Source organism: Hemitrygon akajei, chromosome 5 (genome assembly GCF_048418815.1).
Source record: "Hemitrygon akajei chromosome 5, sHemAka1.3, whole genome shotgun sequence".
Classification (NCBI taxonomy): domain Eukaryota; kingdom Metazoa; phylum Chordata; class Chondrichthyes; order Myliobatiformes; family Dasyatidae; genus Hemitrygon; species Hemitrygon akajei.
In genome coordinates, this window is record NC_133128.1 from 56,654,970 (window position 1) to 56,776,865 (window position 121,896).

A 121,896-nucleotide genomic window follows, 5' to 3' on the forward strand; every position below is an offset into this window, starting at 1 on the left:
AGGGGGAGATTGCCAATTGATCACTGGGGATCGCCCGGCACTCGGAGGGGGAGATTGCCTATTGATCAGTGGGGAATCACTCTACTCTTGGAGAGGGGAGATTGCCTATTGATCACTGGGGGATCACTCTGCTCTCGGAGAGGGGACATTAACTATTGATCACTGGGGATCGCCCTGCACTCGGAGGGGGAGATTGCCTATTGATCACTGGGGAATCACTCTACTCTCGGAGAGGGCAGATTTCCTATTGATCACTGGGGATCGCTCTGCTCTCGGAGAGGGGAGATTGCCTATTGATCACTGGGGATCACTCTGCTCTCGGAGAGGGGAGATTGCCTAATGATCACTGGGGAATCACTCTGCTCTCGGAGAGGGGAGATTGCCTATTGATCACTGGGGAATCACTCTGCTCTCGGAGAGGGGAGATTGCCTATTGATCACCGTGGAATCACTCTGCTCTCGGAGAGGGGAGATTGCCTATTGATCACTGGGGAATTGCTCTGATCTCGGAGGGGGAGATTGCCTATTGATCACTGGGGATCGCTCTGCTCTCGGAGAGGGGAGATTGCCGATTGATCACTGGGGAATCGCTCTGCTCTCGGAGGGGGAGATTGCCTATTGATCTCTGGGGATCGCTCTGCTCTCGGAGAGGGGAGATTGCCTATTGATCACTGGGGAATCGCTCTGCTCTCGAAGGGGGAGATTGCCTATTGATCACTGGGGATCTCTCTGCTCTCGGAGAGGGGAGATTGCCTATTGATCACTGGCAATCACTCTGCTCTCAGAGAGGGAGATTGACTACTGATCACTGGGGATCAGTCTGCTCTTGGAGGGGGAGATTGCCTATTGATCACTGGTGGAATCACTCTGCTCTTGGAGGGGGGAGATTGCCTATTGATCAGTGGGGAATCACTCTGCTCTCGGAGAGGGGAGATGGCCTATTGATCACTGGGGGATCACTCTGCTCTCGGAGAGGGGAGATTGCCTATTGATCACTGGGGATCATTCTGCTCTCGGAGGGGGAGATTGCCAATTGATCACTGGGGGAACACTCTGCTCTCGGAGAGGGGAGATTGCCTATTGATCACTGGGGATCACTGTGCCCTAGGAGAGGGGAGATTGCCTATTGATGAGTGGGTATCGCTCTGCTCTCGGAGGGGGAGATTGCCTATTGATCACTGGGGATCGCTCTGCTCTCGCAGAGGGGAGATTGCCTATTGATCACTGTGGGATCACTCTGCTCTCGGAGAGGGGAGATTGCCTACTGATCAGTGGGGAATCACTCTACTCTCGGAGAGGGGAGATTGCCTATTGATCACTGGGGAATCACTCTACTCTCGGAGAGGGGAGATTGCCTATTGATCCCTGGGGTTTACTCTGCTCTCGGAGAGGGGAGATTTCCTATTGATCACTGGGGAATCACTCTGCTCTTGGAGAGGGGAGATTGCCTATTGATCACTGGGGAATAACTCTACTCTCAGAGAGGGGAGATTGCCTATTGATCACTCGGGATCGCTCTGCTCACGGAGAGGGGAGATTGCCTATTGATCACTGGGGACCACTCTGCTCTCGGAGAGGGGAGATTTCCTATTGATCACTGGGGATCGCCCTGCACTCGGAGGGGGAGATTGCCTATTGATCACTGGGGAATCACTCTACTCTCGGAGAGGGGAGATTTCCTATTGATCACTGGGGATCGCTCTGCTCTCAGAGAGGGGAGATTGCCTATTGATTACTGGGGATCACTCTGCTCTCGGAGAGGGGAGATTGCCTATTGATCAGTGGGGATCACTCTACTCTTGGAGAGGGGAGATTGCCTATTGATCACAGGGGGATCACTCTGCTCTCGGAGAGGGGAGATTTCCTATTGATCACCGGGGAATCACTCTGCTCTAGGAGAGGGGACATTTCCTATTGATCACTGGGGAACGCCCTGCACTCGGAGGGGGAGATTGCCTATTGATCACTGGGGAATCACTCTACTCTCGGAGAGGGGAGATTTCCTATTGATCACTGGGGATCGCTCTGCTCTCGGAGAGGGGAGATTGCCTATTGATCACTGGGGATCACTCTGCTCTCGGAGAGGGGAGATTGCCTAATGATCAGTGGGGATCACTCTACTCTTGGAGAGGGGAGATTGCCTATTGATCACAGGGGGAACACTCTGCTCTCGGAGAGGGGAGATTTCCTATTGATCACCGGGGAATCACTCTGCTCTCGGAGAGGGGACATTTCCTATTGATCACTGGGGAACGCCCTGCACTCGGAGGGGGAGATTGCCTATTGATCACTGGGGAATCACTCTACTCTCGGAGAGGGGAGATTGCCTATTGATCACTGGGGATCACTCTGCTCTCGGACGGGGAGTTTGCCTATTGATCACTGGGGGATCGCTCTGCTCTCGGAGAGGGGAATTTGCCTATTGATCACTGGGGAATCACTCCGCTCTCAGAGGGGGAGATTGCCTATTGATCACAGGGAATCGCTCAGCTCTCGGAGAGGGGAGATAGCCTATTGATCACTGGGGATCGCTCTGCTCTCGGAGAGGGGAGTTTGCCTATTGATCACTGGGGAATCACTCTGCTCTCGGAGAGGGGAGATTGCCTAATGATCACTGGGGAATCACTCTGCTCTCGGAGAGGGGAGATTGCCTATTGATCACTGGGGAATCACTCTGCTCTCGGAGAGGGGAGATTGCCTATTGATCACCGTGGAATCACTCTGCTCTCGGAGAGGGGAGATTGCCTATTGATCACTGGGGAATTGCTCTGATCTCGGAGGGGGAGATTGCCTATTGATCACTGGGGATCGCTCTGCTCTCGGAGAGGGGAGATTGCCGATTGATCACTGGGGAATCGCTCTGCTCTCGGAGGGGGAGATTGCCTATTGATCTCTGGGGATCGCTCTGCTCTCGGAGAGGGGAGATTGCCTATTGATCACTGGGGAATCGCTCTGCTCTCGAAGGGGGAGATTGCCTATTGATCACTGGGGATCTCTCTGCTCTCGGAGAGGGGAGATTGCCTATTGATCACTGGCAATCACTCTGCTCTCAGAGAGGGAGATTGACTACTGATCACTGGGGATCAGTCTGCTCTTGGAGGGGGAGATTGCCTATTGATCACTGGTGGAATCACTCTGCTCTTGGAGGGGGGAGATTGCCTATTGATCAGTGGGGAATCACTCTGCTCTCGGAGAGGGGAGATGGCCTATTGATCACTGGGGGATCACTCTGCTCTCGGAGAGGGGAGATTGCCTATTGATCACTGGGGATCATTCTGCTCTCGGAGGGGGAGATTGCCAATTGATCACTGGGGGATCACTCTGCTCTCGGAGAGGGGAGATTGCCTATTGATCACTGGGGATCACTGTGCCCTAGGAGAGGGGAGATTGCCTATTGATGAGTGGGTATCGCTCTGCTCTCGGAGGGGGAGATTGCCTATTGATCACTGGGGATCGCTCTGCTCTCGCAGAGGGGAGATTGCCTATTGATCACTGTGGGATCACTCTGCTCTCGGAGAGGGGAGATTGCCTACTGATCAGTGGGGAATCACTCTACTCTCGGAGAGGGGAGATTGCCTATTGATCACTGGGGAATCACTCTACTCTCGGAGAGGGGAGATTGCCTATTGATCCCTGGGGTTTACTCTGCTCTCGGAGAGGGGAGATTTCCTATTGATCACTGGGGAATCACTCTGCTCTTGGAGATGGGAGATTGCCTATTGATCACTGGGGAATAACTCTACTCTCAGAGAGGGGAGATTGCCTATTGATCACTCGGGATCGCTCTGCTCACGGAGAGGGGAGATTGCCTATTGATCACTGGGGACCACTCTGCTCTCGGAGAGGGGAGATTTCCTATTGATCACTGGGGATCGCCCTGCACTCGGAGGGGGAGATTGCCTATTGATCACTGGGGAATCACTCTACTCTCGGAGAGGGGAGATTTCCTATTGATCACTGGGGATCGCTCTGCTCTCAGAGAGGGGAGATTGCCTATTGATTACTGGGGATCACTCTGCTCTCGGAGAGGGGAGATTGCCTATTGATCAGTGGGGATCACTCTACTCTTGGAGAGGGGAGATTGCCTATTGATCACAGGGGGATCACTCTGCTCTCGGAGAGGGGAGATTTCCTATTGATCACCGGGGAATCACTCTGCTCTAGGAGAGGGGACATTTCCTATTGATCACTGGGGAACGCCCTGCACTCGGAGGGGGAGATTGCCTATTGATCACTGGAGAATCACTCTACTCTCGGAGAGGGGAGATTTCCTATTGATCACTGGGGATCGCTCTGCTCTCGGAGAGGGGAGATTGCCTATTGATCACTGGGGATCACTCTGCTCTCGGAGAGGGGAGATTGCCTAATGATCAGTGGGGAATCACTCTGCTCTCGGAGGGAGAGATTGCCTATTGATCCCTGGGGATTACTCTGCTCTCGGAGAGCGGAGATTTCCTATTGATCACTGGGGAATCACTCTGCTCTTGGAGAGGGGAGATTGCCTATTGATCACTGGGGAATAACTCTACTCTCAGAGAGGGGAGATTGCCTATTGATCACTGGGGATCACTCTGCTCTCGGAGAGGGGAGATTGCCTATTGATCAGTGGGGATCACTCTACTCTTGGAGAGGGGAGATTGCCTATTGATCACAGGGGGAACACTCTGCTCTCGGAGAGGGGAGATTTCCTATTGATCACCGGGGAATCACTCTGCTCTCGGAGAGGGGACATTTCCTATTGATCACTGGGGAACGCCCTGCACTCGGAGGGGGAGATTGCCTATTGATCACTGGGGAATCACTCTACTCTCGGAGAGGGGAGATTGCCTATTGATCACTGGGGATCACTCTGCTCTCGGACGGGGAGTTTGCCTATTGATCACTGGGGGATCGCTCTGCTCTCGGAGAGGGGAATTTGCCTATTGATCACTGGGGAATCACTCCGCTCTCGGAGGGGGAGATTGCCTATTGATCACAGGGAATCGCTCAGCTCTCGGAGAGGGGAGATAGCCTATTGATCACTGGGGATCGCTCTGCTCTCGGAGAGGGGAGTTTGCCTATTGATCACTGGGGAATCACTCTGCTCTCGGAGAGGGGAGATTGCCTATTGATCACTGGGGAATCGCTCTGCTCTCGGAGGGGGAGATTGCCTATTGATCTCTGGGTATCGCTCTGCTCTCGGAGAGGGGAGATTGCCTATTGATCACTGGGGAATCGCTCTGCTCTCGAAGGGGGAGATTGCCTATTGATCACTGGGGATCTCTCTGCTCTCGGAGAGGGGAATTGCCTATTGATCACTGGCAATCACTCTGTTCTCAGAGAGGGAGATTGACTACTGATCACTGGGGATCAGTCTGCTCTTGGAGGGGGAGATTGCCTATTGATCACTGGGGGAATCACTCTGCTCTTGGAGGGGGGAGATTGCCTATTGATCAGTGGGGAATCACTCTGCTCTCGGAGAGGGGAGATGGCCTATTGATCACTGGGGGATCACTCTGCTCTCGGAGAGGGGAGATTGCCTATTGATCACTAGGGAATCACTCTGCTCTTGGAGAGGGGAGATTGCCTATTGATCACTGGGGGATCACTCTGCTCTCGGAGATGGGAGATTGCCTATTGATCACTGGGGATCACTGTGCCCTAGTATGAGGGGAGATTGCCTATTGATGACTGGGTATCGCTCTGCTCTCGGAGGGGGAGATTGCCTAGTGATCACTGGGGATCGCTCTGCACTCGCAGAGGGGAGATTACCTATTGATCACTGGGGGATCACTCTGCTCTCGGAGAGGGGAGATTGCCTATTGATCAGTGGGGAATCACTCTACTCTCGGAGAGGGGAGATTGCCTATTGATCACTGGGGAATCACTCTACTCTCGGAGAGGGGAGATTGCCTATTGATCACTGGGGAATCACTCTGCTCTTGGAGGGAGAGATTGCCTATTGATCCCTGGGGAATCGCTCAGCTCTCGGAGAGGGGAGATAGCCTATTGATCACTGGGGATCGCTCTGCTCTCGGAGAGGGGAGTTTGCCTATTGATCACTGGGGAATCACTCTGCTCTCGGAGAGGGGAGATTGCCTATTGATCACTGGGGAATCACTCTGCTCTTGGAGAGGGGAGATTGCCTATTGATCACTGGGGAATCACTCTGCTCTCGGAGAGGGGAGATTGCCTATTGATCACTGGGAATCACTCTGCTCTCGGAGAGGGGAGATTGCCTATTGATCACTGGGGAATCGCTCTGATCTCGGAGGGGGAGATTGCCTATTGATCACTGGGGATCGCTCTGCTCTCGGAGAGGGGAGATTGCCTATTGATCACTGGGGAATCGCTCTGCTCTCGGAGGGGGAGATTGCCTATTGATCTCTGGGGATCGCTCTGCTCTCGGAGAGGGGAGATTGCCTATTGATCACTGGGGAATCGCTCTGCTCTCGAAGGGGGAGATTGCCTATTGATCACTGGGGATCTCTCTGCTCTCGGAGAGGGGAATTGCCTATTGATCACTGGCAATCACTCTGTTCTCAGAGAGGGAGATTGACTACTGATCACTGGGGATCAGTCTGCTCTTGGAGGGGGAGATTGCCTATTGATCACTGGGGGAATCACTCTGCTCTTGGAGGGGGGAGATTGCCTATTGATCAGTGGGGAATCACTCTGCTCTCGGAGAGGGGAGATGGCCTATTGATCACTGGGGGATCACTCTACTCTCGGAGAGGGGAGATTGCCTATTGATCACTAGGGAATCACTCTGCTCTTGGAGAGGGGAGATTGCCTATTGATCACTGGGGGATCACTCTGCTCTCGGAGATGGGAGATTGCCTATTGATCACTGGGGATCACTGTGCCCTAGTATGAGGGGAGATTGCCTATTGATGACTGGGTATCGCTCTGCTCTCGGAGGGGGAGATTGCCTAGTGATCACTGGGGATCGCTCTGCACTCGCAGAGGGGAGATTACCTATTGATCACTGGGGGATCACTCTGCTCTCGGAGAGGGGAGATTGCCTGTTGATCAGTGGGGAATCACTCTACTCTCGGAGAGGGGAGATTGCCTATTGATCACTGGGGAATCACTCTACTCTCGGAGAGGGGAGATTGCCTATTGATCACTGGGGAATCACTCTGCTCTTGGAGGGAGAGATTGCCTATTGATCCCTGGGGAATCGCTCAGCTCTCGGAGAGGGGAGATAGCCTATTGATCACTGGGGATCGCTCTGCTCTCGGAGAGGGGAGTTTGCCTATTGATCACTGGGGAATCACTCTGCTCTCGGAGAGGGGAGATTGCCTATTGATCACTGGGGAATCACTCTGCCCTCGGAGAGGGGAGATTGCCTATTGATCACTGGGGAATCACTCTGCTCTTGGAGAGGGGAGATTGCCTATTGATCACTGGGGAATCGCTCTGATCTCGGAGGGGGAGATTGCCTATTGATCTCTGGGGATCGCTCTGCTCTCGGAGAGGGGAGATTGCCTATTGATCACTGGGGAATCGCTCTGCTCTCGAAGGGGGAGATTGCCTATTGATCACTGGGGATCTCTCTGCTCTCGGAGAGGGGAATTGCCTATTGATCACTGGCAATCACTCTGTTCTCAGAGAGGGAGATTGACTACTGATCACTGGGGATCAGTCTGCTCTTGGAGGGGGAGATTGCCTATTGATCACTGGGGGAATCACTCTGCTCTTGGAGGGGGGAGATTGCCTATTGATCAGTGGGGAATCACTCTGCTCTCGGAGAGGGGAGATGGCCTATTGATCACTGGGGGATCACTCTGCTCTCGGAGAGGGGAGATTGCCTATTGATCACTGGGGAATCACTCTGCTCTTGGAGAGGGGAGATTGCCTATTGATCACTGGGGGATCACTCTGCTCTCGGAGAGGGGAGATTGCCTATTGATCACTGGGGATCACTGTGCCCTAGGATGAGGGGAGATTGCCTATTGATGACTGGGTATCGCTCTGCTCTCGGAGGGGGAGATTGCCTAGTGATCACTGGGGATCGCTCTGCACTCGCAGAGGGGAGATTACCTATTGATCACTGGGGGATCACTCTGCTCTCGGAGAGGGGAGATTGCCTATTGATCATTCGGGAATCACTCTACTCTCGGAGAGGGGAGATTGCCTATTGATCACTGGGGAATCACTCTACTCTCGGAGAGGGGAGATTGCCTATTGATCACTGGGGAATCACTCTGCTCTTGGAGGGAGAGATTGCCTATTGATCCCTGGGGAATAACTCTACTCTCAGAGAGGGGAGATTGCCTATTGATCACTCGGGATCGCTCTGCTCTCGGAGAGGGGAGATTGCCTATTGATCACTGGAGACCACTCTGCTCTCGGAGAGGGGAGATTTCCTATTGATCACTGGGGATCGCTCTGCTCTCGGAGAGGGGAGATTGCCTATTGATCACTGGGGATCACTCTGCTCTCAGAGAGGGGAGATTTCCTATTGATCACTGGGGATCGCCCTGCACTCGGAGGGGGAGATTGCCTATTGATCACTGGGGGATCACTCTGCTCTCGGAGAGGGGACATTTCCTATTGATCACTGGGGATCGCCCTGCACTCGGAGGGGGAGATTGCCTATTGATCACTGGGGAATCACTCTACTCTCGGAGAGGGCAGATTTCCTATTGATCACTGGGGATCGCTCTGCTCTCGGAGAGGGGAGATTGCCTATTGATCACTGGGGACCACTCTGCTCTCGGAGAGGGGAGATTTCCTATTGATCACTGGGGATCGCCCTGCTCTCGGAGGGGGAGATTGCCTATTGATCACTGGGGAATCACTCTACTCTCGGAGAGGGGAGATTTCCTATTGATCACTGGGGATCGCTCTGCTCTCAGAGAGGGGAGATTGCCTATTGATTACTGGGGATCACTCTGCTCTCGGAGAGGGGAGATTGCCTATTGATCAGTGGGGATCACTCTACTCTTGGAGAGGGGAGATTGCCTATTGATCACAGGGGGATCACTCTGCTCTCGGAGAGGGGAGATTTCCTATTGATCACCGGGGAATCACTCTGCTCTCGGAGAGGGGACATTTCCTATTGATCACTGGGGAACGCCCTGCACTCGGAGGGGGAGATTGCCTATTGATCACTGGGGAATCACTCTACTCTCGGAGAGGGGAGATTTCCTATTGATCACTGGGGATCGCTCTGCTCTCGGAGAGGGGAGATTGCCTATTGATCACTGGGGATCACTCTGCTCTCGGAGAGGGGAGATTGCCTAATGATCAGTGGGGAATCACTCTACTCTTGGAGAGGGGAGATTGCCTATTGATCACTGGGGGATCACTCTGCTCTCGGAGAGGGGAGATTGCCTATTCATCACTGTGGAATCACTCTACTCTCGGAGGGGGAGATTGCCTATTGATCACTGGGGGATCACTGCTCTCGGAGGGGAAGTTTGCCTATTGATCACTGGGGATCACTCTGCTCTCGGAGAAGGGAGATTTCCTATTAATCACTGGGGATCGCTCTGCTCTCGGAGGGGGAGTTTGCCTTTTGATCACTGGGGAATCACTCTGCTATCGGAGAGGGGAGATTGCCTATTGATCACCGGGGAATCACTCTGCTCTCGGAGAGGGGAGATTGCCTATTGATCACTGGGGAATCACTCTGCTCTCGGAGGGGGAGATTGCCTATTGATCACTGGGGGATCACTGCTCTCGGAGGGGAAGTTTGCCTATTGATCACTGGGGATCACTCTGCTCTCGGAGGGGGAGTTTGTCCATTGATCACTGGGGATCACTCTGCTCTCGGAGAGGGGAGATTTCCTATTAATCACGGGGGATCGCTCTGCTCTCGGAGGGGGAGTTTGCCTATTGATCACTGGGGAATCACTCTGCTCTCGGAGAGGGGAGATTGCCTATTGATCACCGGGGAATCACTCTGCTCTCGGAGAGGGGAGATTGCCTATTGATCACCGGGGAATCACTCTGCTCTCGGAGAGGGGAGATTGCCTATTGATCACCGGGGAATCACTCTGCTCTCGGAGAGGGGAGATTGCCTATTGATCACTTGGGAATCACTCTGCTCTCGGAGAGGGGAGATTGCCTATTGATCACTGGAGATCACTCTGCTCTCGGAGAGGGGAGATTGCCTATTGATCACTGGGGAATCACTCTGCTCTCGGAGAGGGGAGATTGCCTATTGATCACCGGGGAATCACTCTGCTCTCGGAGAGGGGAGATTGCCTATTGATCACTGGGGAATCACTCTGCTCTCGGAGAGGGGAGATTGCCTATTGATCACTGGGGAATCGCTCTGATCTCGGAGGGGGAGATTGCCTATTGATCACTGGGGATCGCTCTGCTCTCGGAGAGGGGAGATTGCCTATTGATCACTGGGGAATCGCTCTGCTCTCGCAGGGGGAGATTGCCTATTGATCTCTGGGGATCGCTTTGCTCTCGGAGAGGGGAGATTGCATATTGATCACTGGGGATCTCTCTGCTCTCGGCGAGGGGAGATTGCCTATTGATCACTGGGGATCGCTCTGCTCTCGGAGAGGGGAGATTGCCTATTGATCACTGGGAATCGCTCTGCTCTCGGAGAGGGAGAGTGCCTATTGATCACTGGGGATCACTCTGCTATTAGAGACGGAGATTGCCTGTTGATCACTGGGGATCACTCTGCTCTCGGAGAGGGGAGATTGCCTATTGATCAGTGGGGAATCACTCTACTCTTGGAGAGGGGAGATTGCCTATTGATCACAGGGGGATCACTCTGCTCTCGGAGAGGGGAGATTGCCTATTGATCACTGGGGAATCACTCTGCTCTCGGAGAGGGGAGATTGCCTATTGATCAGTGGGGAATCACTCTACTCTTGGAGAGGGGAGATAGCCTATTGATCACTGGGGATCACTCTGCTCTCGGAGAGGGGAGATTGCCTATTGATTAGTGGGGAATCACTCTACTCTTGGAGAGGGGAGATTGCCTATTGATCACTGGGGATCACTCTGCTCTCGGAGAGGGGAGATTGCCTAATGATCACTGGGGAATCACTCTGCTCTCGGAGAGGGGAGATTGCCTATTGATCACTGGGGAATCACTCTGCTCTCGGAGAGGGGAGATTGCCTATTGATCACCGGGGAATCACTCTGCTCTCGGAGAGGGGAGATTGCCTATTGATCACTGGGGAATCGCTCTGATCTCGGAGGGGGAGATTGCCTATTGATCACTGGGGATCGCTCTGCTCTCGGAGAGGGGAGATTGCCTATTGATCACTGGGGAATCGCTCTGCTCTCGAAGGGGGAGATTGCCTATTGATCTCTGGGGATCGCTCTGCTCTCGGAGAGGGGAGATTGCCTATTGATCACTGGGGATTTCTCTGCTCTCGGAGAGGGGAGATTGCCTATTGATCACTGGCAATCAGTCTGCGCTCAGAGAGGGAGATTGACTACTGATCACTGGGGATCTGTCTGCTCTTGGAGGGGGAGATTGCCTATTGATCACTGGGGGAATCACTCTGCTCTTGGAGGGGGGAGATTGCCTATTGATTAGTGGGGAATCACTCTGCTCTCGGAGAGGGGAGATGGCCTATTGATCACTGGGGGATCACTCTGCTCTCGGAGAGGGGAGATTGCCTATTGATCACTGGGGAATCACTCTGCTCTTGGAGAGGGGAGATTGCCTATTGGTCACAGGGGGATCACTCTGCTCTCGGAGAGGGGAGATTGCCTATCGATCACTGGGGATCACTGTGCCCTAGGAGAGGGGAGATTGCCTATTGATGACTGGGTATCGCTCTGCTCTCGGAGGGGGAGATTGCATATTGATCACTGGGGATCGCTCTGCACTCGCAGAGGGGAGATTACCTATTGATCACTGGGGGATCACTCTGCTCTCGGAGAGGGGAGATTGCCTATTGATCAGTGGGGAATCACTCTACTCTCGGAGAGGGGAGATTGCCTATTGATCACTGGGGAATCACTCTACTCTCGGAGAGGGGAGATTGCCTATTGATCACTGGGGAATCACTCTGCTCTTGGAGGGAGAGATTGCCTATTGATCCCTGGGGAATAACTCTACTCTCAGAGAGGGGAGATTGCCTATTGATCACTCGGGATCGCTCTGCTCTCGGAGAGGGGAGATTGCCTATTGATCACTGGGGACCACTCTGCTCTCGGAGAGGGGAGATTTCCTATTGATCACTGTGGATCGCTCTGCTCTCGGAGAGGGGAGATTGCCTATTGATCACTGGGGATCACTCTGCTCTCAGAGAGGGGAGATTTCCTATTGATCACTGGGGATCGCCCTGCACTCGGAGGGGGAGATTGCCAATTGATCAGTGGGGAATCACTCTACTCTTGGAGAGGGGAGATTGCCTATTGATCACTGGGGGATCACTCTGCTCTCGGAGAGGGGACATTTCCTATTGATCACTGGGGATCGCCCTGCACTCGGAGGGGGAGATTGCCTATTGATCACTGGGGAATCACTCTACTCTCGGAGAGGGCAGATTTCCTATTGATCACTGGGGATCGCTCTGCTCTCGGAGAGGGGAGATTGCCTATTGATCACTGGGGATCACTCTGCTCTCGGAGAGGGGAGATTGCCTAATGATCACTGGGGAATCACTCTGCTCTCGGAGAGGGGAGATTGCCTATTGATCACTGGGGAATCACTCTGCTCTCGGAGAGGGGAGATTGACTATTGATCACCGGGGAATCACTCTGCTCTCGGAGAGGGGAGATTGCCTATTGATCACTGGGGAATCGCTCTGCTCTCGGAGAGGGGAGATTGCCGATTGATCACTGGGGAATCGCTCTGCTCTCGGAGGGGGAGATTGCCTATTGATCTCTGGGGATCGCTCTGCTCTCGGAGAGGGGAGATTGCCTATTGATCACTGGGGAATCGCTCTGCTCTCGAAGGGGGAGATTGCCTATTGATCACTGGGGATCTCTCTGCTCTCGGAGAGGGGAGATTGCCTATTGATCACTGGCAATCACTGTGCTCTCAGAGAGGGAGATTGACTACTGATCACTGGGGATCAGTCTGCTCTTGGAGGGGGAGATTGCCTATTGATCACTGGTGGAATCACTCTGCTCTTGGAGGGGGGAGATTGCCTATTGATCAGTGGGGAATCACTCTGCTCTCGGAGAGGGGAGATGGCCTATTGATCACTGGGGGATCACTCTGCTCTCGGAGAGGGGAGATTGCCTATTGATCACTGGGGATCATTCTGCTCTCGGTGGGGGAGATTGCCAATTGATCACTGGGGGATCACTCTGCTCTCGGAGAGGGGAGATTGCCTATTGATCACTGGGGATCACTGTGCCCTAGGAGAGGGGAGATTGCCTATTGATGACTGGGTATCGCTCTGCTCTCGGAGGGGGAGATTGCCTATTGATCACTGGGGATCGCTCTGCTCTCGCAGAGGGGAGATTGCCTATTGATCACTGTGGGATCACTCTGCTCTCGGAGAGGGGAGATTGCCTACTGATCAGTGGGGAATCACTCTACTCTCGGAGAGGGGAGATTGCCTATTGATCACTGGGGAATCACTCTACTCTCGGAGAGGGGAGATTGCCTATTGATCACTGGGGAATCACTCTGCTCTCGGAGGGAGAGATTGCCTATTGATCCCTGGGGTTTACTCTGCTCTCGGAGAGGGGAGATTTCCTATTGATCACTGGGGAATCACTCTGCTCTTGGAGAGGGGAGATTGCCTATTGATCACTGGGGAATAACTCTACTCTCAGAGAGGGGAGATTGCCTATTGATCACTCGGGATCGCTCTGCTCACGGAGAGGGGAGATTGCCTATTGATCACTGGGGACCACTCTGCTCTCGGAGAGGGGAGATTTCCTATTGATCACTGGGGATCGCCCTGCACTCGGAGGGTGAGATTGCCTATTGATCACTGGGGAATCACTCTACTCTCGGAGAGGGGAGATTTCCTATTGATCACTGGGGATCGCTCTGCTCTCAGAGAGGGGAGATTGCCTATTGATCACTGGGGATCACTCTGCTCTCGGAGAGGGGAGATTGCCTATTGATCAGTGGGGATCACTCTACTCTTGGAGAGGGGAGATTGCCTATTGATCACAGGGGGATCACTCTGCTCTCGGAGAGGGGAGATTTCCTATTGATCACCGGGGAATCACTCTGCTCTCGGAGAGGGGACATTTCCTATTGATCACTGGGGAACGCCCTGCACTCGGAGGGGGAGATTGCCTATTGATCACTGGGGAATCACTCTACTCTCGGAGAGGGGAGATTTCCTATTGATCACTGGGGATCGCTCTGCTCTCGGAGAGGGGAGATTGCCTATTGATCACTGGGGATCACTCTGCTCTCGGAGAGGGGAGATTGCCTAATGATCAGTGGGGAATCACTCTACTCTTGGAGAGGGGAGATTGCCTATTGATCACTGGGGGATCACTCTGCTCTCGGAGAGGGGAGATTGCCTATTCATCACTGTGGAATCACTCTACTCTCGGAGGGGGAGATTGCCTATTGATCACTGGTGGATCACTCTGCTCTCGGAGGGGGAGTTTGCCCATTGATCACTGGGGATCACTCTGCTCTAGGAGAGGGGAGATTTCCTATTAATCACTGGGGATCGCTCTGCTCTCGGAGGGGGAGTTTGCCTTTTGATCACTGGGGAATCACTCTGCTCTCGGAGAGGGGAGATTGCCTATTGATCACCGGGGAATCACTCTGCTCTCGGAGAGGGGAGATTGCCTATTGATCACTGGGGAATCACTCTGCTCTCGGAGGGGGAGATTGCCTATTGATCACTGGGGGATCACTGCTCACGGAGGGGAAGTTTGCCTATTGATCACTGGGGATCACTCTGCTCTCTGAGGGGGAGTTTGTCCATTGATCACTGGGGATCACTCTGCTCTCGGAGAGGGGAGATTTCCTATTAATCACTGGGGATCGCTCTGCTCTCGGAGGGGGAGTTTGCCTATTGATCACTGGGGAATCACTCTGCTCTCGGAGAGGGGAGATTGCCTATTGATCACCGGGGAATCACTCTGCTCTCGGAGAGGGGAGATTGCCTATTGATCACCGGGGAATCACTCTGCTCTCGGAGAGGGGAGATTGCCTATTGATCACCGGGGAATCACTCTGCTCTCGGAGAGGGGAGATTGCCTATTGATCACTTGGGAATCACTCTGCTCTCGGAGAGGGGAGATTGCCTATTGATCACTGGGGATCACTCTGCTCTCGGAGAGGGGAGATTGCCTATTGATCACTGGGGAATCACTCTGCTCTCGGAGAGCGGAGATTGCCTATTGATCACCGGGGAATCACTCTGCTCTCGGAGAGGGGAGATTGCCTATTGATCACTGGGGAATCACTCTGCTCTCGGAGAGGGGAGATTGCCTATTGATCACTGGGGAATCGCTCTGATCTCGGAGGGGGAGATTGCCTATTGATCACTGGGGATCGCTCTGCTCTCGGAGAGGGGAGATTGCCTATTGATCACTGGGGAATCGCTCTGATCTCGGAGGGGGAGATTGCCTATTGATCACTGGGGATCGCTCTGATCTCGGAGGGGGAGATTGCCTATTGATCACTGGGGATCGCTCTGCTCTCGGAGAGGGGAGATTGCCTATTGATCACTGGGGAATCGCTCTGATCTCGGAGGGGGAGATTGCCTATTGATCACTGGGGATCGCTCTGCTCTCGGAGAGGGGAGATTGCCTATTGATCACTGGGGATCGCTCTGCTCTCGGAGAGGGGAGATTGCCTATTGATCACTGGGGATCGCTCTGCTCTCGCAGGGGGAGATTGCCTATTGATCTCTGGGGATCGCTTTGCTCTCGGAGAGGGGAGATTGCCTATTGATCACTGGGGAATCGCTCTGCTCTCGAAGGGGGAGATTGCATATTGATCACTGGGGATCTCTCTGCTCTCGGAGAGGGGAGATTGCCTATTGATCACTGGGGATCGCTCTGCTCTCGGAGAGGGGAGGTTGCCTATTGATCACTGGGAATCGCTCTGCTCTCGGAGAGGGAGAGTGCCTATTGATCACTGGGGATCACTCTGCTATTAGAGACGGAGATTGCCTATTGATCACTGGGGATCACTCTGCTCTCGGAGAGGGGAGATTGCCTATTGATCAGTGGGGAATCACTCTACTCTTGGAGAGGGGAGATTGCCTATTGATCACAGGGGGATCACTCTGCTCTCGGAGTGGGGAGATTGCCTATTGATCACTGGGGAATCACTCTGCTCTCGTAGAGGGGAGATTGCCTATTGATCAGTGGGGAATCACTCTACTCTTGGAGAGGGGAGATAGCCTATTGATCACTGGGGATCACTCTGCTCTCGGAGAGGGGAGATTGCCTATTGATTAGTGGGGAATCACTCTACTCTTGGAGAGGGGAGATTGCCTATTGATCACTGGGGATCACTCTGCTCTCGGAGAGGGGAGATTGCCTAATGATCACTGGGGAATCACTCTGCTCTCGGAGAGGGGAGATTGCCTATTGATCACTGGGGAATCACTCTGCTCTCGGAGAGGGGAGATTGCCTATTGATCACCGGGGAATCACTCTGCTCTCGGAGAGTGGAGATTGCCTATTGATCACTGGGGAATCGCTCTGATCTCGGAGGGGGAGATTGCCTATTGATCCCTGGGGTTTACTCTGCTCTCGGAGAGGGGAGATTTCCTATTGATCACTGGGGAATCACTCTGCTCTTGGAGAGGGGAGATTGCCTATTGATCACTGGGGAATAACTCTACTCTCAGAGAGGGGAGATTGCCTATTGATCACTCGGGATCGCTCTGCTCACGGAGAGGGGAGATTGCCTATTGATCACTGGGGACCACTCTGCTCTCGGAGAGGGGAGATTTCCTATTGATCACTGGGGATCGCCCTGCACTCGGAGGGGGAGATTGCCTATTGATCACTGGGGAATCACTCTACTCTCGGAGAGGGGAGATTTCCTATTGATCACTGGGGATCGCTCTGCTCACGGAGAGGGGAGATTGCCTATTGATCACTGGGGACCACTCTGCTCTCGGAGAGGGGAGATTTCCTATTGATCACTGGGGATCGCCCTGCACTCGGAGGGGGAGATTGCCTATTGATCACTGGGGAATCACTCTACTCTCGGAGAGGGGAGATTTCCTATTGATCACTGGGGATCGCTCTGCTCTCAGAGAGGGGAGATTGCCTATTGATCACTGGGGATCACTCTGCTCTCGGAGAGGGGAGATTGCCTATTGATCAGTGGGGATCACTCTACTCTTGGAGAGGGGAGATTGCCTATTGATCACACGGGGATCACTCTGCTCTCGGAGAGGGGAGATTTCCTATTGATCACCGGGGAATCACTCTGCTCTCGGAGAGGGGACATTTCCTATTGATCACTGGGGAACGCCCTGCACTCGGAGGGGGAGATTGCCTATTGATCACTGGGGAATCACTCTACTCTCGGAGAGGGGAGATTTCCTATTGATCACTGGGGATCGCTCTGCTCTCGGATTGGGGAGATTGCCTATTGATCACTGGGGATCACTCTGCTCTCGGAGAGGGGAGATTGCCTAATGATCAGTGGGGAATCACTCTACTCTTGGAGAGGGGAGATTGCCTATTGATCACTGGGGGATCACTCTGCTCTCGGAGAGGGGAGATTGCCTATTCATCACTGTGGAATCACTCTACTCTCGGAGGGGGAGATTGCCTATTGATCACTGGGGGATCACTCTGCTCTCGGAGGGGGAGTTTGCCCATTGATCACTGGGGATCACTCTGCTCTCGGAGAGGGGAGATTTCCTATTAATCACTGGGGATCGCTCTGCTCTCGGAGGGGGAGTTTGCCTTTTGATCACTGGGGAATCACTCTGCTCTCGGAGAGGGGAGATTGCCTATTGATCACCGGGGAATCACTCTGCTCTCGGAGAGGGGAGATTGCCTATTGATCACTGGGGAATCACTCTGCTCTCGGAGGGGGAGATTGCCTATTGATCACTGGGGGATCACTGCTCTCGGAGGGGAAGTTTGCCTATTGATCACTGGGGATCACTCTGCTCTCTGAGGGGGAGTTTGTCCATTGATCACTGGGGATCACTCTGCTCTCGGAGAGGGGAGATTTCCTATTAATCACTGGGGATCGCTCTGCTCTCGGAGAGGGAGATTGCCTATTGATCACTGGGGGATCACTCTGCTCTCGGAGGGGGAGTTTGCCTATTGATCACTGGGGAATCACTCTGCTCTCGGAGAGGGGAGATTGCCTATTGATCACCGGGGAATCACTCTGCTCTCGGAGAGGGGAGATTGCCTATTGATCACCGGGGAATCACTCTGCTCTCGGAGAGGGGAGATTGCCTATTGATCACCGGGGAATCACTCTGCTCTCGGAGAGGGGAGATTGCCTATTGATCACTTGGGAATCACTCTGCTCTCGGAGAGGGGAGATTGCCTATTGATCACTGGGGATCACTCTGCTCTCGGAGAGGGGAGATTGCCTATTGATCACTGGGGAATCACTCTGCTCTCGGAGAGCGGAGATTGCCTATTGATCACCGGGGAATCACTCTGCTCTCGGAGAGGGGAGATTGCCTATTGATCACTGGGGAATCACTCTGCTCTCGGAGAGGGGAGATTGCCTATTGATCACTGGGGAATCGCTCTGATCTCGGAGGGGGAGATTGCCTATTGATCACTGGGGATCGCTCTGCTCTCGGAGAGGGGAGATTGCCTATTGATCACTGGGGAATCGCTCTGATCTCGGAGGGGGAGATTGCCTATTGATCACTGGGGATCGCTCTGATCTCGGAGGGGGAGATTGCCTATTGATCACTGGGGATCGCTCTGCTCTCGGAGAGGGGAGATTGCCTATTGATCACTGGGGAATCGCTCTGATCTCGGAGGGGGAGATTGCCTATTGATCACTGGGGATCGCTCTGCTCTCGGAGAGGGGAGATTGCCTATTGATCACTGGGGATCGCTCTGCTCTCGGAGAGGGGAGATTGCCTATTGATCACTGGGGATCGCTCTGCTCTCGCAGGGGGAGATTGCCTATTGATCTCTGGGGATCGCTTTGCTCTCGGAGAGGGGAGATTGCCTATTGATCACTGGGGAATCGCTCTGCTCTCGAAGGGGGAGATTGCATATTGATCACTGGGGATCTCTCTGCTCTCGGAGAGGGGAGATTGCCTATTGATCACTGGGGATCGCTCTGCTCTCGGAGAGGGGAGGTTGCCTATTGATCACTGGGAATCGCTCTGCTCTCGGAGAGGGAGAGTGCCTATTGATCACTGGGGATCACTCTGCTATTAGAGACGGAGATTGCCTATTGATCACTGGGGATCACTCTGCTCTCGGAGAGGGGAGATTGCCTATTGATCAGTGGGGAATCACTCTACTCTTGGAGAGGGGAGATTGCCTATTGATCACAGGGGGATCACTCTGCTCTCGGAGAGGGGAGATTGCCTATTGATCACTGGGGAATCACTCTGCTCTCGGAGAGGGGAGATTGCCTATTGATCAGTGGGGAATCACTCTACTCTTGGAGAGGGGAGATAGCCTATTGATCACTGGGCATCACTCTGCTCTCGGAGAGGGGAGATTGCCTATTGATTAGTGGGGAATCACTCTACTCTTGGAGAGGGGAGATTGCCTATTGATCACTGGGGATCACTCTGCTCTCGGAGAGGGGAGATTGCCTAATGATCACTGGGGAATCACTCTGCTCTCGGAGAGGGGAGATTGCCTATTGATCACTGGGGAATCACTCTGCTCTCGGAGAGGGGAGATTGCCTATTGATCACCGGGGAATCACTCTGCTCTCGGAGAGTGGAGATTGCCTATTGATCACTGGGGAATCGCTCTGATCTCGGAGGGGGAGATTGCCTATTGATCCCTGGGGTTTACTCTGCTCTCGGAGAGGGGAGATTTCCTATTGATCACTGGGGAATCACTCTGCTCTTGGAGAGGGGAGATTGCCTATTGATCACTGGGGAATAACTCTACTCTCAGAGAGGGGAGATTGCCTATTGATCACTCGGGATCGCTCTGCTCACGGAGAGGGGAGATTGCCTATTGATCACTGGGGACCACTCTGCTCTCGGAGAGGGGAGATTTCCTATTGATCACTGGGGATCGCCCTGCACTCGGAGGGGGAGATTGCCTATTGATCACTGGGGAATCACTCTACTCTCGGAGAGGGGAGATTTCCTATTGATCACTGGGGATCGCTCTGCTCTCAGAGAGGGGAGATTGCCTATTGATCACTGGGGATCACTCTGCTCTCGGAGAGGGGAGATTGCCTATTGATCAGTGGGGATCACTCTACTCTTGGAGAGGGGAGATTGCCTATTGATCACAGGGGGATCACTCTGCTCTCGGAGAGGGGAGATTTCCTATTGATCACCGGGGAATCACTCTGCTCTCGGAGAGGGGACATTTCCTATTGATCACTGGGGAACGCCCTGCACTCGGAGGGGGAGATTGCCTATTGATCACTGGGGAATCACTGTACTCTCGGAGAGGGGAGATTTCCTATTGATCACTGGGGATCGCTCTGCTCTCGGAGAGGGGAGATTGCCTATTGATCACTGGGGATCACTCTGCTCTCGGAGAGGGGAGATTGCCTAATGATCAGTGGGGAATCACTCTACTCTTGGAGAGGGGAGATTGCCTATTGATCACTGGGGGATCACTCTGCTCTCGGAGAGGGGAGATTGCCTATTCATCACTGTGGAATCACTCTACTCTCGGAGGGGGAGATTGCCTATTGATCACTGGGGGATCACTGCTCTCGGAGGGGAAGTTTGCCTATTGATCACTGGGGATCACTGTGCCCTAGGAGAGGGGAGATTGCCTATTGATGACTGGGTATCGCTCTGCTCTCGGAGGGGGAGATTGCCTATTGATCACTGGGGATCGCTCTGCTCTCGCAGAGGGGAGATTGCCTATTGATCACCGGGGAATCACTCTGCTCTCGGAGAGGGGAGATTGCCTATTGATCACCGGGGAATCACTCTGCTCTCGGAGAGGGGAGATTGCCTATTGATCACTTGGGAATCACTCTGCTCTCGGAGAGGGGAGATTGCCTATTGATCACTGGGGATCACTCTGCTCTCGGAGAGGGGAGATTGCCTATTGATCACTGGGGAATCACTCTGCTCTCGGAGAGCGGAGATTGACTATTGATCACCGGGGAATCACTCTGCTCTCGGAGAGGGGAGATTGCCTATTGATCACTGGGGAATCACTCTGCTCTCGGAGAGAGGAGATTGCCTATTGATCACTGGGGAATCGCTCTGATCTCGGAGGGGGAGATTGCCTATTGATCACTGGGGATCGCTCTGCTCTCGGAGAGGGGAGATTGCCTATTGATCACTGGGGAATCGCTGTGCTCTCGCAGGGGGAGATTGCCTATTGATATCTGGGGATCGCTTTGCTCTCGGAGAGGGGAGATTGCCTATTGATCACTGGGGAATCGCTCTGCTCTCGAAGGGGGAGATTGCATATTGATCACTGGGGATCTCTCTGCTCTCGGAGAGGGGAGATTGCCTATTGATCACTGGGGATCGCTCTGCTCTCGGAGAGGGGAGGTTGCCTATTGATCACTGGGAATCGCTCTGCTCTCGGAGAGGGAGAGTGCCTATTGATCACTGGGGATCACTCTGCTATTAGAGACGGAGATTGCCTATTGATCACTGGGGATCACTCTGCTCTCGGAGAGGGGAGATTGCCTATTGATCAGTGGGGAATCACTCTACTCTTGGAGAGGGGAGATTGCCTATTGATCACAGGGGGATCACTCTGCTCTCGGAGAGGGGAGATTGCCTATTGATCACTGGGGAATCACTCTGCTCTCGGAGAGGGGAGATTGCCTATTGATCAGTGGGGAATCACTCTACTCTTGGAGAGGGGAGATAGCCTATTGATCACTGGGGATCACTCTGCTCTCGGAGAGGGGAGATTGCCTATTGATTAGTGGGGAATCACTCTACTCTTGGAGAGGGGAGATTGCCTATTGATCACTGGGGATCACTCTGCTCTCGGAGAGGGGAGATTGCCTAATGATCACTGGGGAATCACTCTGCTCTCGGAGAGGGGAGATTGCCTATTGATCACTGGGGAATCACTCTGCTCTCGGAGAGGGGAGATTGCCTATTGATCACCGGGGAATCACTCTGCTCTCGGAGAGGGGAGATTGCCTATTGATCACTGGGGAATCGCTCTGATCTCGGAGGGGGAGATTGCCTATTGATCACTGGGGATCGCTCTGCTCTCGGAGAGGGGAGATTGCCTATTGATCACTGGGGAATCGCTCTGCTCTCGGAGGGGGAGATTGCCTATTGATCTCTGGGGATCGCTCTGCTCTCGGAGAGTGGAGATTGCCTATTGATCACTGGGGATTTCTCTGCTCTCGGAGAGGGGAGATTGCCTATTGATCACTGGGGGAATCACTCTGCTCTTGGAGGGGGGAGATTGCCTATTGATCAGAGGGGAATCACTCTGCTCTCGGAGAGGGGAGATGGCCTATTGATCACTGGGGGATCACTCTGCTCTCGGAGAGGGGAGATTGCCTATTGATCACTGGGGAATCACTCTGCTCTTGGAGAGGGGAGATTGCCTATTGGTCACAGGGGGATCACTCAACTCTCGGAGAGGGGAGATTGCCTATCGATCACTGGGGATCACTGTGCCCTAGGAGAGGGGAGATTGCCTATTGATGACTGGGGGAATCACTCTGCTCTTGGAGGGGGGAGATTGCCTATTGATCAGAGGGGAATCACTCTGCTCTCGGAGAGGGGAGATTGCCTATTGATCACTGGGGATCGCTCTGCTCTCGCAGAGGGGAGATTGCCTATTGATCACTGGGGGATCACTCTGCTCTTGGAGAGGGGAGATTGCCTATTGATCAGTGGGGAATCACTCTACTCTCGGAGAGGGGAGATTGCCTATTGATCACTGGGGAATCACTCTACTCTCGGAGAGGGGAGATTGCCTATTGATCACTGGGGAATCACTCTGCTCTCGGAGGGAGAGATTGCCTATTGATCCCTGGGGATTACTCTGCTCTCGGAGAGGGGAGATTGCCTATTGATCACCGGGGAATCACTCTGCTCTCGGAGAGGGGAGATTGCCTATTGATCACTGGGGCATCACTCTGCTCTCGGAGATTGGAGATTGCCTATTGATCACTGGGGAATCGCTCTGATCTCGGAGAGGGGAGATTGCCTATTGATCACTGGGGAATCGCTCTGCTCTCGAAGGGGGAGATTGCCTATTGATCACTGGGGATCTCTGTGCTCTCGGAGAGGGGAGATTGCCTATTGATCACTGGGGATCGCTCTGCTCTCGGAGAGGGGAGATTGCCTATTGATCACTGGGGAATCGCTCTGCTCTCGGAGGGGGAGATTGCCTTTTGATCACTGGGGGATCGCTCTGCTCTCGGAGAGGGTGATTGCCTATTGATCACTGGGGATCGCTCTGCTCTCGGAGAGGTGAGATTGCCTATTGATCACTGGGAATCGCTCTGCTCTCGGAGAGGGAGATTGCCTATTGATCACTGGGGATCACTCTGCTCTGAGAGAGGGAGATTGCCTATTGATCACTTGGGATCACTCTGCTCTCAGAGAGGGAGATTGACTACTGATCACTGGGGAATCACTCTGCTCTCGGAGAGGGGTGATGGCCTATTGATCACTGGGGGATCACTCTGCTCTCGGAGAGGGGAGATTGCCTATTGATCACTGGGGAATCACTCTGCTCTCGGAGAGGGGAAATTGCCTATTGATCACTGGGGGATCACTCTGCTCTTGGAGAGGGGAGATTGCCTATTGATCAGTGTTGAATCACTCTACTCTCGGAGAGGGGAGATTGCCTATTGATCACTGGGGAATCACTCTACTCTCAGAGAGGGGAGATTGCCTATTGATCACTGGGGAATCACTCTGCTCTCGGAGGGAGATATTGCCTATTGATCCCTGGGGATTACTCTGCTCCCGGAGAGGGGAGATTTCCTATTGATCACTGGGGAATCACTCTGCTCTTGGAGAGGGGAGATTGCCTATTGATCACTGGGGTATAACTCTACTCTCGGAGAGGGGAGATTGCCTATTGATCACTGGGGATCACTGTTTTCTAGGAGAGGGGAGATTGCCTATTGATGACTGGGGATCGCTCTGCTCTCGGAGGGGGAGATTGCCTATTGATCACTGGGGATCGCTCTGCTCTCGGAGAGGGGAGATTGCCTATTGATCACTGGGGGATCACTCTGCTCTTGGAGAGGGGAGATTGCCTATTGATCAGTGTTGAATCACTCTACTCTCGGAGAGGGGAGATTGCCTATTGATCACTGGGGAATCACTCTACTCTCAGAGAGGGGAGATTGCCTATTGATCACTGGGGAATCACTCTGCTCTCGGAGGGAGATATTGCCTATTGATCCCTGGGGATTACTCTGCTCCCGGAGAGGGGAGATTTCCTATTGATCACTGGGGAATCACTCTGCTCTTGGAGAGGGGAGATTGCCTATTGATCACTGGGGTATAACTCTACTCTCGGAGAGGGGAGATTGCCTATTGATCACTCGGGATCGCTCTGCTCTCGGAGAGGGGAGATTGCCTATTGATCACTGGGGACCACTCTGCTCTCGGAGAGGGGAGATTTCCTATTGATCACGGGGGATTGCTCTGCTCTCGGAGAGGGGAGATTGCCGATTGATCACTGGGGATCACTCTGCTCTCAGAGAGGGGAGATTTCCTATTGATCACTGGGGATCGCCCTGCACTCGGAGGGGGAGATTGCCTATTGATCACTGGGGAATCACTCTACTCTCGGAGAGGGCAGATTTCCTATTGATCACTGGGGATCGCTCTGCTCTCAGAGAGGGGAGATTGCCTATTGATCACTGGGGATCACTCTGCTCTCGGAGAGGGGAGATTGCCTATTGATCAGTGGGGAATCACTCTACTCTTGGAGAGTGGAGATTGCCTATTGATCACAGGGGGATCACTCTGTTCTCGGAGAGGGGAGATTGCCTATTCATCACTGGGGATCACTCCGCTCTCGGAGAGGGGAGATTGCCTATTGATCACTGGGGAATCACTCTACTCTCGGAGGGGGAGATTGCCTATTGATCACTGGGGGATCACTCTGCTCTCGGAGGGGGAGTTTGCCTATTGATCACTGGGGATCACTCTGCTCTCGGAGGGGGAGTTTGCCTATTGATCACTGGGGATCACTCTGCTCTCGGAGAGGGGAGAATTTCCTATTAATCACAGGGGATCGCTCTGCTCTCGGAGGGGGAGTTTGCCTATTGATCACTGGGGGATCGCTCTGCTCTCGGAGAGGGGTATTTGCCTATTGATCACTGGGGAATCACTCTGCTCTCGGAGGGGCAGATTGCCTATTGATCAGAGGGAATCGCTCAGCTCTCGGAGAGGGAAGATTGCCTATTGATCACTGGGGATCGCTCTGCTCTCGGAGAGGGAGATTGCCTATTGATCACTGGGGATCACTCTGCTCTGAAAGAGGGAGATTGCCTATTGATCACTTGGGATCACTCTGCTCTCAGAGACGGAGATTGGCTATTGATCACTGGCAATCACTCTGCTCTCAGAGAGGGAGATTGACTACTGATCACTGGGGAATCACTCTGCTCTCGGAGAGGGGAGATGGCCTATCGATCACTGGGGATCACTGTGCCCTAGGAGAGGGGAGATTGCCTATTGATGACTGGGGGAATCACTCTGCTCTTGGAGGGGGGAGATTGCCTATTGATCAGAGGGGAATCACTCTGCTCTCGGAGAGGGGAGATTGCCTATTGATCACTGGGGATCGCTCTGCTCTCGCAGAGGGGAGATTGCCTATTGATCACTGGGGGATCACTCTGCTCTTGGAGAGGGGAGATTGCCTATTGATCAGTGGGGAATCACTCTACTCTCGGAGAGGGGAGATTGCCTATTGATCACTGGGGAATCACTCTACTCTCGGAGAGGGGAGATTGCCTATTGATCACTGGGGAATCACTCTGCTCTCGGAGGGAGAGATTGCCTATTGATCCCTGGGGATTACTCTGCTCTCGGAGAGGGGAGATTGCCTATTGATCACCGGGGAATCACTCTGCTCTCGGAGAGGGGAGATTGCCTATTGATCACTGGGGCATCACTCTGCTCTCGGGGATGGGAGATTGCCTATTGATCACTGGGGAATCGCTCTGCTCTCGAAGGGGGAGATTGCCTATTGATCACTGGGGATCTCTGTGCTCTCGGAGAGGGGAGATTGCCTATTGATCACTGGGGATCGCTCTGCTCTCGGAGAGGGGAGATTGCCTATTGATCACTGGGGAATCGCTCTGCTCTCGGAGGGGGAGATTGCCTTTTGATCACTGGGGGATCGCTCTGCTCTCGGAGAGGGAGATTGCCTATTGATCACTGGGGATCGCTCTGCTCTCGGAGAGGTGAGATTGCCTATTGATCACTGGGAATCGCTCTGCTCTCGGAGAGGGAGATTGCCTATTGATCACTGGGGATCACTCTGCTCTGAGAGAGGGAGATTGCCTATTGATCACTTGGGATCACTCTGCTCTCAGAGAGGGAGATTGACTACTGATCACTGGGGAATCACTCTGCTCTCGGAGAGGGGAGATGGCCTATTGATCACTGGGGGATCACTCTGCTCTCGGAGAGGGGAGATTGCCTATTGATCACTGGGGAATCACTCTGCTCTCGGAGAGGGGAAATTGCCTATTGATCACTGGGGGATCACTCTGCTCTTGGAGAGGGGAGATTGCCTATTGATCAGTGTTGAATCACTCTACTCTCGGAGAGGGGAGATTGCCTATTGATCACTGGGGAATCACTCTACTCTCAGAGAGGGGAGATTGCCTATTGATCACTGGGGAATCACTCTGCTCTCGGAGGGAGATATTGCCTATTGATCCCTGGGGATTACTCTGCTCCTGGAGAGGGGAGATTTCCTATTGATCACTGGGGAATCTCTCTGCTCTTGGAGAGGGGAGATTGCCTATTGATCACTGGGGTATAACTCTACTCTCGGAGAGGGGAGATTGCCTATTGATCACTGGGGATCACTGTTTTCTAGGAGAGGGGAGATTGCCTATTGATGACTGGGGATCGCTCTGCTCTCGGAGGGGGAGATTGCCTATTGATCACTGGGGATCGCTCTGCTCTCGGAGAGGGGAGATTGCCTATTGATCACTGGGGGATCACTCTGCTCTTGGAGAGGGGAGATTGCCTATTGATCAGTGTTGAATCACTCTACTCTCGGAGAGGGGAGATTGCCTATTGATCACTGGGGAATCACTCTACTCTCAGAGAGGGGAGATTGCCTATTGATCACTGGGGAATCACTCTGCTCTCGGAGGGAGATATTGCCTATTGATCCCTGGGGATTACTCTGCTCCCGGAGAGGGGAGATTTCCTATTGATCACTGGGGAATCACTCTGCTCTTGGAGAGGGGAGATTGCCTATTGATCACTGGGGTATAACTCTACTCTCGGAGAGGGGAGATTGCCTATTGATCACTCGGGATCGCTCTGCTCTCGGAGAGGGGAGATTGCCTATTGATCACTGGGGACCCCTCTGCTCTCGGAGAGGGGAGATTTCCTATTGATCACGGGGGATTGCTCTGCTCTCGGAGAGGGGAGATTGCCGATTGATCAATGGGGATCACTCTGCTCTCAGAGAGGGGAGATTTCCTATTGATCACTGGGGATCGCCCTGCACTCGGAGGGGGAGATTGCCTATTGATCACTGGGGAATCACTCTACTCTCGGAGAGGGGAGATTTCCTATTGATCACTGGGGATCGCTCTGCTCTCAGAGAGGGGAGATTGCCTATTGATCACTGGGGATCACTCTGCTCTCGGAGAGGGGAGATTGCCTATTGATCAGTGGGGAATCACTCTACTCTTGGAGAGTGGAGATTGCCTATTGATCACAGGGGGATCACTCTGTTCTCGGAGAGGGGAGATTGCCTATTCATCACTGGGGATCACTCCGCTCTCGGAGAGGGGAGATTGCCTATTGATCACTGGGGAATCACTCTACTCTCGGAGGGGGAGATTGCCTATTGATCACTGGGGGATCACTCTGCTCTCGGAGGGGGAGTTTGCCTATTGATCACTGGGGATCACTCTGCTCTCGGAGAGGGGAGATTGCCTATTGATCACTGGGGATCACTCTGCTCTCGGAGAGGGGAGAATTTCCTATTAATCACAGGGGATCGCTCTGCTCTCGGAGGGGGAGTTTGCCTATTGATCACTGGGGGATCGCTCTGCTCTCGGAGAGGGGTATTTGCCTATTGATCACTGGGGAATCACTCTGCTCTCGGAGGGGCAGATTGCCTATTGATCAGAGGGAATCGCTCAGCTCTCGGAGAGGGGAGATTGCCTATTGATCACTGGGGATCGCTCTGCTCTCGGAGAGGGGAGATTGCCTATTGATCACCGGGGAATCAGTCTGCTCTCGAGAGGGAGATTGCCTATTGATCACTGGGGATCACTCTGCTCTGAAAGAGGGAGATTGCCTATTGATCACTTGGGATCACTCTGCTCTCAGAGACGGAGATTGGCTATTGATCACTGGCAATCACTCTGCTCTCAGAGAGGGAGATTGACTACTGATCACTGGGGAATCACTCTGCTCTCGGAGAGGGGAGATGGCCTATTGATCACTGGGGGATCTCTCTGCTCTCGGAGAGGGGAGATTGCCTATTGATCACTGGGGAATCACTCTACTCTCGGAGAGGGGAGATTGCCTATTGATCACTGGGGGATCACTCTGCTCTTGGAGAGTGGAGATTGCCTATTGATCAGTGTTGAATCACTCTACTCTCGGAGAGGGGAGATTGCCTATTGATCACTGGGGAATCACTCTACTCTCAGAGAGGGGAGGTTGCCTATTGATCACTGGGGAATCACTCTGCTCTCGGAGGGAGATATTGCCTATTGATCCCTGGGGAATACTCTGCTCCCGGAGAGGGGAGATTTACTATTGATCACTGGGGAATCACTCTGCTCTTGGAGAGGGGAGATTGCCTATTGATCACTGGGGTATAACTCTACTCTCGGAGAGGGGAGATTCCCTATTGATCACTGGGGATCACTGTTTTCTAGGAGAGGGGAGATTGCCTATTGATGACTGGGGATCGCTCTGCTCTCGGAGGGGGATATTGCCTATTGATCACTGGGGATCGCTCTGCTCTCGGAGAGGGGAGATTGCCTATTGATCACTGGGGGATCACTCTGCTCTTGGAGAGGGGAGATTGCCTATTGATCAGTGTTGAATCACTCTACTCTCGGAGAGGGGAGATTGCCTATTGATCACTGGGGAATCACTCTACTCTCAGAGAGGGGAGATTGCCTATTGATCACTGGGGAATCACTCTGCTCTCGGAGGGAGATATTGCCTATTGATCCCTGGGGATTACTCTGCTCCCGGAGAGGGGAGATTTCCTATTGATCACTGGGGAATCACTCTGCTCTTGGAGAGGGGAGATTGCCTATTGATCACTGGGGTATAACTCTACTCTCGGAGAGGGGAGATTGCCTATTGATCACTCGGGATCGCTCTGCTCTCGGAGAGGGGAGATTGCCTATTGATCACTGGGGACCACTCTGCTCTCGGAGAGGGGAGATTTCCTATTGATCACGGGGGATCGCTCTGCTCTCGGAGAGGGGAGATTGCCGATTGATCACTGGGGGATCACTCTGCTCTCAGAGAGGGGAGATTTCCTATTGATCACTGGGGATCGCCCTGCACTCGGAGGGGGAGATTGCCTATTGATCACTGGGGAATCACTCTACTCTCGGAGAGGTGAGATTTCCTATTGATCACTGGGGATCGCTCTGCTCTCAGAGAGGGGAGATTGCCTATTGATCACTGGGGATCACTCTGCTTTCGGAGAGGGGAGATTGCCTATTGATCAGTGGGGAATCACTCTACTCTTGGAGAGTGGAGATTGCCTATTGATCACAGGGGGATCACTCTGCTCTCGGAGAGGGGAGATTGCCTATTCATCACTGGGGATCGCTCTGCTCTCGGAGAGGGGTATTTGCCTATTGATCACTGGGGAATCACTCTGCTCTCGGAGGGGCAGATTGCCTATTGATCAGAGGGAATCGCTCAGCTCTCGGAGAGGGGAGATTGCCTATTGATCACTGGGGATCGCTCTGCTCTCGGAGAGGGGAGATTGCCTATTGATCACCGGGGAATCAGTCTGCTCTCGGAGAGGGGAGTTTGCCTATTGATCACCGGGGAATCACTCTGCTCTCGGAGGGGGAGATTGCCTATTGATCACTGGGGATCGCTCTGCTCTCGGAGAGGGGAGATTGCCTATTGATCACTGGGGGATCACTCTACTCTCGGAGAGGGGAGATTGCCTATTGATCACTGGGGATCACTCTGCTCTCGGAGAGGGGAGATTGCCTATTGATCACTGGGGGAGCGCTCTGCTCTCGGAGAGGGGAGATTGCCTATTGATCACTGGGGAATCACTCTGCTCTCGGAGAGGGGAGATGGCCTATTGATCACTGGGGATCGCTCTGCTCTCGTAGGGGGAGATTGCCTATTGATCACTGGGGAATCACTCTGCTCTCGGAGGGGGAGATTGCCTATTGATCACTGGGGATCGCTCTGCTCTCGGAGAGGGGAGATTGCCTATTGATCACTGGGGAGCACTCTGCTCTCGGAGAGGCGAGATTGCCTATTGATCACTGGGGATCACTCTGCTCTCGGAGAGGGGAGATTGTCTATTGATCACTGGGGAATCACTCTGCTCTCAGAGGGGGAGATTGCCTATTGATCACTGGGGATCGCTCTGCTCTCGTAGAGGGGAGATTGCCTATTGATCACTGGGGGATCGCTCTGCTCTCGGAGGGGGAGATTGCCTTTTAATTACAGGGGGATCACTCTGCTGTCAGAGAGGGAAGAGGCTGCCGCTATGCCTGGAGAATGTTATTTAGGTTTTCTTTGTTTTGGATATGGACTTGGACTATGGACCTTTTTTTTCAGTCTTATAGTTTTTATTATTCTGTGTTTTTTACCCGATCACTCTCATTTATTTCTGTGTGCAAGGAAGGGGGATTTGGGGGTCGACGTTCCTGTTCCATTTTTTGTTTTTTGTGTGGGTGGAGGGATATCGGGGTTGATGTACATGCTGCCATTCTTTTCTTTCTTGCTATCTTGAGATGAAGAATTTCAGAGTTGTGTACTTTGATAAGAGATGAACCTTTGAACCTTTGAAATCCAGAGCAACTCATAGAACCTGCTGAGGAACTCTGCAAGTCAAACAGCATCTATGGGGTGTAATAAATAGTTGATATTTTGGGCCAAGCCCCTTCATCAGGTCTGGAAAGGAAGGGGAAAGAAGCCAGCATAAGAAGGTGAGAGGGAGGGGAAGTGAAAGAGGCTGGAGATAGGTGAAATGAGATGAGGGAAAAGGTGGCTGGGAGGGGGAGGGTGGATGAAGAGAGAAGTGAGAAGAAACATTTCAAGATGCCATTGAGAATTGCAAACAATGCATTGGAACTGGGAATATACAGAGATGCTGATGAGGGAGCATCCCATTCCATTGTCCTCTCCTTCCTAACTGTGAAATAAACTGTAACTCCCACATTGGCTTCATTATCCATCTGAGTGGCATCGAAACTGGAGACAATCAGTCCTTGGCAAACAACAAAGAAAAAGATCCCTTTTCAGGAAGGATTGATTGGTGGTCAAATTCTGAACATTATACTCTTACAATGGGACAATATTCTCATTTTTAATTACCACTATTTCATATCTCTGAAATATGAAAGAGAATCAGAGTGGAAACAATTATTGATAACGTTGGAAATGTGATGTTAGTCACTAAATATATTTTTGTGGAATATTGGTATTACAGCAAGATGGCTCTCAAATAGCTGAGCAATCTATAAAATTCACTTCTTCAGCTCGTCAGAATAAGATTCCCCTCTGTCCCAAAATAAATTACTTTCATTGCTTCACTTTTTTTTACAGATCTTTCCTGTGGAGTTGCTCTGAAAAAATCCTTGTCATACTTTTAATATGACAAAACTGTTAACTACTCTTCCCCAGCCTGAAACATACTGGCTTGAAACTAGAAAAAAGCACAGGTTCAGTTTCTGAGCCTTCCTCAAAGTTCAAGGTAAATTTATTATTAAAGTACAGTACTGTGAAAAATCTTAGGCACGCATATTTAACTAGGATGCCTAAAATCAGTAATGTACTTGTCAACATGGAGTGGAGAATGAGTTTGTAAACCTGGTGGGAGCAAACGATGTTAGGAATGATGAGGGTGGAGGTGGAGGGCCGTGGGGGAGTGGTGGGGTGTTGGGGGTGGTGGGATAGATGGCAGAGAAGTTCTGTGGGTGGGGGTGGTGCAGGTGTAGACACATCCAGCCATGAGATACCAGGCAAGGTCATTTGATTCCAGAAAATTGGTTTATTGATTATTACAGAATCTCTCTTTGGTGCCTCTGGCTCCCTCTCTTCTCTCCTCTCCTTCCCACTCTCAATCCACAATAGAGACCCACATCAGAATCGGGTTTATTATCAGTCATATATGCCATGATTGTTTTTGTGGCAGCAGTATAGTGCAACGTATAAACTTACAACAAAGTTTGCAAGTCTTAGACTCTGTAGCTATATATATATATATATACCAAAGGCTTTTGCACAGGACTGTATGTATAACATATACAACATTGGGATTCATTTTCTTGCAGGCACCCTAAGGAAAATAAAGAAATACAAAAGAATCCTTGAAAAATTGCACACAACAAAAGACTGACAAATATCCAATGTGCAAATGAGGACAAATTGTAAAAATGTAAACAAATAATACATAGAACGTGAGCTGCAGAGTTCCCTAAAGTGAGATGATAGGATCTGGAGTCAGTTCAGTGCTGAAGTGAGTGAATCTATCCACATCCTGATGGTTGTAGGCAAAAACTGTTCCTGAACCTGGTGGTTCGGGACCCAAGAACAACTATGGTAGTTGTGAAACCATAGGGATTCGGGTCAAACGCAGGCAGACTGGATGGGCTCAGGAGGGGATCTTCGCTGGCACAGTGTAATAGGGCTGAACTCTGGTTCATTTTCCGCTCTTGGGCCACGACACTTTAATCTGCTGGAACTCCACCCTGTGCTCTCTATTCTGGTCATAGCTGACCTTCGCCTGCTTCAAGCTGCTGTACCTGCATTCCAGAGAGTCAAGTTTGCTGAATCTTTCTCAAAACCGTAAAATCTCCTTTACTATAACCCATTGCTGAGTTAAATTTTATTTAAATTGTTCCTCTGATGTTGCTCTTTTTCTTTAAATATCCTTTCTTTTATTCCAGTAACATTCTCTTCATTTTTGTAGCTCAGTGCAATTCTGTTGCACTGGCAAGCTTTATAAAATGTGCTTTTTAAAATCATTATACTGCCCTTTTTCAGAAAGCACCAGTTGACTTACTTTTTAGTAGCTCCATTTTGTTGATTTTTAATCCCAGACATTCACAGCTTGAATGCTGCTGCATTTTTGTTTTGGAAAGTAAATCCAGTGACCTTCCTTCCTTTAGAAAGAACTCACTTCTGCCCTTTTCTTCCACTGCCTTAACTGAATACCATAAAATTTGAGTACTACATCTTTTCAAAAATGAAACATGTTAACAACACTGCACCAAATTGTCGAACTTTGCATTTACAAGTAATTGGTCCAATTTATTGATGGAATTCTCACGTGAAAACTTAGAAGAGGTCACCTATAGGGCTCAAAATAATTAACCAATTTAAAACAAGTGATCTTATTCCTAAAACTGTAATTATTCATGGCATATCATTACATGTTTATTTAAAAACAGATTCAAGAAAGCACCCACTACTGAGAAGATTACCACAGAACTTACTTATTTTGATTATCTTTAAAATCCATAGAAAGAATTTGCCTATCAGTAACCATTTATTCATATAGTTCCTTTTATAATTTCTACAACACAATTCCCATGAATGAATATCAAGCTGAATTTGTTATCCAATCAAAATTAGGAAAAATGATCAAAGTTTGGTCAAAGATGTACTTTTGCTTAAGATAAACTTTTGTATATATCTTTATCATGAAAAACCAGTCCAAAACATTTACATTCATACTCACTATGTTCAGTAGCAAAAATCTTTTAAGAGAAACCATAGTACCATGCCACTTGTATGGCCCTCTCTATTTTTTCCTTTTCCAAAGGTAGTTTATTTATTCATTACAAGATCATATTATTGCCACATTACAGTACTTCATGAAATATACAATCTACAGTTTCAAGTTATAAAATAGTCATTGCTATTCAGAATGCACACGAGCTCATGTGGTGCTGTCCAGTTCTGGAAATCCTCAATTGTACCCATGAATATTGCAGGGACATGTGATGCACCATCAATAACTCACGCCGAGACTTAGGAAGTGAGATATCGGCTTTTATTGACTGAAGGACAACACTACATCCTGGGGAAAAATGAGGGAGAGCAGCAGGCCACAGTCGCCTTTATACAGGGGTCTGTGGGAGGAGCCACAGGGGTAGTCAGCAGGGTCTTGGGAGGAGCCACAGGAGCAGTCAGACAGGTATATCTAGTTCACCACAACATGTGGGCACAGATGTAACCCTAGAAGATGGACAGGCAATCAACTTAGGCGGAACCCTCAACTGCTGCTGCCTAGACATGTGAAAAGTCACTTTTGCTATACCTAGGAGCATCGTTGTGCATCTGGCGATGAGGTACTGGAAACCAGCCTGCTTTATCCAATGAGTGAGTTTCAGTAAAGGGCTTCATAATTTTCCACCTGTGCAATCCCTCTTCAGTTCCTCAAAGTTTTGTGTCGTCAGCACACTGATGTTCAGCTTCTATGCCTCTCTCCCTGCCTCCTTTCTGGTTCTCCTGTCGGAAACAGGAGGCAGTGGTCAGAAGAAAACACTGGCATGATGTTGGTGGATCTGACCATGATTCCCTTCAACATGAAGAGGAAACCTATCCAGGTCTGTACTGAATGTGTTGCAGCTGTGCTCCACCTGCAGAGGTGCTGAAAGTGTTTCTCAACTTTGCATCTTGAACCATTTCCATCAGTGTCTGGAGATGTTATCCAGTCTTGTGCCAGCACCTCTGGATTGTCCAGCCACATCAATGAATCAGTTGTAAGACACCAGCGCAAATGACTCATAGGGACATCACTAGTAACAGTGGGAGCTGATTGGCACATACAGCACAGCACAGCACAGCACAGCACATTATGGACTCTACTACCCACGATGATGTGCCAACCTTTTAAGGCACTGCACAATATTGAAAGAGAGCAAGGGGATCTATTACTTTTGTCACCACAGTATTATAGTTGTTAAAGATAACCAGTTGTATAACTTCAATATATTTGCCATTTAAAAAAAAAATTTGGACCTCTAGTTCCTCGTTGTGGAAGGGATCAATATTATCTGAATGGCTGTGTCCGTAAAGATGCTTCTGCTTTTACTGGATGGCACCTTAGGCCAGTATTGACACAGGGAGTCAGTGAACTGGGTAAAGTGGCTTTTGCTTTATTTCAGCAGTTTTCTCCTTTCACGGTTGCAATGCCTGAAAAATCTTTGGATTCTTTTGCAGTCGTGATGCTCTAAGGAGAATGAATGGAAAATATCCTTAAAGGAAACTGGTCAATTTCCTCTGTTGCCTTCGAACTGCACCCTAGATTTGGGTTTCTAAAGATCAATCAGATGACTAACTTATTGGTAACTATCAGATTTTGAAAGATGTGATAGACACCAGCATGATATGGAATCTGGAATACAAATGAAATGGTATTAGTTGCTAATTCTTAGTGCTGATTATTTGAAGCTGCTATATACTGAACAAAAAAATCAATTCCACAATTAGAGCTTATTGATCCAAGGAACATTTTTACAACTGGCACATATTCTCAGATAATGATATTAGTATAAGCATTTATTTGTCCAGATGATGACTCAGGTGTTCTCTGTTCAATGAGTTCAGGTCACAGGTCAAAGCTATTCAAACAGTGCTGTGAAGGCTGTTTATACTTATCCAGTCTCCGTTCTTCTAGCTTGCTCATGGTCTGTGAATTATCTGGTTCTGCATCCTTGTTAAGGTTGATCAATCCTGATGAACTGCATCTGAGCTGGTGTGTGGGAATAGGTTTAAGGCACTTGATGCAAAGCAACCCATGGATTATGATGCCTCTGCCTGAATTCAGTGGAGTCCACATTCCTCTTACTCTTCATTAATCCATTCCTATATTTCCCTGTTGCCTCAGTGTTTTCAGAGAAGTTTTTCTTTATCTTTAGCACCTTTACCTTCCACCACATGTCCATCACACTGTGATACTTTTGCAGGAAAGCACAGCACAAATGAGGAATGCCTGAACATTAATCAGTGAGAAATGAGAGAGCAGCAGTTAGTGGCTCCTGACATCTGTGCTATTGTTTCTAGGAAGGCCATAGCGATTCGGTCACTCAGTTGACAATAGTACTTTGCCACTAACTTCATCATTCCCCACAAAGGCAACTTGTATTTCCCATGTTCTTCCACAATGTGCAAGGTGCTTCAGACTATTGACATCTTGTCATTTTGGTCTATCACTTCTGTCAACATAGTTCCAATGAGGTGATAGCAGCACTTTAGCAAAAAGTAATGCAGACCAAATATTTTCTGATGAATTAAAGTAATAAAATCATATGAAATATTGCTAAAATCTAGAATATAATATTTACCAATTCCATTTACAAATCTCTGGAACAAAGCTTCTGTATCACTAAATTTGGAGCTCAGAAGTTGTGCACGTACTCAGAGGGACATAATAGTCAAAAGACCCCAACTCATTGCATTAAAGCATGCAGTCAAGGTCAAGAAATTCAGTTCCTGTTCAGATCAAACATCAGAGTGGGGAAGAAAAGTTATCTAAGTGATTTTGTCTGTGCAATGACTGTTGGTGCCAGATAGGGTAGTTTGAGTATCTCAGAAACCGTTGGTCCAGGATTTTTTATGCACAACAGTCTCTAAAGTTAACAGAGAATGGTGCAATAAACAAAAAGAACATCCAGTGAGTGGCAGTTCTATGGGTGAAAATGCGTTGTTAATGAGAGAGGGCAGAGAAAAAGGGACAGACTGGTTTAAGCTGACAGGAAGATGACAGTACCTCAAAAAACATGCATTACAACAGTGGCGTGAAGATATGTATCTCTGAATGTACAATATATTGAACCTTGATGAGGATGGGTTACAGCAGCAGAAGACCATGAACATACACTCAGTGGCCACTGTATTAGGTATAGAAGGTACCTTATAAAGTGACCATGGAGAGTATGTGTTTTATTTGAATAATGTGGGATGTTTAAAACTTTATAATAAAGCCATCTTTGAAAATCAATGTTCAATGGTTAATGCATTGGCTTAGAAATTAAGGCACAGTCACTTTTGAGAATAAGCAGGCTTGGCAAGAGCCCACTATGGACCCCAGTGAACCAGTTCACTTGCAAAAGATGGTGGAAGTTTGGGAATTGCTAGCTTTACAATTAAATTAATTTAAAGGGAGAGGCCGGAAAAGAGGACATTGGGACAGGAAATTGCAGAGGTCAGGGTCTTGTAGTGTAGTTGATCAGCGGGGGCTGTGAAGGGGAAGAGGTGACAAATTGTGTCTGTCAGGGAGAGAGTGAGAGTTGTTATCATGCAGTGAGAGTATGGCGGAGAGTTGAATATCACTGTTTGGCAATAAACTGTGGCCTTTAAAGATGGGATTGCATGCAAGAATTTACGAGAAACATCGCCCAATTTCCATTTCTCAGGTGAGAGTATTTACAAAACTAATGATCTATTGGCATCAAAAAGATGTTTGATGCATTAATTGCATGTTCTTTTTTTGGCATTTACAATGCAGTAGGCCAGGCATCTCTGACTTTAAAAGAATCTATATTACATCACTACCATCTTGTAAGTCCAGAAAGCTCTTTTTTGACAGGAAAAAAATGAGTGTTGTATGGCTAAATTTCTAGGCTATAAGCAAGATCTATTGCAGTAATGGGAAAAAAAAGGCAAAGTAAACTTTATCTGTGAGCCTCTGCAATCATAGGATATAAGCAAAATCAAAGCTAAAATTAACTTTGCTTTTGGTGTTATCAAATAACACTACTTATCTTTAGAAGGCAACCATCACAAAAATTTAAATGAATCACATGGTTTAAATAGCTCTCCACTTTAGCATTCTCAATTACTTCACTTCCAAAACGTGGTTACCCTGATGATCGACTATGGCAATAGGATCTGAGTCAGCTGGGAGTAGACTGAATAAAGTTAAGCTGGTGTTGTAGATTTCTGAAATCTGAAAGTCTAGTCAAGTCAAGATTATTGTCATTTAACACTATACATGTATGTAATGAAAATACCCGTGTAATGTATAGAGAAATGAGACAATGTTTCTTCAAACCAGGGTGTAAAGCACAGTAGTACACAAAACACACGATAACTTATGAAGGTAAGGATGAAATATACAGATGAATCACACATAAATAACAAACTAAAGTGCATTAATATTAAATGTTGTAAGGTATGGAACGTTTTAACCAGTGCGACTTTGAATACAATGTGACAGGGAGTTCAGAAGCCTATTTTAAAGGGAAACATGACCAAGTGTGGCCAACAAGAGGAGTCAAAGTCAATATAAAAGCCAAAGAGATGGCATATAATAGAGCAAAAATTAGTGGAAAGTTAGATGATTGGGAAACTTTTAAAAACTAACAGAAGACAATTAAAAAGTCATTAAGAAGGTAAACATGGAATATGAAAGTAAACTAGCTAAAAGTAAGAGACCAAAAGTTTCCACAGATAAATAAAATGTAAAAGAGAAGGGAGTATGGATATTGGACCACTGGAAAATTATCCTGGAGAAGTAGTAATTTATTTGTGATGGCTAGCTTGTGTTTGGAGTGAAGATTGAGCAAAGGTTGTGTTTATTCCAAAAACCAGCTGCCTGAGCTATGCAAACTGGTGCTACTGCCAGAGTGTGGTCTGAGATCCCATGGGAGCCTGGAAGGTGATGCCAAGGCTGCAGCATCAGAGTGAAGGATAAGGCTAAGAGGAGGAAATATAAACCTTCTATCCCCATGATTATCATGGGAAATGTGAGGTCCTCAGGAAATAAGATGGACGAGCTTGGTGCACTGATTCAGACCCAGAGGGAATACTGGGAGTGCATTGTTTTTGTGCTTAAGTGATACGGGGCTACATGTGCATTTCTGGGGTCATAGTGCTACCATACCCAGTTTCTAGACCATCTGAGGGGACAGAGATAAATATTATTCTTCTGTACTTTATTATTAATTAAGTCTGCACACTGCTAAGTATGTTTTTAAATGTTGTTGCTGTAATGAAAACATTTCCCATTGGAATTAATATTATTATTAATTACAGGGGACAACAAAATAGTTGATGAACTGAATAAGTATTTTGCATCAATCTTCACTGAGGAAGACACTCGCAGTATGGTGGAAGTTCCAGGTGTCAGGGGGCATAAAGTTACCGTAACCAGGGAGAAGGTTCTTGGGAACTGAAAGGTCTGAAGGTAGAAGAGACACCTGAACCAGATGCCATGCACCACAGATTTCTGAATGAGGTTCCTGAAGAGATCATGGGGGCATTAGTAATGATCTTTCAAGAATCACTAGATTCTGGAGTGGTTCCGAAAGACGGGGATAATTGCAAATGTCACTCCATGCTTCGAAAGGTAGAGAGGCAGAAGAAAGGAAACTATATTGTGCTGTAGGTTTTCTATGTTTCTATAGGCCAGCTAGTTTGACCTCAATGATTGGGAAGATGTTAAAGCCGATTATTAAGGATGTGGTTTCAACATACTTGAAGACACATGATAAAATCAGCCGTAGTCAGCATAGTTTTCTCAAGGGAAAATCTTGTCTGACAATTCTGTTGGAATTCTTTGAAAAAATAACAAGTGGGGCAGACAAAGGAGAATCGCTTGATGTTGTGTCCTTGGAATTTCAGAAGGCCTTTGACAAGGTGCCACAGTTGAGGCTGCTTAGCAAGCTACAAGCCCATGGTATTCTAGCATGGATAAAGCAATAGCTGATTGGCAAAGAGTGAGAATAAAGGGAGCCTTTTCTGGTTGGCTGCCAGTGACTAGTGATGTTCCACAGGGGTCTGTGTTGAGACCATTTTCTTTTATGTTATATGCCAATCATTTAGATGATGGAATTGATGGCTTTATTGCAAAGTTTGCAGATAATATGAAGATCGGTGGAGGAGCAGATAGTTTTGAGGAATTAGAGAGGCTACAGAATTAATTCGACAGATTAGGAGAGTGGGCAAAGAAGTGGCAGATGGAATGCAGTGTTGGGAAATGCATGGTCATGTGCTTTAGTAGAAGAAATGAAGCGGTTGACTATTTTCTAAATGGAGAAAAAAAAAAGAAAAAAAATGAGGTGCAAAAGGTCTTGAGAATCCTTGGGCATGATTCCCTAAAGGTTAATTTACAGGTTGCGTCTGTGCTGAGGAAGGCAAATTCAATATTCACATTCATTTCAAGAAGACTAGAATATAAAAGCAAGGATGTAATGTTGAGACTTTATAAAGTACTGGTGAGGCCTCACTTGGAGTATTGTGAGCAGGTTTATCCCCTTTATCTTACAAAGGATATACTAGAACTGGAGAGGGTTCAAAGGAGATTCACAAAAATGATTCCAGGATTGAATGGCGTGTCTGATGGCTCAGAGCCTGTGCTCACTGGAATTCTGAAGAATGAGGGGTGACCTCAATTGAAACCTATCGAATGGTGAAAGCCTTGATAGAGTGGATGTGGAGAGCATGTTTCCCATGGCTGAAGTCTCTAAGACCAGAGGACATAGCCTCAGAATAGAGAGGTGTCCTTTTAGAACAGAAATGTGAAGGAATTTATTTAACCAGAGAGTGGTAAATCTGTGGAATTCTTTGCCACAGGCAGCTGTGAAGACCAAGTCATTGGTATATTTAAGGCAGAAGTTGATAGATTCTTGATTGATCAGGGCATGAAGGGATATGGTAAGAACAGAGGAGACTGGGGCTGAGAGGAAAATTGGATCAACCATGATGAAATGGCAGAGCAGACGTGATGGACCAAATGGCCTAATTCTGCTCCTTGGTCACATGGTCTTATGTGGGGGAGGGGGGAGAAACTATTTCTCATCCTGACCTTTCTTGCTTTTATGCATCTTGGCCCTGAAGTTCCTTCAGTTGCAGATATATTTTTGTTGATAAGCCCTAAGTTGTGCCTGTCAAACTAGCAGAGACTGGAATCCTCAAGAATATTGTGCATCAGGTCATTTACATATTCACTGAAGAAATCATTGGACAAATCCTGTGTTAGCATGAAGAACGTGCTGAATAGGTTCAACATTAGAGTGCAGGCTTAAAACACTATCTGAAGACTGCAGTAACAGTCTGAGTGAACACCAGGTAACAAGTAAAGTGTTTGGATCATTATGTTCTCAGTCAGGTTATTGCACTGGATTCTTTATGTAGGCTTTTATAGCACTTTGTAAATAAAAAGCCTGCTGAGACAGTGTCTGGTAATTACAAACATAGTAGCAAAGCCACTGCAAAGAGGAACATAACAATAAGCACACATTTTACGCATCCTGAATGTAATTAAAGAGAGATTACTAGTCCTGCAACAAAGGTAGACAAAAGAAATCAGTATGTTGTGGCCTACGCCTGTTCACCAATTTCACGTTCCTGGGTGTCAACATCTCTGAAGATCTATCCTACGTCCAACGTATAGATACAATTACAAAGGAGACACAACTGCACCAAAGGCTCTACCAGATTTCTACAGATGTACTGTGGCGAACATTCTAACTGGTTGCATCACCATCTGGTATGGAGGGACCATTGCACAGGATTGGAAAAAGCTACAGAAGGTTGCAAATTCAGCCAGCTTCATCATTGGCACTAGCCTCCCCGGCATTGAGAACATCTTCTATAGGTGATATCTCAAAAAGACGGCATCCATCAGTATGGACACAAATCACCCAGGACATGCCCTCTTCTCATTACTACATCAGAGAAGAAGTACGGGAGCCTGAAGGCACACATTCAGTGTTTAAGGAATCGCAGCTTCTTCTCCATCGTCGGATTTCTGATCAATGAACACATGCAAACTACCTCAATATTTTTGCTCTCTTTTTGCACTACTGATTTAATTTAATATATATATTTCTTATTGTAATTTATAGATTTTGTTTAATGTATTGCACTGCACAGCTGCCACAAAACAGCAAATTTCATAACATACGCCAGTGATATTGAACCTGATTCTGATCTATCTATATTCTATACTCTCAGCACTTACTTCCTTTCTTCCTGTCAAACTACTACAGGAAAAAGAGAGCCAGACAGGAGGAAAATAATGAAAAGTATTAAGTATTACTGCCTACTGTGATGGTATTGGGTTTGCTGACAGTGAAATTTTAAACTAAAATGAAGACCATAAGCCCTATCTGATAAAAATAGCCAAGGGTACCCTCCCTAAAGGGACATTATACTGCAACTACCCAACCTTCAAAGACTTGTTCACTTCCCTGTTTATTCTCCATGGCTAGTTTAGCTGCCAAGACCCACTATTTGAGCTGCGGGTCCTTCTCCCTACCAAGGAGAAGATACTTCCAGCAAACAAAGTAGTTTAAAACACAGTTCATTTATTTTCAGTGATACATGTTTAAATCCAAACAACATTCTTAAAACACATTTAAAACTCACAGAGGATTTCTATCGTAAATATTTCCAAATTACAAACTATTTCTAAAACAGAAAGGACAAAGAATTTCCAAAACATAGATACAATTTCTATAAGCTAAAATGACATAGCCATGAGCTGCAGATGAACCAGTCATTCATCACAGAAATTGAAGGCAAAGGAATAGATTCTAAGATTTAAAAATTCAGAACCTGGCTCCCGTCTATGAAAAGCAGCTCAAAAGAATACTGATTTGAAGTTCAACTTATTCAAAGTCAACACTTTGATCTTTATAAAACCCCCTTTTACTGAACGTCTCTGGAAATGTGGCTTGTAGCACCTTGCCAACAGTCACTGGATTCTGTGGCAAGAAACCCAGCATTTTCAGGCTTCAAACATCTAGGGTGTATATGACTTTGATCCCACCGAATCGGTGAGGTTGGGATGTCTTGCCCACCCAAACCCTAGTTTGCGTGAATGCTGTGTGATTTACTGCCCATCAGCGAGAAATAACAGATCGTATGCTGCGTACAATTAATAAGTATATATAAGAATGTTAACTTAAGCAAACAGTTACCAAAGGAAAGAAAGAGAAAAAATAAAAAAGGCCTATTATACTTAAACAGTCACGTATGCACGGTGGACCTCAAATCTTGAATTTGTCTGTAACTCACACACTGGCCTGCGGTCTGCATGAAAGTATTCACCACCTTTTAAATGTCGCATGAAATCCATCTTGAACAAACGGGCTCTCCCGTGGAAGTATGGGTCCTTCCTCCTTGAAGCCATTCATCTGCACAAGTCTCTACTTGGGAGTCTGTCTTCCCTCTGGTTCCATCATTGCCAAAGTAAACCTACTGCTACTGCATTTAGAAAGGTGAGCTGGGCAAAAAAATAAGGCCTCTCGATAGTGAATTTGCATCACTCTCCAAATTAATCCTGTAACTAACTGGCTCTTGTATATAGTGCATTCAATATTATTGACCAGAGATAAATTTCTAAGCACATTTTTTCCAAAATCTCCATTGCTCCTAATTAGGCATGCTGCTTCTTGGATGCCCACTTATGATTCGGAAGAATTTCCCTCCAATGATCAGAATGTCTTTCATATTTATATCTTTTGCTCCCTTCTAAAATCTTTAAATTTTCATTGTCATGCATTCCATCTCTCTCCCTGCAAAACAAATAAAGGTCCAGATGCTGGAATCTGAAACAACAGAAATGCTATAAGAAATCAACCACCTAAGCAGCAACTAGATATTGAGGAAAGGTCACTGATCCAAAATATAAGTGTTTGCTCCTTCCACAGGTGCTGCTTGAATGGCTGAGTTCTTCCATAATTTGGTTGTGTTGCACTTTCATCTTTTGTTTCAATGGTTAAACCAGACTGAATTCGTTGCAGCCTATCTGGACATTGATATGTATGTCTGATTCCTATCTCTGCTAATGCAAATCTGGTGATGTTCATCTTCATCTTTATACCCAGAGAGTGGTTGGTGCGTGGAATGCACTGCCTGAGTCAGTGGTGGAGGCAGATACACTAGTGAAATTTACTAGACAGTTATATGGAGGAATTTAAGGTGGGGGGTTATATGGGAGGCAGTGTTTAAGGGTTGGCACAACATTGTGGGCCAAAGGGCCTGTACTGTGCTGTACTGTTCTATGTTCTATGTTTTATATTGTTAGCCACCTCCACCACTTACAGCTCATCTTTTTTTTACCTTTTTATTCAGAGAGACAGCACAGATTCAGCACTTCCGGCCCTTGGGCCACACCACCCCAGCAACAACCTTCAAGCCCGATTAACCTTAACTTAATCACAGGACAACTTACAACGACCAATTAGCCTAGCCGGTATGTCTGTGGGATGTGGGAGGAAACCAGATGAGCTGGAGAAAAATTCCATGGGGAGGTGACTCCTTGCAGAATGACACTGGGATTGATCTCCAAGCTCTGGAGCTCTGGAAACCTAACCCTAAACTACAATAGTGTTGTACTAACCATTATGCTACCACAGTGCCCAAGTTTATTGTTCACCAAGTCTCTTGGAGAAACTTCATTTATGTCTTTCTAATTTGTATACTTGATTTCTCCTCTTTTGGCCTATGATCTCAGTATGCAAGCTCACCCAAACAAGCTAATTAGTCTGAATCCATTCTCTCGTTCTTCCCATTCTTGCTGACCTTCAACTTCAGCAATAAACCCATTTTAAATTCCCATCCTTACTTTCAAATATATTCATAGCACAGCCCTCCCATCTTCCTTCCACTCTGTAATCATTACCTTCTTCCATTTCCAGCCCTGTGATCATTCTGGACTTTTTCTTGCCATCACTGATCGAGGTACCTGCAACTCTTGAATAACTTCCCTCAACAGCTTCACAGAAAGATGCTAGAGTCAGGCAGCATTTATGGAGGGAGATGAACAGTTGACATCTTAGGCAGGGACCCATCATCAGGACTGAAACTAGCACCCATGTTCTTCTTCTGAAAGATAGAGAGTGTAGAATAATCAGAGACAGAGATTGGAAGAGGGACACAGTGTTGTGACTGTGATTGAAGTCACTGGAGAGACATTAGAGCTGGTGATATAGAAGTTTTTATTCATCACAAGTAGGCATCATTCTGGAGACACTCTTGGTAGGGGCTTGCAAATTCAAGATACGAGGGGTGATTAATAAGTTTACGGCCTAAGATAGAAGCAGTCAATTTTGAAAGCCTAGCACATTTATTTTTCAACATAGTCCCATCCTACATTTACACACTTAGTCCAGCGTTCGTGGAGCATACGGATCTTGGACCTCCAGAAAATGTCCACAGCATGGGTGTTTGATAAGTTTGTGTCCTAAGGTCGAAGGCAATGAGTTATACTGCTCTCATTACATGCACATGCAGTTCAACTCTTTGAGTGATTATGCAGAAAGTTAATAACTCATCAGTTAATAACTCATTAGGGGTGATTGATAAGTTCGTGGTCTAAGGTAGAAGGAGATGAGTTATTAATCATCTGAGTAAGTATGAGTAGGTGATTCAATACAGTTTCAGTTAAAATGACATCGCTTACCTGACAATGCTGCTCTGAACTCCATATCTACAGTGGGAAACACCTCTGAATGTTGAAATACCTTGGCTGGGACACATGGTTGAAGCTACTTACATTTATAATGGTGCAAATTACTTAAACCAATGCAGGACAATTAACACAACCCTATTGTCTCAATGTTTGTCTCGTACATATGCAAAGTCTCAAGGTCACCATTTTGCAAACCTTAGTCCAGGCTAAGTGGATTTTAACTTCAGTTTACTGCTTGCAATTTACAATTCAGGAAGCATGCAATTAGTCTTCTCTAAATGCAAGCTTCCTGAATTTATTTACATTTGCAGTAAGAACTGAAGATTGGTTCTTGTTTGAATTAATTTCTGTTATATCCACCTCACTCCAGAATACTCCCTAACATATCCCCCTCTTGGTCCCTGGACAGATTTCTGTTTCAGGAAGGCCAAACATTAAGGAGGATTCACTTAAGCGGGGCAACGAAAAAATCCTTGATTTCAGATGCCTTTCCAATTATAACCATATAAACATATAACAATTACAGCATGGAAACAGGCCATCTCGGCCCTTCAAGTCCGTGCCAAACGCTTACTCTCACCTAGTCCCACTGACCCGCACCCAGCCCATAACCCTCCATTCCTTTCCTGTCCATATACCTATCCAATTTTACTTTAATTGACAATACCGAACCTGCCTCTACCACTTCTACTGGAAGCTCGTTCCACACAGCTACCACTCTCTGGGTAAAGAAATCCCCCCTCGTGTTACCCTTAAACTTTTGCCCCCTAACTCTTAACTCATGTCCTCTTGTTTGAATCTCCCCTACTCTCAATGGAAAAAGCCTATCCATGTCAACTCTATCTATCCCCCTCATAATTTTAAATACCTCTATCAAGTCCCCCCTCAACCTTCTACGCTCCAAAGAATAAAACCAAACTTGTTCAATCTTTCCCTGTAACTTAAGTGCTGAAACCCAGGTAAGCTATCTCATCCTTCTGTGTACCTACATCTATACTAACATCTCTATCTAGCTATCTACAAGACTGCTCAGAGATGGCAATGAAACGTTCCAGAAATTTGATCACATCCTCTTTTCCTCTTCGATCTCTGCTAGCTAAAACTCTCAGTAGTGGCTGTCAGTAGTTACTCTGTTGACAGGAGCACAGTATGGTGTTTCAGTTTCACAGGCAACACTTCACATTCCATTCCATGACAGTGGATTGTTAGAATAATCTGACAAGTCTCTCAGTTCCTTTGATGGATCCACAGCACATTTTGGGGTTGTCTCTATTCAAATACCTGCAAGAACTTCAGTGGCTCCCCCCTCCCAGACTATCTTTTTGACTGCTGGCCTAGTGGGTGGACTTGATCTCTTGTTCTGTCTGTGAGGGCGACAAGAAGGCGAGTCATACGGTTTAACCTGAATCTAGTGTTTCCACTGGCTGCCTCACCGCGTTTGTACACAAACATAAGTGTCATTTGTCAGGAGCAACACCTGCCCTCCTATCCACCTGGGAGTGAACACTGCCTTTTCAGGCAGCTCTCTTACCATGACTTGGTCTCCTGGCTGTGGAAGGAATGATCTTCTCTCCCTGTGGCTCTCTCTGATCAGTAATATGTTCCTGTTGTTTTGCTTGGTCTTCAATACTTGGTTTCAGAGGTCATTTACACATCGGGTCATTTTATCCCTATAAGTTCCGGGTTTACCACAACCCTGTAATCACCCCATAAAGGAGTCACATTGCTCGTCCTGTCAGTAATTCGTAGGGGCTCAGACCTCTCATGCAATTTGGGATCACTCGCAATCTCATCAGGATTCCTGGCAATACATCAAACCATGGCCTTCTCATCTCTGTTACAGCTTTAGCTGAGGCAGTTTTGCTTGTTTGGTTCATCCTGAGCTTTGAGGGTGGGAGGGTACATGGAATCCTTGTCAAACCCCTAACAGCTTCCACGTTTCCTTCACCACTTTCCTTGTGAAATGTGCTCCCTGATCCGAGTCTACTTGGGCTGAGGTTCTCCACGTGGGAGGTTTTCTTGAGTTAAGAGCCGTGCTGCTGTGCTGGTGGTACAATCTCTCGTTGGGAAAGCCTCCACCCATAATTACCAGAGAGTAGCTTTACCCCCTGCTTTTTCGCAGGGGCCCCGTGAAGTCCATCTGGATATTTTCCCAGGGCTCTCTTGGCTGTAGCTGGTTTGCTACTGTGAGAGGAATTTAAGAGGAAAATAAAATTTTGAATTAAATGTTGTCAAGCTTGACGAGCTAAGTATTGCGCAAGACTTGGGTCATGAGGTGACAGGATAAGATGCAGATGCTGCTTTGCTTCTGCGAGCTAACAATAACTAGCAATAGATCATAGCAGTGATGAGGTATTGTTAACCTTTGTCCGAGATTGTCTAGCTAGTAGAGAAACTGACTGTAGACGTGCAAGTCAAATTTTGTGTATCGTGCGGAAAGATTGGTAGACTTGCTGATACCTAACAAATGCTTCTTGAAATTGCTGTCCAAGTATGTTTAGTTGTTGGCTGTTGCCCCAAATTTACTGTATAAATTTAAGATGTAACCTGACATCGACAGAGTCGTAAGACGATGGCTGCCCATGATCATATATTAAAGATTTAACCTTATACCGAGGTCTATGTTATTATTTCTGTTCCCTAACAGAGTAAAGTCTCTCACAATAAATTAGTGACAAAATTCTTTTACAGTGAAATACAATAAATCAGCGTAAATTCTTTAACAGCTAGCCATACCTTTATTTCTCCACTGGGGTTATATTGGCTGCAAATGACATATGTCAGACAAAATTTCTCAACGTCTCTGCCCATCCCTGACCACCAGCAACACCGCTGGAGGGTTGTGACCATATTGTGCCTACCCTGATGCATTACCCCATGATATAACTTTAACAATATCTGCCTAATACATGTTGGGGATGCAGTTACTCCTTCCCCATACATCCTCCTTAGCTCCTCCTTTCCTCTACATCCCCATAGTTTTACTGGATTGACTCACAATTTCTGTTGGCCCCTCTTCTGCTCTTTTTGCACTGAGGTCTGCCCACTCAGTCCCTTTCTGCTCCTTACTTTCCACTCTCTGGTGAGCCTTTAATTTGCTCTCTGCTGCCTCTGCAGTTCTTGTATCAGGTGCCTGTGCTGAATACCTGCACCTGTTAAGGATATGAACCCCCCCCTCCGTGCCCATGCCGACACATGCGCCACTCCAAAAGCCCACCTGCTATCTGTGTATATGTTTATTCTCCTCCCCCTGCAGTAGCACGGTGCTTCTATAAAAGCCACTAGTTCTGCCAGCTGAGCCGAGCATCCTTCTCACAGTGTTCCTGCAGCTAATTCCTCTCCCGTCACCGTCACCACGGCACATCCAGTCCATGGCTTCCCATCTATGTACCTCTGAGTCCCGTCTATAAAAATCTCTTCTACTTGCCCTCCCAGCAGTGCTTTCTTTACAGAGGTATCTTCCTCCTGCTCTACTTCCAGTTGATACCCATGTGTCTCACCCTCTGTTAGGATGGCGCTCAACTGCTTCTCACTATTGTTACTGATTTTCCTCTGAGGACGAGAACGGCCTCCCAAGCTGCCCTCTGGCTGTCTGTGACTGCTGCCAACCTCCCTGGATTCAGGAGCTCTACAATGGTGTGTGGAGTATGTAATATTAGCTGCCCCACCATTACTACAGGCTCACAAAGCCACACAGCCCAAACTGCACAGGGGTGTGACACACTGGAGAACTCCAGCTACAACAGGAGTCTGTTTTGCTGAATAGTATGCCACCAGTCTTTTTATGTCTCCTTGATCCTGTGTTCCTACTCCATGGTAGTACCCTCCCTCATTCCTATAGTAAGGGGCAAGTCACATCTGGTAATCCTAAAGCAAGTGTAGAAACTAGAAACAAGGTAATATCTGCAGATGCTGGAAATCTGAATGACACACATTTCTGGCTCAAAACATTGAGTGTATTTTTTTTCCATAGATGCTGCCTGTTCCTCCAGCATTTTGTGTGTGGTGTAGAAACTAGAGCTTCTTTAATATCCATGAAGGCCTTTTCTTCTACTGATCCCCACTTTACTTCCTCCAGAGGGGGCTTCCCTCCTTTGACTAAGCCTGTATGGGGTCCAGCAGTGCTGCAGTGCCTGTATGGGGTCAGTATGTCCTGTGGTTTCAATTCCTTTCCTATACTCCAAACAACTACCAATATGTCAGCCTTTATGGAGTATTGTTTGTGGGGTTTGTGCAGTTCCCATTCTATTTTAATTGGGCCTATTCTCCCCTGTCCACAGTCTTGTATGTGTCTGGCCTATATCCCTAGCAATCACTGACACAGTATCCCATACATACCTTCCTTGCTACAATCCCTGTTTGTCAGGGCTGCTGTGGCTACATGGGTTACATTGCAAACTCTAGAGGTTGTACGCATTCGCTTACCCAGGGATATCTATGTAATTTCTCCCTTTCCTGATTCTCTTAATACCTAGGGCAGTGCCCGCATTGTTTGGACAGACCCAAAAATGAACTGAGAGATGCGCTTCCCCAATTTCAAGCACCCGAGGCTCACTCTTTTCTCTTCTCATTGTTTCCCCTCCTACATTGGCAATATAAACAGATTTACCAGTTATTGGTAAGGGTAGTTCAGTTACTGTATCAATATTGATGCTTCTGCATCCACTAACAAATTGCATTGCCAGCTCCCCCCCCCCCCCACAATGCTGTTGTGTACATCCATCATTGCCCGGTCTCTATTGGCACCATTCCGTTAGGCAGTACTGCTTATAACCTCTCCTGCTTATGGGTACTTTCCCATTTGCCAACTCCCTGGTCCAGTGATTCCCAACTTACTTCATCACCTTCGGTATTTACTCCATGGGAATGGTTGCTGAGCCTTATCCAATTTAACTGTCAGTCTTCCCAGATCCCTGACTAATTTATTCTTGTATTGTTCTCATTGTTCTGCCCATCTCTCTATAAGTTTTCTAGCTGATCCTTCAATCTGACCAGCTCTGCTTGTACACTGTTTTGCTGTTCTCTGTATTCATCACTTTCCTTCTTTTCCGATTATGTGTTTCCAGACACTTTGTTTTTTCTTGCAAATAACAAGATATGCAGATTTATCTCCCCTTCCTCTTTGACTTTTACACCACTGCCAATACTTCTGTGGACTCCAGGTCTTCACCCACCCAGCTTTGTCCATTTCCTGTTCAACGTTCTTAACATATATGCAGTGAGTTCGCTCCTTTTCACAATTAAGCCCATAATGTTGCTGTATCCCTTTTACATAAAAAGTTAAATATTTCTGCACTATCACCTGTCTCAGGCTTTGAATCTTGGGTTTTCCCACACACAGTCAGACGCACACAAATAATTCCTCGAATGAGTATATATGCACCCTCTGTATCCTGAGTGGAATCTCCCACACTACACAAGTGTTCTATCTGGCCACACTACACTCAATCTGTTGCCCACCAAATGAGTATACAAACATCCTCTTGCATCCAGAATGGCCAGTAATCACCTTTTGTGGCCCTGTTTCTGTCTTGACAACTATCCAGTGCTGTCTGATAGCTGGTCCCTTACATACATACACACACACACAAACACACACACACACACATCACTTTTTATGTCTACCAGTTCAGCTCTCGGCCATCTCCTTTGCTATTCAGTGATCCCATATATATGATGTCAACAGATCCATGTAAGGGTCCTACTCTTAAAAATAGACCTTCCCTTAGACTTCGGAAGTCATTGGCCATACAGTAGGTACAAATGCATCCCAGATGAGCCCCCAAATGTTGTAACCGGAGACAAACTGAATAATGCACAATATCTTCATGCTTTACAATACCTTGCTAATGTCAAAGTGAATGCAACTCTACAGGATTGTGGGCTGCAATACCTCTGCAACTGTTGGAAGTGGTTCTAATAGTGGTCCCGTTATTGTCTATTAGTCATTAGTTCTATTCTCTCCTTCATTGTTTCCCTGTATCAATGCCAGTTATTTCCTCTCACATGCTTACCAACTCTGTTGTGATTCTTTTTTCCATTTTAAATTTTGCAGTGACAATTTAACTTACAAGAACATCTTGGTTTTGTGGGAGGAAACTGAAGCTTAAGAGAGAACATGCACATTCACCGAGAGAATGTGCAAATCCTGTTCTGCAAGCTAGCCAAGTTCAAAGCAGAGCCCCTGGATCTATGAGATAACTGTACAAACTGCTACCCCACTTTGCTTCTGAAGCCATCAGATAGTTGCACCACAAAGTACAACTTCTCACATTGATGAAGGAAGAGCAGTAGATGTAGTGTATATGGATTTCAGCAAGGCATTTGATAAGGTACCCCATGCAAGGCTTATTGAGAAAGTAAGGAGGCATGGGATCCAAGGGGATATTGCTTTGTGGATCCAGAACTGGCTTGCCCACAGAAGGCAGAGCGATTGTAGACGGCTCATATTCTGCATAGAGGTCGGTGACCAGTGGTGTGCCTCAGGGAACTGTTCTGGGACTCTTACTCTTTGTGATTTTTATAAATGACCTGGATGAGGAAGTGGACGGATGGGTTAGTAAGTTTGCTGATGACACAAAGGTTGGAGGTGTTGTGGATAGTGTGGAGGCCTGTCAGAGGTTACAATGGGACATTGATAGGATGCAAAACTGGGCTGAGAAGTGGCGGATGGAGTTCAAACCAGATTAAGTGTGAAGTGGTTCATTCTGGTAGGTCAAATATGATGGCAGAATATAGTATTAATGGTAAGACTCTTGGCAGTGTGGAGTATCAGAGGGTTCTTGGGGTTGGAGTTCATAGAACACTCAAAGCAGCTGCTCAGGTTGTCTCTGTGGTTAAGAAGGCATACGGAGTATTGGCCTTCATCAATCGTGGAATTGAATTTAGGAGCTGAGAGGTAATGTTGCAGCTATATAGGACCCTGGTCAGACCCCACTTGGAGCACTGTGCTCAGTTCTGGTCGCCTCACTACAGGAAGGATGTGGAAGCCATAGAAAGGGTGCAGAGGAGATTTACAAGGATGTTGCCTGGATTGGGGAGAATGCCTTATGAGATTAGGCTGAGTGAACTCGGCTTTTTCTCCTTGGAGTGACAGAGGATGAGAGGTGACCTGATAGAGGTGTATAAGATTATGAGAGGCATTGATCGTGCGGATAGTCAGAGGCTTTTTCCCAGGGCTGAAATGGTTGCCACAAGAGGACAGGGGTTTAAGGTGCTGGGGAGTGGGTACAGAGGAGATGTCAGTGTTAAGTTTTTATGCAGAGAGTGGTGAGTGCGTGGAATGGACTGCCTGCAACGGTGGTGGAGGTGGATATGATAGGGTCTTTTAAGAGGCTTTTAGGTAGGTACATGGAGCTTAGTAAAATAGAGGGCTATAGGTAAGCCTAGTAATTTCTGAGGTAGGCACATGTTCGGCACAACTTTGTGGGCTGAAGGGCCTGTATTGTGCTATGTTTCTATGTTTCATGAGACTGCTTGATGTCCAGTAGGCCTATGGCTGATTGTAACCCTAACCTATCCCAAGCATAACTTCACCCCATTGTTGATCAAGAATATACACTTTGTGGCCAATTTCCTAGGTACCTCCTGTTAATAAAGGGGCCACTGTGTGTGTTTCTGTATGCATGAGGTCTTCTGCTACTCTAGCCCGTCCACTTCAAGGTTTGACATGTTGTACATCTAGAGGTGCTCTTCTGCACACCCCACTGTTGTAACATCAGGTCACGTGGATTGCTGTTGCCTCCTGTCAGCTTGAACCAGTCTGGCCATTCACCTCTGACCTCTCTCATTAAGAAGGTGTTTTTGCCCACAGAACTGCTGTTATTTTTTTAAAATTATTTTTGCACCCTGCACTGTAAACTCTGCAAACTTGTGCGTGAAAATCCCAGGAGATCAGCAGTTTCTCAGATAGTTGAACCACCCCCTCTGGCACCAACAGTAATTCTATGGTCAAAGTCCCTTAGTTCACATTTCTTCCCCATTCAAATGTTTGGTCTGAACAACAACTGAACCTCTCGACCATGTCTGCATTCTTTTATGCAATGAGGTGCTGGCACATGATTGGTTGATTCAATATATGCATTATTGTACAAGTGTACCTAATAAAGTGGCCACTGAGTATATTTGCCTCTACAGTACCTTAAAAATATTTAAAGTTGCTACTTCTGCAGTCCTTTGAGGAAAATCCTTCCCATGATCCATGTCCCTCAGAGAAAATTACTTTGCCTTATCTGTCTTAAATTGGCTTTCCTTACTTTTTAAAAGTAAGCCAAAAATTTGATAATCTCCCACATCTAGCTGTCGTATACATTGCAATCAAGTCACTTCTCTTTTTTTCCTAAATTACAATAGCTATAACTCTAACTTGTCCAATCTTTTTCCATAAGGCAAAGTATCAGTTACAGGAATCGGGCTGGTAAACCTTCCCTGAACTGCATCCAGTGCATTTACTTATTTCCCAAATGAGGAAACCAATGTACTCCGGATGTAGTCTCATCAATGCCCCATTTAGCTCCAGTAATTCCCTATTTTTGTATTTGGTTGCTTTAGCAATAAAGAGTAGCATTATTTTTGTTTGCCTAATTACATGCTATACCTGCATTCTAATGCGTACCAGGTCCTAAGACACCCACTGCCTTCTGCATTTCAGTTCTGTGCAAAACAGATAATTTCACATTACCTCCGCTATATTTATTTGCCAGATCTTTGCTCATTCAGTCTGTCTAAATCTCCTAATATACAGTGTTCTTCACAATTTACTTTTCTGCCAGTCATGTTTTCAAAAATGATACATTAGGTGCCCCCATTCAAGTTATTTACATAAACTGTAAAATGTGTTTCTTTTCTCTTTTTCATGTTAGCACAACGATCTCCTCTTTGCACCAATACATTAGCTGCAATATTTTTTGATGAGGCACTTTATCAAATGCTTTTTGGAAATCAAAATATAGTACAGAAGGTTCCAATTTATCCACAAATATGTTTTACTGTTCAAAGATCTACAAAAATGTAAATTTTGATTTCCCTTTCATAAACCATATTGAATTATAACCTTCAATATTTGTAAAATCCTTGATATAACCATCTTAATAATAACTTTGAATATTACCCTGTGACAGAGGTTGAGCTAAATGACCTATCGTTTCCTGTGTTTAGTGTCTATCTTCCTAATTTTCAAATTAATGGAACCTTCCACAAATCTGGGGAATTTTGGAAAACTAATGAACTATTGCAGAAGTTTTTGATAGAGGCATGGATATATGAAAGGTTGGTGTTGTGGTTTTGCACCTCCACTTTCTGCATGTAATCTATTTCAGAAAAAAAGAAATGAAAATTCTGTTTATCATGCTTATAATACCCACCAGTGTCAAGAACAAGTTATAGATTTGTGTAGGCAAATACATATTGGAAAAAAAGTGATAAGTCCTCAAAGATTTACTGATAGAGTGCCCAATGAAAGCAATCAGAACTAAATGACTACTGCCCAGTGGCACTGATGTCAATTATTATGAAGTGCTTTGAACTGCTGGTAATGGCACATATCACAAACTCCATTCCTGCCACACTGGACACTCACCAATATGCTTACTGACAGAAATGCTGTACAACAGATGCCATAGCATCTGTCATGCACCTGGCCCTGACAAACCTAGAAAACAAGGACACTTATGTCAGAATGTTGTTTCTGGATTTCATTTTGGCATTCGACACTATTGTCCCACAGACCTTGGTGAACGAACTCCTACTCCTCGGTCTAAATACATGATTGTGCGCCTGGGTGTTGGACTTCCTAAACAACAGACCTCAGATAGTCAGGATGCATAAGCGCTCCTCCCCATCATTCTCAACACGGGTGCCCCCCAGTGCGCTGAGCCCATTGCTGTACACTGTTTGGCTGAGCTCCCAAATAATCACATTGTCAAGTTTGCCAAACAACTCGACAGTGGTGGGGCTCATCACCAACAACGATGTGACAGCCTACAGAAAGGAGGTGAAGAGCTTGAAGCCTGCTACCAAGCAAATAACCTCTTCCTCAATGTCAACAAGGCAAAGGAGATGCTTATTGACTTCAGGAGAACTCGAACCACTCACACCCCTCTTTACATCGGCAGCACAGCAGTGGAAACTGTTCACAGTTTCAAACCCCTAGGGGTATACATCTCACATAACTTCTCATGATCCCAGAACATACTCTACACAATCAGGAAAGCTCACAATACCTCTACTTTCTGAGGAGGCTGAATAGAGCTGGACTATACACATCTATACTCATGTCTTTCTACAGATGTGCAGTAGGGAATATCCTGACATGCTGCATCACTGCTCTAAGGCTCTGCAACAGGTAGTCAAAACTGCCCCATGCATCAGTGACACTTTCCTACCTGCCATCAAGGACGTATATACAGAAATAATCATCATTGTTATGTTCCGTGTCGTATGACATAGACGATCATGCTTTCATGGCCATGACTGTTCTTGGTGAATTTTTCTACAGAAGTGGTTTTCCACTGCTTTCTTCTAGGCAGTGTCTTTACAAGACGGGGGACCCCAGCCATTTTTAATTCTTTTCAGAGATTGTCTGCCTGGCTGGCATCAGTGGTTGTATATCCAGGACTTGTGATATGCAACAGCTGCTCATATGTGCATCCACTGCCGGCTCCCACAGCTTCATGTGACCCTGACTGGGGAGCTAAGCAGGTGCTCCATCTTGCCCAAGGATGACCAGCAGGCTAGTAGAGAGAAGGAGCACCTTACATTCCTTTGGTAGAGAACTATCTCCACACCGCCACCCAATGTACAGAAAGATTCTGAAAAATGACCAGTAACATCATGAAGAATCCTACCCATCCTGCTCATGGACTGTTTGTCCCACTCCCATCAGGGTGGAGGCTATGTAGCATCCATGCCAGGACCTCTAGACCCAAAAACAGTTACATTTCCCAAGCTGTAAGGCTGATCAATACCTTCACCCACTAACCCACCCCTCCACAGCCCCAACCACCACTACTTTATCATTTCCTGTCAGACACCTTATGTACAAACACTCCTGTGCCCAGTGTCACTTTATGGATCTACAAGCAATCGATGTATACAAGCTATCTTATGCATTAATATTTATTGTGTTTCTTTTTTGTTGGATCAGATCTAGCGTAATAATGATTTCATTCTTCTTTACACTTGTGTACTGGAAATGACATTCAACAACTTGAAAGTCTTGAAGCTAAATTAACAATCTATAACAGTGCATAGTAAATTAAATCCCTTTTACCCCTTCTCTTCTCTGTACTTGCCCATCACCTCTCTTTTCTCCTTTCTCCCATGGTCCACTCTCTTCTTCTTCAGCCCATTACCTTTTCTACCTATTACCTCTCTTCATGCTCCTCCTACCCACCTACCTACCCCCTCTCCTGATTTCACCTCTCACTTGCCAGTATGTACTCCTTCCCCTCCCCCAACCTTCTAATACTGACTTCTCCTCCTTGCTTTTCAGTCCCGATGAAGGGTCATGGTCCTAAACATCAATTGTTTATTCCTTTCCCTAGATGCTGCCTGACCTGTTAATTTCTTCCAACCTATTGTGTTTGTTGCCCTAGTAAATTAGATGATTCCTATCACACTCTTGAATGAGGATATCTGCATTTGTATATGGGTAAGCCTTTTGCAGGAATGAGTTATTAATAAAGTATGCAGAAAGTTGTTGATAACTGACTTGCATAAACTTGGCAAGGGAGCATCAATTGCAGGGCGTCAGATGTCTCGAACCCACTATTACAAATATATCTAATAGGTTACTGTACGAAGTTATCTTAGATGCCAAGATTAGGCCCGCTTAAACTAAGGCATATTAAACAGTTCAATTTACAGAAACCAAACCTCGTTTTTCAGACATGCTATACGCCCCTGAGCAGTTGAGTTAGCTTTTTCTACTAGAGAGCTCAAAGAAGAAACAGAATAGACATACATGAGCTAGTGTCTCCTTTTAATGATATATTTCTGTTAACGTAGTTAACATTCTGATAGTACTAAGTAACCAGTCTGCATCTGCATACTAATAGACTGAAGTCCCTGTCAAATGCAAAACATTTTATCAGGGTTTAGACTTTTGTTATGAATACTCTGGTGGAAAGCCAGGGCAAGTTACCAAATATTCATATTAAATACTGCTTTGTGTCCTAATGAATACAGCGCCTAACTGATCCAGTGAGGTCTCACAGACGGCTTGCACAGCTGCTACTAAAGTGCCAGGAGTTTTGCTGGGAAGCTTGGATAATTTATTTTCAAACAGTATTTTAATGTTGTTGAAATTCATATTTTAAATTAAACAGAACTAAACATTAAAAGGTAGGCAGAATGTACCTTCACGCCTCAAATTTCTTCTCCAAAGCTTTGATTCTACCACTTTCAATAAGTCTTTCAGGCTGATCTTGAAACTCCCAAGTGACATTGAAACTAGGGTATAATTTACACAAATTGAATGCAAACTGAGCAGAATTGGGGGATAGCTCGCCATCTACTGGATAAAGTGCTTGAAGAGCTGCAGTGCTTCTTTTAACAGAAGACAGCCTTTGATCAAATCTCAGTTCCAATCAATTATTTATTTTTTTCATCAGATCTGCGCTTACAATTGTTTCTCACAAGCTTCTGTCTTAGATGGCAATGAATTTGGTCACCCTCAATTTCTATAATAGATTATAGTTCCTTTGCCAAGAAATCTATAACTGTATTCATTTCTCAGACAAATTCTAATTATTCTGTCAGCCGTCTTCATAACTATATATAACTATATACTTTGGCACTCATGAGTACTCATAGATTCAGAGTTTTATCAATTTTGTCTCTCAACACCAGTTGAATAATTTTCATGTTGTTTCCAAGCAAAATAATAGCCCAGTTTTTGAGGCTTTCTATTCTTGTGCAGATTTCTTCATAAACTCCCACTTTGAGTTTCTCTCCATACAATCTCTCAGCTCATCTCACTTGAAAATAGACAGGCAGTTTTGGAGGAGGGAGGAGGACTAGCATAGTTCTAGAATTTGCAATTGGATCCAGCCTTGAATGTTTATACTATCTGGAAGAATATTTGTAAATGATTTAGCCTTAGATGGTTTCATAATCTCTAGACAACTTCAGAGTAGCCAGGGTTTATGATCTGCTGAGAAATCACTTTGTTCAAATCCCAGGTGAAATGAAACTCAAAATTTAAGCAAAAAGAAAACAATCCATTTATATTTTTTTCTTGACAGCGTTTGCATAATTTTAGTTGATTCCATTACTGGTAACTCCTACCAGTCAATTACTTTCATCTGTTATCTATGATCTGCACTAATTATATCTATTTTTAGATTAAATTTCCTGCATAACTATAATTCCCATTCTCTTATCTCCCTATTCTTCAGATCCTTATGTTTATCACAATCCAACAATGAAATCCTTCGTGATCATGGATTGTAATTTGCACCCCATGTTCATCTCACTCAGCATTATTGTTATTCCCTTTCCCCCATTTTAGTTTTTTTTAAAATTTCCCTTTGCTCTTTAGAGGCATTTTCCAAAGTTATATTGTCGAGAAAATGTTTTGTTGAAAACCTCTTTTATCTCATTTTTCCTCTTTTATTTCTTGCCAATAACCTTGTCTTTTCACTCTTAAATGTGATGTTATACAAATATCAGTGTTGTGTTCTTATTGCACATCTTTCGTATGGCACAATATTTACCACCAATCATGTATGGCAGTGTGAATGTAAAGAAAATTAACAAAGAGGTCATTGAAAAGTAAATGCTTCAGGACTTAGAACTAGAAATGTATATTTTGGACCAAGATTTTTATAGTTTTGGAGTCATACAGCAGGGAAACAAGCTGTATGGCCCAACATGTTCATGCTGACAGTCTTGCCCAGCGAGCTAGTTCATTCTGCCTCTGTTTACCAATAGTCCTCAAAGCCTTTGCTATCCATGAACTTACCTCGATGGTTTTTAACTGTTGTGAAAGTGCCTTTCTCACCCACTAGTTCTGGCAGCACAGCTCAAGGAGGCACCACCTTTAGCATGAAGATGCTGCCCCCTGACATCCCTTTTAATTCTCTTCCCTCTGATCTTAACCCCTTGCACTCTTTTTTTTAAGCACATTCTCTTGGAGGAAAAAAGATAATGGGCTTTAACCATTTTGAGACCCCTCATGACCTTAAATACCTCTATCAGTTTAACCTCCAATTTGTTACATTCCAGGGAAAAAAATGTCCTAATGTATGCAGCCTCTCCTTGTAATTCAGGGCCCCAAGTCCTGGCAGCATTCTGATAATTCCTTTCTGCAATCTTTCTGTTTTAATAACATCTTTCCTGTAATAGGGTGATGAAAATTATACACAATATGCCAAGTGTTGCATCTGTACAATTACATATCAAATAAATAAAGGCATGTACTCAGAGATGAAGTTAACGTGTATATTTGCTTTGTAGGGACAGCAACAAATCAATGCGCATGGGTAAGTTATCAGTCAATAATTAGGGCTAAGGGGAGTCATTGAGTTAAAAGAAATAGATCTGTACACTACACTTCCTCCCCCTTTAGATTAATGTAACATAAAACTGTATATGTAACAAAGCATTCTATTTCACTTTAAGAGAACATATTCAAATAAACAGTCTTTCACAATAACAGTTCATAATTAAATTCACTATATTAAAGAATCAGTCTTTTTGGTAGTGCTCTGTTTCTTTCAGGATAACGCTTTTAGACCTGTGGAATGGCATTAGGTTTGGCCGGTGTCTTGTCAAAGACAACTTTCTCTGTTGCAGGTGTCACGTTGCTGTCGGTGACATGATCATCACTGAGAGATAAGTCCGGTGACTGTAATGAGACTGTCTTGTCAGATGCATTTGACTCAGGTGTGTTCTTTGGGTGAGTATCCAGTATTTGCTCCACATGATGTTTCCAAGCGTGATCTCTGACATCCACTGTGTACATCAGTGGTCCAGTTCTTGTAGCTATCCTACCGAGTGTCCACTTGTCTTCTCGGTAATCACTTGCTAGGATGTCCTGTCCGACCTTGAAGTTTCTTGCTGAATTACTTATTCCAAAAACTTCCCTTCATAGATCAGGTTTCAGGAGGTCCATCCGAGAACTCAGATTCCTGCTCATGAACAGCATTACAGATGTTTGATTTGTCATCGCATGAACAGAGTTCCAATACACTTAACAGAAAATTGACCACCTTGTGTTTTAGAGAAATGTCCTCCTTGTCTATAGCTTTAATGGACTTGTTGAAGGTTTGGATAAAACTTTCACCTAATCCATTCATTGATGGGTGGTGAAGAGATGACTTGAAATGTTTCTCTTCATGAATAGTCTCAACTCTTCTGACACGTATTGTCATCCATTGTCACTCACAATTTAATTTGTTAAGCTATTTCTAGAGAAGGTAGTCCTCAAAGCAGAAACAGACTTTTCTGATGTGTTTGACTTTATTGGTGTGACCTCAGGCCACTTAGAATGAGCATCCACAGCAATCAGAAACATGGAGTTCATGAATGACCCATCAAAGTCAACATGCACTCTTTGCTATGGTATAGACAGCTACTTCCACAGGTGTAATGGTACCTGTGGGGGTGCATTTTGAACTTTGTGGCAGCTTGAACAGCATCTGGTCAAGTCTTCAATCTTTCTATCTATTCCCGGCCACCACACTTAGTTCCAGGTGAGACTCATCATCTTGACTGTACCCAGGTGTCCTTCATGCAGATACGCTAACACTCTGGTGCGCAGTTTAGAGGGAACCACAACGTGAGATCCACACATCAGTTTTTCATGACATATAGACAGTTGGTCTCATCTCATTGAGAACTCCAGAAACATAGGGTTACCATGAGCTGGCCATCCTTATATGGTGATGTCATAGACTTTTGACAATGTTGGGTCATTCCTTGTTTCTCTTTGTATTCAAGAATTTGTTCCCGGCAACTGGTACACCAATGCTGTGTGGAACACTTCTGCTGGGTCACAGAATCAAGACTTTTCTTCTTCAGTTGTCAAAGTGGAAGATGTGACAAGCCATCAAGATCACTGTGTTGTTTGGTACCCTTGAACTCGATGTCATTAGAGCAGGCTCCTAGGAAAAATGCCCAATGTTGCAACTGGGTAGCAGTCATCACTGGAATTCCCTTCCTGGGATTGAAGATGGACACAAGGGGCTGGTGGCCTGTCACTAGAGTAAACATTTGTCTGTAGAGGCTGCGGTGGAACTTCTTTATTCCCCATACTAGACTAAGGGTATCTCGGTCGATCTCTGCATACATGTGTTTAGTGCTCGTCAGTGATCTTGAAGCATTCAGATCCATCTTTCATAGTGTGTGAAAAAATGGCACCCATGCCATAAGGGGACGCATTGCACACCAGTCTGATGGGCAGAGATGGGTCATAATAAGTAAGCAGTTCATCTAATGTCATTTATCTCTTTGTTTCCTTGAACGTTCTTTCAAATCTTCCTGACCACTCCCACTTTGCTCCTGTCTGTAACTGTGTGTCAAGGGGTGTAGCAGGATTTGGAAGAAACCTATGGTAGTGATTTTCAAGGCCCAAGTACCACCTAACTTGTGACACATTTTCCAGTCTGGGTGCTTGCAGGATTGCTTCAGTCTTCTCTTGTGACTTATTTAAGCCATGCTGGCCAATGTTATGTCCACAGTATGAGATCTCATTTTTGAAAAACTCACATTTCTCTCACTCAGCCTGGTAAGGCACTTTACCATGGTTCTGGAGGTGCTCTTCATCATTCTTGCCAGTCATAAGGTAACATTGTGTTCCTGGGATATCTTGGAGCACTTGGCCCATTGATCTTTGCCAAATTGCTGGAGCTGATGCAATGCCAAAGATGAGACAATTATAATGGAACAGTCTCTTGTGAGTGTTGATGGTGAGAAACTTCTTGCTTCACTCCTCAACCTCCATTTGCAGATAAGCTTGTGACATGTCAATCTTTGAAAACTTCTCCCTGCCTGCCAAAGATGCAAAAATGTCTTTTATTCATGGCAGGGGATACTGCACAGTACGCAGCACAGGGTTGATGCTCACTTTTGAAGTCCCCGCATATGCGACAGCTCTGGCTTTCCCTTTCTTGATCACCAAGAAAATGTGCATAGTCCAATTGCTCCACTTCACCTTGGAGAGAATGTCAGATGCCTCCAAGCTCTGAAGTTCAGCATCTATTTTAGGATGTAGCGCATAAGACACTGGATGCACTTTATGGAATTGTGATGTTGCTGTTTCATTCAGTTAAATTTTACCCTTCATACTTTTGAGTTTACTGATACCCTTGTCAAACACCTACTCATTAGCATTAAGCAGCTGTGATAATCTCTGGTTAGTGCTACCATTTAGCCTGCCGTTGCCTGTTGGTGTCACACTGAGAGCTTTGATTGAGTGCCAGTGTAGTTGGATTTTTCTCAAACATTCACATTTGAAAAGTGTGCGTCCTCCACTTTTTAATACATAAAGCTTTAACTGCTGTATTTGGCCTCCATACATCACATTGACTTTCAGTTTGCCTTTGAGAGACACTTTTTCACCTGTATAAATGTTTAGCATCACCAAGATCTTTTCTAATGGTAGCTTAGAAAACAGTCTATTGTAGTCATCCTCTGGAATTATAGATGAAGCCGACCCTGTATCCAGCTCCAATTTCAGTTTTACACCAGACACATCTGTTAAGGTGCATGTGATTTTGCAATCTGCTTCAGTAATGCTATACAGTTCTAGGCATGACAGTTTGCCTTTGTCAGAATTTGTGTTATCTGATTCAGTTTCACATTCCGTCACATTATGCACTTGTTTAGTTTTGTTTTTGAAACCTTTCACTCTGTGTGGTTTTCCTCTTTGGTTGTGCTTTTTGTCGGACTTGCACGCTCTCTCTACGTGACCCTGTCTGTGATATTTTCTGCAGATTTCTTCTTTGAACCAACAGACATTTGCATCATGGGAGGATTTGCCACACTGATAGCGTTTTTGGCTTTTTGTACAATTCAGGGACAATTTGTGTATTTCACGTTCTAAACTTTTTTTCTGTTATTCCGCTGCACGCTTTGCTGCAGCCTCTGATGATATTGCAATGGTCAATGCCTGCTCTAAGGTTAGGTCTCTTTATGACAGTAGCCTCTTTTGAATGGTTCGATGATACATGCCCCATAATGTCTGTCCCTTAATGCATCAGAAAGTCCATCTCTAAAGTGACAGTACAGTCAGCCCTTCTTATCCGTGAGTTGCGCATCCGTGAATTCAACCAACCGCGAATCGAGAAAACCTGGAAGTGCTCTTCCAGCACTTGTTGTTCGAGAATGTACAAACTCAAAACCCCAAAACCCAATAATTAAACCACTGCGTTGCTTAGTAATAATTGTGGCTTTCATTGGGGTAGGGCCTTTTTCACTTTATCCTTTAAAATTGTTCTGATCGTTGACCGACTAACACTTTTACAATTACTGATGGCGTTTCACCTTTTTCCGATCACTTTATTATTTCCACTTCATTTTCAATCGTGATCGGGATTATTTTCGTGAACAGAAACACTGTGGATTCAGAGCTCTGCCACCAGGTCCTAATGTCCACCACACTGAGGTTAAATAAGGTTTGGGGATCCGCTGGGTCCTAAGGTACACCGCATTGAGACAGGTTGAATAAGGGACTTGAGCATCCACATTTTTTGGTATCCATGAGGGGTCCCAGAACCAATCCCTCACGGATAAGGAGGGCCGACTGTACTGGGAAAGTTTGCACAGTTCTGCAATGTATTCAGGAATGCTTTCAACCTTTAACTAGTTCATTTTGTGAAATCTAAATTTCTCAGCTATTATTAGCAGTTTTGGCCTCAAGTGATTTTGCAAAATTGCAACAATTTTGTCGAATGTCTTGCTTGCTGGTTTTTCAGGAGATACTAAGTTGTGTAAGAGACTGTATGTTCTTGGGACCATTAAGCTTTACCTCATCCACATTGTTAGCATTACATTACAGTTCAATCTTCTCGATATATATTCCCAATCTTTATTAGCACTATCGAATTCATCAACTTTCCTGACCAACGCTATTGTCACATTATTTTTACTTTAGGTTTGATGGCTGTGTGTTCTCACTGCATTCTATGCACTATTACTCACGTGTCCTTTTCTAGCATCCCTTCATTTCTCCCTTTCCTCTCGCTGTCTCTCTCCCTTCCTCCAAACTCTGTTGACTTGTAACTGTTGGTGCAGTTGGTGATATTTACTGACATTCTGGTTCATACTCAAATTAATAAAGGCATGCAGTCTGAGAAGTGTATATTCACTTTGCTAAGAGAGCAACAAATTAATGTGTATGCAAAAGTTATCAATCAACAATTAGTGCTAAGGGGAGTCATTGTGCTAAAAGAAATAGATCTGTACATTACACCAAGTGTGGCCTCACCAACATGTTATATACTATAACTTCCCTATCCTATACTCAATGCCCTGTTTTTACACATTGGAAGTTTGGTCTCTCTGAAAAACATACTTACTGAACATGTAACAGAATTGTGACATTTCAAGACTCATGCTACTGCATTCCAAATATCACCAGACTGGTCCAGATCCAGATTCTTAATTGAAAATCATTATATCTGGCTCAAGAGACAAGTATTGGCATTTGAAGATCTATTGAATCTTAGAACAATGTAACATGGAAACAGGCTCTTTTGGCCCAACTCATCCCTGTTGATCAAGTTGCATTAAAGCTAGTCTCATTTGCCAGCACTTGACCCATATCCCTCTAAATCGTTCTTACCCATGGATGTGTCTAAGTGTATTTTAAATTTTCTTCTCATTGCCAACTTAAGTCAAAGCTGGGAATGGAATAATTTGAGCGAGTATCAATAATGGCAATGTTATGTCTATTTCCAAGGGTTCTGATATAGCTTAGCATTATTCAATGCCTATGACCACACTTACATGAAAAATTCAGGAAATTAGAAGTTCTTTATATAAGTGAATGAGCCAGCTTATTGAGAGAGATTATCGAGTAACCTATGTGCCATCAATGATACTTTCAACTTAGAAATATCAAACAATGCATATAAATTTGTGAGTTTTGTTCTCTACATCAGTGGCTTATGAGCATGAGTAAATGTTTTGTTCCCCTCTTCAAGAGGGTCATCGATCACCCCTGTAATTGCAGATTAATTAAGGTTATTGATTTCATTGGTGGTGACTTGGTACAAAATTTTGGCATTGAAGTAATCATTAGCCATTGTATGTAATGTGGCCATTCACTCAAAATCCTGCAACAACAGATGAATGCAGTAACTAGCCTCCCACTTGAAGAGGATTCCCTCATGAAACTCAACTCATCAGGGAAGCACATTAACCTCTTTTACAAAATCTTAATGCCTTTTGTCATTATTTACTTTGCCCTTTTTGATTTCCAACAGGTTTTTGTCACCATGTTTGATGCTACTGGTGCTAACAATGAGTCAGCCTCAATGGTAATCCCAGCATTCTTCGCATCTTTTTTGTGCTCCCACAGTCAAACAGTACAGCAGAAATCAATTGTCCACCTGCTTTGCTTTCTGCAAAAAAAAGTGCTTATATCTCGTCAACACACACAAAATGCTGGTGGAACGCAGCAGGCCAGGCAGCATCTATAGGGAGAAGCGCTGTCGACGTTTCGGGCTGAGACCCTTCGTCAGGACTAACTGAAAGGAAAGATAGTAAGAGATTTGAAAGTAGGAGGGGGAGGGGAAAATGTGAAATGACAGGAGAAGACCGGAGGGGGTGGGGTGAAGCTGAGAGCCGGAAAGGTGATTGGCAAAAGGGATACAGAGCTAGAGAAGGGAAAGGATCATGGGACGGGAGGCCTAGAGAGAAAGAAAGGGGGAGTGGAGCACCAGAGAGAGATGGAGAATAGGCAGAGTGATGGGCAGAGATAGAGAAAGAAAAAAAAGGGAGGGGAAAAAAAAACAAATAAAAGCTCCATTGCCTTGTGCTTCCTGTAGATTTCTGAGAGATCTGTGGTGTTTGATGACACCGGTGTGGAACACATGGACTTCACTAAAAGAGGTACAGGAGGGGGAAACAGAGAGCTGTGATTCTGACTCGGTCATCCAGATTAGTTCTGGGTATGAATATTGAAGTGACAAGAATGTGGACTGAGGGCTGGCTGACTTTTCCACCACTGACCCCGATTAGTTGCTTAGTGTACCCCTCACAAAATCACTCCAAAATCAAGCAAGACAAATCCCAAGGTAGCAATCAACTTCACATTAGAGACCATTCTTGGTCACTGCTGGAATGCCAATGGCCACCACCACATCAGTCAAATTAAATGTTCGCAAGTGGCCTACATGAATCTAAAACTGGCTGAAGCCAGATTTTCAAGGGCAAGAGCTTCTGTGGCTGCTCGATAAAGGACATTGGTAGCGTTCAAAGGAAATGGCAGTAACCTTCCAGCACTAAGATCGCAACCACACAGGGATTATAGATTGTGACTATAGATTTTCAAATGAGAACAGTGCCAAGATATGCAATTTTATAGACAAAAGACTTAACTTTCTGTTCATTGATCATTTGATTTCACATAACCAGTCATTAAAAGATATTCAAGTGCTTTGCCATTTTGGATACATAACATTCTTCAGTGTCACCATGGCATTGAAATCACTGGCACAATTGTATGCCCTGTGATGGCTTGTGGGAAAGAGAACCAATATCACACTTTTCATATGAAGGAAACCTTGGTTGCCACTGGAGAGCTTCAAACTTTTCTCTTAAAAAGCAAACAAAGTATGGTTTTATTGCAGTGAACACATTGTTAAGCAATTTTACTGTTGCCATGGCTGTTATTTATTCCAGCTATGACTGAGTATAATCTCTCACATGAAGCTGATTCCTAACTTGGGATCATGCAGGGAAACATTGTATTCACTGTTATTAAACTCTCTTATGATTCATAACCACTGTACGTTAATGGAGTGGAAATACTTCCTGTTGATGAAAAGATCCACAATATTTCCCCAATGGAAAACGAGAAATGTTAGGAACACCTAGTGCTTTTGATGCCACTCTCTTTTCACCAAAACCAAAAATAAAAATCGTTATTTCAGGAGTAGAACACCTTGGTGATTTTTACATTGCTGCAATGAACACAAATTGAGAAATACGACATAGATTTGCTGCCATGTGGAATCAGAGTCAGGATCAGATTTAATATCACTGACATATGTCGTGAAATTTGTTAACTTTGTGGCAGCAGTACAATGATAATATAGGGGAAAACTCTGAATTACAGGATATATACCGGTACATATATATATATATCTCAAATAGTTAAATAAGTAGTGTAAAAGCATAAATTTTTAAAAAGTCGTGAATATCGTGCCTTGAAGATGTCTTGGATACTGTGGAGGCTGGTATCCATGATGGAGGTGACTAATTTTAACTCTCTCTGCACCTTACTTCGATCCTGTGCAGTAGCCCTCCCACCCCACCCCACCCCAGTACCAGTTGGTGATGTAGCCAGTCAGACTGCTCTCCATGGTACATCTGTAGACATTTTCGAGTGTCTTAGGTGACATTCCAAGTATCCTCAAACTCCTAATGAAATATGGCCACTGCCTTGCCTTCTTTGTAGCTGCATCGATATCCTGGGACCAGGTTAGATCCTCAGAAATATTAACATCCAGGAACTTGAAATTGATTACTCCCTGATATCCATTTCAGAATCAGAATCAAGTTTATTATCACTGCTATGTGCCATGAAACTTGTTAACTCAGCAGCAGCAGTTCAATGCAATACATAATATAGAAGAAAAAAACAAAATAAAATAATAATAATAATAGTAAATAAATAAATAAATTATAGTATACATATATTGAATAGATTAAAATCGTGCAAAAACAGAAATAATATTTATTTTAAAAGTGAGGTAGTGTCCAAGGGTTCAATGTCCATTTAGGAATCAATGGCAGAGGGGAAGAAGCTGTTCCTGAATCACTGAGTGTGTGTCTTCAGGTTTCTGTGCCTCCTACCTGATGGTAACAGTGAGAGAAGGGCATGCTCTGGGTACTTGCTTTAGGTCGCATCTGGAATTTCCAGTTGGTGGACGATTTCCCTGCACGCTGCTCTGACATATTGGGAAATCATGTACTCAGCAGGTTACGGCAGTGGTTTGCCTTTGTCTTCGGCCAGGTGAGTTTAAAGAGGTCACACCCCCCCACCCCCCGCAGTGGATGACCAGGACGTCTACGTGTCTTGTCATGCTCTTAGCGCTCCATCAACCCCTGCTGGCCTGCCTTCTTGACCATTGGCCCATTAATCGGTTTCCTCCACTTAATCTGCCAGGGCCAGACTTCACACGCTGGGATAGGCAAATCCCCTACCTCACCAAGGGTCGAACACTTGTTGGCTACCCTCACCTGGTTTGGCCCGTCTGCCGAGACGGTTTACCGAGGTGTGGCTACTGCGCTTGCTACAGCTACTTGGAGCCACAGGTGAGAGCTGAGCACCAGGTGGTGTATGGGGTGTCTCGGGAGGGGTAGCATCTCTGGTAGGGGGCTTGCCTGGGTGCTGGAGGTCCTTAATAATGGATGCTGCCTTTCTGAAACAGTGCTCTCTGCAGATGTCCTGGGTACTTTATAGGCTAGTATCCAAGATGGAGATGACTAGATTTACTCCCTCTGCAGCTTCTTTTGGTCCTGTGCAGTAGCCACCCCCCCCCCCCACCCCCATACCAGACAGTGATGCAGCCTGTCAGAATACTCTCCATGGTACATCTATAGAAGTTTTTGAGTGTATTTGTTGACATGCCAAATCTCTTCAAACTCCTAATGAAGAACAGTTGCTGTCTTGCCTTCTTTATAACTGCATCGATATGTTGTGACTGGGTTAGATCCTCAGAGATCTTGACACCCAGGAACTTGAAACTGTTCACTCTCTCCACTTCTGATCCCTCTATGAGGATTGGTATATGCTCCTTTGTCTTATCCTTCCTGAAGTCCACAATCAGCTCTTTCATCTTACTGATGTTGAGTGCCAGGTTGTTGCTGTAGCACCACTCCACTAGTTGGCATATCTCATTCCTGTTATGCCTTCTCGTCACCACCTGAGATTCTACTAACAATGGTTGAATCGTCAGGAAATTTATAGATGGTATTTGAGCTATGCCTAGCCACACAGTCATGGGTATATAGAGAGTAGAGCAGTGGGCTAAGCATACACCCCTGAGGTGCACTAGTGTTGATCATCAGTGAGGAGGATATGTTATCAACAATTTGCACAGATTGTGTTCTTCCAGTTAGGAAGTCGAGGATCCAATTGTAGTGGGAGGTACAGAAGTTCAGGTCCTGCAACTTCTTAATCAGGATTGTGGGTATGTCGGTAGTAAATGCTGAGCTATAGTCGATAAACAACATCCTGACATAGGTGTTTGTGTTGTCCAGGTGGTCTAAAGCCTTGTGGAGAGCCATTGAGATTGTGTCTGCCATTGACCTATTGTGGCAATAGGCAAATTGCAATAGGTCCAGGTTCTTGCTGAAGTAGGAGTTCAGTCTAGTCATGACCAACTTCTCAAAGCATTTCATCATTGTAAATGTGAGTGCTACTGGGCAATAGTCATAAGGCAGCTCACATTATTCTTCTTAGGCACTGGTATAATTGTTGCCTTTTTGAAGCAAGTGGGCACTCCTGCCTGTAGCAGTGAGAGGTTGAAAATGTCCTTGAATACTCCCGCCAGTTGGTTGGCACAGGTTTTCAGAGCTTTACCAGGTACTCCATTGGGACCTTCCATCTTGCAAGGGTTCACTCTCTTTAAAGACAGCCTAACATCAGCCTCTGTGACAGAGATCACAGGGTCATCAGGTGCAGTAGGGATCTTCACAGCTGTAGTTATATTCTCCCTTTCAAAGCAGACAGAAAAGGCATTGAGTTCATCTGGTAGTGAAGCATCGCTGCCATTCATGCTATTGGGTGTCGCTTTGTAGGAAGTAATATCTTGCAAACCCAATCAAAGTTGTCGTACATCCAATGTCACCTTCAACCTTGTTTGAAATTGTGTCTTCACTCTTGAAATTGCCCACCACAAATCATACCTGGTTTTTCAGTACAGCCTTCAATGCCACAGATCTAGCCTTCAGCAGACGATGTACCTCCTGATTCATCCAAGGCTTTTGGTTTGGGAATGTACAATAAGTCTTTGTAGGCACACACTCATCCACACAGGTTTTAATGAAGTCGATAACAACTGCAGTATACTCATTCAGATTCGAAGATGAATCCCTGAATCTTTGCTCCCTCTATAAGGATTGCTGTGTGATCCCTTGTCTTACTCACGCTTTTTGGTCTTACTGACATTGAGTGCAAGGTTGCTGCTGCAGCACCACTCAACTAGCTGGTATATCTCATGCCTATACGACCTATCATCACCATTTGAGATTCTGCCAACAATGGGTGTATCATCAGCAAATTTATTGATGATCAGTGACCATCAAATGACCAGGAAACATGAGTCATTGTCACCTTGTCCTCCATGGAGTGAGTAGTCAACACATGTGAATATGGCTGAAGATCATGGAATTTCACTGATCTATGTGGTGACAGCCTGTAGATGAATACATTGCTCTTCATATAATACGGGTGTCTTTGATGCCACTGGGCCTACATTCTTGGCTCCTGCTTTGAGGACCATTACCCTGTTTGAATGGTCTGCTACACCTTTTCAGAGGCCATGTCATCACTGAGGCACCCATCAAGTAAATATTTCCCCGACTAAATTCTGGTAAAAATGATTCTTATTGGCAATAGAATGTTCTTTGGGCTTTCGAAAGAAGTTTAGCAAACAGCAATCAGTTTTATGGGAAATCCTGATGATAGCAGAGTCCCCATTTAAATAGCAAAAAAAACATAAGAACATAATCTAATGAACTCTAAGTTCTTTAGAGACTTTACTGCTATGTGGAGTGTTGAGCTCCAAGTTATATTGGTGTGTGCAGAAACCAGTGCTATGTGGCCATTGACATCATTAGGCATGGGGAAGCAACTCGGACATATTAACATGGATGATGATCAGAAAGGCCCTACTTCATGATTTGCTCAATTTCACGCAATTTTCGCCAAGTGATCTAATCCAAGTAAAATTGATTGTGGATGCAATGCACAAAAAATCAACAGGATCCAATTTTCAAGTTAAATTGATATATATCATCATCAAATAACATAAAATTATATTTTGAATTAAATTTTATTAACTTATTTAAGGTAATATTTTGGTTTATGTGCTGTGTATGATATATGCATGTTTTCTGGGTGCGCCCTAGTTCGGAGGAACATTTTTTCATTTGGTTGTGTGTATATATATACTTGGCATAGTAATCCACGTTTTCAAGAATTCTCACTTAATTTAAATGTTTTCCTTGAGACAGTTTTATTTTCATGTAAGTAAAAGGGAAGGCTAGCTAATGGATTAATGGATTTCTACATGGCTATTCTCTTGTTTATATTGGAAGAGGATGCCAAGGAAGAAACAGCAGGCAACCATGGCAACCATGGAACATATAATTGCATATTTGGAGATCAAGACCTCTGCACATACCCAGCCAATAGAACTTATAAATCAAGAAGATAATTCTTCATTATATCCATAATAGTACTATTCCTTTGTCTTTAGTAGTACTTATGTGAACGTTCTTGTACCTACAAGATATTCCAATAAACTGTGCATTATGTGAAGCATATTATGAGAACAAAGATGGCATTAAATTAGGTATTTTTTTGCGAATAAGTAATTTTTTTTTGCATTCGTACAATCATGGTGTCATAGATATTTAAGGCAGTTCCTTTAACCTTTTGTTCAGTCAGATCTGCTTCCCAGGTTTTGACTCTTACTTAGGGTTTGGGTTGATCAACTTTCTTCTCTTGTGGTAAGCCTGGCTTTGGTGCTGTCAGATGACTTCCAGCCTCTCTCCCACCAAGCATCTTTGTTCCAGATGGCATATTTTTTTTCTGCTGTCACTTGACTTCCAGCCTTCTCTCCCACCAAGCATCTTTGTTCCAGGCAATACGTTTCTTCCCCAAACCTTGAAGACCTATTCCTGCAAACTTCAGAGCATAACTTCTTGTCAATATTCTCCACAATGTCTTCCTTCAATATCTCCCACTGCTCTGGCACCATTTGAACTTCAGTCGTTCTTGATCACATTTTCAGAAAAGCTCTACATGCCTGCACAATACCAATATATTGCTAACTCCCATCTTTTCATAAAAGAATTCCTGAAGTCTTAATGGAAATAGCATCAGTTTCTTTGCATTGCTTAAGAATGTCCCTAGCCACTTCTCCTACCTCTCCTTTATGTTTTCCTCATGAGATAATGAGGAATCATGTCATTTAAATTATTTGTATCAGGTAAGTAACTATCTAAAACAATCCTGCTCACTGAGGGATTTATCAATCATGCATTACAACTGTTTAACAATCATGCATTACAACAAAGAGCAGAAGTTCAAATGTGGTTTAAATGCTAACTCAGCACTGGCATAACAGAAAACAAAGACAATGAAATTTCAATGGGCCAGAAATAATTATATATGCAAATATTTAAGTAATTTTAGTAGAATAAAAAAATAGCAAATTAACTTTTCACTTGGTGAAAGAAACTACAGGGTTAATTGTGCCACTCAGGTTAAAGAGGAATAGAAAATCAGATGTGACATTGGGCCTGTTGAACTCTTAATACAGAGAACTAAACATAGTGTTAGCTTTCATAAGGTGCATCATCTCTCTTTTCTTGAACTAGGAATAAATTAGGTTACTGATTGAAAATTTGAAATGAACAAGATAATGAAGTTACCTTAAACTCTTCTAGAAATAATGATCTTGAAGTCTATAAAGGAGAATATATTGCATTGTACATTTTCCAATATAGCATCTTGCACTAGTACTTCCCTCATTAGAAGAAATCCTTATTGAGCGTGAGTGTAAACCCAGGTCATACTAGGCTGCCAACTTGTCTTATATATCTGCTAGTTGAAGTTGAGGTTTCTGTAAGAAAAAAATAGTTATGTCTCATCTGTTGCACTAATTTATGGGTTTGTTCATCTGCAGTTACTACTGTGGCTTCTTCTTCCAGACATTCTTCCTTTGTTTTCAGGAAAAGGTCTCTTAGCTACAAGTGGGGAAGTAATTTCATCCTTCATCTCATCAGGGGAGATTTGAAGAACTCCTCCACAACATTTTCTTTTCATTTTTCACTTTTTTTATGTGCATGACTCTTAAACTGAAGGCCATTAAGAAGTGTTGTCATGCCATGTACCCTGACTATAAAGGGAGAATTATCATGAGCTGATCTCATGCTCACCTGAAGTTACCTTTCTGTGCATAATATACACAATACATTCTGAATCTGCTGGATCAAGGACTGAATAAACAGAAACAGATAATCTTACTTTGGAAACAATTAATGCAGAATCAAACAATGGCAGAAATAAACAAGATGCGGCCAAGAAAACTAACTTTGGTTTTAAATAATAATAGGATGTTCTTGTATGTAAAGACAAAATCTTCCTGTATTTTTTTTGTGTGTTTGTTAAAAATTGATGAAGACTCAATTAGAAAAATGTAAATTATTTCTAATGTGCTCTAGAGGGCAGTATGGCCCATGACTACAGATAATATTACTAATTGCTGGTACTAATGCATAAAACAAAATGCCAGTTCTTTGGAATTAAATTTATAAATACGGTAGCTCATAATTTATGCAATGTTAAAAATGTTTAACGCCACATTGAAATGTGTACTGTAAATTTACTGTAGATCAATATGAATCAATGACTGAATGTGTTTATCTATTGAAAATGATTATGAATTTTTCTTGAAATCCATTGAGCTCAGCAAATGCCCATTTCCCATATGAAAGATCTTCACAGATTGTATTCCCACCCCAATATTCCAGGGCAATTTGGAGATATGTCTGCTTTGTTTAGTACCAACATTATTGTTGATATATACCAAATATATTGGCATCATGAACTTATATTTCTGATATTGTTGTCTTTTGTCCTTTTCCTTTTAGAAAGCCAAGAAATGTAAGCTGACCATGTAGTGGCAGAAGAGAATGAAGTGGTAGTGATCAGGACAGAGATCACCTGATTTAGTACTTCCAGCTATGATTCAGACACTGCACTGCACGTAGGAACGTGATCTCCACCTGCTGAGTCGTGAGTGGCCAGCAGTGATGGCAGAAGGTAGGACAGCTTGTACATGCATTACCTCAAGTTAATATGAAAGTTCAGCAAGCAATTAGGAAGGTAATCAATATGCTGATCTTTGTTGCAAGTTGCATTTGAATACCAAGTAGAGGTACCTTGCTCCAATTAAATAGAACCCTGTATCTGGAATGATATCTATGAATCTGGTCTCCCTTCTTAAAAAAAGAGATTAGGTGAAGTTAGTGTGTGTCCGTTATGGATTGAGCTGGGGGAAATTAAATTGGAGAACAAGGAATTGGCATAGAAATTTAAACAATACTTTGTTTTCATCTTCACAGTAGACAGAAAACCTCTTCGAAATAGTCCTGAATAAATAAAGAATTCAAAGTAATTATTGTTAATAAAAATACAATATTGGAGAAATTAATGGAAGTAATAGCTGGTAAACTTTCAGGATCTGATGACCTGCATTCTAGGGGTAAGAATGAGGTAATGATGAAGATAATGAGTACAATGTGTTTATCTTTCACAATACCATAGATTCAGTATTGTTCCCACGGATGTGAAGGTAGCAATGTAACTCTACTAATTAGGACAGAAGTAAGAGAGAAAACAATTGACTACTTAGCTGTTAGCCTGAAATGTCTAATCAGGTAAATGCTGGAATCCTTTACTAAGGAAGGGGTAATGATGCACTTAGAAAATCATAACAGGACTGGATTTATGAAATGGACATTGCATTGAACAAATCTAATGGGAATTATTGAAATTGTAAAACAGTAAGGTCAAACCAGTTAATCTGGACACTCAAAAGGCCTTCAATAAGTGGCTATACAAATGGTCATTAATTAAAATTAGAATGTAAATTATTACTGGTGTGAATTGATGATTGTTTAGCAGACAGAAAACAGTTGGAAGAAAGAGGTAATTTTACAGGATGGAAGATTATAACGGGCGTAGCACTGGGTTTGCTTACAGGGCTTCAGTTTTTCATGATCTATATCGATGAGTTGGAAATAATACACCTAATTTCCCTGTGTAACTCTGCTGATGATGTATGGATAAGGTAGACGGAATATACAGAAAACTCCTACAATGCAGCACTCCTGAGGTTTTGGAGATGCTGCCTTCGCAGATTTTCTGGACTATTGGATGTTATTTCAATATGGTAACATGCTTTATTTTCTTTTTTAAAATAAAAAAATGTACACAGTCATGCAATAAATTTTCCAGTGAACCTAAAGAAATTAACGCAGTACAGGAAATTGGCTCTCAGGAAGTTCAAAGAGAGCAAGGAATGCAGGGCCTCGTTCAGTTAAAGGAGACTAAGGGGCCCCAGTGAACTAGGTGTCAAACTATCGTTTTTCCAAACAATTGGAAAGCAGATAATCTAAGTTTTACTGTAATGTGGAAAATGCGTGGTCATTCATTTTTAGCTAATAAAGGTGTGGTTTTTTTTAAGCTGAGAGTGTTTTAAAGTTACTGGTGTTTACAGAAACCTGGGTATGCTTGCACATGATTCATTGATAACTAACATGCAGGCTCAGCAAGCAATTGTGGGGCCAAACATGATAGTTTTTTTTTGTCAGCATTGCAGTAAAAAGTAAGGATATCTTGCTCCAGTTAGTGGGACCATATCTGGCATGCTGATTCAGGACATGTCCCGCTGCTTAAGGATATATGACACTGAAAGTAGACATAGCACAAGGGACTGAAAGTCCTATTCCTGTTACTGTTTCTTATATACATCTAAGGGTCTCAGGTGTTTAAAATGCAAGGCCAGTTTCAGTGGTCCTGAGTGATGATTTCACTGCAGTATGCTACAGGAAAAGTCTAATATGCACACTAAAAAGTTTAGAGTGTCGGCAGTCAGTTACTGCAGGTTTTTCTTACAGTGTCACAAATGATGAGGGAGTGCAGCACCAGCCCTGCACAAGGGTTTGAGCAGAACTTTCCCTGCATACAGTTCACTGAGGAAGTAGTGGTGGCAATGTCCTTAGCAAACTTACAGGCTCTATCATCAAGCATAATGTGTTGACTAATGCCTCGGTTTCCACTGCTGCATAAGTGGAAACCACTTAACAACCTTGTGCTGCAGGGGAAGCTCAGAATGGAATTAAAAATCTCCAAGGCCTCAAACAACAAATGGTCTGCTGTCCACTTGACTCTCACCCACACAATTTACTCAAATCAGGGCATTTATGTTAACTATTAGTCTCCAAACATACGGGAACAGAAATCTTATTCTACTTAAGTGGTTTTTATACTTATAAGAATTTCAGTTTGGTTATTCTTTGGAGCCTTGCAGTTATTGCTAACAAAAGTTGGGTTGGGAAGAAAGGGTGCATTAAAGAAACTTGCACTCAGTGCATTATCACTTTCACAAGCATTCACTGCACAGTCCTAACCATTACAATAAATATTATAATTGCAAGCTCCCTTCAATTATGCTGATTGAATTTATGCTATCAATGAATATGAAGGACACTGTGAAGTGATAAGTAGTTATCAAAATAGTTACTGTGACTGACTCTAAACCTTTCAACATCAGCACGGCCAATAATTTTTTGAGGCTTGGTTGAGTTTAGTTAGTATGATTAGGCAGCCAGATTTTAGCAATGAAATTGATGACATTGCAACGTTTTTCAAGTACCTTGGTGTATGATACCAGCAATATATTATGCAACATCAGAATCAGAGCTAAAACATTAACTGAGAATAAGCAAAAACTCAAGGCTCATTTGAAAGGGGCAAAGAACTTCATCATGTTAGATATATGAGTTCTGGTCAGTACTTCAGATCTTGTAGCCCCTTAAAAAGTATATATGAAGCATTTTCTTTGCCTAGAAGTCACTGTAGGATCCCTGGGCATTGACAAGGGAATATCATTGTGTTGAATTAAAGTGAATGGAACTGAATTTCAATTGAAAATTTCATTGTGTTTTGGATATTACTGCTGTCTCTGACTGGGATAAATTCCTACTCAGTAAGCATAAATTTATTGTACACTAAAATATCCTCTCCTTCTAACAGCAACTTCTCTATGAGTTGGCACAGGAGAGGACACTGAGGGCACATCACTGAAATTACAGGTCATATTTTCCAAAGCCTGGAAGCAAAACATATTCAGAAGAAATCTATCCTGTCTCCCAGGCCATATACAGAACCTCCATTGCCCAAGCTGATGCTACAGGTATTTTGAGTAGCAAAATACAAAATACAGGAGGAACTCAGCAGGTCGGGCAGCATCCATGGAAAGGAATAAACAGTTGACGTCTATTCTTTTCTATGGATGTTGCCTGACTGGCTGAGTTCTTCCAGCATTTTGTATGGAACTCTGGATTTCCAGCATCTTCAGAATCTCTTGAATTTATGATTTTCTACAGATATTCTTACTTCTGCTCCTGTACTAGCATTATTGGTACTGGAAGCCAATCAGGTTGCAGTCATCTCAAAGGTGTTCCTAAAATAATGTGAACCCATGGGTACCTAGGTTGCCAAACATACCGTTCTACCCGCTGTCCCTGAATACAAGGACATAAACATGCAAAATACAAAGGAGAAGGTATCATCCACTTTCTGAATGCAAAGCACCCATTTGGTGACATGGCAGTGTACTTTCATGTTGGAGTTCCACTCAGTAATGGAGATAGAAAATATTTTAAGTTAGAAATTGGATCACTTGGAGGTGTAATTATGAAATCTGTGCTGGGTTTTGCATTTTATGTGTAGAGATCAAAAATGCATTCATTCATGTGAGAATTATGCACTTTGACAAATTTGACCCAGAACATTTCAAGAGCTGGTAGGCAAAAGTGGCCCTCATTTTTCAGTTTTAGAAAATTGTTTGCCATTTACAGAGAACAATATTTTCTTTGCACAATATTCATGGTAGCTGTTTTGTTGGAAAATCTCTTTAGTGGCACAAAAATGATCATGAAGGAACTTTAAGATTCTGAACCAGATACAGTATGCCTGATTACCTATTCTATCATTTTCAAGATATGACTTTCAAGGAAGTCTTCCTAGTGATTAAGGACTACTACAAGGTCTTGAAATACTTGTTTCCTCTAAGTGAGATGGAGCAATCAATATGTGAAAGAATAAAGCCTAGAAACAAAATATATTAATCTGGAGAACAAAATCAATTTATCAAATTTCATTAGTAGAGTTATTTTCACACATACCTGCCAAACAACTCATTGTTCTCCTGCTTTTGTTCCATCTATCTGCTTAATAGTATTCTGGTAGTTTGTATAGGCTTGTGTGATTGTCAGGAATAGAGATTTAATTGATCAGATGGCAGCTGGTATCCTGAAGGAAAGGTTATGCTGACAATCCTGCTTTAGCTAAAAGAGGACCTTAAAAACAAATCACCAGAGTGCCAAAATAGTTCAGTAATGTATTAAAGATCTTGCTGTTAAGTAACACACACAAAGTGCTTTAGGAACTCAGCAGGTCAGTTTAGGTTATGTACTATTAAGTTGCTGGATTTGTGGAAACTGCATTTCAACAATATTGACCCAATGTAATTAATCTACAAGCAAGGAAGATGAAGTTGCCAAAGCCTTGAATTTCATTAGTGTTGATTATAGAGAGAAGCTGGGGCCCCAGGAAATATCAGAGCAGAAACGGTGCTTCTTCCATACGCATGGCAATATTACATAGAGCAACAGGGATGATCAAGGGAAGATCAATCCTTCTAGCTTGGACAAAGAATATCACACAGGCTGCATATGCCTACACAGAAGCCAGTGCTAATTTTTCTGTGGGTCCAGGCAAAGAATGTCTATCTCTCCTCATCCAACAAAGAAAGAAAAAATTATTCCTCTTCTGACCTTCTATCCTAAATTTGCATACTGAGTTCATTGGTTTAGGATGTAATGTCAGTGCCATAATGTCATTGAAATACAATCTGCTAATTTGAAGAAGGCACTTATCAGTTTCAGGTGGATGTGCTTGCTGTCTGCCCAGGAATGAAGGTCAAAATTCCTGAAGAATGTTTGGCCACCAAATGATTATATAAAATAAAAACTGGTTTCTGTTGAATGAGTCCATCTAATGTCATCCATTATTTATCATCTGTTGAACTCAAATTTTCAAAGGCATTTCTGCAAGTATAGGAGCTTCCTCCTTACTGAAAACCTCTGTCACAACTACTAATCTTCACATGCATCATTATAAAATGGCAGTCCAAGCTTTCATCATTGGATATATGATGACATATCAGAAAAATTCTCTATGCCGCCCATGTACTCTTAATGTGTCTTCTTTGTTTCCAAAGGAGGCTGAAAGTAATGCTACAAAAATGCAAACAGATATGGTGCAACAGATGAAAATCCTGATCTTGCATAATTTTTTTTCTGCAGGAAATTGATAGCAGACTGAAAAACTTGGGAGATCAGTATTAAGCTTGGAGGTTGCCTAGCAACTGAAGCTTGGTTGGAGCTCAAAAGCTGCTATCATAGAATTGGAATCAGAATCAGGTTTATTATCACTGTCTTATTTGATATGAAATATGTTGTTTTATGGCAAAGAAATAAAATTACTATAAATTACAAAATAAGTAGTGCAAAAAAAAAGAAACGATTAGATATTGTTCATGGGTTTAATGGGTCGTTCAGAAATCTAATGATGGAGTGGAAACAGCTGCTCCTGATCAATGAATATGTGTCTTCAGGCTCCTGTATCTCCTTTCTGATGATAGTATTGAGAAGAAGGCATGTCCTGATGGTGAGAGTCATTAATGACAGATGGTACCATCTTGAGGCACTGCTTCTTGAACAGGATCTTAATGGTAGGGAGGTATGTGTCCATGATATAGTGGCAGAGTCTATATCCTTGTGTAGCCTCTTGTGATCTTGTTCATTAGAGCCTCCTTGCCAGACTGTGATGCGCGAAGTTAGAACGTTCTCCACTGCACATCTATAGAAAATTTGCAAGACTCTTTGGTGGCATATCAAATCTCTTCAAACTGCTAATAAGCTAGAACCCCTTGCATGACTTCTTCTTGATTAGACCAATGAATTGGAGATGTTGATGCCAAAGAACTTGAAGCTGCTCATTCTGTCTACCGCTGACCTTATGTTTTCCCTACCTTTTCTTTCCTGAAGTCCTGAGTTAATTCCTTGATCTTGCTGATGTAAAGTGTGAGATTATTGTTACCAAACTACTCAATCAGCTGTTTTTCTAACTCCTACATGCCTCCTTATTGCCACCAAAGATTTTACCAACAACATCTGTGAATGTATAATTGTGCTTAATCTGTACTTATCCATTAAGGCACAAGTATAAGGAGAGTAGAGCTGTGGGCTATGCATGGAACTTACATGTGTACCTGTGTTGATAGTCAGTGAGGACATGTTATCATTGATCTATACTGACTCTTGTCTTCTGATCAGGAAGTCGAGGATCCAGTTGCAGAGAGAGCTACAGAGGACCGGGTATAGGAGCTTCATGAATAATTCTGAGAATTTGATGGTATTGAACATGGAACTGTAAAGAATAAACAACTGCTTGTTGTTTGTTTTGCTGTTCTCTAAGTGCTCCAAGGTCAAACTGAGAGCCAATGAGACTACGTCTGAATTAGATCTGTTACTGCAGTATGCAAATTACTGTGGTCCAGGTCCTTACTCAGACAGGAGTTAATTCTAGCTATGACCAACCTCTTACGGTACTTCATTACAATAGATGTGAGTGCAACAGGTTGATGGTTGCCGAGGCAGCTCATCTTGCCTTTCTTGTGCACCAGTGTGATTGCTGGCTTTCTGAAGCAGGTGGGAAACTCAGACTGCAGCTGCCAGAGGCTGAAGATGTTGTTGAACACTCCAGCCCGTTGGTTGTATAGGTTTTCAAAGTGCGTTGGCTAGTTAGCACTTTTCTACTCGATGTGTTCTGTAAAATCAACATTCTATATTTATATAGTCACAGTGAATGTCCCAAGATGCTTCATAAATGAAATAGTCAGTCAAATCTGATTATGACCCACTAAAGGAAAGGTAAGTAAAAGCTGGACTAGCTAGTAATGAATTGCAAATCACTGCAGATGCTAGAATTCAAAACAAACACAACTGCTGAAGAATAAGTTGTAGAAACTCAGCACGTGGAACAATATCTATGGGAGGAAATTAATTGTCATTACTTTAGATTGACACCTGGCCATTCAACCAGTAGTGTCAAAGGTTCCTTTCCTCCCACCGATGCTGCTCACCCCATTGAGTTCCTCCAGCAGATTGTTTATTGCTCTGGATTCCAGTTTCTAAAGTCTCTTGAGTCTGCTTGAAGAACTGAAGAATTCAAGCAACATCTGTGGAAAGGGAAAGTAGTTTTAATTTCGGGTTGAAGCTCTTCATCATAGCACAATGATCACAAGTTTTATTTTTCACCAATGCTGCTTGACCAGTTGAGATTTTCCAGATTTTCTGTTTTTGCTTGATTAAGCAGATAGGTTTTAAGGAGTTTCCTAGCAGGGAAGTCTGGCAGGGAGGTTTATGGATGCATTTCGCAGTTGAAGGTACAGCTTTGTAGTGATGAAAATCAGGATGCAGAAGGAACCAGAATAGGGAGAAGTTCAGAAGTCATGGAGAGATGAAGGAGGTAATTGTGATAAGTCCTTGGAGGAATTCAGAAATATGGATAACAGTTTTAAAGCATTTTATACCCCATCATCAAACATATTTGGATGTTTGTTTTACTTCCTTGATGAATAGTGAGCAAACTGTCTTTTTAGAGTTAAAGACAAAAGTCATTAAAATCAAGGTTTGTACCATCTGGTACCAGCAAATGTGTGCAGAGTTCTGTATTCAATTCTTTCTCTAATGGTATGATAATAGCAAGGAATTGTAAACTCTTCTCAAAGAACTTGGCAACAGTCTTTCACAGGAAGGAATTTTGAGTTTGTGTGGGGAGGACTGGCAGGCATGAAATGTATATTTATAGTGAAAGCAAGCTTATTTACTGTGTATTAGCCATGTTCTCCTTTCTATGGCTGCTTGCTATGCTCATGCATATCCTTAGCTTCTACTTGTTTTACTCTTGAAAGAGGGAGATCGTTGACTTCCTCCTCTTCATCATCTTGCAAAGCTTCTGGAAATAGTATACCATCCTTCATTACTTCATTATAACTGTATGAAGCTACAATAATCCTTGGCACTGTTACTGGTCTGCATCAAGGGACCATCTCAAATTTATATGAGCAGGTAAATCAAGGCATGGGAATTTCTGTGGCTTATATCAGTAGCAAAGGCATCACTGTATCTGCTGTTCCTCTCTGAATATTTTACTGGAGTTATCATGCAGGCATAGCTATAACTGTTAATTAAATATTGGAATATGTCATTCTAAATTAGGTGGGTTAAAATGATAAATTGTTGTATGATAAAATTTTCATAGCAGCTTCCTGAATATCTAGCTTTGATGTGCAGGGTAAGTAGAACAACGTTGCCTGCTAGCTGAATATTAAAATAATTAAAACCTTTCCTACTTAAGAGAATATGAGCTGAATCAATTATTCATTAAATCAGTGAAAATCTGCAAAGCTTAGAGTGTGAACACACAGAAGAATGGTTTACACACACACACACACACACACACACACACACACACACACACACACACACACACACACACACACACACACACACACACACACACACACACACACACACACACACACACACACACACACACCATATATCCCATACATATATGCACACACATATACATATATATACTGTGGATTCCGGTTAATCAGGCCATTAGTTAATTGGAACTGCCATTTATTTGGGACAACTCATAAAGAACAAAAAAAAAATTGAGAAAGTAACCGGGACTCCCTTCGGTTATTGCGCTGCTGTGCTGTTTAATTGGGGTAGGAGACTGTTGCTGACAAGTTTCTAACTTGCATCAGTTGCATGTACTTGTGTGGTTGTTAGATGCTACACAATGCATAGAGCGATCAGTTTTTAACTAACATTAGTAGTCCATGTTACTGTTCAAAAGGCAATGATTTTTTTGCCACTAACAGTAGTGAAAAATAAGCAGTGAGACAGTTCAGAAATGTTCTGGTCACTGTGATTTCAAGCATTCAAGCTTGGATATGCCAGAAATGACCGGGAGGGAGAATGAAACGAATCATTAGAAAGGGCTGACATAGGATTGGAAGGTGTAGAGTCTGTATGGGTTGAGTTAAGAAATGGCAAGGGTAAAAGGACCTAATGGCAGTTGTTTACAGGCCTCCAAACAGCAGCCAGGATGTGGATTACAAAATATAAGGATATATCAGCTCCTACTTTGTCACAATGGTTCTCTCAAGTGATGCTGTGTCTTAGCTTGGAGAAAATTAGAAGTCGAACCTTTGATTTGATTTTGAGAAGAGATTGGGCTCATTTGCTCATTATTATCATTTCAGTTAATTGATAGATTTTCTCCATGATCTAAATGTAATTTTTTTTAATATATCTTTTTATCTTGTTGGTGGTTTGATGTTTATTTTCAGAAGCTTTTTGTATGACGCATGGCTCCGGGGTTGTACCTCCAATGGGTTTCTTTCTTTTTCCTCACTTTTCTTGCTTAGTAGGGTTTTTTTTATTCACAAAAATTTTCAATCCTTAAGATAATTTCTTCTTTTTTGAGGCATTGTAAGTATTGTTACTTCGATGTACTTGTGCTATTTTTGAATAATAATAATAATAATAATAATAATAATAATAAGAAGAAGAAGAAGAAGAAGATTTGAAAAGAAAGACAAAATACAGCAGGAGATAAAAAAGGCATGTCAGAAGGGCAACAACATGATAATCGTTGGGGATTTTAACATGAGAGTGGATTGCAAATCCAAGCTATACTGGACCTCAAGAGAGGGAACTTGTAAAAGGTCTAAGGAAAGGCTTTTTAGAACAGCTTGTTGTTGAGCCCACTAGGGGATCGGCTGTGCTGGATTGGGTGTTGTGCAATGATCCAGAGGTGATAAGAGCACTTGAGGTTAAGGAACTGTTAGGAAACAGTGATCACAATCTGATCGAGTTCACTTTGAAATTTGAGAAGGGAGAAACTAAATTCCAATGTGTCGGTATTTCAGTTGAATAAAGGAAATTGCAATGGCATGAGAGGGGAACTGGCCAAAGTTGACTGGAAAGAGACACTAGCAGGAAGGACAGCAGAGAAGCAAAGGCTGGAGTTCCTGTGAAAAATGAGGGAAGTGCAAGACTGATATATTCTAAATATGAAGAAATTTTTGAATGGAAGAGGGACAGTACTGTGGCTGACAAGTGAAGTCAGAGCCAAAGTAAAAGCAAAAGAGAGGGCTTACAATGAAGCCAAAGCTAGTGGGAAGATAGAGAATTGGGAAGATTTTTAAAATTTACAGAAGGAAACTAAGAAGGTCATTCGGAAGGAAAAGATGAACTATGAGAGGAAGCTGGTGACTAATATCAAAGAGGATACTAACAGGTTTTTTAAGTATATAAAGGGTTAAAGAGAGTTAAGGGTAGATATAGGACCAATAGAAAATGACACTGGGAATATTGTAATGAGAGATGCAGAGATAACAGAGGAACTGAATGTATATTTTGCATCAGTCTTCACAATGGAAGACATCTGCAGTATACTGGACATTCAAGAGTGTCAGGAAAGTGATGTGCAGTGAAAATTACGATGGAGAAGGTACTCAGGAAGCTTAATGGTCTGTGGATGAATAAATCTTCTGGACCTGATGGAATGCACCATCGGGTTCTGAAAGAAGTAGCAGGAGAGACTGAGGAGGCATTAACAATGATCTTTCCAGAATTGATAAATTCTGGCATTGTACCGGATGACTGGAAAATTACAAATGTTACTCCGCTATTTAAGAAGGGTGTGAGGCAGCAGAAAGGAAACTATAGACCTGTCAGCCAGACATCAATGATAGGGAAGTCTTTGGGATCGATTGTTAGGGATGAGATTACGGAATACCTAGAGGCACATGGTAAGATAGGCCAAAGCCAGCATGGTTTCCTGAAAGGAAAATCCTTCCTGACAAACCTACTGCAATTTTTTGAGGAAATTACAAGCAGGGTAGACAAAGGAGATGCAGTAGACGTGGTGTACTTGGATTTTCAGAAGGCCTTTGACAAGGTGCTGTACATGAGGCTGCTTAGCAAGATAAGAGCCCATAGAATTACAAGGGAGTTACTAGCATGGGTGGAACATTGGCTGATCAGCAGAAAACAGAGAGTGGGGATAAAGGGATCCTATTCTGGCCTGCTGTCAGTTACCAGTGCAGTTCCACAGGGGTCTATGTTGTGACTGCCGCTTTTTACGATGTATGTCAATGATTTGGACTATGGGATTAATGGATTTGTGGCTAAATCTGCTGATGATACAAAGATAGGTGGAGGAGCGATTAGTGTTGAGGAAACAGAGCCTGCAGAGAGACTTAGATAGTTCAGCGGAATGGGCAAAGAAGTGGCAAATGAAATACAATGTTGGAAAGTGTATGGTCAATTTGGTGGAAGAAATAAACAGGCAGACTATTATTTAGCTGGGGAGAGAATTCAAAATGCAGAGATGCAAAGGGACTTGGGAGTCCTTGTGCAGGATACCCTAAAGGTTAACCTCCAGGTTGAGTTGGTGGTGAAGAAGGTGAATGCAATGTTGGCATTCATTTCTAGAGGTATAGAATATAAGAGCAGGGATGTGATGTTGAGGCACTATAAGGCACTTGTGAGACCACACTTGGAGTATTGTGTGCAGTTTTGGGCTCCTTATTTTAGAAAGGGTACACAGACATTGGAGAGGGTTCAGAGAAGGTTCACGAGAATGATTCTAGGAATGAAAGGATTACCGTATGAGGAATGTCTGGCAGCTCTTGAGCTGTATTCCCTGGAGTTCAGGAGAATGAAGGGGGATCTCATAGAAACATTCCAAATGTTAAAAGGCCTGAACAGATTAGATATGGCAAAGTTATTTCCCATGGTAGGGGAGTCTAGGACAAGAGAGCAGGACTTCAGGATTGAAGGATGTTCATTTAGAACAGAGATGCGGAGCAATTACTTTAGTCAGAGGGTGGTAAATCTGTGGAATTTGTTGCCATGAGTGGCTGTGGAGGCCAAGTCATTGGGTGCATTTAAGGCAGAGATAGATAGGTTCTTGATTAGCCAGGGCATCAAAGGGTATGGGGAGAAGGCAGGGGAGTGAGGATGACTGGAAGAATTGGATCAGCCCATGGTTGAATGGTGGAGCAGACTCGATGGGCCAAATGGCCTACTTCTGCTCTTATATTTTATGGTCTTATGGTCACTACTTTAACAAGTTAGGAGCTATGAAGAATTTGAAGGTATTGACAATCATTTTCAATGTTACAATTAAAATGAAGATTTGGAGAATGCAATCATCTAAAGCATTGTATGGAGGCAGTCTTTCACTTGCACTAGGTGCCTCAACTGATTTTGTTCATTTACAGTCAATCATAAGAACCCGGCAGATGAATTCCTCTGTTGCTAACTAATAGGAACTAATAGACAGTTTTACAGCACTGTAGAGGTTTTGGTAGGGTTTTAATTTGTTCCGTATTTCATTTAAATACAGTACATAAATTATTATCCATTTAAATGGTAGTTTGTCTTTTTATAGCTAACTATTTCTAAGTAACTTCAGCTAATTGAGACAGCTGCTTAATTGGGCCAAAATATACTGGTCCCAATGTGTCCCAATTAACTGGAATGCATGATACTGTATACTGTATATATTTATGCAAATCAAGCAATGGATCTACACCAATTTACTTGCCCCTATACATTGGTTAGAAATAGAATTGCAGAGCTCCTCTGATACAATCAAATGTGGCTTTCATGAAGAAATAATGCTCAGTTGTTTTAGTCACTTGATTCTAGGTGGAAATATTTTTGTATAAAGAAATACTCAAATGTGTTATTTGACTGATGAAGATCAAGTGTCTTCCTATCATAGAGCTATGGTAAGGGGAAACAGGACCTTAAGCCCAAAGTGCCTACCTGAGCTAGTCCCATTTGACTGTGTTGCCCTATTTTCCTAAACCTTTCTTTTCTATGTACCTGTCTAAAAATATTTTAAAAAATTGAAATTGTCTGTGCCTCCGTAACTTTTTCTAACAGCTTGTTCCATATGCCCACCATCCACCATGTGAAAGACTTGTCTCTTAGTTTTCCGTTCAATATTTCACCTCTCACCTGTAAATTTGGATAGGCTTATCCTGAGGTAAAAAGCTGTGACAATATACGCTATCAATGGCCCTCATAGCTTTATGTCTTTGTAAAGTCACCACTCAACCTCAACACTGCAAGCAATACAGTCCCAGCCTTTTGTATTTTTCCTTATAACTCAAGAATCCAATCCTTGTGATTCTTAGCTGCACCCTCTCTAACTTAATTACACCCTTCCAATACCAAAGCTTCCCAAACTGCACACTGTCTCACCAATGTCTTTGTTACGAACCCCGTAACTGGGTATCTTACCGGCAAAGATAGGAGTATCCGTTGAAGTCTGATGATACTATTTTTAACAGTATTATTAGTAAAAATACACAAAAATAATATTAATGCAAATATACAGATAATATACGTCATCAATACTAAACCTAAAAATGCGGGTATAATAATAATCAATAAGAAATAATCCTCTATCGTTGTCTAGGGGATAATGAATTGTCCGATGGAAATATAAAGTTCAGTTCAGTTCATGCAGGCTGCGGTAGTTGTTGATCACTGTGTTGCAATTGTTGGAGAGAGAGAGAGAGGGAGAGAGAGAGAGAGTAACTTGCTGACTTTCCTTTTACGATCTTGATCCGTCGATGCGTTGTTATTGTGGCCATGCACGTATGACCCCTCCGTCCTTTAGCTAAACCGTTCTTCCATGGAGGACTCGTCACCCAGGCAAGGGTGGACACACACACAAGCCCTCCACCGGTCTCGTAGCGTCTCTCCTGGTGCGTCTGAGGGGTGTTCCGCAGACCCTACTTTTGTGCCCACTCACGGGGTCTCAGGTGTCAATCAGGTTGGGATGATGCAATCCCTCAACCAGACCACTCTGCTTGCCCCCGAGGGGTTTCAATGAATAGAACAGTACTCAATACACAATTCCTTCTTCAAGAGACAATAGCAGTAATCTCTCTCTTTGTCAATAGGAGACATTCCAACCTTTGTGTATCCCTGCATTGTCTCTCTCTCATTACTGACATGAGCTGTTTATCTCTCTCATTTCCTGGGTATCAGACCCGAAATAATAGCGATTTTGCGATTCTCAAAAAGGAGGGGGGGGCATTGGCGATCCTGTACCCTTCAGCCCATCAGAGTTGCTCATCATTCGTAACATCTTGTACAACTATATTCTGATAGAGGCAAGCACAGCATAGAGTTTCTTCACCACCCCGCCAACTGTGTCATCAGGGAACTGTGTGTTCTGTTCTTGTCTCTGGTCATCTGTACATCTTTCTGCAAAACCTTCTCCAGCACTCATGCTGAAAAACTTTTTTATTTGGTCTATGGATCCTGGTTAATTGGTGAATTTTGGTAAGGTTTGTTTTTAGTGATATGTCAGTGAATGTTCCATATTCATTTTCTTGCCCTAAAATGAGAAGCACAGCCATTAGGAAATTCCGTTCCCAGTGTATACCCTTTGTACATACAGAGTGGCTAAGTGTAACCAAGGCCAAAATTCTTAACTAAATCTTCAAAGCACTGAGCGATGATACCTATAAACAAAGTAAAGCATAATTTTCCATAACAATACACAGGAATGCTTTTTAAAATGATTTTAAATCATAAGAATCTATTGTTTAGGTTTGGAACAGAAAGAGAAGTGTATTGAAAGTGTTTTAAACATTGCCTTGCCTTGCGCTTGATGGTCTTTTTAGGAGATGATAATAAAAATGCTGTTTTTTTAACTCCATATGGTAGATGCCTCTAAAATAATATTTCACTTGCTGGGAACATGAAATGGAGGCCACAAATGTAGGCTGTATATCAAGAAGGGCATATTGTTACAGGTACTCACATTTTAAACTAGTGTATCTGTGTTGATATAGCAGTAATTTATTTTAAAGGGCAATGAAATGGTTTTCCATTTTAGGCAATAATCTATGATTAATTATTGAGATAATGAGTCCATAAAGTTCAGAGACTTTGAATAATGGGTTACCTCATAACCCTGAGGGAAAATTTTAGCTTTCTTTTGTATTTATATATTTCTCAAAGAACTTGAAACAACGAGACATTAATCATTCCCCTGGCCATTGCAACCAGAGGAATTTCTCCATTTTCAGCCAATGTATATTGGAGTTAGTTTTAGGGCAGAGCAGTAGCATAGTGGTTAGTGTAATACTTTACAACACCAGATGTAAGATTGGGGTGCAATTCCAGCCCTACTGTGTGTAAGTAGTTTGTATGTTCTCCCCATTACTGTGTGGGTTTTCTTTGCGGGCTTTGTTTTCCTCCCACAATACAAAGACATACAAGTTAGGGTTAGTAAGTGTTGCCACTGGAAGCAGAACAACACTTCTGGACACTGTCGGTCATTGATGCAAAAAGATGCATTTTACTCTATGTTTTGATGTTCCAATGTATAAGTGACAAAATTAAAAATAATCTTTAATTCTTAGGAGTGACAATACCACAATTTTCTGATGTAGGATAAACTTACACAAAATAAATGAAATAATTGTTAAATGTCTAAACCCCAAATGTTTCACATCCTCTGTGTTGTGCAGATTTTCTGTTAACTTAATTAACTACTCAATAATATTTATAGTTAAATTCTGAGAGATTTCAATTTGATAGACATGTTATGTTTTATTAAATAAGCACCTTTATGTCATGTGCAAGTACAGGTATTATGTTATGCAGTAATATTAAACTGTCAAATAAATAAAAAATCATTACCATCTTTGGAACATGTAGTTATTGACATCTAAATGTGTCAGAGAGAGAGACATTGCTAAATTATGTTTCCTGAACTGTGGAATTGTATTATGTTCAAAATGTACATCTAACAAAAGTGCAAGGATGTAAGCTACACATTTCCATTAAAGGGCTCTATATTATTACAGGTCCAAAAACTATTAGTGTTATGAGTCACACTGCAAACGCCAAACAGCTTTCATTTAGTATTTCTATTTCTTGAACAGATGCATTGGTAGTAACATTAGAGCAGTTTTGGTTTAAGCATGCGCAGATGGTTTTCAAAGCTTTAATAGCACAATATTCATTGTATAACTTTCCTTTTTGAAAGACTTTTACATTTACTCCACATCCCTCAATCATCATCAAAAGTAGTTTATTTTTGGTGGACTTCAACAAATGTCTTTCTTCAACAGACATAGGGAAAGATTGTGCAATATATCTGGTCTGCAAGGGACAATAAGAAGTCATTTTGGAAAAAAAATAATAATGCCACACAAGGTCAGTGTTGTATGGAAATATTTTTCATAACACCTGTGGTGAACTACATATACCTGTCTGGACATGCCCCCCCCCCCCCCACCCCACTCCCCGCTGACTGCTCCTGTGGCTGCTCCCACAGACCCCTGTATAAAGGTGATTGGAGGCACTGCTCCTCCCTCAGTCCCCAGGATGTTGTGTGGTGGGCTCTTGCTGCTGACGGTGCTTTCTTCCAGCTAATAAATGCCTACCTTGACTCACATCTCTGAGAGTTATTGATGGTGCATCAACACCCTCAATGGTAAGGATAAACAAACAGCTACTGTATCTACCCACAGTCTGTGGTTTCCAGGCTGCAAACATATGACAATGGAATGGCATTATGGGTAATTTAAGTTGTAGGGAAAGCAGAACAGGAGCTGTCATGAATGCTATGTTGCCTTTGTACAGTACAGTACTAAGGGGTGATAGAGTTTTTGCTTGAATGGCATAGTAAACTAATGAATGCAAAAGATGCCATGCAATTATTCAAAGGAGAGCAAGAGAATATTTTGTTATTAAGGCCAGCACTTATTGGTACTAATTAAATACCTCTTAACCAGTACCATTAAAACTAATTAAGTAGCTATTTGCTGTGATGGAGCTTTTCTTTGCATGTAGAGGGCAATATGGAGGAGAGCTGTGCTGATTCTTCTCTTTGTCCATGCGTCATGGAAGTACAAAGTCATACAACACAGAAATGAGCCCCTTGAACCCCGGGGTCAATTCTGACTATCAAACATCTGATTTTACACGAATCTGTTTTATTCTTCTCATATTCCCCTAAAATCCCCCAGGATCCACCAGTCAGGATGCCAGGGACTATTTACAGGGATCAATTTTTGAGGTGTGGGAAGAAACTAATGCGCCCAAGAGAAAGTGACCTGGTCACAGGGAGAAGTTACAAACTCCACACTGAATCTGGGTTGCTAGAGTATCTCTGTTAGCCGAATCAGTGGATCACTATCACTATCCATGGCACTTCAGTTCCCTCAAACAATGTTTGCATTTCTGATATCAAAATGCTATTACAACGTGGAATACATCAGTTTTCCAGTCCATGACAAAATGCTGCAGATCATAAGGAGCTTTGGAAGTTGTGGGCCAGGGTTTGTATCCAATTTACCTTGGCGATACAAATGTGGATGATATCCAGATCAGTTGCTATAATTTTACTTACATAAAATAAAACACTTGCCCATATTGTTTCTTGTTTTGTATTTTTGATCAGCATTAAATGGTAAATTATGAATTATCTTTAAAAGATCAAGATAATGATGCAAAGTACTCTTTTAATATGAAGGGTCTTGACCCAAAACATGTTCGTTATTGATCACCTGAATGTTTGCAATTGTAAATCAAAGCTTTCAAACCTGAATTGAAAGTATATATAAAAAGACAATAATATTACAAGATGTTACAAATCAGAATTGAGTATATTTCATTGTTATATTCAGAGAACTTATATTATATTCTATTGTAATGGAAGTGCCAGAACAGACCTCAATTTATTAGTAAATTTGAACCGGCTGAAGAAATCCTTATTATGTTAATAGAAATAGATTCCATTTATTTGGAAAATTTAATATACTATATAAACGAGGTAGTGGCCTTAACTATTTATAACTTGAAGGAAGGAATTGAATATACTCTAAGCACATTTTTTGACAATACAATAATGTATAGAAATGAAAGTTGTGATAAGATACAAAGAACCTGTAAAATTTTATAGTAAAGTTAAATGAGCAGGTTGTAAATTAGCAGATGGATTATAAAATGGGAAACGTGAAATTATCCACTTTGGAAAAATGAATGCAATCACTGTTATTTAACCATAGAACACTACAGCACAGTACAGGCCCTTCAGCCCTCCATGTTGTGCTGACCCATATAATCCTTAAAAAAAAGTACTAAACCCACACTACCCCATAACCCTCCATTTTTCTTTCATCCATGTGCCTGTCCAAGAGGCTCTTAAATACCCCTAATGTTTTAGCCTCCACCACCATCCCTGGCAAGTCATTCCAGGCACTCACAACCCTCTGTGTAAAAAAACTTACCCCTGATGTCTCCCCTAAACTTTCCTCCCTTAATTTTGTACATAAGCCCTCCGGTATTTGCTATTGGTGCCCTGGGAAACAGGCACTGACTATCCACCCTATCTATGCCTCTCATAATCTTGTAGGCCTCTATCAAGTCCCCTCTCATTCTTCTACGCTCCAAAGAGAAAAGTCCCAGCTCTGCTAACCATGCTTCCTATGACTTGTTCTCCAATCCAAGTGGTGTGGCGTGAATATTGTTGATGCCCCTAAGCATAATAGTACAGTATATGAAACACAAAAAGTTAGCAGGTATGAACAAGTAATTTGGAAGATGAATGGATTTTTGACCTCTATTGCAAGGGATATGGAGTGGAACAATACGGGAATGGGGAACTTTAAATCGAATGGGTGAGACTATATATGGAGCATAGCATGGAATTCTCTTCTCCGTATTTGAAAAAAATTATATACAGAGGGTTGAGTAGTTTGATTGTTGGGATGCATGGGGCTGGGGTTAGGGGTTGAAGAGAAGAAATTGACTATTGAAGCAATACTGAACAGATTAGGCTGAAACCTACTGGAGTTTAGAAGTAAAAAAGGAGATCATGTTGAAACATAAAATGCTGAGAGAGATTGTCAGAGTGGGCCATTAGAAGATAGCAGATTTGTGGGGCTATTTGGAAGTATGGAGCATAGTTTCTGAATTAAAGATGAAAAAGAAGAGGAATTTCCTTTCTCAGAAGGTTATGAAACTTTGGCATTTTCACCCCAGGAAGCTGCAGAGGTAAACTGATTAAATTTATTCAAATCGGATAGACAGGCATATGAATTTGTTGCCACATACAGCTGTGGAGGCCCGATCATTGAGGGTGTTTAAGGAGGAGATTGGTAAGTATCTAATTAGTCAGGGTATCAAGGGATATGGGGGAAAAAGCCGGAAATTGGAAATAGATGGGAGAATAGTTTAGCTCATCGTGGATTGGCGGAGGAGACTCGATGGGCCAAATAGTCTACTTCTGCTCCTTTGTCTTGTGATCGTGAGATATGAACAGAAAGGGAGAGGAGGGGTAGGAGAGAGACTAGGAAAGTGGTGTTGAGGCCAAGATTAGAAAAGTAATGAATTTTCTAAATGGCAGTGCAAGTTGGAGGGTTGCTTGGCTTACTCCTGCACTTGTTTTTATGTTGTTTTGCTATTTATGAAACAGCACTGCTTCTACTATTCAATAAACTTCACTGCACCACACACTATTTGTTCACTCTTTATTATCATTAAATACCCTTTCCTACTGTTAAATATCAACCCCACCTCTCCCTTGGCAATTAATGAATCCTCTTATCCACCATGAAAATATCCCTCAACTTTGACCATTCCACCAATGCAATCAGAACCTCTGCCTAGGACCATCAAACCTACCTTACCTCAACAAGTTGAGTTATTTGTGTCAGTTCAAATGCTGGTGTTCTCAGGCATTTTTTTCTTATTTGCCATGTTTAACCAGGTAATTTTCATTACTATGATCTTTATGATTTGTTGTTTCATTAAGGTCACATCAAAACATTGTTTAGCATTATATTTTACTTATCCAATGCTTTATGAACATTTATGAAAGGTAATAATCATGAGAGGAGGGTGAATGGGTTTTCTGGGATGAAAAGTAGGACTGACAACCGTAGTGCTTGATTTGCATTAAGTAATCATTTCCATTAACCTCACAGAAATAATTAAATTAGTGAATATCCAAGTAAAGAAAAATATAAAACATTTGCAAAGTTAAATAGCTGCCTATCCTTTAAAATACACACAATTTTATTAGGGCTCCTGTCACTTCTATAAATGATACATTGTCAATTTCTACATATCCAAATGACAGCCTTGTTAGTTCTTTTAATCTAAGCTCTTTCACTTTAATCCCTCAAATAACAGTTAATATTGCACACCAAAAAATATTTGTTTGACCAGTGTCCTAATACTTTTGTGTAGCTACATCTTTATTTTGTGTTATTGTTTCCTTTTCCTGGGGGTCTTTATAGTTTTAACCTTTAGATCTTTAGTTCAGGTTGCCAGCATCATTTTAAGTTTCCATGTAAAATGTTGAACTTAGTAAAACAGGTACATGGAATTTCTGTAATATTATAAAGAAAGCCTGAGTGAAGCAAAAATATCAAAACATGGATTTTATTTTAGGTATTATTTGAAAACTATATCACAAGAATTAAAATTAATACATTTTATTGGGAAAATCATAAATAGTTTGGATGAATTCATGGAATGCATTTCAAACTGCACTCCCTGCCCATCCCGGTGTATGACATCATTGAACCTCAGATCAACACACACAACCTCAGATAGTCAAGATGCACAACCACTTCCCACCCCCCCAGGGCTGGATGCTGATCCCACTGCTCACACATGACTGTACAGCCAAACACCTGAGTAATCACATCATCAAGTTTGCTAATGACACGACGATGGTAGGGCTCATCACCAACAATGATGAGATGGCTTACGGAGAGGAGGTGAAAGAGCTCTAGGCTTGGTGGTAAGCAAATAACATCTTCCTCAACGTCAACGAGTCAACGAAAATGGTTATCAACTTCAGGAGAGCCCACACCACACACACTTCATTTTACATCAGTGGCACAGCAGTGGAAACAGCATATGCAGTTTCAAACTTCTGGAAGTGCACATCTCACACACCTCTCATGGTCCCTGAAGACATTCTATACAATCAGGAAAGTTCACAACACTTCTACTTTTTGAGGAGGTTGCGGAAGCTGAACTATGCACATCCATACTCACATCCTTCTGCAAGTGCTCAGTCGAGAGCATCTTAACATGCTGAATCACAGCATGGTATAAGAAACTTCACTGCGGTGCACAGCAAGGCTCTCCGTAGGTAGTCAGAACTGCCCTATGGATCTCTGAGAGAAGCCTACCCACCAGTAAAGACATGCAGTGCCTATTCCCTCCTCCTCCCTTGGAAGTTTTCATGTTTTATTGTTTGTCAACGTTGAATCACAGTGGATTTAATTTGACTTTTTTTGATACTGATCAACAGAAAAAGTCTCTTTTGTTTCAAGGTAAAAACAGATCTCTACAAAGTGATTCAAATTAATCACTAAACACAAAATAATTGATTGCATAAGTATTCACCAACTTCAAGTCAGTATTTAGTAAATGCACCTTTGGCACCAATTACAGCCTAGAGTTTGTGTGGATAGGTCTCTGTCAACTTTGCACATCTGGAAGCTGCAATTTTTTCCCGTTCTTCTTCACAGAACTGCTCAAGCTCTGTCAGATTGCATGGAGACTGTAAGTGAACAGCCTTCTTCAAATCGAGCCACAAATTTTTAATTGGATTGAGGTCTGGACTCTAACTTGGTCACTCCAGAACATAAACCTTGTTTTTAAGCCATTGTTGTGTGGCTTTGGCTTTATGCTGGGGGTGATAGTCTTGCTGGTAAACAAGTCTTCTCCCAAGTCACAGTTCTCTTGCTGACTGCAGGAGGTTATCCTCCAGGATTCCCCTGTATTTTGCTGCATTCATTTTACCCTCTACCTTCACAAGTCTTCCAGGCCTGCTGCAGTGAAACATCCCCACAACATGTTGCATCCACCACCATGCCTCACGGTAGGATGGCATGTATTTGTTGATGTGCGGTGTTTGGCTAGTATTTATTCTGATGGCCAGAAAGCTCAATTTGGTTTCATCAGACCATAGAAACTTCTTCCAGCTGACTTCAGAGTCTCCCACAGACCTTCTGGCAAACTCTAGCCAGGATTTCCACGAGTTTTTTGTTTAAAACAGTGGCTTTCTCTTTCCAATCACCAATAAAGCTGTGGTTGGTGAAGCACCCAGGCAATAGTTGTACTTGCAGTGTTTCCCATCTCAGCCGGTGAAGCTTGTAGCTCCTCCAAAGCTGTCATAGGTCTCTTGATAGTCTCTTTCACTAGTCGCCTTCTGCACGGTCACTCAGTTTTTGAGGATGACCTGCTCTAGGCAGATATACAGCTGTGCCATTTTCTTTCTATTCCTTGATGATAGACTTAACTGTACTCCGAGGGATATTCAGTGACTTGGAAATTTTCTTGTATCCATCTCCTGACTTGTGCTTTTCAATAACCTTTATGTGGAGTTGCTTGGAGTGTTCTTTTGTCTTCATGGTGTAGTTTTTGCCAGGATACTGACTCACCAGTAGTTGGACCTTTTAGATACAGGTGCATTTTTACTACAATGAATTCAAACACCTTGACTACTCATGGTGATCTTTGTTTAACAAATTATGTGACTTCTAAAACCAATTGGCTTCACCAGTGATGATTTGATGTTACTTACTAAAGGGGGGGGGGGGAATACTTGTGCAATCAATTACTTTGTTTTTTATATTTGTAATTAATGTAGATCACTTTGAGGAGATCTGTTTTCACTTTGATACGGAAGAGTCTTTTCTCTGTTGATCAGTGTCAACAAGCCAAATTAAATCCACTGTGATACAATGTTGTTAAACAATAAAACATAAAAAGTTCCGGGGGGGGGGGTGAATACTTTTTATAGGCATTTATATACTGAAAGGTGCTGGAAAAAGGCCAGTAACATCATGAAGGATACTATACGCTCTGCTCATGGACTGTTTGTCTCACTCCATCAGGGAGGTGGCTACGTAGCATCCATACTAGGATCCCCAGACTCAAAATCCCCAGACCTTAATCATTAATTCTAATCAACACCTCCACCCACTAACCACTCTTCCACACACTCCACCACCAATTTTTTTTTATCATTTCCTGTTAGAGTCAACCTTAGTACAGACACTCCTCTGCCTAGTGTCATTTTATCAATGTATACAAATTATCTGATGTATTCATATTTATTGTATTTTTTAAAATTTTGTTTTCTTTACCTTACTCTATTTTTTGTGCTGCATTAGGTCTGGTGTAACAATTATTTTATTCTCCATTGTACTTGTGTACTGGAAATGACATTAAACAATCTTGAACTAAAAGGGTAATTGTCTACTTCAGATCTGGTTCTTGTATGATGAGGTGAGTTAATTAGAATTTTTGGAGCAAGGGAAGGTCTACAGAGAATTGATCACTGTGATAGAATTTTGTCATCAATCTTGAACTTAAAGTAAAGCAAATTAGTCATGAATTTAAATATCACCTATTACAGGGATGCAAAAGAGATGTTAGATAAGAAAGTTTGGGAAATTCAGTTGAACAGTACTGAAAATGGAAAACAATTTAAAATATTTTCAACTACTATAAATTCCATTGAGAAATTATCTCTTTTTGGAAGAGCATTCCAGTAATAATTATCTAATGAAATTAAAATTAGTATTATATAAAAAGTAGAGGCTTATAATGTTGCTGAAAAGATTTCACAAGTCAATGTTTAATTTTCCAAATAGATAAAACATTCCATTGATGAAGAGCTAGAAGACAGTAAATGAGAAGAAGCTAGTAATAAATATATTGAAAAGTCAAAAGAGCATCTACCATTATGTAAGAAAAAGAGAGAACAAAAGTTATGGTGAGTCACTTACGGATAGAGGGTGGAAAGACTCAATTGCCGCATAAGGAAATAGTTTAAATTATAAATTAGTATCTCAATTCTGCCTTCTGAGTAAATAATGTAATAAATGTATTAACAAAGGACTAAAGCTCTGATGAGAATGAGGAACTTAGTATGATTAATGAAGATAAAAGCCTCAAGATACTACTGAGTTTGTGACATTTCTTGATGACATGACCAGAGAGACTGTGCATCAATCACATTTGAATATTTTGCAGATTTTAAAATGACCCCATGAATTAGAAGGCCTCATGTAGATTACAGTACTATGATTCAGGAAAAGGAGAAACAGGGAGAGAGAAAAAAGGAAGAATTTATAGGCCAGTTATAGCCATGAAAGTAATAAAACCATTCAGAACCAAATGGTAACAGGTCAGAGCAAAGTAGTGATATGATTGGACAACGCGATTTTGAGGGACATGTGTCTGACACATTAATATGGAGGATTTATAGAGGGACATGGCTGAAAAGAGAGATAAAGGGGAACAAGCAGATGCAGTTATTTTGAATGTTCACTGAGCATTTGATAGGGTCCAGAGAAGAATGACTGTTGTACAAAATAAATATCACAGCTTTGAGGGTAATAACTTAACTTAGACAGAGGCTTGGATCAAGGACAGAATATGTGTCTACCTAAAATTTACGTGGGGATACTGAATTTGGTAACACTTGTGGAACTGCTGAAATTTCTCATTTGGTTCCAGCACAAAATGTACAATTATAAATGCATTTTCTTGAAGTTATGAATGCAGGCTATTATTCCTGCAAAATATCTCCCTAATTCATCTCTTCTTCTCCAAAATAATAAAATGAATTGTTGCTTTTCAGTGAAATGTCTAACTCTATTCTAACTCTCTTCTTTTGAAGACCCTGACCTGGAGTTACACACTGACTATGGTTCTTTGTGGGAATGGGAACAACTCTTGGGGTTTCACGACTGGCCATTATTCGGCACACCAAGGGCTCGTTCTGAGAGCTCAGCTCTTTGGAGGACTGAGATCTCATGGCTCTGGAGACAGGCAGATGGAAGGTCGGTGTCTGGACAGGAGATCAGTGGATCATGGGAGATGGAAGATTAAGGCCGTGTGCCCAGAGACCTGAGATCTTTGGGCACAGAGCTTGGAAAAAGTGACACAATGGACTTTCAACATCGTAAATGTTGTAAATGTTGTAAACACCGAGTTGTTTGTTATGTCTCCCCTCTTGCTGTGAAACAGAGATACGTCTTTCTCCCTTATTAGGGAGAGAGAGAGAGAGCTTGTGGTATGTTGGATATCAGGTAAACAAGTAGTCTTCGGAGTACAGTACTGCAAGTCTGTGTTTGCTGTTGCTTTGCTCACACTTGGGTGCTCAGTGGCAGGTGCTGATACTTTTTTTTGCCGCTGGGGGGAGGAGGGGATTGTTGCTTGCTGCCGCTTATGCGTGGGAGGGAAGGGAACTGGGGGGTGGGGTCTTTGGGGTTCTAACATTTAACTGTCATTCATTCTTGGGGTCACTCCTCTGTTTTTGTGAATGGTTGTGAAGAAAGAACCATTTCAAGATGTATATTGTATACATTTCTCTGACATTAAATATACCTTTGCAACCTTTGAAACAGAATTGCACATATTTGCAATTGTGCAATGGATACAAAATTCCATTCTGTGTTGTGATCATTTCTGCTGAAAAGGATTAGAAAGACTATAGCCTATAGCATTTTGTGTGCTCATAGTCCAACTGTACATCAGCATCATGGATTTTGGGCAATGGGTTTAGCAGTTCCTGATGGGGTTATGTATGGTGGGCAAAATGACTCAACGTTGTCTTGGTATTCATTCAGGAATCCAAATAATGGAAATCTACTTGAGCATTGGTGAATGCCTATGAAATGCAGAACAGGAAAAAGTGAATACTTAACACTTTCAGGAATGAAGGCAAACAAGGATTGCAGCAAAGTGCAGTTTCTGGTCAGCCTGAACGTATTTGGCATTTAGCCAAGAGCTTGCACTGGCAGCTTTCTATGACTGTTGGTGTATAACGGCTTCCCTACACCTTCAGCTGCCTGGCATACAAAAAAAAAGTTGTTTGGCTACCAGCTATTAAAGACATAGGCAGGATTGTGATGGCTGAAAGCTCTCAGCAATGAAGTGGCTTGAAGATGACAAGCACAAGAAATCCATCTTATATTTGACCACTGGTAGATTTTGATCTAGAAGCTGTATCTGCAAGTAAGCAACTTTCTTTAATATCCACACAGTTTCCTCACTAGGGTGCTATGCCAGAAAAATATAAAATAACCTATCTTTTTGGGTTTGTATCTTCCCCAAATGATGATTTGTTGCAAACAAAAGATCACCTCTAATGTGAACATTTCCATCCCTGTCATTATATACATTATAAACAGAGGTCACCACACTGATTCCTGCTGAATAGCACTGATCACAGAGCTTCAGCTAAAATAACACCTCTCCACCACTACCCTCTGGGCAAACCAATTTTGAATCCACACTACCAAGTCATCATGGCCTCCCTCAGCGTTCTCTGCAAACATCCTTGCTCCACCTCATGACCTGTCATTGTCAGTTGCAGCTTGAGTTACTTATGTGGTGAACTACATATACCTGTCTGGACACGCCCCCTGCTGACTGCTCCTGTGGCTCCTCCCACAGACCCCGGTATAAAGGCGATTGAGGTCTGAGCCCGGCCTCTCTGTCTCCAGGATGTAGTATGGTGGTCAACCACTGCTTGTTCCTTCTTCCAGTCAATAAAAGCCGATATCTCGCCTTTACGTCTCAGGGAGAGTTATTGATGGTGCATCAACTTATAAGACCATAAGGTGCAGGAGCAGAATTAGTTTATTTGGCCTATTGAGTTTGCTCCCCCATTTCATCATGGCTGATCTAATTTTCCTCTCAGCTCCAATCTCCTGCCTTCTCTCCATATCCCTTCATGCCCTGACCAATCACAAATCTATCATTCTCTGTCTTAAACATACACAAAGGCTTGGCCTCCACAGCTGGCAAAGAAATCCACAGATTCACCACTCACTGCTTAAAGAAATTCCTCCTCATCTCCATTCTTAAAGGGCAATCTCTAATCTGAGGCTGTGTCCTCTGGTCTTAGAATCTCCCATCATAGGAAACATCCTCTTCACAACCACTCTGTCAAAGTCTTTCACCATTCATTAGGTTTCAATGAGGTCATCCCTTATTCTTTGGAATTCCAGTCAGTACAGGCCCAGAGCCATCAAATGCTTTTCATATGACAAGTCATTCAATCCTGGAATAATTTTCATGAACCTCCTTTGAACCCACTCCAGTTTCAGCACAACCTTTCTAAGATAAGGGGCCCAAAACTACTCATAATACTCCAAATGAGGCCTCACCAGTGCGTTATAAAATCTCAATATTACATCCTTGGTATATATTCAAGTTCTCTTGAAATGAATGCTAATATTGCATTTGCCTTCCTCACCGGAGACTAATCCTGCAAAGTAACATTTAATGAATCCTGCACAAAGACTACCAAATCCCTTTGCACCTCAGTTTTTGTTTGTATTTTCTCCCCATTTAGAAAATAATCAACCCTTTCATTTCTTCTACCAAAGTGCGTGACTATATAGTTCCCAACACTGTATTCCACACATTTTCTGAACAATTTCCTAATCTGTCAAAGTCATTCTGTAACCTCTTTACTTCTTCAAAACTACTTGGCTCTCCACCTATTATATAACCATATAACCATATAACAATCACAGCACGGAAACAGGCCATTCCGGCCCTCCTAGTCCGTGCCGAACTCTTAATCTCACCTAGTCCCACCTACCCGCACTCAGCCCATAACCCTCCACTCCTTTCCTATCCATATACCTATCCAATTTTACCTTAAATGACACAACTGAACTGGCCTCTACTACTTCTACAGGAAGCTCATTCCACACAGCTATCACTCTCTGAGTAAAGAAATACCCCCTCGTGTTTCCCTTAAACTTTTGCCCCCTAACTCTCAAATCATGTCCTCTCGTTTGAATCTCCCCTACTCTCAATGGAAACAGCCTATTCACGTCAACTCTATCTATCCCTCTCAACATTTTAAATACCTCGATCAAATCCCCCCTCAACCTTCTACGCTCCAATGAATAGAGACCTAACTTGTTCAACCTTTCTCTGTAACTTAAGTGCTGAAACCCTGGTAACATCCTAGTAAATCGTCTCTGCACTCTCTCTAATTTATTGATATCTTTCCTATAATTCGGTGACCAGAACTGTACACAATATTCCAAATTTGGCCTTACCAATGCCTTGTACAATTTTAACATTACATCCCAACTTCTGTACTCAATGCTCTGATTTATAAAGGCCAGCGTTCCAAAAGCCTTCTTCACCACCCTATCTACATGAGACTCCACCTTCAGGGAACTATGCACTGTTATTCCTAGATCTCTCTGTTCCACTGCATTCCTCAATGCCCTACCATTTACCCTGTATGTTCTATTTGGATTATTCCTGCCAAAATGTAGAACCTCACACTTCTCAGCATTAAACTCCATCTGCCAACGTTCAGCCCATTCTTCTAACCGGCATAAATCTCCCTGCAAGCTTTGAAAACCCACCTCATTATCCACAACACCTCCTACCTTAGTATCATCAGCATACTTACTAATCCAATTTACCACCCCATCATCCAGATCATTTATGTATATTACAAACAACATTGGGCCCAAAACAGATCCCTGAGGCACCCCGCTAGTCACCGGCCTCCATCCCGATAAACAATTATCCACCACTACTCTCTGGCATCTCCCATCTAGCCACTGTTGAATCCATTTTATTACTCCAGCATTAATACCTAACGACTGAACCTTCTTAACTAACCTTCCATGTGGAACTTTGTCAAAGGCCTTGCTGAAGTCCATATAGACTACATCCACTGCCTTACCCTCGTCAACATTCCTCGTAACTACTTCAAAAAATTCAATAAGGTTTGTCAAACATGACCTTCCACGCACAAATCCATGCTGGCTACTCCTAATCAGATCCTGTCTATCCAGATAATTATAAATACTATCTCTAAGAATACTTTCCATTAATTTACCCACCACTGATGTCAAACTGACAGGTCTATAATTGCCAGGCTTACTTCTAGAACCCTTTTTAAACAATGGAACCACATGAGCAATACGCCAATCCTCCGGCACAATCCCTGTTTCTAATGACATCTGAAAGATCTCCGTCAGAGCTCCTGCTATCTCTACACAAACTTCCCTCAAGGTCCTGGGGAATATCCGGTCAGGACCCGGAGATTTATCCACTTTTAAATTTCTTAAAAGCGCCAGTACTTCCACCTCTTTAATTGTCATAGGTTCCATAACTTCCTTACTTGTTTCCCACACCTTACACCATTCGATATCCTTCTCCTTAGTGAATACCGAAGAGAAGAAATCGTTCAAAATCTCTCCCATCTCCCTCGGCTCCACACATAGCTGACCACCCTGATTCTCTAAGGGACCAATTTTATCCCTCACTATCCTCTTGCTTTTAATATAACTGTAGAAGCCTTTCGGATTTACTTCCACCTTATTTGCCAAACCAAACTCGTAACTTCTTTTAGCTTTTCTAATCTCTTTCTTAAGTTTCCTTTTACATTCTTTATATTCCTCGAGCAATTCCTTTACTCCATGCTGCCTATATCTATTGTAGACATCCCTCTTTTTTCGAACCAAGTTTCTAATATCCCTTGAAAACCATGGCGCTTTCAAACCTTTAACCTTTCCTTTCAACCGAACAGGAACATAAAGATTCTGTACCCTCATAATTTCACCCTTAAATGACCTCCATTTCTCTATTACATCCTTCCCATAAAACAACTTGACCCATTCCACTCTCTCTAAATCCCTGCGCATCTCCTCAAAGTTAGCCTTTCTCCAATCAAAAATCTCAACTCTAGGTCCAGTCCTGTCCTTCTCCATAATTATATTGAAGCTAATGCTATTGTGATCACTGGACCCGAAGTGCTCCCCAACACATACATCTGTCAGCTGACCTATCGCATTCCCTAACAGGAGATCCAACACTGCCCCATCTCTAGTCGGTACTTCTATGTATTGTTGCAAAAAGCTATCCTGCACACATTTCACAAACTCTAAACCATCCAGCCCTTTTACAGAATGAGCTTCCCAATCTATGTGTGGAAAATTAAAATCTCCCACAATCACCACCTTGTGTTTACTACAAATATCTGCTATCTCCTTACACATTTGCTCTTCCAACTCACGCTCCCCATTAGGTGGCCTATAATACACTCCTATCAGTGTTACTACACCTTTCCCATTCCTCAATTCCACCCAAATAGCCTCCCTAGAGGAGCTCTGTAATCTATCCTTCCAAAGCACCGCCATAAGATTTTCTCGGACAAGCAATGCAACACCTCCTCCTCTGGCCCCTCCTACTCTATCACACCTGAAGCAACTAAATCCAGGAATATTTAGTTGCCAATCACACCCTTCCTGCAACCATGTTTCACTAATAGCTACAACATCATAATTCCATGTATCAATCCACACTTTAAGCTCATCCACCTTTCTTACAATGCTCCTAGCATTAAAATAGATACATTTAAGATACTCTCCACCTCCTCCTCTCTTTTCATCCCTAGCAATGCATTCAAATTTATTATCCTTTTCTTTCTTCTCCCCTACAACTTCGGGCTGAGCGCATCCCTCCTCCATCACCTGCCTGTCCTCCCTCACACACGGTCTACTTACTTGCTCTACTGGTGAACTAACCTCCTCTCCCATAGTTTCCTCAAATTGATTTCCGCCCCCCCATCTTACTAGTTTAAAGTCTGCCCCGTAGCCCTAGCAAACCTCCCCGCTAGGATATTGGTCCCCCCAGGATTCAAGTGTAACCCGTCCTTCTTGAACAGGTCACGCCTGCCCCAGAAGAGGTCCCAATGATCCAGAAACTTGAATCCCTGCCCCCTGCTCCAATCCCTCAACCACGCATTCATCCTCCACCTAATTCCATTCCTACTCTCACTGTCGCGTGGTACAGGCAGTAATCCCAAGATTACTACCTTTGCGGTCCTTCTTCTTAACTGCCTTCCTAACTCCCTATACTCTCGTTTCAGGACCTCTTCCCCTTTCCTACCTATGTCATTGGTACTTACATGTACCACGACCTCTGGCTCCTCACCCTCCCACTTCAGGATATCTTGGACGCGATCAGAAACGTCCCGGACCCTGGCACCAGGGAGGCAAACTACCATCCGGGACTCCCGATCACCTCCACAGAACCGCCTGTCTGAACCCCTGACTATCGAGTCCCCTATTACTATGGTCCTCTTTCTTCTATCCCTACCCTTCTGAGCTACAGGGCCGTCCTCTGTGCCGGAGGCCCGGCCACTGTCACTTCCTCCAGGTAGGCTGTCCCCCCCAACAGTACTCAAACATGAGTACTTATTGTCAAGGGGTACAGCCACTGGGGTACTCTCTAGTACCTGCCCCTTCCCCTTCCTGATCGTGACCCACCTATCTGCCTCCCGTGGCCCCGGAGTGACCACCTGCCTGTAACTCCTCTCTATCACCTCCTCACTCTCCCTGACCAGGCGAAGGTCATCGAGCTGCAGCTCCAGTTCCCTAACTCGGTCCCTCAGGAGCTGCAGTTCGGCGCACCTGGCGCAGATGTGGACGTCCGGGAGGCTTGGAGACTCCAGAATCTCCCACATCCGACACCGAGAACAACAAGCTGCCCTCACACTCATACTTCCCGAATAACTGAAAATAACAAGAACTAAAAGATAAGCCTACTGTGCCCTCTTCCGCCTAAGCCCTCTGAGCCCAAGCCCTACACTCTGCTCCCGGCTCACTCCGCTGCCCGCAAACGAAGCTGCCCGCTGCTTAAGGCTGCGTTCTTTTTATATCTTCCCTCCTTTTCATATCATCTGCAAACTTTGCAACAAAAAAGCCATCAATTCTATCATCCAAATCATTGACATATAATGTAAAAAGAAATGGTTCCAACACAGACTCCTGTGGAACATCACTATTCACCAGCAGCCAACCAGAAAAGGCTCCCTTTATTCTCACTCTTTGCCTCCTGCCAATCAGCCATTGCTTTATCTATACTAGAATCTTTCCTGTAATACAATGGATTTGTAACTTGTAAAGCAACATTATGTGTGGCACTTTGTCAAATGCCTTCTGAAAATCCTTTGAATATCCTGCTTGTTATTTCTTCAACGAATTCCAACAGATTTGTCAGGTAAGATTTCCCTTAAAATAGGACTACAGCCTATTTTAACACGTGCTTCCAAGTATCCTGACACCTTATCCTTAATAAACAACCCAACATTTTCCCAACGGCCAAGGTCAGACTAACTGCCCATAGTTTCCTTTCTTCTGCCTCTCTCCCTTCTTGAAGGGTGGAGTGACATTTGCAATTTTTCAGACTTCCGGAACCATTCCAGAATCTAGTGATGCTTGAAAGATTACTAATCCCTCCACGATCCCTTCAGCCACCTCCTTCTGAACCCTGGGGTGTACAGCATCTGGTCCTGGAGACTTGTCTACCATCAGACTTTTCAGTTTCCCAAGAACATTCTCTCTAGTAATGGTGACTTCTCACACTTCATGACCCCTGACACCAGGAACTTCCACCATACTGCTACAGTCTTCCACAGAGAAGACTGATGCAAAATACTTATTCAGTTCATCCACCATTTCCTTGTCCCCCACTACTACCTCTCCAGCATCATTTACCAGTGGTCTGATATCTACTCTCACCTCCCTTTTGCATCTGAAGAAACCTTTGGTATTCTTTAACATTACTGGCTAGCTGAATTTTGTGTTTCATCTTACCTTCTTAATGACTTTAGTTGTCTTCTGTTGATGTTTAAAAGCTTCCCAATCCTCTAACTTCCCACTAACTTTTGCTCTATTATATGCCCCCTCTGTCTTTTATGCTGGCTTTGACTTCTCTTGTCAGCCACAGTTGTGTCATCTTTCCTCTAGAATACTTCTTCCTCTTTGGGATGTATCTATCCTTTATATACATGAATTTATTCTCCTACTTATTGTACCTAATCCTTTATATTTATCCTTAAAATGCATTTCTTCTACCAAGTTTTTGGTAATCTCCTCAAAATCCCCATTCTTGCCTCACTGTTTTTCTCTTCAATATTTTGGGCTCTTTTCTGAATCAAAAGCTCTGTAAAATTGATATAAAATAGTTTTGAATTTACAGGTGCTGATGTTGACATTCAGAGCTTCATTAAAATTTACCTTTCATAGCCCATTAACTTCATACCAATGTAAAGTTCAGTTGCTGATATTAAATGGCATACATTGAAAACACTTCACAAGTGCATTTCTTTTTTGATTTCCTGGTGACAATAAGTGATACAGTAATTATGAATGAACATCAAATGGGAATTTGCATTAATTCATGGTAATGAATAACATTATTGATGGCTAGTAGCTTTGAAGGCAATTGATTTTAGCCCATACTGGAGGGCAATGATAAGTTTTTAATTGCTCCACATATGATGCTAGATGTATGTCATGTCGCAAAACAAATTTTTAAAAAAAGGAAAACTTATACAAATTTCTTGTCCTTATTGAATGAGTATGTTTTATGAGGGTCCTTTGGCTTACATTCTATCCATATTCCATGTAATGTGGACCACAGTTGAGTGAATGGGGCAGGTAATGGATATTGGAAACAATTGCAATAGGAACTCAGTTTGCACCGGATGCAGTGCAAAGCGGGGGGCGAACATAAGTGGAGATGTGGAGAAAGCGAACCAGCTGAACAACTTCTTCAACAGGTTTGACAGCTCAATCTCATCCTCACCGCAGAAATCCACACCAGGCTTACTTCCCTCACAGGAAAATAGCCACTCACAGGAGACCTTGCCCACGCCCAGGATTACGGCTGCACAGGTGGTAGGTCAACTGAGGAAGATCTGTACCAGCAAGGCGGCTGGACCGGATGGAGTTTCCCCACGATTACTGAGGGCCTGTGCGACTGAGCTGGGAGAACCACTACAGCGCATCTTCAACATGAGCCTGGAGCAGAGAAGAGTACCCAGACAGTGGAAAACATCCTGTATTGTCCCGGTACCGAAGAAACCACAACCAAAGGAGTTGAATGACTTCAGACCTGTTGCCTTGACGTCGCACGTTATGAAGACCATGGAGCGGCTGATAATACAGAATCTGAGGCCACAAACCAGGCACGCCCAGGATCCTCTTCAGTTTGCGTATAAGGAGAAGGTGGGAGTGGAGGATGCTATCACGTATTTGCTTCACAAATCACTCTCTCACCTAGAGGGGGTCAGTTGTGCTGTGAGGATTACATTCCTTGACTTCTCTAGTGCCTTTAACACCATCCAGCCCAAGATCTTAAGGCACAAACTAACGGAGATGGGAGTAGACTCTCACATGGTGGATTGGATAGTGGACTACTTGACAGATAGACCTCAGTATGTGCGGTTGGGAGACTGTAGGTCTGACACGGTGGTCAGCAGCACAGGAGCGCCGCAGGGAACCGTACTCTCTCCGGTCCTGTTCACCCTGTACACATCAGACTTCCAATATAACTCGGAGTCCTGCCATGTGCAGAAGTTCGCTGATGACACGGCCATAGTTGGGTGTGTCAGGAATGGACAGGAGGAGGAGTATAGGAAACTGATACAGGACTTTGTGATATGGTGCAACTCAAACTACCTGCGTCTCAATATCACCAAGACCAAGGAGATGGTGGTGGACTTTAGGAGATCTAGGCCTCATATGGAGCCAGTGATCATTAATGGAGAATGTGTGGAGCAGGTTAAGACCTACAAGTATCTGGGAGTACAGTTAGACGAGAAGCTAGACTGGACTGCCAACACAGATGCCTTGTGCAGGAAGGCACAGAGTTGACTGTACTTCCTAAGAAGGTTGGCGTCATTCAATGTCTGTAGTGAGATGCTGAAGATGTTCTATAGGTCAGTTGTGGAGAGCGCCCTCTTCTTTGTGGTGGCGTGTTGGGGAGGAAGCATTAAGAAGAGGGACGCCTCACGTCTTAATAAGCTGGTAAGGAAGGCGGGCTCTGTCGTGGGCAAAGTACTGGAGAGTTTAACATTGGTAGCTGAGCGAAGGGCGCTGAGTAGGCTACGGTCAATTATGGATAACTCTGAACATCCTCTACATAGCACCATCCAGAGACAGAGAAGCAGTTTCAGCGACAGGTTACTATCGATACAATGCTCCTCAGACAGGATGAAGAGGTCAATACTCCCCAATGCCATTAGGCTTTACAATTCTACCGCCAGGACTTAAGAACTTTTTAAAAGCTATTATTAATGCTTTTTGAGATAGTGATTTAGATGCATATCATATTTTTTACTGAGTTAAGTATTGTATGTAATTAGTTTTGCTACAACAAGTGTATGGGACATTGGAAAAAAAGTTGAATTTCCCCATGGGGATGAATAAAGTATCTATCTATCTATCTATCTATCTAGCTGACAACATCAAGAACCATTTGTTTTAGTGGTGGGAGTATGAATCTGGTGCAAAAGCTGCAACAATGATTAGTTCATGCATGATCTGAGCCAGCTGCATGTGCTCACCACCTATGCTGTTTCCTGTGGTCGCACCAACTGTTTTCCCCAGACATCTTAAAGACTTGGTTCTGGGGCTGTTGCAGGAAATGGAGCAGGCCACAAGCACCCAAAGCCCTCCAGAAGTCAAAACTCTGTGCCCAGCACTGCCATGATGGTCGTGGAATATTGTGCTACATTTAGACCACTGAAGTTGATTTAAATAATTAAAATAAAAGTATCCCTAAAATAATAAAATATAAATATTTTAAAATTATGAAAAACACAAAAGCTGTACCCAGAATAAAGTTGAGGATCAGCTGGGTCTGGCTGTAAAGTAAAGTTTTCTGGAGGCCCCTGGATTCAATGGCAAGTCCAAGTATGAACAACAAGTCAGATCTGTCCATGAGTTCTGAACTCCAGTAGGTTTTGTACTGCACAGTGGTACATAGGTTAGTGTGGCTAGGGAATGCTTCAGATATGTGTTGCAGCTGGCCAGTGGCTCTCTAAGGAACTAGCAGCAAACTGAATATGCCCAGTGTCTCCTTCACATTTTCTTAAGTGCATTGTGAGAACCATTTTTAGTTATAGTTGCTTTACTGTTACAGATTACAGTTTATAAAACTTCTTGTTGCTTTTCTCTTCCTTACCTCTTTTTTCTCTTACAAGCATGCAAGATTTTAGATTGCTTGATAACCCAAATTAAATCTCTCTATTGTTGGTAAAACTCTCTTTGAGTAATAAGGCCCTAAATTCCACAATTATTTCTAACTCCCACTAACATTTATTCTTCTTTTTAAAGATGCTCCCAACAGTATGCAGGTCACCTGCCCAAATTTATCCCTATGCAGCTTGTAGTACCTGTGAACGTCCTGAAAATGTCTTGCTGCAGTTAGAGTACAATATAAATAGAAGTTATGTTGTTGATTCTGAAATCCTATTACTGAGTATTTTGTATTCGGTTCCCACTGTTTGCACCTGCTTTACCATCTGCCTTAAAGTTCTCCTCTGCACTGCTGCCATTTAATTCTCCACCGCCAGCTTCTCCTCCAGTAAAGGCACAGTGGGTTTTCTGTTACATTTAACCCTTGAAAGAAGTTTGGTACAATAGAATAGAGAATTCACACTGATGAGGCATCACTGAAGGCTCATTTATACATACCAGATTTGATGCATGAGTTTCCCTCCTAATGGCAGGAATGAGTTCCTGAAATATCTTTGCTTTGTAACGGAACTTGTCAAAGAATTTTGCCACAAGCTGCAAGCAGACCTTATGCCCACTTCCAAAAGATGCCTTCTCTGCTAGTTAAGATCACAAACTCTTAATGTTCTGACTGGATCATTGCAAATCTTCTACTAAGGACATCTGTAACTTAAGTCAAACAGCTGTGTGCATGTGTATCAGTCAAGTCACAGATGCATTATTCTCTTGAGCTTCCTTATGGACAGATGGCACCAAGTTGACAGCGTGCAGGCATTTTATCAAATGGCATCATGCCCCAAGTTAAAGCAGTCATGGACTTTGCCGATGAAAACATATGTGCTCTCTTTGATAATTACCATATGCACAATAACAGGAAAATGACATTCCTCTCAACGTAAAATCCATCTGTCACTACTCTTATTCTTTTACTTCAATGCCTGCTTTCTCTCCAGCTGTTAGCATGATGATTTCGTCAACTCTATCAGGTCACCAAAATGGAAATCCGAGGCAGAGGATATCCTCTGCACGATTTTGTAATGACTCAAGAGGACACTCCCTGGATCTTAGCTGAGTCACTCTACTCAGCCTCCTTCAACCATGAAAATCATCATTGTCCAGATATAAAAATTCAGTCCTGTATCCAATTTTATTTACTATTGACTTCAATTGAAGTGGAAAATTAATACAGAATTTGAATGGGATCTTTTAGAGTGCATGATATATATTCAAACCCTGATTGTGTGCTTCTGCATAATGAATAGAGGATACAGAAAAGTGGTATTGATCACTGAATGATGAAACAAAAGGCTCACTTATGTGTTATTTAACAGGCATACATCACTGCAACTTTTACAGAGAGTCCATTATAGCAGATGTCAATGGATCATACTTGATATTAAGAGATGTTCCCATTTTATTTTGATTGGTGAGGCCCAACTCCACCACCATGACTTGTAGTGCAGGAGATCAGCATTTTCTGAGATACTCAAAGCACCCTGTCTGGCACCAACAATTATCCCATGGTCAGAGTCACTTAGATCACTTTTCTTCCCTATTCTGATGTTTGGTGTGAACAATAATTAAGCAGTGACTCTTTGCCTGCAGCTCCAATGGGAATCATCCAATATTCCCATTTAGTACCACTACAGCTGAACTCCACAGTCATAGCTATGGGTACCTCAGTAAGCAGCATTGTTTTAAGACTTTAAGACTTTTCAGTAATCTATTGATACTCAATAAATAAAACTCAGATAGCAGACTCAGGTCATGAGTGTAGTTCCATTTTCAAAAAAAATGGAAGCAGGGACATGCTACAGTTAAGATGGAAATGCAAAGGCCTTAGACTTCCATTCCCAACTATCCTGCTGGCCAACGTATAGTGAGGATCAAGCAGGTATGGTCAAAGCAGGTGGAGAAATGCCTATAGGACTGCTTTGAATCAGTGGACTGGACAACATTCAGAGATTCATCTTCGGGTCTGAAGAATGCACCACTGTTGCCATCAACTTCATCAAGACCTGTGAACTTCAATGTACTGGAAATAACCAAACCAAAAGCCATGGATGAACAAAAGCATTCTTAGTCAGCTGAGGGCTAGATCTCTGGCATTCAAAACCAGTGATCCAGAACTATAGGAGTAATCTAGGTATGACCAACAGAAAGTTATTTTAAGGGCATGAATAAATTCTGATTGAGGTTAGAGAGAGAATGGGGTGCTCATCAGTTCTGACAGGCCATTAGTTCCTACAAAGCAAAACCTAACATCAAGAATGGTTGTGTTGCTTCATGCACAGATGAGCCCTCTGCCTTTTATGCGTGCTTAGAAAGGGAGTATAGAACTACACCTATGCAAATCTCTGCAGTATCTGGTGATCCTGTGATTCCTGCCTTGGAGGCTGACGTCAGTATACCTTTCATGAGGGCGAACCTTCTCAAGGCATCATGCTCAGACGGTGGGATCCTGGTAGGGCTCTGAAAAGCTGTGCCAAGCAATGACAGGAGTGTTCAAAGACATCCCACATCTTTCACTGCTGCAGCTGGAGCCTCCCAACTGGTTCAAAAGGGCAACATTATAATCAATGCCCAAAAAGAGCAGGGCGAGTTGCCTCAATGGCTATTGTCCAGTAACACTCACATCTACTGTGACGCAGTGCTTTGAGAAGTTGGGCATGACTAGAATCAACTCCAGTTGAAGCAAGGAGCCAGACCCACTGCAATTTGCTTATTTCCACAATAGGTCTACAGTAGATGCAGTCTCAATGGCTCTTCATTTGGCTTGGATCACCTGGACACATGCCAGGCTGCTGGTTATTGACTACAACCCAGCATTCAACAAAATCGTATTCTCAGTTCTAATCAACAAGCTTTGAAAACTGGGCCTCTGTAGCTCCCTCTGCAACCATATCCTTGAGTTTCTCACTGGGAGACCATAGCCTACATGGATTGCAAATAGCATCTCCTCCTCACTGATTATCAATACTGGTGCATCTCAAGGATGCATGCTTAGCCTACTGTTCTACTATCTACACCCATGATTGTGTGGCTAGGCAACACCTCAAACGCTATCCATGCATTTGCCAATGCACAACTATTGTTTGCAGTATTTCAGATGGTGATGAGGAGGCATGCACAAGCAATACAAGACTAAGACATAGGAGCAGAATTAGGCCATTTGGCCTGTTGCATCTGCTCCACCATTCAATCATGGCCGATCCTTTCTCCAACCCCTCCCTTCAGCCTTCTCCCCATAACCTTCAATCACAATACTCAAGGTGAGGCCTCAGCAGTGCCTTAAAGTCTCAGCATCACATCCATGATGTTGTATTCTAGACGTCCTGAAATGAATGCTAACATTGCATTTGCCTTTCTCACAACCAATTCTACCTGCAAGTTAACCTTGAAGGAGTTCTGCACCAGGACTCCCAAGTCTCTTTGCATCTCAGATTTTTGGATTTTCTCCCCATTTAGAAAATAGTCTGCACATTTATTTCTACTACAAAGTGCATGACCATGCATTTTCCAACATTGCACTTCATTTGCCACTCTTACTCATTCTCCTAATCTGTCCAAGTCCTCCTGCAGTTTCCTCAACACTTCCTGCCCCTCCACTAATCTTCGAATCATATGCAAACTTAACAACAATGCCATTTATTCAATCATCTAAAATCATTGATATACAGCATAAAAGCAGTCCCATTGTCAACCCCTGTGGAACACCACTAGTTCCTGGCAGCCAACCAGAAAAGAATCCTGTTATTCCCACATGCTGCCTCCTACCAATCAACCAATGCTTTAACAATGCCAGTAACCTTCCTGTAATGTCATAGGTCTTCACTTGGTAAACTGCCTCATGTGTGGCATCTTGTCAAAGGTATTCTGAAAATTCAAATATACAGCATCTACTGCATCCCTTTTATTTATCCTATGTGTAATCTCCTCAAAGAATTCCTACAGGGTTGTCAGGAAAAAATTTTCCTTAAGGAAACCACGCTGACTTTGTCCTTTCTTGTCTTGTGTCTCCAGGTACTTCATTATCTCATCCTTAACAATTGATCCCAACATCTTCACAATTCACTGAGGTCAGTCTAACTGGTCTATAATTTCCTTTCTACTGCTTTCCTCCTGTCTTAAAGAGTGGAATGATATTTGCAATTTTCCAATCCTCAGGCACCATGCCAGAGTACAATGATTTTTGAAAGATCATTACTAATGCCCCCACAATCTCTACCATTATCTCTTTCAGGATCCTAGGGTGCAGTTCATCTCGTCCGGGTGACTTGTATGCCATTAAGTCTTTCAGCTTTTTGAGCATCTTCTCCATTGTAATACTAACTGCACTCATTTTTCTTCCATCACACCCTTCAATATCTGGCACACTGCTAGTGTCTTCCACAGTGAAGACTGATGCAAAATACTCAGTTTATCTGCCATCTCCTTAACCCCCGTTATTATTTTGCCAGCCTCATTTTCTAGTGATCCTATATCCACTCTCATCTCTTATTTACAATACTTGAAAAAGCTTTGATATTGTTTACTAGCTTGCTTTCATATTTCATCTTTTCCCTCCTAATGATTCTTATAGTTGCTCTGTCAGGTTTTAAGATCTTCCCAATCACATCTTCCCACTAATTTTTGCTATGTTGTATGACCTCTTTTGCTTTTACATTAGCTTTAACTTCCCTTTTCAGCCACAGTTGTACTATTTTGCTATTTGAATATTTATTTGTTTTTGGAATACATTTATCTTGCGCCTTCTTCATTTTCCCCAGAAACTGATGCCATTGCTGCTCTGCTGTCATCCCTCCCAACACCTCCTTCCAGTTTACTTTGACCAGCTCCTGTCTCATACCACTGTAAAACTGCTATGTCGACTTCACTCTCTCCCCCCCCCCCCCCCCCCACCCCCATCAGCTAGTTGAGTGGTTTCACAGCAACAGCATTGCATTTAACATTAGCGAGTCCAAGGAATTGATTGTGGGGATCAGGAAGCAGAAGTCAAGGGAACACACATCAGTCCTCATCAAGGATCAGGAGTGAAGGGTGAGCAATTTCCACTTCCTTGGTATCAACATCTGAGAATCTATCCTGGGCCTTGCATATTGATGCAATTACAAAGAAGGCATGACAGCAACTATGTTTCATCAGGAGTTTGAGGAGAATTTGTATGACACTTGCAAATCTCTACAGATATATCATGGCAAGCATTCTAACTGATGGCATCATTGTGTGGTATGGAGGGCCACTGCACAGGATTGGAAAGAGCTGCAGAAAGTTGTAAACTCAGCCAGTTCCATTATGACTACTGGCCTGTCAGCATCCAGGACACCACCAAAATGTGATGCCTCAAAAAGGCAGCATCCATCATTAAGAACCCCCATCACCCAGGACACAAGACCGGAAGACACAAGAGCAGAATTAGGCCATTTAGCCCATTGAGACTGCTCCATCATGGCTGATATATTATCTCTCAACCCTATTCTCCTGCCTTCTCCCATAAAGTATGATGCCCTGACCAATCAAGAACCTATCCCCAGCTGCTTTAAATTTGGACCCCAAGACATAGGAGCAGGATTAGGCTGCTTTGCTACATTGATTCTGCTTTGCCATTCCATCATGGCTGATTTATTATCTCTATCAATCCTGTAATTTTTGATGCCCAGATTAACCAAGAAGCTATCAACCTCTGTTTTAAATATACTCAATAACTTGTCTTCCACATCTGTCCATGGCAATGAATTCCACAGATTCATCACCCTCTGGCTAAAGAATTTCCATCTCACCCCTATCTAAATGGATGCCCCTCTATTCTGAGGCTGTGCCTTCTGGTCCTAGACTCAACAACTAGAGGAAACATCCCCTCCTCTTGCACACTGTCTAGGCCTTTCAATATTCAATAGATTTCAACGAGATCCCCTTGCATTCTTCTAAACTCTAGTGAGTGCCAACCCAGAGCTATTAAAAACTTCTCATAGATTAACATTTTCATTCTTGGAATAATTATCGTAAACCTCTGGACCCTCTCCAATTTCAGCACATCTTTTCTTAGATCAGGGTCCAACACAGCACTGCTCTCAATACTCTGTGCAGTCAGACCAATTCCTTTTTAAGCCTCACATCCTTGCTCTTGTACTCTTGTCCTGTTGAAATGAATGCCAACATTACATTTGTCTTTCTTACCACAAACTCAACCTGCAAGTTAACCTTTTGCATGAGGACTCCCAAGTCCTTTTGCACCTCTGACTTTTGTGTTATCTCCCCATTTAAAAAAATAGTCTACATCTTTATTCCTTCTACCAAAATGCATGTCTGTACACTTCCCTACTCTACAGTATGGTCCATCTGCCACTTCCTTGCACATTCTCCTAATTTGTCCAAGTCCTTCTGCAGACTCCCTGCTTCCTAAACACTACCCATCTTGGTATTGTTTGCAAACTTGGAAACAAAGCCATCAACTCCATCATCAAAATCATTGACATACAACATTGACAAGAAGCAGTCCCAATATTGACCCCTATTCGCTGATGACACGGCCATAGTGGGGTGTGTCAGGAATGGACAGGAGGAGGAGTATAGGAAACTGATACAGGACTTTGTGTTATGGTGCAACTCAAACTACCTGCGTCTCAATATCACCAAGACCAAGGAGATGGTGGTGGACTTTAGGAGATCTAGGCCTCATATGGAGCCAGTGATCATTAATGGAGAATGTGTGGAGCAGGTTAAGACCTACAAGTATCTGGGAGTACAGTTAGACGAGAAGCTAGACTGGACTGCCAACACAGATGCCTTGTGCAGGAAGGCACAGAGTCGACTGTACTTCCTTAGAAGGTTGGCGTCATTCAATGTCTGTAGTGAGATGCTGAAGACGTTCTATAGGTCAGTTGTGGAGAGTGCCCTCTTCTTTGTGGTGGCGTGTTGGGGAGGAAGCATTAAGAAGAGGGATGCCTCACGTCTTAATAAGCTGGTAAGGAAGGCGGGCTCTGTCGTGGGCAAAGTACTGGAGAGTATAACATCGGTAGCTGAGCGAAGGGCGCTGAGTAGGCTACGGTCAATTATGGAAAACTCTGAACATCCTCTACATAGCACCATCCAGAGACAGAGAAGCAGTTTCAGCGACAGGTTACTATCGATGCAATGCTCCTCAGACAGGATGAAGAGGTCAATACTCCCCAATGCCATTAGGCTGTACAATTCAACCGCCAGGACTTAAGAACTTTTTAAAAAGCTATTATTAATGCTTTTTGAGATAGTGATTTAGATGCATATCATATTTTTTACTGAGTTAAGTATTGTATGTAATTAGTTTTGCTACAACAAGTGTATGGGACATTGGAAAAAAAAAGTTGAATTTCCCCATGGGGATGAATAAAGTATCTATCTATCTATCTATGGAATACTGCTTGCCACCAGTAGCCAACCAGAATAGGCCTCCCTGATTCCAACTCTTTGCCTACTGGCAGTCAGCAAATTTTCTATCCATGTTTGTATCTTTTCTGTAATACCATGGGCTCTTAACTTATGAAGTAGCTTCATGTGTAACACTGTCAAAAGCCTTTTGAAAATCTAAGTAAACAACATCTACCGACTCTCCTTTAGTTTTTTTTGTGCCATACTCTGCCAGAGACTCGACGACTACTTTTTTTTTTCCCCAAGTGGTTGTCTTGGAGGAAATATTGTGAGTGGTCCCCCACATACTTCTCACAGCGCAGTTGTTTTTTAAAAAAAAAATGAGGCCTAGTTGCAAGCTCAACACTCACCCTGGCACGGATGGAAAGTGTGCCCAGGAACAGCCCGACTGGGTTCGTACTCTGGAACCTTCACTCTGGAGTCCGGCACTGATGTCTCCTTTATTTAACTTCCCTACAATTTCCTCAAAAAATTCCATCCGGTTTGTCAGACAAGATTTCCTTTAAGAAAACCATATTGACTTGGCCTACTTCATCAGGTGTCTCCAAGTACACTGAAACTTCATCCTTAATAATGGATTTCAACATCTTCCCAACCACTGAAGTCAGTCTAACTAGCCTTTGATTTATTTTCTTCTGCCTCCCTCCCCTAAAGAGTAGAGTGATATTCGCAATTTTCCGGCACTCCAGAAACATTCTAGAATCTAGTGGTTCTTGAAAGATCATTACTAATGCCTCCACAATCTTTTCAGCTGCCTCTTTCAGAACCCTGTGATGTAGTCTATCTGGTCTAGGAGATCGTTCAACTTCCCAAGCACCTTCTTAGTAAAAACAACTACACTCATTTCTGTCCCCCGACAAAACTCTCAAATTTCTGGCATACTGCTAGCATCTTCCACAGTGAATATTCATGCTCAAGGTCATGCACCATCTCTTTGTTCCCCCATTACAACCTTTTCAGCAGTCCATTATCTACTCTCGTCTCTTATTCTTTATATGTCTGAAAACACATTTGGTATGCTCTTTGATCTATTTGGCTAGCTTACTTTTGTATTTCATATTTTATCTCCTACTTTTTTAAAGTTACCTTCTGTTGGCTTTTAAAAGCTTCCCAATCCTCTAAGTTCCCACTATTATGTGCCCTCTCTTGTTTTTATTTCCCTTATCAGCCACAATTACATTACTCTCCCTGTAGAATTCTCAGTTATCTTTGGGATACATCTATCCTGTGCCTTCCAAATTGCTCCCAGAAACTCTAGCTATTGTTGTTCTGCCATTTTCCCTGCTAGTGACTACTTTCAATGATTTTTGGCAGCTCCTCTTTCACGCCTCTGTAATTCCAATTACTCCACTGTAATACTACCACATCTGACTATCTTCTCCCTCTCAAATTACAGGGTGAATCTTTCATATCATGATCACTGCCTTCCAAGGGTTCCTTTACCTCAAGCTCCCTAATAATGTCTGGTTCATTACACAATACCAATCTAGACTTGCCTTTCCCCTAGTGGGCTCAACCACAAGCTGCTCTCCAGACCATCTCAGAAGAAAATCTGCAGATGTTGGAAATCCATGCAACACACACAAACTGCTGGAGGAACTCTGTAGGCTAGCCAGCATCATCAGGACTGATACAAGCCATATCGGTCACGAGTGTAGCTCCTCTTTAAAAAAAATGGAAGCAGGGAGTTTGAACATACATTTTCAAATCAAGTGCAGGTCTACTAAATCTTAAAACCATATCCATTTTCCCATTGTTTGACCTTATTAATTGCCAATTACATTCTATATATAGTTAAATTGAAATTTCTACCTGATCTATAAAGCTCCATCTGCAAAATGGGATTTACCCACCCCAGTACCCATCTCAGAAAATATCAATAATCATAATATTAAACAATAAAGGGCTACAAGTACTGTGTTGTGGGGTCTTACCTACACTTACCTGCATAGACCATCCAAATAAAAACCTCAAAACTTATATAGCCTTCTTCTCACTCCTAATTTCCATAATTTAATCAAAAGACCTTCCCTCCATATCATGCTTTTTCAATGCTAAGAATACTGCTCTTACAACTTCTTTATTTACCTGTGCTTTCCTAATATCATCTTCCAAACAAAACTTAATCCATGTCATTCTACCTTTCTGAAATCCACTGATAAAACACTATCATCTCTTCCCCCCCAGAATATAATTCAACTGCTCTATTACCATATGTTCCATAAATTTACACAACTGGGGTTTTAAAGATATTGGTCTATAACTAGAAGGAACTGATGGGGGTTACCCTGGTTTTAGAATAAGCACTACCACCATTTTCCATGAGGGGGAAAGATGGCCTAAACCACAAATATAATTCAAAAATGTTAATGTTATCTCAAGAGAATTGGCAGCCATATGCTTAAATATACAATAACATACAATCCTTTCCTGGAGCCGACTGACCTGTCCTATTAATGGCTTTAAGTTCACACAAAGAAAACTCCACATCACTAATATTAACATTGATATAGCTGCCTTCTAGCACATCAGGGTATTCATTTCGAACCTTATTTCTACATTGTTTAGCCTCTTCACTTAAATGATCTTTTGTTCTTTTTCCATCTTTTTATTATCATTATTAATAACAAAATAAAATTGATACATAGATAATGGGATTACAAACGTACATATTTCAACTAACTATAAAAGATTACAAGAACAATGATTACAGTATAAATGAGTATTCCCACATCGTAAATGATACAATATACAAATAGACAAGGCAAACCTAGGTGTATCATAATATAAAATAAAAAAAGAAAAAGAAAAAAATCATTATGCACAAATCTAATCACTAATAGAAGAGAAAAAAACAAAAAAGAGAGAAAAAGAAAAAATAAAGAAGAGAAAAAAAGGGCTGCTTATATCTCACAAAAATACAAAATCATCAGTGTCGTCAACTCCGATCCTCTTGACATATATGCAATCAAAACTGGAAAATCAAATAGGCCTGGAACAGGGTCCTATTACATCATATGAAAATATTGAATAAATGGTCTCCATATCTTTTCAAATTTAGTAGAAGTGTCAAATACACCACTTCTAATTTTTTCTAAATTTAAACATAACATAGTTTGAGAAAACCAATGAAATACAGTAGGAGGATTAATTTCCTTCCAATTCAACAAAATAGATCTTCTAGCCATTAGTGTAAGAAATGCAATCA

At 43.6% G+C, this 121,896-nt stretch overlaps 1 long non-coding RNA gene across 2 annotated transcripts; it reads left to right on the plus strand.

Moving 5' to 3' along the window:
* The first annotated feature begins 43,968 nt into the window (after positions 1-43,968).
* On the plus strand, positions 43,969-100,425 carry LOC140727815 (uncharacterized). Of its 2 annotated transcripts, none has more exons than XR_012098941.1 (3): positions 43,969-44,559; positions 74,836-75,007; positions 99,884-100,425. It is a non-coding gene; the product is annotated as an uncharacterized lncRNA (long non-coding RNA). The 2 variants fall into 2 exon arrangements; XR_012098942.1 differs by lacking the exon at positions 99,884-100,425 and adding an exon at positions 91,296-91,377.
* The last annotated feature ends 21,471 nt before the right edge of the window (positions 100,426-121,896 follow it).